Raw genomic sequence first — 143,849 nt, forward strand, 5'->3', positions numbered from 1 at the left:
CATAAATTGGTATTTAAGGGATACCTCACAAATGTCTATAACACACACACACACATGCTGAGAGTGGGGAGGGGGTCGTTTAGCTGCTGCGCCTTGAAGTATGCAGCCAAAGTTTGTGGTTGCTGCCAACAGGCGAGACAATAGATCAGCGCCCACACATAAGGTAAACTCCTAGTGCCGTCCACTGTCTATTTCTCCACCTGTCTCCCCCCGTCTCTCTCTCTCTCTCTCTCTCTCTCTGTCTAGCTCGCTTGGTGTCTCACTCTTAGCTCCTGTTTTAGCCAAAAAAGTGCGCCGCAAACTTTTGTTGTTTACCAATAAACAGAAGCTGCCACCTGCAGCTAGCGAGGAGCGTTTCGAAAAGAGGGGAGGTGAGTGGGAGGCACATGAAGTGGCACTAACTAAGCATAGTTTGGGGTATTCAACATGCACAAGATTAATTGCAATCGGTGTTTTGGCATATGTTTTCAGTGTACCCCAAACTCACTTAGCTTTTGCTTGGCAGAGTTTCTTTTGTGCATTGTTTCGGCAAGTTTTTCGCTTCAGATCGAGGCAGACGTGTCGCGGCGGGGGGTGGTTGGGGAGGGGAGGGGTTGTTGGAATGAGTGCTCTTGGCACTGGGTTTGGTAATTAGGCAACTATTTATGGGCAGAGCACACGCCGTTGCAGCAAACCAGACCAAATAAAACACATGTTTCCACGAACTTTCGATTGAAATGAAGCACGTAAATATCAGAGTTAGGTTAGTTTTAGTTAGGTTAGGCTTAACTTGGAATATTCTATGCAGGAATAGTCTAAATACTACAAATATAGAATAGTATTTGACTACATTTAAAAGTTGAAGGCCTAATCTGGCGCATATATGCATTAATAGCTAATTATCACCAGCTAAAGAGCGTGCACCTAGTTTAAATACAATACCTTTAAAAATATTTGGATTTATGGTTGTTCAGATATAATTAAATTATACTGACTAATCACTTAAAGGAAGTATCATAGGAAGGATCAAGCCGTGCTAATCCCAAGACAATGCAAACATTTGCCTTGAGATCTGAAAGACATCTACATAAAAGTATCAATTTTTCCTTTGGGGGAGCAGCAAGAATCTTAAGCTGTTCAGTCGCAGGTTTATTTGTAAGAAAAACTTGAATCGCAACCGCCACATTTTTTTAAAGGACCCTTGTTATTTTTCTACCAGCTCGCATCATATAATTATGCTTTTTGACCGCGTCTTTTTCGTCCATTTTCCTCAGTTCTAAGCTGATTTAACAGTACATATAGGGTATCTCGCTTTCGGTCACTTTCGTTTCTTAATAAATTCTATTATTTTCCATACAAAACATACAAATGTTGATAGCATATTGTTCGAGGATTACTCATTTATCAGTCTTTAAATAAGTGTATTTTTCTGTCTAACACACACACACACACTCACATACACAGGCAGTAAACTGTTTCATTGGCAACAAAGCCAGTCCGATCCGAGGCCGTAATTCGATTGCCTTATTGTGGGAAGGGGGTTGGGATTATGATGGTTATGGGGGCGCAGCTATACGGTGTTTTGCGATGTCTTAATGGCATAATCACAGGATACCAAGACACAACACAAATACACACAATTGGCCATATGTGGCATGGCAACACACGAACAGATGGGCAGCAGGATACTCTCGCACACCCCCACCTCTGCTCAATGCTGCCCCAGCATCAACACCATATCACTTTGATTACTTTATTATTGGTAGCCGGCATGCTGCCTATATGCCTTACCTTGTGCCTGGCCAGATCCTGCCTGGCACTCAGAATGATTGTGGCGCTGCTCTTGTTGTTGTTTGTTGTTGTTGCTGTTGCTGTTGTTGCTGCTGCTGCCTTGCTTCGTTGTCGGCATTTTTCCCGTGTTGTACACTTTTGCCACTTTTCTTATTAGAAGCAATCATATACGTGGCGGGCTAAGCCCTCATTACTCGACTCTCTTACTCCGGAGCTCAGGTCTTTCTTTCTCTTTCTGTGTGTAAAAATAAATCATTTTTCTGTTTTTGTTGTTGATTTATGCCTTTTGTTCGATGTGTTTGCTACTTGTGCCCATCTTTGTCTCTTACCCTCTCACTCTCTCACGCGCACGCCGTCTGCTTCGTCCGCCCGTCTCTTTCCCGCCAGCGCCGCCATTTGCTGCACTTTGGCTGCTGTTGATAATGAGCCAAATCATTTTTCGTGAGATAAATTTCCGACTCGCTGCCATATAAGTAGCTGCAAAACTTATGTTTGCGACCCACCACCACCACCGGCATTGCCAGCAACGTCACCACTAGGCTAGTGGCTTCGCTTTGTCTGGCAAGTCATCAGAGGAGTACCCCGACCCGTCCCTGGCGCAGACTCCTCACCTCGGCGCGACTTTGCCGTCGACAACTTCGAGTTTGGCGCGCTCCTTGAAAGCGTTATAAATCATTGACATGATTAAGCGACGGCACGACACGACATGCTTTTGTTGTAGACCAGTTGAGAATTATTTTTGTTGCGTGTACTTGTGTGTGTGTGTGTGTGTATGTGTTTGCCCCCTTTATCCTCCTTGGATTGTTGTGGATGTGGAGCGAGCGATGGAATAAATGATAATTTAATATCGAAAATTGTTTTTGTTGAGTTGATTTCGAAGATCGGAATGAGCTGTAACTATGGTGTATATGGTATATCTATGTGAGTGTGTGTGTCTTTTTTTTTTTTTGCTAACGGCATGGAAATTTTGTAAGATAGTGAAGAACCGGGCAAAACGTATACACGATTTGCTGATAACGTTAATGTCTACGTCACCGCCCATGGAATTACGCGGGGATGGGTCGCCTATTTTGTAGGTATGTATGTATTTATGTAAGAATCTATTTATGCTTGTATGTAAATATGCATGTGTGTTTATATGTATTTATTATTAATGCAATTATATATGTTAACAAATGTATGCTGCGCTGCAAATTTAAAACAAAAACGTACTCTTAAGTAATGCCTTACTATGTGATTCTCATGAATTGAAGTAGGTCACATTGGCTTCACTTCAATAGTGAAGGTGGCAGCATCTTTATTATTGGAGAAAACGGCTTCAATATTGGAGAAGGCGACGGCAACTTGATGGATGAGCAGGTAGCTTTATCTATGGAGACGGCGACAGCTTGAGCAAAGAAGGAAGAGCCAGCTTTAACTTAAGTGGAGGCGGCGGTTCAAATATAAAGGAGGAAACGTCAGCTAGAGCATAGTAGGAGGCGATGGCAGATTTATTATGGGAGGAGGTCGCGTCTTTAACAATAGAGAAGACAGCGGCTTCTGTGTGGGTGAGTATGTGTGTGTGTAAGCTAGCTTGTTGAGGCAAAGCTACAGATCAGGTTGATTCTGTATCAAAATCAACTGAATTCTTAATATTGTGATCCATTAATTAAAATCTTTCGCATTCGAGGGATTCGCTTCGGCTCTGCTCGGATTATGGCTGAGAAGAAAAAAATATTATATACATATGATATATTTATACCATACATATATTGATATATGATATGCCACGGAGATATCAGATATATAATTATTATTGCTCTCTTAATTTTATTGAGCTACATTTTGGAATGGGTACGCATGGCAGGCAGACAGATATGTGTGTTGCGTGGGCACATTTACCATCGCACAGATTTGTATTTTAAGGCCAGGATTCAAAGAAATACTTTTGCAGGCGTCATTTTTTGGACATGCCAATCAAGTGCTTTTTACAAATATTCTGTTGGAAGGAAATTAAAGTGATATAATACTTATATTTTTCAGTTTTGTTTACTTTCTTTTGAGTAGTTTTGAGTTTTCTAACCAATAATATAAAATAGAATTATTAATTAATAAGCTTTTAAGCTAGTTTTCTGTTTTAAATATGCACAGCAACCATATTGTGCTTCAATTATTTTCTCATGTGTCGCATCATTATCTTCCCAACGATAGAGCAAAGAATATTGTTTGCCTGAAAATCTCTGGAAATGTAAAATTATAAATGCATGTTAATTTGAATATTTTTTAACAAGTTATGGTTGGAGTATGCAGGATATTAACTGGCTTACTTCAAAGGATCACCAACAGTCTGTTTGTAGGCTTTCATTATGGCGTCTTACATAACTTGCTGTTGACTTAACGGAGAACAGAGTGTAGAGTGCCCAATACAATAATATATTTTACACTGTGCCTGCCTTTGCGCCCTTGTTAACCCTTGCCCCGCCTTGCCCCCTCCAACCCCTTGTCAACTTGAGCACAAACACACATCAAACATATTTATATGTGTACTTTAAGAAACTTTGCTAATATGTTAAAACTGTTCATTGACACCAAAAAATGAGCAAAAACCTAGCGAGCAGGCGAAGTGCTGCGCGGGTTGGGGGTAGCTGCGAACTAGGGGCAGGCAGTCGAGTGTTTGGCAAAAAAAAAAACAAAAAAAAACCAAGCAAAGCTCAAGTGTCAGCGAACGTAATGCTGCATGTGTACATGTGTGTGTGTGTGTGTGTGTGTGGGCGTGTGTGTTTGAGTTTTGCTTGCAAGTTGTCGGAGCGCAGGCCGACGCTCATATGAGGCGCTGCTGCCGCTGTTGCCGACTGTTTGCAGTGTTGGAAAACACAAACAAAAACTGTGAGCTTATTAAACGGCAGATTTCCCATTCCAATTTTGTTCGCCATTCGCTATTCGCTATTCGCCATTTGCATTTGCTGGCAGGCTCTAGACAAATAGCGCAAATAGAAATAAAACTGACGCTACATATAGAGTAGGAACCCGAGCGAAAAACTTTTGCCGCTATGCAATATTAACTGCTAATTATGGAAGCGAAGCCGTGAAGCGCTATTGCAGCTAACACCGACCCAGTTCTCGCTCTCTTACTCTCTTTCCCCCTCTCTCTCTCTCTCTCTCACTCTCTCGCTGTCTGGTAGGGTCTATAAGGCCGAACTCTATTGCCCTGTGGCAGTCTGTCAATATTTGTGGAAACACTTTCTGATAGGCAAATGGTTTTTGAATATGCCAAAAAGTTATGCAATTGCAATTGCTTTTCCGAAAACGGCGCCCGGCAACACGGGGCCCCCACTATTTTATTAGAAAACTTTTCCAAAAAGCGCGCCTGAAAAATGGGAAAATGCAGCGGAAAATGTGAAACGTAAAACGTGAAGCTGCAAACGAAATTGTGAATTGCTCTCTGGAGAAGCAGTTTAGTTGCCAATGTTTGACTTTATGCGCTATTTTTAATATTTATTATGACTGATTGCGGTCACAATTTTCCATTTTTCCACAATCTAATTCACCCAACCTCCCATCCCCCCCGCCATGCTAAGAGCTTGTTTGCTTTAGCAGAGGCCGCAATATGAATGGCATAAAAGAAATGTTTAGACAGGGGCTGGCTGCATTCACGCATTATAATTTAAGTGAAACATAAATATTGATGTAATAAATTAATTTGTGCTGAATTGAAAGATAGAGCGCTTTATAGAGACGTCCACAGTCAGCTGCCCTAACAAAAGCCCACTGAGCTCCTGATTGGAAGCGGGGAGTAAGTACTCTAAAATTAATGCCACATTCTATAAGCGGGGCGGTTCGATGGTGTTTTTTCTTTTTGTTTTTAAATGTTAGTACCTTGTGATTATGATGAAGAAGACCTTTGCTTGAGTCATTTTAAATGCATTTCTTTAAAATATCCTTAAATTAATGTGAATTATTTGTGGAATTAACTAATTTGCGAATGCCATTTGAGGTTTTTAATAAAGTAAAGTAAAGTAATGATCCTATATAATACTTAAGGCAGTTTTTCTATTCTTTATATATACATTTTCTTTCCAAAAATATTATATTTGTTATATTGTCTATATAAGTTCATCAGAAGTTTTATATTTATCATATCCATGTTCTTCAGTACTTGCGATTTTCGCTATTTCGCTTTTATTATATTATACTATATTCTTTTTTTGTCGTATCCTCTTCCACTATTTGTGTTGATCTTCATTTTAGTTTCTTTTTTTTCTTTTACATTTTGTGGTTTAAGGAAAGGTATCTACAGGACGATCATCTTGGAGTGCACATGTTCTAACTCAATCTTTCTCTCTCTTTCTCTCTCTACTTCTCGCTAGCAAATTCTATTCATGACTGCGACTTCCGGCAATCGTCCTTGTCTAAAACGAATGTCTACACTCTGTCTATGCAGTTTATTTTCATTGTCTTTGGTGACCCCCTCGTCCACGCCCACCTGGTGGCATTCGGTTTACTGTTACCTCGCTGAGAACGGCATCGACTGCAGCAGCGGCGCAGCATCGGCATTGGCAACGTCCGACGTCCGCAGCTCCGTTTGGCACAAGGAGCGCAAATAACCCGCTGGGAATTAATATTTTCATTTTTCGACAAAATAACAAACGACGACAATGACGGCAAGCCCTCTGCCCACTCTCTGCCACTCTCTCTTTCTCTCTGTCTCTCGCTCTCTCTCTCCCTCTCTCTCGTTCACTCTCTATTTAACGCTCTATTCTATACGGTCTGGGCTCTGCTTAAAAATTTGCCAGCCATTGTCTTTAAGTAGAAAATTCAATTTGTATTTCCACGGCTGCCGAAAAGTATGCAATGCTTTTTGTTTACTCACATTTCGCGCATTTCGTGTAGCATTCTGCAGGGGGATGTGGCAAATGGGGGCTGCCACAACGACATTTGATGCCCCAACAGTAGCCATTGCATTTGTATAATACACAAAAGCCAGACCCCCCCCCCCCCCCTCCTCTACTTACTAGTAGTCGCAAATCTTGCGAGTTACCGAAAAATTGCTTAGCCCCTTGTAGTTGTGGTGCAAGTACCCCGGCCTAAACCCCTGCCCCACAATGTACTACTCGCTGAGCGCTTTATGTTAATTTGAAATTTAAATTGATTTGCGACTGGAGGGTTACAACCTGCCCTTAACCGTTGTATGTTTGTTTGCTTTTCGTTATTGCGCATTGAATTTATATTTTGTTTTCTGTTTTTTTTTTTTTTTTGTTTGCTTGCGACTTATTTGCTTTGCGACTAAGCAAATTAATTGGTGTAAAATGCAATTAGCCCCCAGCTCAAGGAACTGAGCAGCAACCACCACAGCGAACAGCAAGCGGACAACTTTACGCAAAAATAGTTTATGAACTATTATGCACTTATGCCTGCAGGATGTGGAACTGTTTCAACTTCCACTCGCTCCGGTTCGGCAAAGGTCTAAGGTCAATGTTGTCAACCGGCTGCTGTCACTTGTCGTCGTTGTTGTTGATTTTGTTGTTGTTGTTGCCGCAGCTATGCAAACTTTTTGCAGCTGCATAACCTTTAGGGGCCAGTGTTGCACATTACTTCGATGATGCCTTCGACAGGACACTAAAGGACATCCAGCGAGACAACAAAGGCAGGAAAAAAGTACAAAAGGCAGAAAGAAAAAAGGTAAGGAACAAGAGACTGCAGCTTGGCAGAAAGTTTGCAATTCTTGTGGGAACACTTGATCATAAGTTGCACATTTTTCCACTGATTTATTTTTTGTCTTGGCTGGCAAAGAAGTTCTTAGGAACTGCGCTGCATACTTTCAGGCGGCGCACAACAAAAATTTATGGAACCTGAGCTTTGAGCTTGAGTCGAACTAACTGTAGTTGAAGTTGCAGCTGCGTCTTGATATTTCCTTTTTCTGAGGTTATGACTGCGAACAGTTGACCCAACCAGCTGGCAGTTTATATCGTTAAATAGCTGGATGATGCACTGTTATGGAGTTGAAGCCAACCAGAGGGCAAATGCTTTGTACGAACCTATAAATATGGGCTGCTTTGCGTTGGCACTCGACTGTTCAGAATAACATAAAACGTAATGAACAGATAAGAAAGTTTATGTATTTTCACTTACCTTTGCGCGTCACATAGTAGAGTAGAATTTTCGCCAGTTCCTGTCAAAGTCCACGTTAATTGACATTTAGCTAAAGCTCCTTAAAGCTCCCACGTGAATTTTTAAAATATTTTGGCTTGCTACAACATTTTCGAAAGCTCATTAAAAACTTATATAATCTTGAGCACGCCTTATGTTATAGTAATATGTATAATATGTATACCCCTAAGTATGCGATTTTAAGATTTCAACATAAATTAAAGCTCCTCAGAGCTCCAAAGTGACAATAAAAATATATATATTTGCCAGCAAACACATTTACAAAAGCACATGAAGACATATTTAGTATTTTGTAACTTTTTAAAAAGCACACGATAGCCAATTAAATGAAAGCTTCTTTATTATCTAGTCAGCTAACGCGTTAATCAATTGTATTACGCTTTAAGTTGTCTGTATAATGCTTGTCATATGAAGCTCTACTGAAAGATTAATCAAATATTTAAGTGTCAGTTGCAACTGGCTTGAATAAGCTCAAGTGAATGCCAGAGATAACTCGTATATTGCAAACAGGCAACAAAGCAGACGACAACGCGACGTCTGGGCGAATCAATTCCCTTTAGTGGCATTTCTTAGCGTATGCGCTCTTAATCCAAGCTATCCAGCAGCAAGCAGCCAGTTTGTTGTGGCCTTCCCCATAACCCTATCATCCCGCCCCGTCCGTGCCACCTGGCCACACATTTCTTGCAACAAGCCACGCAACATGCCGCTGATATGCCACAAATTTGTCGTTGTTGTTGTTAAAACAAACACACCTTCGGGTGCTTTTTTCGGTCGGGAGTGGGGGCCAGAGCTAAAGTGTTGCCGTTGCTCATATGATGAACAGTAGTGGGAGACGCAGACGTGGGGGGGAGCAGCAAGGCTAACGCCAGCAGATAAAAGTTAGTTTTTTGTTGACTTCAAATGCACGCGTCTTCCATGTCGCCCGACTTCAACTCCAAGTCCGACTGCGGCTCGACTCGACTCGACTGTCATGTGTCTTCTTCAGGTATCTGCACACACTTAGACACACACAAACACCCACAACTAGCTGCTTTGAATCGTGTGAATTATTAAAATCTAATAAACCACAAGATTTTATGTTACACAAAACTCGTTCGTCCTGCCAAGCCCCAAGAAGCGGCCGCTCAGCCGAACCAACTTCTTCAGGCAGCCAAAGTTTTTGCGGTTTTCTTTGGTTACGCTATTGAACCTTAAATTAAGTTTGAACATAACTTCCGCCCACACACACCCACACATACACTCACACACACACACACACACCATTTCTTGTCTTGTTTACATAGGTAAGTTTAATTTTCCTGTAGCACACTTTTCGGCGCATGCATGAAACATGTGCGTCGAGTCGTCGGTGTGTGTGTGTGTGAGTGTGTGTTTAGGTGTGTGTGTTCATAAATTTCCTTAATGTTCCAAGTGTGAAAATCTTTGCCGTTCGATGGCGCTTTTCACACGTTCGCCTTGGCCCATCGCCAGGACCTCGTCCTTGTTGCTTGGTCCTTGGCCCAGGCGCAAGTTTCCTGCAGCCTGGTGAAATCAAGCGGCAATGTGTAAACTTTCAATAGGTTCGTTAAAATTTTATGATTTTCCGTGTGTGCGTGTGGCCCGCTGCTAGGTGTGAGTGTGTGATAAAAAACACACACACACAATACAACAACAACAACAACAACACGCAACCGACAAACGTGTTGAAAATTGTTGAGCTACTTCCGCTTTACGGTTCCGTTTTGCCGCACGCCCTTTGAAGTTGCAGTCGGTCTTAAATGTTCATCGTCTCTTGTTTATTTATTGACACGCTTAAAATTTCAAGTCATTTCCAGTTGATTTTCCGCAAAAGTTTTTAATGCGGTCTTATTGTTATTTATCGAATATTTATGAGCCAATTGCGTGCGGCTTAAAAGACAAATATCAACTAAAATCTCAACTCGACGGAAATATACCCAACATTAAACCAAACTGTTAAAAGTAGGCTAATTAGAGTTTAATTTTATTTGATATTTATCAATTTTGGGATCATATTACAGATTTTTTTTTATCGATTTTATTCAGTTTTCCAATTGTTGTCTACATGTTTTACTCGATGGATATGCAGTTGAAAGTAATTCTGAGTTTAATCATAGTTTATTAAAAACTTTAAGCCTACCGATAGCAGCCACAACAATCAATATTGACTGCGAAAAATCATATTATCGGTTGTCTTAGCTTTTGTTTATAAGACATTAATCGAACATTTTATTTCTAGGCTAAAAAGTAAATATTCGAATAGCCTATAACTGTAACGACTGCCAACACTATACAAATAGTTAGTTTTACAACACTTTTAGCTCTAGTTATTTCATTATTCCCTTTTTTGTCTGGTGTCTACTGTCAAAGTTAAGCACTTACCTTAGTTCGCTTCCTGCTCTTTTGTGCACATCCTGTCCTCCTCTCTTTCTCTCTCTCGTTTTTCTCTGCCTATATTACTATAATTTTGTAAGTTTTAAACTGCAGCACAACTTGGCGGCTGGTCTTTGACAGCTGCATACACAGCCGGATTCAGGCTCTTTATCTTCATATATGCACCCAGCCGAGGCCCTCTTTCTTAGCTAGCTGGCTAGCTTAAGATCTGCCGAGGTGTGTTTATGTGTGTGTGTGTGTGCTCGTTTGTGTGTATGTAGAAAGCGGAGCAACGTCAAGTAAACAGCTGATGTCATCTTCTTTCCCCTTGCCGTCATTTGCTGCTGCTGCTGCTTCTTTTAGATGCAGTCAGTCAAGTTGGCAGGAAAAAACTTTGGACCAAGTTAAAGGTGTAACATGTCTGTACTTGCAACCTTGCAATAGCACCGGCAGCGGGCGAGGCGGCGGCAGCAGCAGCTGTCAAAATGACAGTTGAAAAAACAAGGAGGCGTCGGCAGATGTCTGGTAGTAGGTGGTCCATACGCAACATTTGATAAACTTTTCACAAACTCTCTCACACACACACATGCGCCCAACTGTGCACAAGATTTGCGCAATGCAACTCACTTGGCCGCCTGTTCGTATGCAACACATTTCTGGACGCGTGTTGCAACTGCCAGCCGAAAAAGAACCATAAAGTAACACACACAACAAGCAGGCAGCTGCTTGAAGTTTGGACAAGTCCGGGGCAAGGTGTTGCAAGCTGCGTTGCTTGCCACAAGTCAAGTTTTGACTAAACTAATTATATGCGCAAAAGAAATCAAAGCCCAGCCCCATGGTTTGAGAGCTCATGCATACACACGCCCACAAGTGTGGCACGCCCACCTATTTCTGGACAGACGTTTGATGTGAGGCAAGCAAAAGGCGATCGACAACAGGCGGGAGTCAAACAAAAGACGCTCAATATCAAAGCGAACGTATCCTTCCACACGGCCAAAGGACGCACTTCACATCGGCGGCGGCTGTTAAAATTCTCAAGTGCTTTTCGCACGCATTTTCAATACATTTTTGTTTGCCATTTATATTTTTGTTTCCTTCTTTTGCATATTTTTCGCTGCCTTGCCTTTGCACTCGAGCTCTTGACGGTTGTTATTGTTGTGGCGGGTGGTTTCGTGGTTGTTCAGCGGGTTCAGTGGGTGCGCGTCGCACAGCAAATGGCAGCTTTTATTCCAAACGAAGCAGCTCATAAATCGCTATTGAACTGCAATTAGAGAATCAATCTTTGAGCTTCGAGTGCTCCAATCAACAATCGTTATTTATACGCTGCGAAAAGCATATCCAAGGTTCACATAAGCTGGATGGGGGTTAACATTTGACAAAAGTTCTGTTTTTTGATATTTTTAATCTTCAAATTCGAACCATTGTCTCGTGCTTAGATTTGGTTTATTAGTATTGTTGGGATTTCATTTATCTATGTTATAGAACTGAGTCTCCTCATAAGATATTTTTTTTTAAATAATAATATAAATGTTAAGATTTTAAAAACAAGTTGATCTGTAAATGCTCCAAGAAGTTTTTCTGCATTCAACAAAAATGTTTAATTTTCTTGAATAACTAGAATTTACTAAAAAGAACACCTTATGTGGTATTTAGAATGTCAAGCCGCAAAAGCTACCTCCATAAAAATTACAATTTCTCGATTTAATCTGCGATCCTCTTTCAGCAGATATCCAATTAGAGTCTATATGACGAGTAGTTGCCATTTCTGGTTTATGTATTATGTTGTCTTGTTTATAAATATACTAATATTAATTAAGGCACAAGGTAAATGATGGTTATATGTGATAAATAAATCAGGCTCTCTATATAGTTATTTGAGGAACCTCCCAATTATATTACCAGCAGACTTTGTTAAAAACTCTAGGCAAATGCCTGCTCCCCCTTTCGAAGTCTTGTTGGGAATTACAAGTGTCAAGCAATCAATAAAAATGTTGTACAATTATAGAATATATTTTATTTTATTTAATTTATTTTGTTTCTTTTTCATTTTCTTGTTCCTGAAATTCACAGAATTTACTCCACATTTTCATTTCTCAAGTGTTGCCACCTGTTGCACCCTCGCACTTCGAAGATTTTCTCCCGCCCAAATTTTAAAGCAAATCAACCATGCAAATTTCCTAAGCTTGCCGCAAGTCCACCCCTCTTCAACTTGAAGCCAGCGCCTTCCCGCGGGGCACACGCAACACAGCATTGGCAAGAAGAAGCAGCAGCAGGACCAAAGCGAGCCACTCAGTCAGGCAGCAAATGCGTCAACTTAATTAGCAGCGTCACGTTTATGGCCTGGGAATGGGGCATGGCGCATGGAGCTCGGAGATTGCCTGGGAGCTGCCAGTCGGGCATATTGTTTAATATTGTTTCTTTTTTCCTTATTTTTTTTTTTTTGTTTCCCGCTTCGGTTCGGTTTCGTGTTAATTGTTGCGCCGCACAGAAAATTAATGAACTCAAGTTGTTTGTGTTGGTTTTTATTTGCTGTGGGGCGAGTCTGGGGCATTATTATTCTATTTTTTTTTGTTTTTCCCGAAAAATTCCTTAACGGAAATTGATACGCTCGAATGTGGGCGGGCGGGCAAGTGAGTGGGCGGGGCGTGGCTTGTCATTGCCTTGAATGACATAATCTAATTGAAAAGCCATTTAAGCGTGCTGCATGATAATTTTTTTGTTATTCTGCCGCAGGGCAACCCCCAAAAACTGCGAATGCCTACACACATTCGCAGCCAACCCCGTGAAATGTGAAGCTGAAGGCTCTTAACGTGATTTGAATTGATAATTTGCAACAATTAGGCAATGCCTATGAAATTTGTCAGACAGCCGGCAAAAGTTGACGGCCAATTCGCGCATCTTTAATTGAATCGAATGAAGTTTGACAGTCACTTCAGCAGTGGGTGCGTCTTTGCAGGGGGAGGGTTCCACTTAAAAGTGACATCTAAATGAGCGCCAGTTAAGTGTTGCAAGTTGTGCAAAAGTTACTCAAGTTACATAGTAGAACGGCGAATTGTTGCTGGAGAGTGTTTCTTTTACGCTAGATACGTGCGCCACCTGCCGGCCAGTGGCTGCAACTGCAGCGCGCTGTGACGTGACATACGATATTTGAGTTTTTGAGTTTTTGAGGTTCTTTTTTTTTGTAGCTTTTAACTTGATTTTTGCTTTGCTTTGTGCACTCTGTGAACCCCTAACAATCCCTGGCAATCCATTGCAGCCCCCGCCCCGCTGCACCCCTGCCACAATCAAAGTTCCACTTTGTCTGTGGCATCCGCGTCGTCGTCGTTCCCATCTATGAGGTGTTAATGCTTTGTAAAGTTTACACAACAACAACAACAACAAAAGTTAAGGCACAATGTATGTGAGTGTGTGTGCGTGTGTGTGTGTGTGTGTGTTAGTGTCAGGGGGTTGAGAAGGAGTCTGGGGTTGGGGTTCTTAAATCTGATGACGAGGTTAGCACAAAAAGCTCGTCGAGCTACACAATAAAAAATGCCAACCACAAAGCATTTTTATGAGTTTCGTGTATGTGTCTGTTGCTCTTTTCTTTCGTTCTTTTTTTATTCCCATTTTTTTTTTTTTTGCTTTTACTTAGTATGCCAAAACTTGGAACTGTCCTGACTGGGTTTATTTGTTGGCCTGTGGCGTACAGCAGCAACGTTGAACAAGCTGAATCTGCAATTAGACATTCAAGTGATCGCAATCTTTATAAAAAGCTTTAATCTGCACTTTGCATTCGAGATGGTCACGTGTTGTATAATATTATACACAAGAGAACACATTCGAGACGGAGTTCTAAAATTTGTTTTTTAATAGAAGCGAAGCTCAAACTGAACCAGTTATCTGAACGATAGCTGAACCGAATGATGATTTATATTCGAATAGTTTTGTTTAAATTTAAAAAAATTTATAACAAATAAAGGCACATCACGGAGTTAAGGTTGCGAGAGAGCTCACGAACCGAAGCTCGAGCCAGAAAGTGCGAACCGCAAACTGAACCATCGACAATTTTTAAGGATTTTTCATAAAGAAAACATAAATATATATGTATATTCTTTAAGCTTCGGAAGAGATTATTTTACTACTTAAGCACTTAAACTAGTTTTTTCCAAATGATTTATTGATTTTGAAAATTAGGAATAAAAATGTATTTTAATAATTCCATTAACTCCTTCATTAAACCTGTATAAAAGTCAAGTACATATTCCTCTTATTAAGATCAGTATAAAATGCAATAATTTTAAAGCCGACTGCCAACATTTACGCGTAACGTCGCCCATTTGCGAAATTTGTCGCTGTCGCATTTCGGGCAATGCTTGGGCTCAAATTGGAAAAGGTTGGGACCGGATTCGGAGCCGGAGCCGGAGCTGGGACTGGAGCCGGAGAGCACACACTTAAAATAGTTTTATTTCAATTAACAACAGAAATTCGATGAGTTTATTTGGTGTTGTTGCGTTTTATGCGAGACAAGATAAGAGCGATGGCGGCAGCAAAGCATTTAATGCCCGACTTCGGTCCATGGGTCCAGCCAATGGGTAACAGTCGGTAAGGGGGCTGTTCTCAACGGGTTTGTTGGCAGGGGGAGGGGGGTGGAGGGTAGGGGGCATTGCGTGCTTAACTGCTGCACAGTAACTCGTATAAAACCGAAATGTTGTGTGTGTGTGCGTGTGTGTGATAATGTTGACAGATAATAAACTCGGAAAATTACAAAATTACAATCAACATATACAAAGAGCAAGAAAGAGAGACAGAGGGTTAGGGGGAGGGTGAGACGGAGACAGAGAGAGAGAGAGTGTGTGAGAGAGAGAGAGAGCGAGATGTACATAGTGGGACTATTGCAAAAATGTCACATGCATGGGGACGCTGCTAATGGCGCGCCATTGTCCTGGCCCGTTTCTGGGTATACCAAATTTTATGGCTGGAGTGGCAGTCTTTCGGTTGCCTCGGCCTCGGCCTGGGCCTGGGCCTGGGCCTGGGCTCTTGGGCCATTTTGGCGTCATGGCGAACGTAAATTTGCCACCACAAAACTATTCAATTGAAAGTTATTTACGTTTATTGTTTCATTTCATTGCCAGTTGGCAAACATTTCAAATGCCCGCCGAAACCCTTGCGCCCAGCCCTGGTCTCCGCAAACAACGCAAATATTTCAAAGTCAAAAGTTATGTTACTTCACGCACACATACACAGACACAGCGATGCGTGCTCGTGTGCTGGTATGTGTGAGCTTTCGAGTGACTCGCTGATCGGCACGCGCGACTAGCGTGTACGTGAGCCGTATGTGTGTGTGTGTGTGTGAGTGTGGGAGCGAGAGCTCTGAATATTTGCGTGTAAGTCTTCTTTAAGCCCTGCTGCCACACAATTTAGAGACGCTTTGATTTATGGCCAAATGCCATTAGGCCCGGGCAGCCCATCGATTAGCCATAGTTTGGCGAGCACTGCTCGAAATCTATACTTCCGTTGTTAATCATTGGCATCACTTAATGGCCCCTTCCGCTTTCCGCCGCACACACACATACACACGAATGCAATGAACTAGACAAGCCCCAGTCACATTCACAGTCTCGGCCTCGGTCTTGGTCTCGCTCTAAGTCTCTGTCTCAGTCACAGTCAAGTGGTTCTGTGTTTCGGTGGATCGATGAGGGGCAACTGCGAACACGCCCTTCAATTACAAATCTATGCGAGCCGACTCGCTTCTGACTTGCCTGCGCAGATAATCTGCTAAAGGACTTCCGCCCGGTGCGTGCGCTGCGTGCCAAAAAAATAAAGAAATATTTGAAGAATAGAAGCAAAAACTCAAAGGGCAGAGCCGACATTGAATGGCACAGTGGGACCTTTTCACATTTATGTGTGCAAGCAATTTACATGTTCATATAGAATATACTGAAATTCGACACTTTTTAAAACTGATTTATATTTTTATACACTTCAATATATGTGTAGTATTTATTTAAAAGTTAAAAAAAAATATATATTAAAAAAACTTTATAAAGTCTAAGTTTATGTGAAGATACAAGATTGAAATCCTAAGGTTTATATATTTTTATACACCTCGATATATTTGAGGAGGAATAGAGCTTAACCCTTGATATTTATTAAATTTATATATTTTTTTCTACTTTTTGTTATATTTGCGATTGCTTCTTAAAAAGTGCCAAGGGCTTAAACCTGTGATTTTTAATTATTACTTTTAATATTAGCTAAAAATAACAAATAATAATATTTTTATCCAATCTGTATGAGAGACCCAGAAATATCAGAACATTTTTAAACATATTTATGTCTGTATCTCATATGAATGTGGAAGAAATGTGTAGCTATGGGATCTAAAGTCTTGTTATTCAGATAATTCTAAGCCTGTAGCTCAAGTTGTGTATATATACTGATAAAGATGTTCATACATATTTGTAATATAGATACAGTGAAAGCTCCCATAACGAACAGTTGTCATAATCGAACAAATTTCGTAAGCTTTTAATCATTTTTTCTATACATTCTATATAGTTCCCATAACGAAACCTCTGCGACGATGGGTGTTAGGTTGTGAAACATTAACTGTACATATAAGTATAGATATATTTCTTATATGGAAATATATCATTCTTATTTTTGTGACAATTTCGAATTCTATTACGATTAAAATTTCCTATGTTTACACATTGAAAAACATAGCGAATCTTTGAATATAATTTTGTGCATATTCCTTTAAAAGTTCTGATTCATAATTCTTCCAATATTAGCAGTCAGTTTCCCTTTTATTTTCGACACATGGCCCCACAGTGCATTGCTGAGGACTGTAACTGAAAACGCAATGATATACGGCCGTGAAATCGAATCGCGGCATGAGAGATGTTTTCATAGACACACAAACACACACACACAGACACAGGGAAGGCTTTAAGTGCTTGCTGCTGTTTTACTTCTTTCGAACAGCTCTACTTCTCCAGCTACAGCTACCACAGCTCCCATCTACGGCTGACTTCTACGGTTACGGTTCTTTGGTAAGTTCCTTGGACAAACTCAACAGACTCCGAGTCCGAGTCCGACTCCGGCTCCGGCTACATAGTCGTAGTCCTTTATATGTGCATTGGCGTGGATTTCTTGGCGCTGCAGCCAAAATTTATTGCGCCGCTGTGCCGTGTTGCGTGTCCGCACAGACGCAGACGCGGACACAGACGCATGCGAAGACGAAGACATCGCCCAGCGGGTTGCATGTCCTGTTGCCCGGCACGTCGCCGGCGCGTCCTGCCTGCAGTTTGGGTAGGCGTTGGCATTGCGTTTTCGCCGGCCGTGTTGAAATTGACAGCAAAATAATTGGTTGATTATTTATGAGACAAACGAGCGAGACGACTGGCCCCCAGCCAGGCAATCCAGTTGGTCAAAGTTTGTTTAGGCCGCATTTAAGTCAATGCCAAGAAAACGTTTTTTGTTTTTTTGTTTTATGTTTATTCGTGAAACAGGAAAAATCTGTGAACAGAGCGAACGCTCAAGAATTTGTGGGAATTTTAATACCAACCAATAGAGTGAACATGGAGAATGTCGCTGCTTGACAAGCAAAAGACTTAAACAGCAAACAGGCAAAGTAATTTAAGTCGCAAGGCAACTCTATTTTATAAGTTAATACATATATTCTGAAAGCTGAAAGATTATCTAGTTATTTAAGATCCCAAAGTCCAGACCATATCAGAAAGCTTTTATAAAAACGAGACTTTCGAAACTATTAATTCTGAAGAGAAGTGCTCAGTGGTTGATATCTGAATAATATATCGCTAATCCGCCATGACCTTAAAAGTGATAATAACAAAATCAATGATCAAATAGAAACTGTTAAGGAAATGGACGCATACGCATTTTGATCCCCATATGGACCCAGGGGCTGGAATTGGAGATAGCCGAAAAGCGTAAGACACGTGAAAATACAAATTCCCACCAATTTTCCACATAAGCGGGTGGAATTTACCGACACAGTGTGGACATATGGTAGGTACATATGTAACTTTAATACAAATAAAAGCTTTCTAGTTCTTAGAGTTTGGTCAGTCCGTCAGCCAATCAGTCAGTCAGTCAGCCAGTCATTCAGCCAGTTGACCAATATGCTTATCGATATGTTGGTTAAGTTGCGAACATTTACGCATAAGTTAGGCTAATGCCCAATAGAATATGTGTAAGAGAAACGAGTGCCAAGTTCATTAGTCAAATAGAAACTAGTCGCATGGCAAAGGAGACTCGGTTAATCCTCACAGCGCGCTAGATGACTTAAGGCCATGTCAGAGGCAATGCGAGCCACGCCCTGTCACTGGCCCTGGCACTGGCACTGGCCAGGCTTTTGCTTGGCTTTGATGTTGCACGAGGCATACAACTGATTGTTATCCAAATAGTTATTTAAGCAATTCAAATTGTGGTAATTAAAAATGGCCAACAGGCCACGCACACACAGAGGGGTGCGGGGTAGGCAGTAGCTGGTAATGGGGGTGGGTTACCCTGTTTGTACCTAGACAATGGCTAAGGCAGGCGCTTGACATATGGAGCCGGGGCAGAGCTGAGGCACATGACTTGGGCCCAATGCCTGCGGCTGGCTGTTATTATTTTTGTCACTGACAAAGCAAATCACCGAAAACCAACAAAAGCAAAAGCCGCACAGGAACACACACACACACACACACACGCACACACATGCACATGCACACATGGGCAGAGGCGTAACAAACGACGTCGCCGGCAGCAGAAGGCAAAAACAGGCCCCGGCATCCGCAGGAGTTGGTGTCTCCGGCGGAGGCCGGCCTATGGAGGAGCTGGCCGTCGTCCTCTGGCCAGTCCAGGCAATTTTCCTGTTGAATTATGAGGATATTTGTTTCGTCATGAAAGATTGGTCCCGGCCCGGCAGCTGCATTCACTCTCGCATTGTAATCCTTACGCAACGGGCCAACTGCACTCTTTTTTTTTCTCTCTCTGTTCTGTTTTCTGTTCTGGGATTTGAAGTGCTCCTTGTGCTGGTGGGGCAGCGTTTTCAATTTGTTGCTGTTGTTGTTGTTGTTGCTGTTGTTGTTGTCGCTGGCCGCAACAGAATCGTCAAGCTTGCCTTCGTCTAGAGCTCACCAAATGCACTGCCACAGACTGTGGGCGCTGCAAGTGAAATGCACTCCACTGACTCCTCGGGGCTGTGGGCTCTATTTGCTCCGGGCTAGGTGTCATAGGGGGGCACACACACACATACGCACACACACACTTATACAAATGTACTGAGTGTAACTGCAACAGTAACACATGAGTCTTAGCTGAACCACGGGCTGGCCCGATTGCATCTACAATTCATAGAAATTTCAAACGATGCGTAAACGAAAACGGAAAATACACAGCAGCAGCGGAGGGTAAGGCGGAAGAGGGGGCAGGAGCCAGGAGGCAGGACGGCTCAAAACGTGGCAAACTCTTGGTCATCTTTTCACTCTGGAGTCCGGGGTCAAAGTAAACGAAATTGTTCAACGCATTGCAATGGCAACTTCTGGCCAAGGACCAAAAATTGCGTTTTTGAAATGCATACGCAAGACAGAGAACGACTGAGAGAGGTATAGCGGGAGAGTGGGAGACAGAGAGAGAGAGAGAGAGGGAGAGGGAGAGAGGGAGAGGGAGAGAGGGAGCGAGTGTAGGAGGCTAAGAGTTAGTTTGGGTCAGGCAGCTAGCAAATCCGACTTTGGTTGATGATGAGTGTCGTTATCGCTTTTGTGGAGCTTCGTTTTTGTCATAGCTCTCTGCGAGTGGGCGACTTTGGGGTCTGGTGAGCTTGGACTGGGCAAGGTGGCTTACGAGTATTCCAACTGTAACTTGAATTTACATTTCGATATGTGGCTAGGCTCGGCGCCGGGCACAGCAGAAGCAGTAGCAGCAGCAGCAACAGCAGCAGTTGCACACAAAACAATCAAGAAAAGCAATTGGTGCAGCTTTCGCCCAGGCTCTCTGCCGGAAAAGCGTCGCAGCCAACGGCGACGACGCAGTCGTAGTTTTAGTCGGACGATGATGTAGCTGCACGGATTGATTTACGTTCGAAAAGATTTCTCAAGTGCGACAGTGTTTGCATAGCACAGTTATACAAACAGCTCACAGTGTTGCCACCCTGTTCCGTTCCATTCCCTTCCATTCCATGACTGCACATTTTTCTATATGTTTCTGCATTTTGACTGCTTGGCTTGCAGTTTGAAAGTATGAGAGAGAGAGAGAGAGAAAGAGAGAACGGGATACCGAGAGAGCAGCCAACGACTGAGATTTATCAAAAGGTAATTTATATATGTGGGTGCGTAATTTATATATAGATATACACCCAAAACAACACTCTCCACCGCCACGCACCCTCTCACCCCACACATGCTTTGGGCTTGTTTACGTTGCTGTCTGCTTGTTTCATGAGTTGCCTCCCGTTGCAGTTGCATTTGCAACTTACGCAACAATTTTAAGAGTATTTCGTTGAAAATAAATCGCCTGCCCAAGCATGACATACGACCAAAAAGCCCGTATGCATATTGTGTCTCCATGTTGGAATCGGAGTCGAAGCCAAAGGCTGCATAGAAGACATGGAGACCAGCCCGGACACGATTTTGGATTCCAAACAAATGGCGAATAGCTAAATATATTTTAAAGATATGCTCTAATCAAAATGGCAGAGCATATGAAAATCGCTGTAGTTTTCGCACATGAGTCTAGAAAGTCAGAGTCTGAATGCAATTCCAAAGACCTTTTCCGTTTACTCAAATTTTGGTTGTCGCGTTTGGCAGCAAGGCAGTTTTTGGGGGTACGTGAAGCGAGCAACCAATACTGGATGTGTCAGCAGCAGATCCTGCAGGACCCACTCCGCGTAGGCAGACAGAGTGGGAAACATGTTGACCAGGAGCGCAAATGCATAAATTCAATTTTCGCATAGCAAAAGAAAGAAAAAGTTGCATAATTTAACGCTGTCTATAGACGCGGCGAGAAAGGACGATAGATGGACGTGTTGGGTGGATGTGCTCGCTGTTTGCCTGTATCAATGGCCAAAATGGGTGGGACGAAGGGCGCGACGATATGATGTAAAAAATTGCAAATCGAATCGAGCAGCCAAACGAACGACATTGCCACCAATGAATGAAGGTGTGGCAGTTGTGGGGCAGGGTCAACAGGCGAACCAGGCGAACCGGCTGGTCTGCATACCAAAACGTCAAGAGCACTCGCACGACAGTTACTCGCCTAAGCCCCCGGCCCCGTCCCCGCCAACAGACGCCTCCTGCCCTATCAAACAATTCGCTGAGTTTGAGCCCAGGACCCGCAGTCGAACGCAGGCAGGGCAATGGCCACGGTATAAACATTGTTGACATTTGCCAAACCTACTTTAATCACTTTTTAACCCCATTTGATACAGTGTCAACATGCATGGGGCGGCGACTCATAAAATGGACAGTCGACAGTCGCCAGAGTCGCGCCCCGCCCTCAGTCTGTTGTCCGATACGGCAGGACCTGAATGCAACGCACAAATAAAAGCGGAAAAACTGCGCCGAGTGACAAAAAATGCCAATGACAAACGTCGAAAAAGCAAAAAAGAGCAAAAAAATATATATATCCAACAAAAATGGGAGCGCAACAGCAACAGCAAAGGACATTCTGGCCAACGTTTGTCCTGACCCCCCACCCCGTTTGACCCCCTTCTGTAACCCGTGCCCTCTGCCTGGCGCCTGGCGCATGGTCAACGAGCCGAGCTGCCAAAGCAATTGATTTACTGCACTTTGTTTGCCAAAAATTAATTGAGTTGATGACAAGTGCAATTGATTTATGCGGGACTCAAATGAGTGTGGACAAACGCATGGCTGAACGGACGGTCGGATAGATAAAAAGGATGAGCGCTGGATGGGCTGGCAGCAGCAGCGGCAGCGGCAGCGGTAGCGGAAAGAAGCTTAAATGGATGGATGAGCAAAGGGCACTAATATGCGGGCCACTGCTTCCAGTCGAATTTTCCAAGACAAAAAATCAACAACAAATTATCAACCTCAAAGTATGCTATAGCACATTCCAGGAGTCTGCACCAGTCGAAAAATATTTGCTTAGAAATGATCGATCGATATCGGTGAGTGCCTATCGATAACCCAGCTTTTGTTAGCTTTTTAATTTCCCACATTGTTTTCCGACACTGAGCTCGCTATTAATATTATATTGTGCCCATCGATAACTAATCTTTGTTGTTTTCTTAAGTTTCACAATGTTTTCCAGCACTGACTCTATGATCGATATACTATTGTGCCTATCGATAACACGTCCTATACTGATTTCTTCATATTCCACATTTGCTTTCCAGCACTGACTTAACAATCAATACACGATTGTGCCTATCGATAACACATCCTTTGTTACCCTATCACATTCCACGGCGATTTCGAGCACTGATTCGGTCACTCTTTGAGTTGCCATCGAAACGCGTTATACACGGACCGGGTTCGAGCGCTTCGCACTACGACAGGTGTCAAAGGAAACGCATGGAAAAATGCTACCTGAGTGGGCCCCCATCCATGGAGCCATGTTCTGTCACGGAAGCGTGCCGCGCACACATGTCAGGCCGTTCTCTCTGGCCAGCTGGCTGGTTGGATGGTTTGCCGGTTGGCCGTTTGGCCGCTTGGCTGGCGCTGGTTTAGGCCAAAAACGAGCAACGCAACGGAAATAAGCGCCAAGCGGATGCCGACAAACGAAGCAAATGATTCATTTCCGATGATGCGACAGTGTTGCGCGCCCGCGTTGTTCGCCCCAACACCCCCGACTTCCCACCGGAGAGTGCGCCTTGTCATCGTCGAGGACAGCCACCAAAAATTTGCATGAAATGCAAAATCAAACGGGTCGCGGGCAACACAGAGCTCACCTAGAGGCTGAGCGGAAGCAGTGGCAGATGATGGTCAAGGGAGGAGTATGTGTATGTGTCTGTGCGTCTGTGTGTGTGGCAGCAAGGCGTCGCTGCCTGGCATCACGCGTCACGTTTCACATGCTCCATGCAAGTTGACGGGCGAATGTTGCCACTGCCGTTGCCATATTTTATGAGTCCGGTCTGCGGCGCAGCGTGTGTTATTGATATGCTAACGGTAAATGTCATTGGGTGGCAAATGGGGGCGGTGGGCAGGGGCAGTTCGACGGCGGGGGAGCTCTGCATTTGACCGCTGTTGTGCCCTGCCCTGCGGAAGTGGTTAAACCGAGCCATAGGCCAGCTCCAGCTCTGACCGGAGCGACACATGTCGCGGGCAAACGTGTGAAATTTTAAGCCAAATTTTGTACTGGGCGCGCCCCATTTATAATGCGGCCAGCCCCTGGATACATGTGGCAGACAACATATTGGAAATCAAAATGTTGACAAGCAGCAGGCAACATTTTTCAATTAAGCTGACAACAACAACAACAACATTAACAACCTGAAATCGTCTATGTGTTACGTGGAATGTTATCTGGCATGCAGGCAGGGTGAATCCAAAACAAAAACAACACGTCAAAGACTGAAGCCAGGCTGCTTTTTATAGCCAACGGCCAAAAAATGTCTTACCGAAAGAGATTTAATGTCAATTTTCTGTAAATAAACGATGTTTATTTTGGATTTATTCCGAACCGAACCGTTAAAATGAAGAGGCTCAGGTTCTTCTTCATATTCATTCATTTCCATTGAAAGCAAAGTGAGAGCTCTTGAAATACGTAAAAATGTTGACTTCTTCCTTCGAAGCTTAAACAACTTTAAGGCGGTTCGGTTTGGTTCCGTTTGCTTTTAGGTTCGATTCTTAAGCCCAGTTTTGCATATCTCTAAACCAAAATTTTGGTTTAAATCTGTGCTTAGATACTTGCACTATTTAAATGAAATAATTCAATTTACAACAAGCTCGGATGTTTGATTTAGGGTTCGATTCATGGTTACAAATAAACTGGAATTTTAGGTTCGAGCTGATTTGGTTCAATTCGGCTTCCAGCCGTGGTTCTCTGTATCCTGCAAGTTGGACTTATTTCTCATTTGAACTATATCTTGTTGGATCGAATTACTTTGTAGTAAGAAACGGGCAATATCTTAACCATCTCCATATTAAATCGGTCTACTCTATCTAGTGATCCACATAGCCGACAGGAAAAATCAGTCTAAAAATATCTTTTTTCATTTATTATTTCTTATAGTTCATAAATGATACATCCATAACATTCACATGTAACTCAGAATTTATAAGAGCTTAAGTAGGTAACTTTTTGAAATGAAATCAAATGCGAATAGCAACAAGTCTAAATATAAACAAATACTCATATTGTCTAGCACAATAGAACATTTTAATATCATTATGCCAGAAATTAATAAAACACTCGACTTAATTTTGCAATTAGAAGATTCTGAAAGTGTGTTGGGGTTGGTGGGAGAGATGTGTTGATAGAGATTAGTTAAGGTCTATGTGTTATGAATAATATAAATACTCAGAATGTTGTCCACGTATTTTGAGGGCAATGCTTCAGCAGCGATAAGCAGCTGGATTCCTATCTGTTCCCCACTCTATATAAACATATATGCATATATATATTTTTTAATATATATATATATATGGATATATTAATTAGTCCCATTCGGATTAGGTTGTTATACTCTATATATATATATATATATATATATATTTATATATATAATGATGCCGTCTCCTGATCCGTGTGGCCCAGGACTGCTTGAGTTGCCAATTCGGCTCGCCCGGCAGCATTCACTGGCAATTGCCCACAACTGAACTGGAATCCTGGAGAGCTGTGCACAGCTGCCAGTGATTGCGCAGGTGGGATTGTTAAGGGGCCTTCTGTGAATAACTGTACTGACTGTATATTCATAATCATCGTGGGCATCTATTCTAAACAACGCTCGCCAGGACGACGGTGATGTCATCGGGCTTGCCGCCAGGCGCATCGATGTTGTGGCGTCTGGCATTCTGGGTGAATGGCGACTCGTGGTTGGGATTGAAGCTGAGCGAACGGGCCATCAGAGCCACCGAATTGGCAAACATCTGTAGCTTGACGGGATCTGTGACACCGGAGGCATGGGTGAGCACCTGCAGCAGCAGGTCTTCGGACACATTGTCGTAGACGCCATCGGTGGCCAATATGAGTATATCCCCAATTTGCATATCAAACTCCAGCAGTGCGGCACACTCCGGCCCATCGGTCAGTACATTGAGGCCTTGTCCGGGTGGCGGTACGGCCAGCTGGTAGGGCGTATTGAAATGATGCTGCTGTTCCAAGGAGCGGCAGACAATGGCACCGTTGCGTATGACCAGAAGGCCACTGTCTCCAATGTTCGCCGCATAGAGTATGCCGCTGTCGCGGTGCAGGGTAAGCACACAGGCGGTGCAGCTGCCCAGGATCGGTTGCTTCTGCTCCAGTAGATTGCAGTAGGCGCGTGCAAGTAGCTGCTCGGGTCTCGTCGACTCAAAGTCAGCGCTGTGGGCCAGACGTTCACAGGAGCGCATCAGGAAACGGCTGAACTGGCCCGGATCGATGCCGTAGACACGCCAGCCGCCAACGCCATCGGCCACGCCCAATGCGTCCGCCTTGGATGTGGAGGTCCTAAACCAAGCGTCCTCGCCAAACTGTCCTCGCGCAAAGTCTGGATACATGCCGATGTCTTTGGGAAAGCCACATACCACACTAATCAGTCGTATCTGCTGTGAGCTCGACGGTATCGTCGACGTGCCCAATTCTGATGCGGATGGCGCCGGCGATATTGGCTCATTGGCGGACGGTATTACCTGTGCCTTCAGGCTCATCAGGCTACTATATAGCTGGCTCCCGGTACTCGCGGCCAGGGAACCGGCCATTGAGGCCACCTCCGATAGGGAGTGGTAACTGCTGTTCATCGTCCGTTGAATGTTGCGTCTGGCATTATCTAAATATTCATTCATGTTTCTCACAATTCGACGATCAACGAAACAATGACGGCGTATATATGTGTGTGCGTATATATATCTTGTTGCGAAAAAATATTTACCTAGGAGAAGAGACACATAAATACGAAAACCAGACACACGAAAAGAAAAAGAAATTAAAAAGGATTTCCAATATTTGTTATATGTGTAACTAACGAAAGCCGAAGTAAAACTAAATAAATCGCATGGTCTACATTGACATTTAGCACTGCATAGAGTCGACGCCTACTGAACTCACAGGATCTTTGGATAACCGCAGAGACCCGCGAAAGCAGAAGGATTTTTTAGCTACAGTAAAATCTCGCCTTGGCGAACAGCTAGGCGGATTGTCGGCCAACCAAGAGGGGTGTCACTAGTTTGCATTAAAAAAAAGGACTTCATATATGTACTTTATGGTAGGTGATATATCGTATTTTAATATTAATACCCTGAACATATTTAACGGCATAAAAAAGTTTGTCTCCCTCCTCAATTACTGAGTTTATTTATATGCTCAGTTTAATAATACTTTAAAATATTCATGGCCCAAATCTGAAGGCAATATGTGGTTTCATCGATTTAAAGGAGAAAACAACCTATAGATTGTGGCATATTGTAATTGCATTTTGCCATGTGCCTGCCGCACACACACACACACACATACACTCAGTGTGTTTGCCAAACAAAAACAGTTGCCTACTTACAGCACAGCGCAGACAACCACTCAAATCTGGCAGTCAATCAGTCAGTTACCCCGAATCCATCTATAGCTGAGACTCCTCTGGCTGGCTGGTGGGCTGGCTGGCTGGTATGTGTATATCTGTTTGTCGCTCTATTTGCTTCAACACCCACTGCAAATTAAATTCATTAGTCAACTTCCGGTTTCACAAACACACATGAAGGCAACGAACGCTTGAAGCCGTTGCCATGTGTTGCCTGCCTCAGCTGACTGCCTGTCAATTCAGACGGATTTGAAGTCAACTCAATTTGAAATCAATAGTGTGTGAATAATCCTTTCACACCGACGTGCCTCAATACACACACACACATCGAGAGACGCACACACACACACACACAAACACCCTGAATTTGGAGTTATCTCTAGCTGGGCTCTGGGTCTCTGCAGCTGCAACTGCATCTGCTGCAGGTTTGTCAGCTGGCTGGCTGGCTGCCTGGCTCTGTACTTGAAAACATTTTTGCATTGATTGCACTTCATATCGCTCATTCATTCATTCATTCATTCGTGCAGTCGCACAGGCCGTTTTATTCATGGCCTGCCATTGGCATATGGTGCCTCATTTTGGGGCACATGCCACATGGCAACCAAATATGGTAGCTGGCTGCCAGCCATTAAGCCGACGACTCCACTGCCGCATTACCAAAGTATTTAAGCAATTCAATGGCATTTTGACAGCAGTCGCCAACAGTCAGGCACACCCCTGCACCCATCCGCCCCCATCCGTCTACCCACCCCTAGCCCGCTGCATTTTTCAGCTGCACTTGAGCCCCACGTCGAGTGGCAAGCAATGAGCTATGCATGCAATTTAAGCGCCAACCAAGTGCCGCATAGCATAGCCATGGCCGAATGCAACTGCATTTGTTTGCTGGTGTCATCCCATCCTCTGTACCATACCCCACCTTATACCACACCCCCTTATACCACACTACCCGCTACAAAAAATACCAAAAAAAAAAATGGATTGCAGGAGGAGCTGCACGAGGAGCAGTGCCAACGGCTGCTACTGCTGCTGCGGCTATCATTGCTGCGCGCAGTTAAGTTGCCTCAGGCTCCTATTAAGGTCGTCGTATGGCTATTAAATAGGCGTCGCAGAGTGTGCTAGGTGGAAGGAGCGGGTGGCTGATGCATACATGCCTGCCTCACCTCCATGGCCACTTGGTCTGTTTGTGTCTGTAATTGTGCATAATTGAGTTGAATTTGGCTGCCACTTGGACGGGTTATAAGAATGATGAGGCAGGGGGGAGCGTTACGAATGGAATGGTCGGATACGGAAACGGCTGCTGGGGATGCGTTATGCATTGTATGGCGCCTGCAGTATCAATATAAACATATAGCGGCCTACAGGAATTCAAGAGGGGTTTCCTATCTGCTGATAATAATCGATTTTTTTTTCATTTTAAAGAGACAGCGAGAGAGAGAGAGAGACAAACGTTTAAGAACGCGTGCGAGCCGGAAAATACGAAATGTTCCTTGAAAAAAAGAAAGATATTTATAGAGGTTTCTTGAAAAATAGAGAAGAATTACAAACTAAAAAGGGAGAAATCAAAAAATTGATAAAAACGGTGCTTTTTAACATGAACGGTAAATGAAGATAAAAACTATGAATGATGATTACGAGTGCTCGATGAAAGTTGTTTGAAAGTGAGCAATACCAACTCAAATAGGAACTTCAATGGGCAGAGCTCAAGGTAGTCAAAAGATGGCAATGCCGATGCTTAGCTCGACTCGTTTAAGATTTGAATATTTGATTGACGGTTGTTGTGGCAAATGCCACAAATAGCTGTAGCTCCAGTCGAGCCGAGGCAATGCAGCAAATGCACACTCTTTGGCATTGCCGACATTCTCATGCACAACGAGACATTCAGAACATTCAGCCAAGCATTTCAATTAATTTCATTAGAATCGTACAATTAATGTACAGAAGTGGCCAGTCGGACGTGGTGCCTGCTCCCTTGGGCTGCCACTCAACGGTCAGACAAAGGCCGCACAAGCTGCCAACAAAAGACGCTCTGGGAGGGGCGGTGCGGGCGGAATAGGGGGACCACTCGACGTCCACTTGTGCGCATTTTTGGCCACAATTGTTGCTGACCAATGATCAATTTAATAGGAAAACAATATTGATAGCCCGGCCCAGAGAGGCAAACGCAGACGTAGTCGTCGTCGTCGTCGCCGTCGTAGACGTCGCCAGGGACCAAACCGGACAAGACACTTGACGTTCAAGTTGAAACGTTGAGCACTGGCGGAAGTGTTGCGGTTCGCCTTGGCCAAGGATTCGAGTTGGGGTTTCGGTCAGGGCCTGGGCTTGGGCTTGGGCTTCTGTTTGGGTTTGGGTTCAGGCATTCAGTGGCAACGGGCCTGGCCCTGTGCTTTGTTTGTTTGAAAACTTGCTAAACTTCTGGTGTTGTGTTGTAACTAAATTTTAGAACATATACACATACGTAAACACACACACTCACACACACACGGTCACATACAGTGGAACAGTTTAAACTGTAGCCAGTTGGCAACACTTTCACTTGTGCGATGTCTTTGGCTATTGCCGGGGCTCTGTTTGGTTTCTTGTGGTTTATTATTCACGCCTGAATTGATTGTAAATTAAAGTTTGCCAGGACCTGGGCGTAGGTCCTTAGGTCCACAGGTCCTTGCCATTCAGCGCTCGTTCGTTGTGCATTTTGAGGTCAGCCTATGGCAAAGTTTTCTTTTGTGTGCGAATTGGTTACTTGGGCCGCTTCAGCCGGGTCCGGCTGGCCACTTGTCGTGCCCTCGCCTTCACCCTCGTATCGCCTCGTCGCTTGTGTCCTCGTCCATTCTGGCAGGTCCTTGTCGCCAGTGTTGTCTGTCGCCTCGCTGCCCATATTAGAAGCCAAAAGGCATTCAAGTGCACATAAGACGATTACACATCATTTAACCGACGCACAGCAAAACTATGGGCCACGCCCGCCACCCCCCCAACGACAGACCGACCGCTCGACACTCCTTATCCTGCGCCTGTAATTGTTGCTCCTTGGCAAGGACTATGCGCTCCTTTGCTCGCCTTTATTGACTGCTGCATATTGATTATTGTTACAATGCCCTGCACCCTGCGCCCTGCTCTGCCAGGGACTTCATTTTGCTGCTCTTTTAACATGACTTCACTTGATTGCCGGCATTTGTCCTTCTTGTTTAAAATTCAATCGTTGTGTCCTGACAAACATACACAGCCATGTGAGAGTGTGTTTGCCAGAATTTTAAGACAAAATTAATTTGGTGTTAATGCAGTGAAAGTGTTTCAAACTTAAGGGCCAAGTTTACAGGCAATAGTTTTGTTGTTTGCAAAACTTTAAGATCTGAGCTTAAAGTTCACACATTTGATTTTGGTTTTATATATCACTTTGCTTTGATTGGATATAGATGCAATTGATAAATCATAAGATTCGCATGTGATAAATGCTAGTCTAGCTTCCTTAATGTTGAACTTCGAGTTCTATTAATTTTAAATAATTTTTCGGAAAGTTAACAGGATACTTATGTTGAACTTACTTGATTTTATGAGAATCGCATAGTGGGGTGATTTTTAAAAACACGTAATTGTGTGTACTTTTCAGAGAAGCGGGGAGACCTTTTAAATTTCAATTTTAATCTAGAGCTGATCGAACTTGAAATAATATAGAATATAAGAGATTTTCCTTCTTGCCTTAAGTTTTAAAATGATTTTTCGAAGTTGTCCTTCAGGCTGTCAAAAACAATAATGCTTATTCGGGGAATATCTGAGCCTCTTTATTGTTAAAAGTCACATTATAATCATATCAATCGCATTACCATTAATATGTCAAAACTATGAAAGGAACTTGTATGCTAGCTATTTATACTCCTTCCTGAGCTCGCTGTCCGTTCCCTTGGGCATAGATTTAGAGTTGAAGCCGTAGTTCGAGAGTGGGACATGAATGGATGACAGAATCCAACACGGTGACTCTACTATGCTCGTATAGTACTTACCTTTTAAGTCAGTGCTGTGTGTGAGCTCGGGTCAACTGCTTAGGCAAGAAACTTTTCCCACTTGGCCAAATTGTTCAAGTGGCCAAGAAGGGCAGTCGAAACTGGCAACTGGCAACTGGCCGCTGCCCAGGCATGCACTTGGCGATAGTTATCCACCCAACTGTTTCTCCCGCTGACGCATGCCAGCAACACGGTTGCATACTTTGTGGAGTGCAACCGGCAGCTAGAAGATGGTAGCTGGAAGCAGGCAGCTAGGCGTCAGGAGTCGGTAGTCGGGCGCTGGAAGCTTGGACATCAAAGTTGCCAACTTTCAGCTTGAGGAATTTTCGACAAGGCGACTTGAAACTTTTGTTACTTTGCAGGTTGTGAAGATACCTAAACAAAAACACCAAAACAAGAACAGCAGCAAAACAAAATAAAAAAAACACGTAAAAGTGCTCGTCGGGCGTGCACGACTAATAGATACCATGAACTTAGTGCCGAACTGGCCTCTCTCTATACACAAATAGACAAAAAAGACGAGACAAAGATATAAGCTTCTTCTTCTGTGGAATTTGGAAACTATCGATATACATTTTTATCGGTTCATGTAAACGGGGCAAGTTATCGATCGAAATAAAGTTAAACTGCGCGTGCCATATGAGGGTCTGCATTCAGACCGAGATCGATGGACGGACACACAAACATGGCTAGATCGAGTCGACTATCGATGCTGTTCATCAATAGACGGAACCTTCTGCTTGGCACATATATTTGTAAAATACATTATACCCTTTTAACTCATTTTCAATGGGCTCAGGGTATAAAAAAGGACACCACGAAGCTGGGCACACAGCAAAGAGCTGTAGAAGAACAGCAGTGGGCGACGAGCTTTGGATTTAATTGTTGTGTTGTGTGTGCTGCTCGCCGTTCTCGGCTGCCATATAAATTTGCCAGGACAGGCAGAAGGACGCTCAGGTGTCCTTAGTGGTGTTCTAATTACTAACAAACTTAATTTGCTACAAGTTATTTTGCCAAACGCTCGAAATTTGCGCTGTGACTCGCCGCATCCGCCCCGCCTCCTTAAAACCACGGCCCACTCGACTGCATCTAGTGGCTGTCGCCTTAGCTGTAACTGGTGGCTCATTGCATTCCATCTTCTTACTCCTAGACCCTATAATGATTGCTGTAGAAGAATAAGGCAACAGCTGCTAGTTGTATGGACTACTGATGGATGGAGGATTCCTGATCGCCCAATATGTATAAAACTAGTTATTGAATATGAATATTTTTGTTGCCTACTAATTGAACTATACATGTCTGATGACAATCCTTAAAGGAGAGTAAATCCACTCTTATCAAAATTGTTCTGAATTTCTCACAGCGCTTAGCCAATACTCTAAGAACTAATATCTACCCAATATTAGAGTCTCTATTCGATCTATCATTTCACTATGTGGAAATGTTAAACTCAACCTCAGCTGAGCGATTGACTTTGCTTTTCTAGGATGTACGAATCGATGGCGTTATCGAACGTATCGATTGTTCCAATTTGTTTTTGAGGAGAAGAAGCAAAGAAGAGGTGGGCCAATATTAAAATAATGTTTAGTAAAATTGATTTTAAGAGTTCGGACGGCTAAATACAAAGAGTTGGTGAAAGATTTGGAAAAAGCAGATGATAATAATAATGAACTACTCATGATATCGAGTATTTTGACAATAATATATTTTGTAATAAAGAACAGGAAACTATAAGCCAGTTTTGAAACTATGAGCCAGAGTTGACTGAAATTTACAAATAAACTGCATGTTTGTTTTTGTGATAATTAGAATTTTAATTCCTTGCAACTAGAAGGGAATGCATTGAAAAATATTGCATTTGTCTTTAAAAGAAATATTGTCTTGATCCTTCTGTGTGCAAATTCTTGGTTTAACATCAAATCAAGCTTGTCCTTTACTTTAATTTAATTTAATATTTGCCCAGATAATGTCAGTCAAAGGCGTGCCTGTGATCTATGTGAGGGCTGGCCGAGCTGTAGCAGCAGCGACACCACATCAATGTCGTGGCCAGTACTTCTTGGCCGTAGTCATAGTCTGGGAACGAAACCATGACCAAGATGAAGTCCAAGATGGAGTCCAAGATGAAGTCGAAGTCGAAGTCCAAGTCTGTGGCGCGGTCAGCTTTAAGCACCGTTAGACCGTTAGACCGACCGAAATGTTCATTGTAAATTATGCGCTTTGGTTTACAAATTGCATGTGCCGACCAGCACGAAGGATGTGGCAGGTCATTCGGCTGGCAGCGACAAGAGGACTTGGCTTGACTTGACTTGGACTTGAGCTGGCCTCCCCCAATGCACCACTTGCCCCACACCAATGCCACGTGTTGTGCTTTTATGTTGTTGTGTTACTAATGCGTGGTCAAAGTTGTTGCCATGTATTCAAATGAGCTGCGTCGCACAGGCTGCGGCTGCAACTTGTTTGGCAACTTCTTAGACATACTTTTCTTAGGGCCCCTCTCTCACTCTCTCTCTCTATCGCTCTCTCTCTCTCTCTTTCGCTCTCGCTCGGCCGGACAGCAGCCTTGGTTGCCGCTGGAGTCACTGACAAATATTTTATGCTTTACGTGGTCAGGCTACGGCAGCTTGAGAAATTACGTGGTGCTCCGCATGCAAGTGGAGTCCCCTCCTCCACTTCTGCACACAGTGTCTTCTTTTGTTGTTGGGGACTTGCATTTAGTATTTAACATGCGCTGCCTAAAAGTATGCAAAGTTATTTCTTGCAAACCTTTTTGCGTCCCTAACTAAATGCTGCGTCTAACTCGTAGCTCCCCAAAACTTGACTTTTTATCTGTGACGGCCAAAAAACCACCCTTGCTCCCCCCTCTCCACCCATACCCGCACCCACACCCACACCCACACCACCCGAACTCAAGTACTGTCCAGCAAAAGCTTTTGTGTACTTAGCTGAAAGCGCCGAAAAAAGTTGTAAAAATCGTGTAAAAAATTTGCGCAGAGAAAACGTGCAAAATGCGTTTAGTTCTCCGTAGTTGCCACGCCCGATGCCGGACTTTCTCTAATAATTTATTTTAATGATAATGATAATGCATAGCAGCTATTTGGGGTCGCATAATGACCGACATCGTCTCAGGGCTTAACTAAGTGACTTGCTCTGTGTCACACTCGTGCGGCAGGATTGAGGGATTCGGACTCGTTTTAAGGTGCGTGCCTCGCGCTCAAAACTTTGCTTAACCCGCAAACTAGACCAATAACTAGTCGCTCCTCTTGCTCACAGCCCCCAAAATATATAAAGTGCCTGAACACGCCTACTTAAGCGTTGCATGGGCCGGGTTGATGGATGGGGATGGGTCGGAAGGGTTGCTTGCAGCGCATCATTGTAAAACCCTTTCGGCGGCTACAAGACAAGTGCAAAGTTTTCGCCACAAAAACTTTTATAGAAGAATAAAACTTGTGCATTTTTCTACAAAACAAAGAAGAAACAAACCAGTAAAACAAAATACAAAAAAAAAACACAAAATGAGGAAAGAAATGGGAATAAACACCATTGGTCTCAGTTTTTTCTCTTGCTGAATTCTTGTAGCTGCTGCTTAAAACAAAATGCAAATAAAAAAGTTTTACCCAGCGTTAGGGCGGCATTTTTTTATTTTTTTTTTATTTTTTTGTGTTTTACTTTTCCAAGAACTACTTGGGCGTGGGTTGGACTAAAAGTGACCCATACGTCTTGGCCTAACCAATCTGAGCGCCACTTGGCTGTTGTTGTTGTGGTTTCTTTATGGAGTGCGACCTTTCCATACTACGCAATCGTAGTTAAGCAGCGGGCAGTCACATTTATCCCAATAGCTTGACTCCAGTGTCTAGTGCTCAGTAATGAAAATTGCCTCAATGCGTGCAGTGCTGTAAAATGTCCAAAGCGATTGTATTGATTGCCTTTGGCGAATTTTTCTATTCTTTCCTTCCTAACGGCCAAGATTTGTGGTCTCATAGTAGCTATACATTTAAATAAAATATTACGTATACGTTATTTGCTTCCCCTTCTCTGCGATTCTCAAGAGTGCAAGTAAGTCCCACAGGTTTCGGATGCTAAAGTGTTGGGCTCAAAGAGTGTGTGTGTTTTTATAAGTATGAATATATAGAAATAGGTATGTATGCATATAAGTATGTTTGTACATATGAATGTACTTATGCATGTATGTATGCATGCATCTAGTACATATGTGTATATAATGTAAGCCTGCTTGTGTAGGTAAAGTTGGGTAAGTACACGTTTGCGCATATATTTATGTCTAGTTAGCTTATATCAATAAATAACCAAAAAGAAATTCCTCGAAGTCCTTGAACCATTTGCGAACCAGCTCATGCACTTTTTAAGCGTTATCTTCTCCATATATAAAACTGTTTGTCCTGACTGACTGACTGACTGACTGACTGACTGATTGGTGATCAACGCACAGCCCAAACCGTAAGAGCTAGGAAGCTGATATTTTCACTGTAGTTACCTTATGTGATGTAGGTGCACGTTAAGACGGGGTCTCGGGAAATTCCACCCGCAAGTGTGGAAAAATCGCAAAAAACGTTTGTATGTAATGTTTATGTTTACCATCCGATCGGCCCCAAACTTATTTTCAAAGATCTTTGCTCAAATTCATTTGAGGGGTGTTTCACACTTTTAGGAAAATCCATTCCTCTTTGGTGGAAATGGAGGTCAAAGATTTGGTGGGTGACGTTTCGCGCTCAAATTCGTTTCCACAGTTCTATAAGAAAAATCATTTAAGACGTGTTTCACACTTTTCGCAGAATCCAAACTTTTTCTGGTGGAGTGCGACTCAAAGATTTTTTGTGCGAAGTTTTATGTTGTGTCCGATTTGCTTCAAACTTATTTTCAAAGCTCTACATAAGAACTTAATAACTACGTATTTCAGCGATTTGGGAAATTCCACCCGCAGCAGTGGTAAATTGTCGGAAAACGTTGCATGAATGTTTTTTGTTTACGATCCGATCGGCCCCAAACTTATTTTCAAAGATCTTTGTTTAAATTCATTTGAGGCGTGTTTCACACTTTTATGAAAATCCATTCCTCCTTGGTGAAAATGGAGGTCAAAGATTTGGTGGGTGACGTTACGCGCTCAAATTCGTTTCCACAGTTCTATAAGAAAAATCATTTAAGACGTGTTTTGTACTTTTTGCAGAATCCAAACTTTTTCGGGTGGAGTGCGACTCAAAGATTTTTTGTGCGAAGTTTTATGTTGTGTCCGATTTGCTTCAAACTTATTTTCAAAGCTCTGCATAAGAATGTAATGAATACGTGTTTCAGCGATATGGGATATTCCACTCGCAACAGTGGTAAATTGGCGGAAAACGTTTGTATGAAAGTTATTTGTTTACCGTCCGATCAGTTTCAAAATCATTTTAAATTTTTTGAGAACATTGATTTTATAACATAGTTTCCACGGGCAAGGCCGGGTTATACCCGCTAGTATCTATATAAATCTAGACGATATTTTCTGGTAGATACATCACATATATAAATAATATCATCAATATTTTAACTAAAAATGGCTTATGACCTCCATAAAATCCAATGTGCAACAAATTTGCATTCTTAGGATTGGAAAAAATGCAGTATTTAAAAAGTATATTAATATATCGTTTATGCGAGTATATATATTTTTGTTCTCATAGTATTATTCCTGGTAAGCTCAATAATATGCGGATATCACTTAAAAGAAGTCTTAGATTAGATATGATGAGTACATTGTTGTGATTATATCGTTATGCCTAATGCTCTTTATATGCAAGTATTTATTGTGACTACTTGCGCTTGATCACCTCCTGCTTTTGTTGTGGCACGCGCTCCCACAGGGTGCGAAAATGGGCATCCGTTTTGCGTGGGTTAAAGTTGGCGATGGTATCCTTTGAGTAGCTGAGCAGGTTTTGCGGCAGCTCTGCGGAGTTTTCATCTCCATTATCGTCGTCATGGCTCGACATGGCTGACTCATCCACATCCATGAACTCCAAAGCATGCGTCTAGAGAATTGGATTGGATTTGGTTATGAAAGCCATTGGCCAACTCCGGACACCAGCTGACCTACCTGGCGGCTAGCAAAGAGTGCCAGCAATAGCAGTGTGAGCAGCAGCGCTGCCAGCCGCGGGCGCAGCCTTGTGCATTGGGAGGCCATAAAGACAACAACAACAGCAGCAGCAACAACAACAATGCGCAATAAACAACAACAGAAACGCGCTAAAAAAAATTGGCACACAACATTTTACGTTGACCAACGAAATGCGACTGGCCGCTCATCGTTGCGCGTCTAACTGTCGGCCCCCAATTGTAGTACACACACCCACACACACACACATGCACTCTCATACATACACCTCCCGGGCACTCACAGCCCCTCCTAAGCTGCGCTCGCACCTGGCGTTTGGCTACACGTGCGCCGCATACCGAAAAGCTTGAGCTGACCCTAGCATTTGGTCTATTTTTAGCTTAGCGCGTCATTTGCGACCCCCTTGCAGCGCCCGCCCTGCCGCTGGTCGAACTAAGCTTTTGCCAATGCGGGCATTTTTTAATAGGCCCCAACCGCCAGCCACCCGCCACCAGCCCAATCCAAAGTTGAGTCACACATCGCTCGACTTAATGATGAAAATTGCTTTTGCTGTTGTTGGTGGTATTGTTAATTGTTTTATGAATTTCGTTTTTATTTAGTTTTTGTTGATTTGCAAGAAAGCCAGAGCTTAGTGTACTGTAGCGGGAGCTAACTGTTCTGACTGGTTAAGCTCTTGATTTTCGTTTTAATTTTTATGACTGCATGTGAAAATTATTAGCCAGAACGCAAAGTGTCGAGTTATGTTTGTGTTTGCTCATGCCCATTGCGAATTGCTGACGATGGAACATTGAACCGGAACTGGAACTGGCACTGGAAAGGGAATGGGAATGGAAACGGATATGGGAACGTGAAGGCCAACTCGAACCGGAAGCTCTAAATAAAACAGTTGCGCGTTTTAAGTGTGACGAAACAAATTAAAACCATCTGAATACGAAAAAATGTGTATTTTAATCAATGATGATTTTGCCTACGCAAAACAGTGTTTACTGATTTCGATAATCATTATTGAGAAAGGGGTTTGCAAACATAATTACATATGTTAAAATAGTATAACTCTTTTTACCATGAAGCCCATCTGAATTGGGAATTTCATTCGCCAAATAATATTAATGTATTACATATTCAGTGGAATCTCCATATAAAACAAGTAAGAGGCTCTAGTCGGGAGTTCTCGACTAGGGGATATCCTGAACCCTCTTCTACCAACACCAAATTTAGCTCGCGCTACCAACTTGTTTGCTTAAGCTTACTACTGCTATTGTTATTATACTATTATAATTTACGAGATTTGCTCAAAAAACAGCTTTCGATTTCGATTTTTTGCTTAGAAACGGGGAAAGTTATCGATTATCGGTTACTTATGATGCTAATCAAGAATATATATATATATATACTTTATGTGGTCAGCGATGCTTCCTTCTGTCTGTTACATACATTTGCACAAATACACTATACCCTTTTTACCTATTTTTAATGGGTTCAGGGTATAGAAATCTTTGTCATGACTGACTGACTGTAGAAGTAAGGAAGCTGTAATTTTAAGTGCAGTTACCTTATGTGATGACGGTGCACGGTCAGACGGGTATCGGGATATTCCACTTGCAAGTGTGGAACAGAAAACGGTTGTATGAAGGCTTTATTTGTACCATTCGGTTGGACACAAACTCATTTTCAAGATCTCACATTCTCTTGATGATCTCACATGCTCACATTCAGTTGAAATTTGGCTTTTTGGAAAACTCATAATTTCTTGGTGAAAATGTGGGTCGAAGATTTGGTAGGTGGAGTTTTAGGCTTAAACTCACATAAAAAGGTCTTTATGAAAACTGATTTAAGACGTGTTTCCTCCACCTGTGTGGAAAATGCGGCATTATATTTTTTGGGCAAAGTTTTAAGTTTCGTCCGATCGGTTTCAGGCTCATTTACAATGTTCTTTGTGAAAATTTAGTTGAGACACTTTCTTGCAAATCCACGATGATTTTTTAAACGTTTTCAAAAGTGAAAACCAGCTTAATGTCATGTTTTTTGTTGAAAAACACAATTGCTTATATTTTATTTGAGCTTAATACTTATATTATAGTAAATTTTGAATTTATATAACAGATAATACAAAGCAAAACTAACACTAAGCATGATGTTGCGGAACTAAATTAAAACTCTTCTTTGGAATCGGAGTTTGTGAAATAATATTGTGTGAACAGTCGGAGGCATCCGACAATTGATACGATTAGGTCGGAAAATTTCGGTGTGTGAACACGGGGAATTAAAATAGAGTATTAATATGAAACAGGAGTGAAAAGCAATGTTTAAAATTAAATAGAAAACTTGCCACGCGCAAGGCCGGTTAATACCCGCTAGCATAACAGAAAAAGGCCTTATGCCTGCTCCGCTTTATCCTGAACATTCATTCGCCGGAAGATTTTTTCTATGGGTGTACTAGTTTCTAAAGAACCCATTTAAAGTTCCATTTATCAGGATATGTACCCCACCCTGCCAACTTGTTGTTGCCTCATCAAAGCACGCAAATCACCCGCATTAGTTCCACACGCCTAAAAATTCAATTAATTTGGGGCTTATCAGAAAATGCAATCATAGCAGCTATGAACTCATCCATATGGCCGTATAGTAGGGTCCAGGCCACGTTACCCTCTTTACCGCATGCCTGTGATGTATCTCTCATGTATTTAGTAAACATAGTTAAAGATCGTTATCCAATTAGTCAAAAGCTCATGTAATAAATTGCCTGAATTAAGGTGCGGAATTTTAATTACATAATTTACGCGTGCGCTCTATAACTGCCGGGGGAGGATACCAGGGTGCGGGGATCCGAGTATGGGTGTATTAGAGCCAAGGAAATATGGGCAAGTAATGTAAAAAATAAACAAAGTAGAACACTTAACTGCAGAGCGATGAAGTTTAAATACCCTTCAAATTTAAATTTTATGCGGCCAATGTCAGTTGTGCGACTTTAATTGTATGACCTTAACCAGAATCTGTTGAGCTTTGAAGAGCTGTCGGCATTTTAAAGATTCATCTAAAGTAAAAATATATGATATGGAGCTCATATAACAAAGGAGCTTATAGATTGAGTATTAAATTAAAATATTGTTTATTTTGAATAAGTATGGATAAGGATAAGGATTAATAAAAAGCCAGAATTTATTCATCTTACATCTGATCCTGTTGAATTCAATGACTGATATCTAAAGAGATCTAAGCGAACTTTATTCTTTTATTGGTTACATTACCACGTCACCTACCGTGTTAAAAAATGCAAATAGCACCAAGAAAGGGTATATAGAAAAACAAACAAGCGTTGGAAAAAAACAAACAGAAAAATCAACGGCTAGAACGCAACGGTTAGAACGAAGTCAAAGTGCGTTTGATAGGTCATCTTAATAGAAAAGTACACGCAATTTGTGCGCAGCGAGTCATTAGAAAAAATGACAGTAATAACGATAATTATGAATTTTATCCGATTAACCTCGGCCCAAAAGGTGCGTGGGCCAAGTGACGGGGCATAAGTCAAAAAAATGCTGTAACGCTTCGGCTTGCTCCTTGCTGGGGACATACGAGCATACGAGTATTCAAAGTATTAAGTGCAATGCGTGCCATTGAACAATTAATTCTTATCTACTTAGCAAAGTCACGTGGGTTGAGGTTGAGGGGAAAAGGGGAGGCAAGCTGAAGAACGACTCTGATGCAACAGTCTGTCCTTTGACAGTCGTACTGGGCTGTCACTAAACATTTTCCAGTTCTATTTCCATTTTCATTACCATATTCAGTTTTCGAGTACAAGCTTATGTGACTTGCACCCAACTGCCAACTGCCAACTGGTACCTCCCACCCCCCACCGGCGGGCATTTCTCACGTGTCATCGTGAGGACCGTCAACTGTGAGCTCCAATTGCGTGTCAAATGCGCTCAATTCCGTTATGACAATGCGACGTAATTAGAGGCCACGCATAGGCTCGCCTCATGATAATGATGATGATGATGGTGCGTCCAGTTCAGCGCCGTCCAGGCCATCCCAGCTATGGCCGCTAATATATGAGGCTAGCAACGGGCCCCTAGACCAAGCTGGGTGTGTACCGCACTTGATAAATATTATTGTAAATGGGCCCGAGATGACTGTCGTTCGCTTTTACAGTAAACTGACAACAAAATGGCCACATAATAGGCGTGTGTGTGTGTGTGCGACCGTGAATTTGCATATGACAAGTAACCAATGACTAATACAGACACACACATACGCATACCATATATTCAGTTACACGCGCTCACTCATTTACACAGGCATCGCTGAAGTACAGTTACTTTCTTACATAAACATCTATTCAACTTTATTGGCGATCTGATAACATTGGCAACATCTTTGTGAGCAGAACCAGTTGAGAATTCTAAGTGCTATTCGCTTATGCTTCAAATGTCTTGCGAATTCTATGATATTGTCTGTGCTTTCTATGAGATATAACATCCAAAATTAATGTTGTTTAATCAGAGTATAAATTTAGTTCAATAGTTGTCAACGGTGCTGCTTAATCCTCCACGGTAAAAGTTACTTTTTTCCGATCTTTCTTTGCATATAGTATAACAACGAGGCATCCAACTTAAACCTATTAGACCCCATATCATGCCTAAAACACACGAGCTCGTGTTGCTCGTGTTCTTAGCAATTGAGGTTTATCTTGAACCGTTCGACCTTAAATTAGGCTAAGGCACGATTTCACTAACTAATTTGGTAAGCGGCACTTGCCGATGACTGCACTAAGTATATAATAGACTGAAGCTGATTTGTATTTTCAGTTAAGAGTTCATACCTCGAGCAAAACGTTTAACAAAATGCAGTTCCCCCGCAGAAATACTTTGACTTTCTTCGCCGTTGCTTTGGCTCTAGTCTGCTTTCTGGAGATGGCCCCAAGCGCAAGAGCCGTAAGTATGGAACTAGTTCAGTTCCAGAACCTGTCTGATATATGATTTTTTTTTTTGCCTACAGGACTGTCCCATAGAACAGCTGACGGAGCAGGCGCAAGCTATTTGCAAGCCCTTTATCTTTTTCCCCCCCTGCGCAACTATTGTTCAGGTATGTATACGAACTGTATTTATCTAGACGTGCGCTAATATGGAGTTCGATTTACAGCAAGTCTTGGGTCTACTTAGTTCGATCTGCGCTAAGCCTGTTAAGGATAATGCAAGCTCAACCATTGGTACGCCAACCACAGTTGCCCCCAAGGCTTAAGACAAGTATAATGATTTTCCCTAGATAAAAACAGATTCTTGACTATACGATATTCTTTGCTATACAACTACTATATCATATTCGGCATAATGGCTTGCCTTGCACAAATAAAAATTCACAGCGCATAAAAACATTTCTAGTTGAAGTTTTTGAACTGGAAACTAGATTCTGGGAACTGGGAATCGGTCTGAAATCATTTTCTAATTGCACGTGCAGACGTGATTCCTGAACCGCAGGAGGCCAGACCAGAAGCCGTTAGGGCAACTAATTAAAACCACTTTAGAAATGTTTTCTCAACTGTAAAGTTAGCTATAAACAACGACTCAAAGCAGGTGTGCGTGTGAGTATGTGTGTGTGTGCGTAGATTAAGAGACATATGAAACTTGAAACAAAATTAAAAAGCAAATAATATTCATGGCATTACAGCAAGGGCGACGGCGTAGTGCTAGAAAAAAATTCCAACATAATTCCAAATAATATCACAACACCTGCAGAAGCGTTTCAAGTGCACAGACGCACACACTCGCACACCTACACACACGCACACACACGCACACATTCGCATGCCCCGTGTTAAATGTGTAAAAGGGGGTTTTTCTTGAAAAATCGCTGCACTGGAATTAATTAATTCGCCGCTGCCATTGCTGCCGTTTTAGTACCCAGCAGAAAAATAAAACATAAAAAAAACACCAAAAAATCAGGCCGCGAAATCAAAAAGATATGTGAATCGGGTTTGGACAGGTGCTAGGCGACCCAAAGAGAGCGCTACAGACGCCCAGAGAAAAGCCCATAGAAGAATTATTGGGTATATGAACACTCTCTCTGTATCGAATATTCTTTCTAGATCTTGACGATAAATCACAAATAAGTCCCATAGAATTACAGAAATTTATAATTGACGCAGCTACGCATACTAAAAAGGAAAATGAAATGATCTGGGAATGAAAATATTTGAAATGCTTGGGATAAAAATAAAAATGAAGAAATGGATTAAGTTGAATGGAATTAACATTGTATATAATCTTCATAATATAATCAATATCAAGTATATATAATCTAAAAATTTAAGCCAGCAAAAACCATATTGCCAAAGGTATTTGTACTTAAATTAATAAATTACTATAGCATATTATATATATATATATATATATATATATATATATATATATATATATATATATATATATATATAAAATTTATTAATTTAAGTACAATATATATAATATATATATATACAATATATATAAGTACAAGTATAATATATGCTATATTATATATAAATATATATATATGTATATATATATATAATATTTAGGTGATCTACTCAGTTCTTATCGCATAATGAATACTACTTGTAGTATTCATTTGCAGGATTCATGTTCCATGTGCGACGTATAGAATATTTGATTTTGATAAAAGTCTGAGTGCGTGCGTAGCTGTGCACTTGCACCTCTGCATTTTCTCTTGCTGCCTCTTTCTCTATGTGTATCTCTCTCTTTCTCTACACACTCTACCTCGCCCGTTCGCTCTCCCGCTGGCCGTGTTGTAGTGGCACTTGCTGCTCATTTTATGCCTCGATTGGCAGCAAAGTGCAGACGCTTTTTGCTGGCGCAGCTGCTGCTGCCGTATTAGCAAAAAAAATGCAAAAATAAAAAACACATTGCAACGTTAAGTATATGGAATGACAGACAGTGAAATGTTAAAACAATTTCATACACAAGCAACCCAGCCGAACTGTACAAAGTAAGCCCCATGCAAAGGCGCACCTCAAACGTTTTCCTAATTTGTTGCATACCCGCAGGCTGGTCAGCCAAATGCCGTGTTTAGGGTGACCACACAAGCGTTGACAACAAATGGAAATTGATCAACTGGGAAAATAGGATCAATCGACTAACAAACATTTTGAGTGTGGAGAGCTAGGTTTCTCTATAATGCGTAGTTGTTAAAAATATAAGACACAAAACTTGATTTGGTATTTGGAATCATTTGGGATCATTGTAGATGATGATGGAAAGCATCTGCCTTTTGTTCCTATGCATATTTCTACTTAAATTAATATTTTAATTATAGTTATTATTCTCCTTTTTATGATTTCTCTATTATATTAGTTAGATGTGCATTAAAATTGTTTTTCCGCTGTCTTCAGTCCTGGGTCAGCAGGTAGATGATCATCTCTAAAGATTAACCCAAAAATATTATTGTTTACGTCCATTAGGGGCGGAAAGAGCACGAAAATCTACATGGGTACCTAAGATTGAGATAAAGATTCCTGAAGATCCGTTGCAGATCAAGCCAAATGTATTGTTCTTTAAAAGTCAAAGCCTTCGGGTCACTGTAACCAACAATGTAGTCAAGAAGAGTGTTTCCGATTTAATTGCTAACTAATTTTGGGCAATCGCTTGTTTCAGTTTAAAGATCAAAAATATTTGGCATTTACATAAATATTTGTATTCCTCATTTTAAGTATCTCAGATTTCGTTACAGCTCATTTGCTGCTTACAGAAGCATTTGGGCAGCGTTTAGTGCATTTAATTGAGCAGAACATGCAGATCAGCAGCTGTGATTGGAGCTCGATCTATAAAAGCCTAGCACCGCTGTTAGATGGGTAGATCTATCTATCAACCCGATGGCGTCAACTTGGATCTGCTTTGGCCTCCCGCTGCTACTGTGCCTGTGCACTTGCGCCTGGGCAGCGCCTTCCGCGGATGATTCGCGCCAGTTTGATGAGCTGGAGCGCACACTCAAGGAACTGGCTACCTCGCTGCTGGCCATGAGTGGGGATGTTGCTGGCGGTGGGACTCTTGGCACAGGTGAGTCCACTTCTGCGGCAATGCTCTGTTCATGTTTAAATGCTGCGTTGTTTGGTTTGCAGCGGAGGGCAGCGCCGGGGATCTGGAGGCGAGTTTAATGGGCAGCGAAGCTGCGACTGCTTTGGAGTATCTGAACGAGCTTCCTCTATGAAACACGAGGTGAATGGATTCAGTTCTCGGTTCTGCTAAGCTACGTTTAGCAGCTCTGCAGTGCCCAAGTTTAAAAAGAAGATTTTGGACCTCATGAGTATGTTTTTTTTTTTTTTTTTGAATAAATAAAATATCTTTGTTAAAAGGAACATGATTTAGGTTGAACTGATTCCAAGTGCTTAACACAAATAACTTTAACAGTGTACAATAAACTTTTTTTTAAAACTAGCATCTTTAGTCGCAACATTGTCAGCTAGTTTTTATTGTAACGCGGTTAATTTCCCCATCAGGCAGCTATGGAATCGTTTAATAAAGTAACGAATAAGCACAACTTATATAATATATGTAAAAGACTTTAAAATGGTACCGAAATTATTTGTGTAAAATAAACCAATAAAATACAAAGACAGATACAACGCCGCTCAAATAGCCACCTCGCCTCTATGCATCCGACCTAACCCCAAAGAACTAATTAAACTATTTTATTTATTTAGTGACTTATTATCAAAAAATACACATATTTTGAAAATAAAGGCTTAACCATATGTACATTTATATATTCTGTCTTCTGTCTTCTCAGGCGTTCGAACCCTAAACTTCATGCCGTGCTTATGCTCAGCTGTTAACTCCTATTAATTATTCATTGCTCCGTTGTTATTTTAATCAATATAAATACATTTGTCTATGTGAATTGTGAATTGTTGCTGCATTTCAACCAGCGACCTTTCGCTTTTGAGTCCGACGCTCAGATACCTGAGTCACACAGGCTCATGACTTCACGCTTGCAAAGAAAACTTATAATTTACATGTGTTGTTTATAATGTTTTGCATACAAACTTTGACCCCACTTGGAGGTTGCATTTTGCAAAAATCCCGTGCTGACTCTTTCGGCTTGAGTAATTCTTTCAGCAATTCAGTCAGGGCAAGCTCTTATAACATATGTATGTGTATATAGATAAAATCAAAGGGTCAACACAAAAGTATATTAAGCCAAGATCTGTCTAACTATTATAGTTCAATTGTTTTATATGGATTTCCAAGACTTGCGCGTATTCTTTTAAGTCGCAGCTAATTTCAGATTATACTTATATATGCGCAAAATTTCGACAAATTAACTTAAGTCCTGAACGAACTATGCATATATATGAACACATATTGTGTGTATATGTATATGCTCTGGCAAATTACGCATTCTAAATCTGGCACGATTTGTGTGGCGCACTCATCGCTCTTGCTTTCTCTATCACACAGCCTGTTGCCATCTCTTTTGCACGTCGGCCTACATAGGCAGAGCTCGCGCCAGTTACTGAGCTCAATTTGCGCGCTAAATCTAATCAAGTTAATTTACGCCACCGATTTCTACACATTTGGCACCCCAAATCACTCGAGAGAGGCCCAACCAAAGACAAAGTCTGGGTGTGGATTTCAGTGGGGCTGATCTGCGGGTCCGCTCGAGACTTTCAATTCACGCCGAGTTCCCCAATTGGATGCCCAAGACAATGGGCAGGTGAATGCTACGTTTCAAATAGACGAACTTGTCGCCTCTGATTGCCAAGCAAAAATTAGAAATAATAAACAGCTTTGCGAGAATTTATCAAGTAGATTGCTGAGCTAGCGAACTACCCTGTAATGTAAGAAAATATATTATTAAAGAAATAAATATGCACAATTTTAATTAGTAAATTAAAGTATTATAATGAGATGGTTGGGCACACGAAGTCATAATGGTCACATTTTGCTTATCCTATCACTATCATGCCCATTTTATGTGTACAGGGTATACACAAAAAAAGAAGAAAAAAAGAAAGATGGTTGCCATAATATCATTAATAATAATAGTTGAAACAACAACAGCTCGTAGCTCGCAGCTCGCATCCGAAGTCCGAGAATGTTAAAACAAATCTAAATCAGAAGCTGAATCAAAAAATTTAACAGCCCGTCTGTCGGTCAGTTCGGGCTGCTCGCCCGCTCGCTCAGCTGTAGCTGTAGCTGTAGAAGCGGACCCGGAGACAACTAAGAGCTATCCAACTATTCGCTGGATGTGCCATGTGTATCTGTCAGTTACTTCTGATGCGTGCAGCTGTGCGGTAGCTTACTTTTTTTTTTTTTTTTATTCGGTGACTCTCGCGACTTGTAAGTGCAGCGTGAACAGCTGAAAAGCCGCCTCGTTTCTTTTTGTTGCTGTGCCCTAGGATTTTGCGTCATGCATGTGGACGAGCTGCGTACCAGCCTGCAGAGCTTTGGCTGGCCCGACTATGTGGTCTTTTGCTTCATGCTGGCCATCTGCGCCGTCATCGGCATCTATTTCTGCCTGCAGTTGCGTCGTGAGTCGAAGGAGGTGAAGGCCTGCGGAGGCGAGGAGGCGGCCAATAGCGCCGCCTCCTATTTGGTCGGCGGCAGAAAAATGAAAATCTTTCCCATCACCATGTCGCTAATCTCTAGGTGAGTACGAAAATAAATCATTACGAATGCTTTAGTACAACTATACGAGGGCTCAAATGCCAGGCTTAGGAATCGATGTTGGACGAATTGAATAATAGGCAGAGCTACTTTAAAGTAAAGTCTACAGTTTGTAAATATCGTAATAGTGCCTATCGATAGCGTTTTAGTCGGAAGCGGTATTGTCCGGCTTTGGCAGGGTCAACTTTTCTGTAAGTTTTCTTAACAGTCTTTTGCTCCTAATTTTATAAAACTAAATGTTGTAGAGCTTTGAAAATACGCTTAAGACCAATCATACTTTCGTCTAAGCAAAGATCTTTGAAATTGAATTCGAAGTTAATCGGATGGTAACCAAAAATACATCATATTACACAGCTCTTTCTATATTTTTGATATTTATTATTTCAATATTGGGCCAGAGCGTGAGATTTTAGTGGGCTATAAGAGCATATTTCTAAACATATTGGAGTTAGCCGGGTACAGTAAGTTTAAGCCATAGTTTGCCCCCAGCCTTTGGCATGAATACTCGTAGTATTTGACCTAAGCTGCGAACTATAATATACAATAGTGCACATTATTCAGTGCCCGGGGTACCGTGGTGTTTAATTCGAACTGAGAGACTGCTCCACTTACAGCTAGTTACAGCTGGTCGTCAAGTATTTGTTAGGCTAGTATACAGCTCAGAACTGTGAGCGGTGCCTATCAACGCACCAAATCAAATAGTTTCATATTTTCCAAATGGGTTCGTACAAGCAACGAGAGTGCTGAAAGTAACCCGTATACGGGGCATTCAAATTGCGACTACGTCGCATAATCAACGCCCCGGCGACGAGAGTCTCTCTTAATTAAATTGCATAAAACGCTCTTTGATCTCCAAAGAGTTTTTCAGGCTGAGAACGGAAGCAAATCCGACTGAAGGTCAAGCGGCACTAATGTCTATAGGGTTCTAGTTAATTTGTACATTATTATTGCTTACTTACAGCAGTTTCCTCTTCTATTCTTCACAGCTTCATATCGGGCATCACACTGCTGGGCACACCCACCGAGGTTTACCTGTACGGTGCTCAGTATCTGTACATTATGGGCTCCCTAGTGCTAATGGGCCTGTGCATGTTTTATATATTTTTACCAGTATTTCATGACCTCAACTTGATATCCACCTACAAGGTATGTGCTTAGCTATCGATTGAAAGTTCCCAATGCGACTCAACAGTCTCTATTTAAATCCCAACGTAGTATCTGGAACAGCGCTACAATCGCAGCCTGCGTCTATTTGGTTCAATCATGTTTATTATGGCTTCGGTAAGTGTTAAGAAAGCAATTCATAAGTCTAATAATCTGAATTCTGAGAAAAGTAAATTTGTTTAACAGGCCTACATTTGTAGCCTCAAACTGAAATACAAATGTCAAAATATGCCGACAATTTTAATATAATATTAACCACAGTCAAAACTAGTTTATGCCCTGAAAGAATCCAGTATTAAATGGAATCTCTTTTGTAACATATATAACTCAAATTGTCACCTTCAATTTTGCAGCTATTGTGGCTGCCGATTGTGATCTATGTGCCGGCCATAGCCTTCAATCAGGCAACGGGCGTGAACATACACATTGTGACGCCGTGTGTGTGCGTGGTGTGCATCTTCTATACGTGCATTGGCGGCCTCAAGGCAGTCGTCTGGACGGACGTCGTCCAGACGCTGATCATGTTCGGCGCCATGGCGCTGGTGCTAATCAAGGGCACGATGGACGTGGGCGGGCCGGGCGTTGTCTGGCAGCGTGCCCAGCAGACGGCACGCATTGAGCCGCCCAACTTCACATTGGATCTCAGCGAGCGCTACACCTTCTACTCTCTGGTGCTGGGGGGCGTGGCGCACTGGCTCAAGTCGAATGCGATCAGCCAGAACATGATCCAGCGGTATCTGTCGCTGCCAACGTTGCGGCACGCTCGGATCGCCATCTGGACTTTTATAGCCGGCGTGCTGGCGTTTCTAGCCATCTGCGGGTATACGGGGCTGCTCATCTATGCGACCTACGCGGACTGCGATCCGCTGGAGACGAAGCTGGCGCAGCGCAATGATCAGCTGTTGCCGCTGCTGGTCATGGAGACGCTCGGACAGTATCCCGGTCTGCCGGGCGTGTTTGTTGCTGGCGTTTTCAGTGCGGCTCTCTCCTCGCTCTCCACCGGTCTTAATTCCCTTTCTGCCGTCGTGCTGGAGGACTTTGTCAAGACCTTTCGCCACCAGCCACTGAGCGAGACGCAGACTGCTTATATTATGCGCAGCGTTGTTGTTGTCTTTGGCGTTATCTTTGTCGGTCTGGTCTTTATCGTGGAGAAGCTGGGCGCTGTGCTCCAGCTGACCATCACGCTCACCTCAGTGGCCAACGGACCCCTGTTGGGCATCTTCACGTCCGGTGTCATGCTGCCCTGGGTTAACTCGAAGGGCGCGCTCCTCGGCGGCCTCAGCTCGCTCGGTGTCATGGCCTGGATGTGCATTAGCGCACAGCGCGACCTGGTCACGGGGGATCTGGTTTATCAGCGGAAACCCTACTCCACGCTGGGATGCAATTACACCTTCACGGGCGAGCGACGCGCCTTCAGCAGCCTGCCACTAGATGACGCCATCAGGTGAGTCGCACTTCTAACTAAATTCCCGAATGAGACTAGCTTAAACATGAAATTCCTAATCAGTTATGGAAAATAAAAAGCTCGTGCAACTTTCAGCTACATTTGACTTGACTAGTTTTTGTATAAAATTTTTTTTTACAGCCCCGCATCGGATGCGCCCTTTCAGCTATACCGCATCTCGTACCTGTACTTCACTCTCTTTGGGGCTCTGATGACGATTGTGGTGGGGCTGGTGACGAGCCTCCTGCTGCGCGAATCCGATCTAGATGCGGTGGACACCCGCCTGCTGACGCCCTTTGTGCGGCGTTGGCTGGAGCGACGTCGCAGTCGCCGCACGCAGCTGCCGGCGGGAAAGGCGGCCAAGCACAAGGCGGTGCAGGAGACGACAACGTAAGCGGAGGGGGTTCGGCCAGTGGGTCGTAGTACCTGCTGCCGGCCAAAATGTTCCTTTGGTAGCATAGTAAATATTTAAAATTAAATAAAATACAATTCATAATTATTTGGTCTTTGTGCCACCCGCCTGCCGTCTGTCCACTGCCGCTTGCTGCAAATGGGTTCAAAGCAGCTGCTTTCTGTGTAATTAGAAAAATGCCCGCAGTGATGGAACTGGAACTGGAACCGGGCCTGAACTGACCCTGAACCTGAACCTTTGCCAAATCAAAGCAAACTACTAAGCAAATAAACAAAAAGAAAAAAAAGGTGAATAATAAAAAGAAAAATACAACTAAAATTGTGCCTCGCAACCCACATAAGCGTTCCAGCGGGGGGTGGCTTTTGGGGTGTAAAGGGTTTGTCCTGAGTTTTACTTGTGCTGCTAATTGAATATTTACTGTTTTTCATGTGCGCAAGTGTATGCACATCTGTGTGCGTGAGTGTGTGTGTGGCAAGACTAACTCAACTAACTACTTATTAGTAGTCATTGCCACCCGCTGCCCTTCTACTGCTCAAGTCTTTGTCTCTGCTCGTCCATTTATTTGTATGTTTAGGTCGTTTATGCAGCAAATTGAATTGTTAATGAGCTAACAAATGTTTGCGAAATTAGTTTTCAGCTGGTCAACAACAAACAGACAACTTCAAACCACAAAGATTCATTATGCAAACTGTAGTAGAGTATCAACCAGAGTCGTCTGGACTTTGCCCGTAAGAGCATTCGTGAGACGAGCAAAGCATTTTGTCAGTCCAATTGTCAGCTCTGCATGGCGATAACTCTAGATAACATATAATAAATAAGAATGTTGCAGTCGGGTAAAATCGACTGCCAGATACTCATCGGTTTGATACTGATATTGATTTTATCGATTGATATATATTTATAACAATACGTTTTTGTAATCTGTAGAGGTTGGCTCTGTCATTAGAGGAGATCCGCAGTTGTCTACTTGCAAAATTGGTTGACTATAAGGCCAAGAAAAAATGGCCAGTCAGTAGGCTGAACCGAAAATCATTTAAGGGCGATAGAGGAGACGCTCCATAATCCCTAAACAGCCTACGTGACAATCCAGCTCCATCCCAATAAGCCGACTTTGACCCCGTTGCCTTGGTGGACCAGCTGTGTTGTCATAATCCAATAAATAAATATTTCATAAAAAATTAAGTCAGGAATTCGTATATCATCAAAAACTAAAGACGAGCTATAACTTTTTCAAAAATGAAAAAATTTTACGCCTGATACGGGCTTAAAACCTAACGAATTTTGTATAAAGACATCAAGTACGAAAAATCCGCGGATCAGCACGCAGTTTTTCTCTATGTGTAGCTTTCAAGCTATGGGAGATACAGATTTTCGAAACTCAGTAACTGTGACGGATGTAGAAGAGTATGCAATAAGTCAAGTTTCAAGTGTCTTCTACACGGACAGGTAGACGGACAGCACAAATCCAATAAACTCTTTTACCTTTCGTGAACGTGTATAAAAATTGAGGAAAAGGAGCCCCGCGTATCCTTGACGCAGCCGCTAAACTAATATGCTGTATAGAATTTCCATTGCTAGTTGGCTGCCTCTTAATTAGCCGCTACAAAAATAAGTTCGCACAAAAGACAGCGGCGAAATGTCATCAGAATGCATAATGACAACGGTTCGTTATGGACACCATGGGCAGGAGCACCAGGGAGTGCTGGCCGAGTGGGATAGGGGAGGGCGAGTAGCTGTTACCTGGGCACTGGTGCTGGTGCTGGCCTGCGGCCAAAGGGAAACCCTGCTGCAAATCTCACAAACAGACACATGGCACATGTGCGCCACCTTGCAGCGCATTCAAAGCTGCTCGCATGCATGGCCAGATTCAGTGCCAGAGCCAGTGACAGCGGCAGAGGCAGAGGCAGCGACAGTTGTCATATGGGTGGATTGTTTTTTGGCCACGACGGAAACGGAAGCTGCCCCGCTAGCTGGCACCAATAACAACAACAGGTACAAACGCTGCTCAGTTAACTTGTTTATGTCGCTGTTTGCTTTTGTCTTACTTTTTATGTTGGCATATAATTTGTTTTTGCACGCCTCTTTTTCCGCACAATCAAGCCATATCAGCTGCATGCAGAGTTTTGCAACACTGCTACATGAGTTATGGGCCTAATCATATATGGTTTATACGGGCTCATCACTATGCAGAGAATTTCAATTGATCTTAAAATAATATTTATATCAGAATTGTATAATTTTCACTCAAGAAATGAAGTTTTTTAGATGATAGTACTGATTGTATTCATAAAATTTAACCTTATATTTTCAAAGAAATTTTCCTTGCATTTTTAAGAGATATGATTCAATTGGCCAAAACGATTATAAAAACAATATATATTTTTAATATTTTAAATGAGCACAATCGGTAAGAAAACAAATGAAATTCGCTCTCTCGTTGTAGAGTACTCGTTTCTTAAAAGTTGAATATACTCTCAAGTCTGGATAACTGTGAAGTTCTTTATTTACAATACATATTTTAATATTATTTCATTAATTCCGTTTCCAAAATTCGTTGCTTGTTATACTCGTTGATTATTGCAGTTTTCTCGTTGCTTGAAAATTCGGTATTTTTTTAATCTGTATAATTGTGACGTCGTTAATCTAATTGGAATTGGCTCCAGTACTTGAATATGATGCAGCTGCATATGTAATTTGTCAAAATATAATTGCGTTTGTAAAATTTTACTAATTGTACTCGTTGATTATTTTTCTCGGTCTCGTTAGCAGCTTAATCGTTACTTCGCTTGTCAGCTATATATATATATATGAAAACAGCTGGCACCGGAAAAACTGTTTTCCTTATTCAATTGGGATTAGCTCTAGTACTAGTACATGATGTATTTTCTAATTATACCCGCTGATTATTGTATTCGCTCTCGTTTGCAGTTTACTCGTTACTTCGCTTGTCAGCTTTATTTACATATGAAGACAATTGACAATAAGTAGTTGGGATCGGCTATAGTTGTCACACATGATGTATCTTAAAACATTTAATTTGGCAAATTCTCGTTGGAGTAGACTCGTTACTTTGTATGTCGTTGTTCTGCTATCTAGCGACCCGTTTTATGGTAGCGCATTAGAAGAGCAACAAATTTCAACTTCAAATAAACTACAGCTGTTGACTAGGCTAACCTCGCGGCTATTAATGCCAGTGACAATTTGCAGCGGGTTTACAAGTAGCCCAGCTCACATCGCTCCGCCCCCACGTTCCACTACTACTGATCCTGACCCGACCCTAGCTCCGTTACCAGAAAAGCTGCCCGGAAGAGTTGGGGGCGGCTGCTGCTGCGGTACAAAAGTCATTTTTGATTGTTTTCATGAAAATGAACATAGAAAAATTATAATTAAAATTCATATGGAAATTGTCGAAAAAAGCATATTCTGCTCTGCTCGGGCTCAGCTCTGTCTGAACAATGGAACGTTGGCCTTGTTGTTGTTGTTGTTGTTCTTGTTGCTGGCGCCACTGCAGGCCAAAAAAGATTTCATCTGAAAAACCTAAAGACCAAAGAAATGCAACCGGGGGGCAATGGAAATTTTTTCGGGGGCAGGGAGCGAAAGGGTGGCAAAACTGGGAGCCAAGTCGGTTGAGCTGCGGGCGTATTGTTTGTGGAACATGTGTTAAGTACATACACACACACACACACACACTCGCACATAGACTACATAAAACGACAACAATGTCAGGTCTAACAATATTAGGAGAACGGCCTCCACCTGAGCCAGCAACACGGCCCCATTCTCTTGAGCCGCTGCCCCTCGCCAGCCCCCAGCGGAGTATGCAAAATGGTCAGGGAAACGCATGCCGGCTGCTCATTTTCTTGTTGTCGTTTCATTTTGGCACTTTTCCTACACTTTTATGCGATAAAATATTTAATTATATTTGGCAGCTTGTTTGTGCATTGTGCGGTCCGCCTTTGCCTTTGCCTTTGCATTTGCCATCCAATTAACATTGCCCTGGGGAACCGGTCATAGCTACCGCGGGTGTAGCAACAGGAGGGGAGCGTGAAGAAGGAGCAGCTCAAATCGGTAACTCTGAATGCGGCTCGGCTCCAGATTGGACTTTCAGCAGCTGCTGAAGAGTACCAGCTTTTTCAAAGCAACAAACGGGATCGGAAACCATATAAGAATCAGGGCTGCAAGTCAGAAAGAAAAAACAAATTTGATATCTGCAAAACCTGATCTATTATAAAACACCATATTTGTCGATTTTGGAGAAACGGCGTGAGCTATCGATGATTCAAAATTTTCGACAATGTGATCAAAACTATTATACTCTATGCGGAATATCTGTTAATATATCTAACAGGACGATAAAATGTATCTGCATCTAAGCGAACTATCAGTTCTTGTATATTGTTGCCACATGTGGCAGCCTCATGGCTCCAGCAGCGGTACGAATGGAATTAAAACTGGTTTTTTAACTGAGTTCAGAACGCTCTCTTAAAAGTATGCTGCGATCTTTTGAGGCACTTTATTTCAAATATGAGCAATAAACAATCGACTGTCAATTTTAGCCAGGTGCCACCGTGGCTCTGGTTGTAGCCGCTGTAGTAGTTGTTGTTGTTGTTGTTGTGGTTGTTGTTGCTGTTGTGGTTGGCGCTTGCCTAACGATCGTCACACGTATACAGCCGGCGTGATCCGAGTGATCTCCAAGTGGTGCGGCATACAACTGCCCCAGGTCGCCCATCAGCCAGAGGCAGCAGAGCAAAAGCCCAATGATATGCAAAAAGCCGCGCATCGAATATGAAAGCCGAACTGAGGCGCTGAGACGCTGAGCCACTCAACCACCCAACTTGCCGACAAAATACAACTGCCGGCAATAGTCCGCAGTCATCGCTGATTTATAGTTGTCTTCTGGCTAGAAGCGGACAATGATAGTAATTATAAGCTAAACACTTCATACTTTATAAATTAGTTGTCATCGTTATTTTTTTTTTTGTGTTTAGTTTAATTTCATTTAGTTCTAACTAGAGACGGGCACGGGCCAGGTTTTTACAACACGGCCCAACACGATCACGAAATTAATAAGTACAGGAAAAGTTTATCGACAGCCCAGCCCAGGCCAGAACAGCACGACCGAAAATATGTGGGAATCTGCTTCCAATATTTATTTATCAATATCTGTGCTATTTTCTTATTTGCATCGGAATAATTTCGAAAGTCGTGTTTAAGATTTTCACCGGGGATCGCACGGAACCGCTCGAATCAGGCACGAATTTCAATTTTGCTGCACGGACCCTTCGTGCGACGGAGAAAAGCACGGCCCGTGCCCATCTCGATTTGAAACGTAGATTTTCAGATAAATAATACGTTTTCATTGTTTCTGGGGATATTTTTTGTGCCCGCTAAATGCATTTGTGAATGCATTGGGCAAGCTTTGGAGGCTACCTCGTGCCCACCGAAAATACTCCCACAGCAACTGATGGATATTAAAATTATTTGACAACATTTGAAATATAAGCTATGGGGCTGTTTTTTGTTTTATCCGTATGACACCTATTACAAATATAATTGTCCGTCCCTCTCTTTTTTATGCTCATGCAATTATCTTGCTTGAACGTGGCGATTTTTTTTCCGGAAGATTATCAAGTAAATATGTACCTTCATCTGGGATTTTCGGTTCCGGTTTTATAAAGATTGCTGATCACAGCATTTATTATAAACAGCCACAGAGACAATCTAGCTGTCGTCCATGATGTCAGTTTGGGTAAATTCCCCACTCACGCAAACGGTTAACCTTGAGATTCATCGTCATGATTGTTTCAATAGTAAAAATATTTTACATTCATAAATATAACAAAGCCTCTTCACTGGAACTGATGAGTAATACATTTAAGCTTTAAATAAAAACTTACTCATCTAGATCGACACATTTAAATATAAGCATATGATAAAGCTTCAATTGAACAGTATGCCCATAATTTAATTTGAAACAATTGAAGTAGTTCAGGCAGGATTAACTTATGATCAGGGCGAACGAGGCGTATCTGACTCTTTTTTGACCAGCATCAACTACCTATTCGCACCAGCTATATCTGTCTGTAGGATCGTAGGAAACCGGCTCTGAGTGGGCAGCAGTTCAGTTAGAATTGGTAAAGAAAATGCTAGACATTTCTGCTAATGCAGAGCATTACAAGTCATGATCACTCGCGTAGCGTATTATTTATGTGAATAAAAAGTTTGCTAGCTTAAAATAAGCTTTCAGTTGTTACATAAATTTAAAATTTAACTACAGCGAATATTATTCTGAACTAAATCGAATTTCGAATATGCTTTATTTACATTTTTGCATGTAAAATACACAGTAATGGGCAGGCTAATACCTTAATATATAATTATTAATTCTTGTAATATTTGTATATTTTTAATGGAATTGTGAGAATTTGAAGCCAAACGCACTTTGCTTTACTTTTTCATATTTGCTTTATTGGTGGGTGTCATTTCTATGTTACAGTGCAGAATTTATATAGAGTTCCAAAGATGCGTAGGTCCAGGTGTGAGGTCCATGTCAGCTCAAGCCATTAGCCGGAGGAGGCGGCTGTGGTGGTGCGTGGCGGCGGCGGTGGTCCTCCACGTGGCGGCTGTCCCGACGGAGCGCCTGCCACGGCAGTTAGACTGGCCACAGTCGACGAGCCATGATGCTGAGCACCCTGGAAAGGCGTTACTCTAGCTGCGGCCAGTTGCTGTGCGGGATTACGGCAACGATTAGGCCATTAGTTTCAGTTGTGGAGAGAGTCGGTTGGACTTACCAGCAGCACGGCCAGGGTCAGGGCTAGTATCAGGCATAGACGCATGTTTGCTGATGCTGTTCGTTGTGACAGTTGTTGCAATATGTGTCGAGGCTGCCGCTTATATGGCCCGCGGCTTGCCAGCAAACCTGCGACTGCTCCGCCCCCCTCGCCCGGCGCAGCTTATGTAATTGCAGCAAACGTGCAATTATAGGGGCACATTAAAACCAAATTGAGCTGTTCAAATGCTGTTGATCTTTTTTTTATTTATATTTTTTTGTATGTAAAACTAATTTAGTCGCGACTTTGTTTTTTCAAGCTTTTTCGTCGTGTGCCCCCCACAATTATCATGTGCAGTGATGCCATCGCTTGGATGAAATGATTTTTGTTCTGTGGCTGGGTCTTGTGCAGGTTCGAGGCCTAGAACTCCATTGGGCATCACTTGGGGTGTTCGCAAACATTTAATTTGTCCAGGCACCACAGCTTCCGCAATGCATTATTCGTTTCCTTGTTGCGATCTGTTAAAAGTATATGCCAAGGATATTTTAGGAAAAAATAGCACAAATAGGGACAACATACAGCGCAAATGGAGTCCAGAATCAGCCGGAATCGAGCAGGGATTGAAGTGCGGACCCTCGTTCTTATGTTGACGCTTTTGGGGGCTACTGCCTGCCAAGATGTTCAGGTTTGGCTGCGTTACTAGCTGCGGCAGGCGATTGCTTAGTTCTTGATGTAGCGGGCCCTTGCAGAAGATTTCTTCCATGGGCCCGCCCAGAAAGGGCGGCAGGCAGTCGTCGTACGGATGGTTGCGACGCCAGCGCTCCCTAAAGCTCTTCAAATCCATGATACAGAAAATTTAGGACTTTGTAATGCGGCAAGATTGTTCGCGACTCTAAACTATTAATTTTGGGTTGTATGACTGCTACAGGCTTGGCAAATTTATAAGAAACTGTTCTGCGTTCCTTACTGAACAATCGAACTATAATACTTGACAGAAAGTAGGAACTTTGGTTGCTTTGCCTTGCACGTCAGAACATATTTAAATAATTTATAGGTTTAGTTCCTCAAGTTAGGTTCTCCTCTGAAATGCAAGCATTTTTCTTGGTTTGGGACTTTCGCATCATATAAGAAAAACGCAGACGTTCATAAGCATATTGTTAAGTATTGATTGACTAATACCTATGCATAAGTAAGTGCCATAAAAGCTCTCCCTCACCCCTCAGCGATGTCTGCCCATTAATAATGATGAGTATGTAATATGTAAGGCCAAACTAATGAAATCTATCCACTGCCACAGTAGCTCATTTGCCAGTGGTTTTATATGCTTGAGCCGCCCGCACTGCTCGCTCTTGTTAGCCATTTGATCTACTGCGACTGCTGATGATGATGTCTGCCGAGTTCGGGGGGAATAAATATAAACGTGTCAAGCATCTTTTATTGCGATTTCTTTATATGCGTGCGCTGGCAACAAGGTGTGCAATACATTTAACAAAATTTGTGTAAAGAATTTCGAATTGTATGAAAAATATATTTGTATCACTCACAAGTCTAAAAATTTCAAAATTTCAATTTAATTTAAAATAAATATAATTTTTATATTTGTTTCATCGAGCTAAATAATTTATTTTAACATTTTATTTTTCACAAATATTATTTTAAGTAAACAACAGTTTAGTACCAAATCAAATACGGCTTGCTTTAAGCTTCGATTCAGAACTTAGTGGATAAATAAACTGGTTTTCATTTCTGTTCATACAACATAAAAATTCCGGGCTCAAACCAGTTCAGTTCAAAATTCTCACTATTTTTTTTAATGATAAAAAACATTTGTTCTTTAAGCCATGAAACTATGGCAATGCTACACCCATATGGAATATGTCCTACTCTATAGTATATATACTTTATCCTGGAATTCAAGCTTTGCTACTCGGTATTCAATTGCCGAGACCTGTACGGAGTATATTTTGTTTAATCCTGCTTCTTTTTTTTCAGTGCATGATTTGATTGTGTGGTAGTTGGGCAAGTGTCATGTAGTAGAACTTTGACAGATTTGAGAATAGGGCACGGTAACACCGAGAGAGAGAGAGAGAGATAGAGAGAGAGAGAGAGAGAGCGTGAGGCAGAGAGAGTGGGAAAGCGCGCTACACATCGAAAGAAAAGTCGTAAACTACAACCAAAGATGACGATGATGGAGGGTGAAGCAATACCGAATCGTAAAAGGCGAAGGCTTTTGCCTCCACTCCTAAGAAATGTTCTTCTCCGCGCATGGGAGTGTGTGTAGTAGCATTTATTGGATTTTTATGATAAGCAACGACAGGTCGACGACAGTCACTCAAAGCTTCTGCGTGGATTCTTTGATTTTGTGTTGTGTTCTTTGGCGTTTGTTGTTGTGCTTGTTGGAAAGCACTTAGAGGGCAAATTGTAGCTCTTATCGCTAATAAGATGAGAACACACCAAAAAAAAAAAGAAGCTAAATAAATAGGTAAGCAGGAAACGTGTGCGAAAAGTGGCTTGAAGCGTGCTCTTGCTGCCAGTTGCGAGCATCCTGCGCAGTGCTATCCTGTCAAAAGTCGCCACGCACAATGCAAATCAAACAAACAATAAATTCTGCGACGGACATTGTTGCATGTAATAGATACAGTTGTAGTTGCAGTTGCGTGCTTTCCCCCAACCTCTGGGGCAGCCTCTAGGTCGCCCCTCCTTCAGAAGACAATGGCGCACACCGGCAGTAAAACACATGCATATCCTTTAAACATTAAGGATATCCTTGAGTAGATGCAATTTTCTAACCAATATAATTCATAAATTTATTTTCAATCCTTTCCGCACATAAATTTTCATATTATGCACACTCACACAGGTCCTTTTTTCCTATAGGCCTATTGTGCTGCATGTCCTGTGCGTGTGTTTGTATGTGTGTGTGCGTGTGTGTGTGTGTGTGTGTGTGTGTGCATTATTATTTGTCGTCGTGCTTGTCATTATTTATATGACCAGGCAAGAGATAAGTTGCTGCAACATTTTGCTACTAAGGCGTAAGGATGTGTTGCAGCTACACAGCTACAGCTCCTGGCCAATTACGCACACACACACTCACACACACATACACACACACACACACACTCACACACGTCGATATAACATTGCAGCAGGCATGTCCTTGGGCCTTGCAAGGTTTGTTGGCCCAACATTTTGATTTATAAATGCCAACGCCGACTCCTCCGACCCCTATGCCGACTATGATTCCGATTCCGACTTTGAGCCTGAGTCTGAGTCTGGAGCCCAAATGCTGAGTTCTGCGTCCTGCGTCCTCTCACTGGCGCCGGAAGCTGCAGCTGCTTTTGCTGACTGGCTACAGCTACGCCCCCGCCGAACCCCCCTCTCTTGTGCAGCCTGTTGTTAGGTAGCCCAAGTGGCCATTAATATATCAGTTCAATTCATATTTGAAATTTTGCATATTCTAACACGCCAGTGAGCAGCCGACTCCGACTCGGACTCCGACTCATCCTTGCTCTCGTCCAGCCAGTTGCCAGTTAGCAGTTCCCATTGCACACGCATACGATTATGATTTGTGTCTTACTTAATGCAGAGACAGATGGGGTCAAGAGGTTGTTGTTGCTGCTGCTGCTGCTGCCGCTGTTGCTGTTGCTGTCGCTCGGGCTTGGACTGTGGGACAGTGGGTCGGCCAGACAGTTGCTGCCCAGTCATCGTCTCAATCTGATTGATTTAGAATTCCAATTGAGACTACATGAAATATGTTTGTCTCGTGTCTCCAACTGCCTTCTGGCCGCTGCTGCCTCAGTCTCCCTCCTCCCTTGGCCAATGTCTTCTGACGTCTGTCCAGTTCGGGGCGCTGCTCCTGCGCCCGAATGCCATTTATGCATGGGCATATCCTTTTGCGAAATTAGCATTTTCCAACAATCGCAACAGGAACAACAACAGCAACAACAACGACTTATTGGTATTGCATTGATTTATGACACTTGTGAAACAATTTGGAAAATCACAGATTAGCAGGCCAGGCAAGCCAAGCAGGTGACTCGTAAACTCTACTAATTACACCCAACGCTTCATTGGCCCATTCATAATACACTTACACACCTGCACACACCTTCCTCAATCTTTTGCTCTAGCACAATATGAAGTTTGTCATGTAAATCGCAGGCAAAACCTCACAGAGAGGGTACTGAGTGGATTTGGGGTAAGTGGTCAATTTAATTACAAATCATTTTTGGGCCATCTAAGTAAAAACTCGACTAAATACAGGGCATCAGCTGAATTAAATATGTTACCCATATCCTTTGAGCAATTATTTAAAATACTGTTTCGTACATACTAAAGTTTTTATGTATTTTCCAAAAATCGATGGCTAAGGATCCTCCATAGAAAATTCAATTCAAAAAAGGTTGGCCTTTTCAATTTGACACTCAAGCAATGTAGTATTATTCAATACAAGTATTTAAAGCTAAAGATAAAGAATATTGTGAAATTTTGGATTAAAAAACCCTCAATCAGCTAGCAATCTTATGCATGTACTCATTATCTGGATACCAATTAAAGTGACGCTCTTTGTGATACAATCAATCAATAATATAATCTATCATTCACTCAATCAATCAGCTAATCATCTTATAAGTTACTCAACCAATCAAGCATTCAATTGATCAGTCAATTGGAATTAACTTAAGTGTAAGCGGCTGTGATCGGAAGCTTTAATATTTCTGACCAGCTTTATACAGCCTCAATCAGTTAAGCGTGCGTACAATCAATCAATTAAGTAATTAAGTAGGCGCCCATAAATAAATCTTTCAAAACTTTTGGTTAAGTCATAAATTGATTTAAGTAGTGTAAAGCTTCAGTTTCCCACAGCTCATTATGTTAACGAATGCAATTACACCACAAGTCAAGCAATCAATCAATCGATCACATATATATTATATGAGTACACATAAACTAGTTAGCCGGGTTGCTTGCCTGAGAAATTATCTAAAATTAGCTGAACAATCGAACCATGCCGCCATGCCCCCTTCCTGTGCCCATTTAAGTGCTACGACTGAGATTTATATGTCAACCCCGAGTGCCCAGCTGTCCATATACACATACATGTACGAATGCCCAACCCATTCGGAATCACATTCAGATTCAGATTCGCATTCGCATCCTTTTGCCGGCTTCCGCTGGCTGTTGAACTAACGTGCAGTGATTAGGCTACGGGGCAACAAACGATTTGTTGCATGTTGTTGCAATTGATTGTTGCAATTTCAATTTTGAATTATGAGCCCTGGCCCTGACCCGGGCCCAGGCCAAGGCGAGGCAAGGCAAGGCCAGGCAACGGCAACGGCAACGGCAACGGCAACTGCATCCTTTGCCATTGCATCCGGTCGCTGCCCGCTTCCGCCTGGGTGTGACTCACACTGTGTGTGTGTGTGTGTGCATGTGTGCGTTGCTGTGTGTTTATGTCGTTTGCATGTTAATCCCCCGTCTCAGTCGCAGTTGCCATCTCCCTGCCACTCCTTGTTGCAAGTGTGTGCAATGTGTTGCAAGTTGCATTGGCAGCGTCATTCAAGTGTTTAGTGATTTATTGAATGCCGTTAGAGCTGTTGCAACCACCCCCCCTCCCAGTCAGCCTCCTTTGGCCCAGAGCCGCGTGGAGATTAGCACAATGGCTTTGAGCACTTTTGACAGCTAAGATTTGTTTATGCGCCGCCGGCCCCAGGGTCTTATCTTGGGGCGAGTCTGGCTGGTCTCTCGACTACATCTGAAACGGGCTTTGGGCGGGTGTCAGCGTCGGAGTCGGAGTCGCAGTCGTTGTCTGGGCTCTGATTCATGTCTTTGCATATTGGTAACAAATTTGTGGTAATTGATTTGAAATTGATTAATTAAGTTTACGCCACAGACGATGCACAACTTTGTTTGCCAATGGCTTTAACCGACTGCCATCAGCAAGCTTCCCTCCTCTCGCAAGCTACCTCTCTGATCAGCCATTGCGATTGTTGTTGCAGCTGGGATGCCAAGGTGCAACCGCAAATGGCGGCCTTGCCAGCCAACAATTCTTCAATCCTTCAATCCAGCTCACCTCTGCGCCACTTGCATCTGCTCCATTTGGGTCTGGTTGCAGGGCCTGGGGCTTGTTTGAACGTTATCGACACGATTTGACATATTGAATACAGTAAAACGCTGCCAAGCGGCAGACGACATGTCTGCCTGTCTGGCAGACTGTGGCCGCCCGCCTCCCGCCGTCGCCTGCCGCTCATCCTCAGCCATGATTGCCAGTTTGTTTCCTTGTTGGCAGCACGATGCGCGCGTGTTTGTGGCTGCCTTTTGGCATTTGCCTGCCAAATGGTGCATGCGGCTAGATACACATGCAAAAATATGGCAAATCGGTTTAACAAGGCAGCTAACAGGCGGCGGCACTCCAGACGACATCGACATCGACACTGACACTGACGACGCCGACGACGTCATCAACGAGAATGTTTGTTGACACGCCAGGCAAGGGCTCTGGTTCTGGCTCTGGGCTTCCAAGTCGGCAGCGCTCTCCATGTGTGTGTGTGTGTGTGTGTAGGCGCTGGGTGTTAACATACATCAAATATTGACAGTTTACTTAACACACCCGCACACTGCAGCCCGAAGACGGTAAACGACACTTGCAATCGACGCCTGATCCTGCCCATCTGCCAGCACGCACTTAAAGTCAGCCGCACCCAAAACCCTGAGCCCTAGTTATCTGTGGTCCGCCTCGACCACAATGCATGTGTAAGCCAAGTGCTGGAAATGGCCCAAGCAAAGGCCGTTCAGTAAAAACATTTTCATAATCCTTAATCAATACAAGCTGATTTTTCAAATAGTAAAAACGAAGCTTGATTTTCTATTTAATTAACTACATCTAACTAGTCTTTTAATTTATAAAACAGAATTTGTATGTTATTTTTATTATTAGTATTTTCTTTTAAAATAAGATACGGTTTTTCAATTCATTATTTGGGTTTTCTTAAATCATATCCAAAATCGAGCGCTAAAAAACTGAAATGTCTGAACAGAATTTGCCGTTTTATATCCTATTCGGTTACAATTACAATTTTGGAATACTATTACTATAATAATGTCTAGCTTAAGGTAAAATTTAATGAAAACTCACCTTATTCATCTCTACATATAATACTGTTTGTGTGACTGACTGACTGACTGTCTGAATGACTGGTGGTCAACGCACAGCACATAGCTAAAGAGCTGACGCTGGAATTTTCAGTTGTAATCTTTGTCGAAAGTTTATATTTCGGTTTTCAGATTCTACTACTTGGGCCAAAATAGTTGATTCCAACTTTTGGTTCATACTTCGATGGATTTTAAACTTATTTTCGAATATCTCTGTAAAATTTAACTTTATATGGTACGGGTTTTAAATGTAAACAATTTAAATTGTCCATGGTTGGCAACTGAATGGAAAAGTTATATCTGAAATTCAATGCTTAAAAAAATCACGGGCAAGGTCGGGGAGTACACGCTATATGCATGGATATATGTGTGTACGTATGTACATATGTATGTACGATTGTACATATGAATGCACGTATGCATGTATGAATGCATGTATGCATGTATGTTTGTATGTATATTTGTATGTATGTATGTATGTGTATTGTGAGCTGGGCTGTAAATTAACAAAAAACATATTTATAAATATTGCTCTACTGCAAGCAAGCTGCGTTTTTAAGCTAATGAATATTATCTTTGCTTTCCTATTCTTTCAGTGATGTTTTTATACAAAAGTTCGTCTCCCTCCTACTGATGGATGATGATAAAATAATCGTGCGTGTGAATTTACAGGTGAGTACTTAATTTCAAATATATATTTATACATTAACATAAACACCAATATAAATATATGTTTCATACAGGTATCGTTCCAATTAAGTTGTTAGCTATGTAAGCTGTTTATAGACTGAGATATAGGCAAATATGCTAGATAAAATATAGCTACTTAGAAAAGCGCACCCCAAAGGTTAGAACTGTTAATTTATAAACAATAAGAAGAATTTAATGGAATTTTCGCAATTAATCAAAAGTATTTGAAAATGCATTATGCAAGAAATACAAAACAACATTAAAGAAAATTAAATTTTGTTGAGATCAATCGTGACAAAAAGTCAAACTTAAGACTTTTATAGATGTTGATTCAGGCGCATCCTTTGGTCGAACTCCATTTGAATTTTGTATTTTGGCAAATCTTAATCTGTGTGACTTTTCACTGTAAACTATGTGAAATAGATTGAAATCTAACGAATTTTAAAAGGAGTATCGTATATTGCATATATTTATTAAGTTTTTCTGCTTAAAATTGTCGTTACGTTGGCCTTTCTGTTGGTATCTGAGCTGTACCGAGTGTCGCCGAAGGCAACCCTCCTGCCTGTGGCCTGTTTAGGTATATCCGTTCAGTTCTTCAGTTGCTTCCGTTTCCAATAGAAGTTGTATACTCCTTATAATCAATTGAAATGCAAATCGAAGGCCTTTTGGCTGGACCCTTTTCCCGTTTGCCGCAAGTGCCCAGTGGGTAGGTGGTTTATTGTGGCTTGGGTGGTGCGCTGTTCGCTATTTTTCTCGCGCCACAATAAATCTGTGCGGGGCATTGTGGTTATGATTTATCAATGCTTTTAGCTGCAGCCAATATGTGCTGTGCTATGGAGGGGAGGCCAGGGGGCGGTTGGAAAATTTGCATAAGACGCTGGAAGCTGGCGAATGGAAAATGTCAATTGAAGCTGCATCCCAGCGAGAGAAAGTGGCGCGCCATGATTAATGGCTGTGATTATATTTTTCCTTTTCGAAGATTTCTTTTTTTTTTGTTTCAATTTTTTTTTCTTGTTCCCGCTTCATATTATCTGTAGAGTTGAGATTGCAATTTAATTTAGAGCGATTCCCTCTAGTGGCCGCTGCCATTTGTGATTCCTTGGCTGCGGCTCTATGCAAATGAGCGGCTTTGTGTTTTAAGCCCACCCAAAAGCAGATGGCGGCCTGCCGGGTGGGACATGGAGCGAGACAATTGTCAATTGCATATCCTTTTCGCATTAATATTTCATTAACAACATTTGCGGAAGTTTGATCTTCTGCATCAATGGTTTGTAAAATTGACTTGGGCCCAACAACAACAACAACAACAGGAACAAGAACAACCTCTGTAAGGAGCTAACAAAGTTTGTGGCCCACTTGCCACGGCGCACAACAAGGACAACAACAGGATGACGACAATGTTGCCTTATTAGATTAATTTCATTTTGGTTTTTTGTTCGACCCCCCTATCTCGGCATCGTTCTCTCTCGCTCGCACTCTTTCACTCGGCGTAATCATCCTGTTGATTCACAACATTGCCCCACCCACCACATATAAATCACTCGACCCACCCAAAGTTATGCAAATTTTGTTTCTTCTTGGTTTTTTAATTTTTTTTTTTTTTTTTGCCAACCCTCCGTGCTCTACTTTCAATTTTTGCAGCACTTCGGCTCCGTTGTAATTTTCATTATTTATATTTTTTCCATTTTACTGATTATGATTTAAAGCCCGAATCTTTAGCTGGGGGATTGTCGCACTGATTGCCGCGTATCAATTTCCAGCCGCCAGTTTTGCCAATTTCTCAAAATGCGCCGCGCCACAATTTTAAATAAGCCATTAACCGCAGTCGACGGCCCGCCAGTCGCCACTGTTCAATATATCAAAAGATGTTTAAACCGACAAGTGGGTCGCGTTCAAAGTTTGCAAGAATTCACAGAGTCAAGGAAAGAGCAGCTTGTCAAACGGAAAGAAAATTCTTGCAATAGAAAAAGTATTATAAACTTGCAATAGAATAAGTATTATCCAGAAATTCGAAGCTGTCAGATAATGCCTGCAGATCCACCTGACTAGGAGCTCAAGAAAAGAAACATCTGCAAATACCAATACTAATAATGTCTACTAAGACAAATGGATCTGTTTAGGTAGGCAGCCTTGAATGAAATAACATTAACTGCTTGAGCTGCCCTCGCGAGCGGGCAACATGACTGATATTTGCATTTGATGCTGATGCCCGCTAACTACGCCTGTCAAGTGGGATTTTGTGCGATTTTTCTTGCAGCTCGAGCGCGACCCCCGTATTGAACAGCAGCCACCCGGCCCAGCGACCCACCGACCCACCGACCCGCCGACCCCCTGACCTCGCACCCTGATGGCCTGGCTCTTGGGTGGGGTGGGTTTGGCTTGTGGTGTGGTGCCTCGACTGGCGGCATGCATGCCGAAAATTGCGTTGTTTTGCGTGTAACCGCGCGTGGTAATCAAACACGCGGCTTGGCTTGCGCGGGATGGGGAGTGGGGCGGTGGGTGCTTCACATGCCGCTGTCGTTCTCTGGGCGTTCTTTTAGTTGGCGTTTGTTTTTTTTTCCGCGCATATGCCGCGGGCTGGCGCCTGTGTGGCAGCAGTGGGTGGTGGCAGTTGCTTGGTCCGGGTCTGCGGGGCAACGGGGCAGGGGGGCAGCGGGTGGCTTTCGCGCGTGGTGCTGTTCGCAAATATGTTGCCAATTCGACGGCGCATTGACGTTTGCCTTTTGTTTGACGTCGTCGTCGTCGTCGTCAACAGCTCAACTTAAGTTGCTAACGAGCTGCGCGGCTTTTGCCTGGCGGCGTTGCGTATGCCGCAACATTTATAAAAAATTGCGCAAATTTTTTTCCCTCCATACGGTGGGTGTGGCAAGCGAGGGTGGGTGCTGGCGCTGGAGCTTCAATTTTTTTTCAATATTATTATTTTTTTTCTGTAATTTTTCAAATATTGTTCAATTTGCAAACGCGCGTTTAACGATGTGTGCGTAATTTAAGTGCCCGCCGATGCAGCCGCCAGAGGGGGCGATGGGGGCGTGGCCTTTGAATTTTCACTTTGATGGTTTGACGCACGAAAACATCATCGCCATCGCTTTTGTGTAATCGCTTGTGCCATCAATGGAATATGATTTAATTATTTTGATTAAAAATTTTAATTGTATTGATGAAAGCGCGAAGTTCTGCAGAGAAAGGTGCAAAGAAGAAGTGTGTGAGAGGGTTATGCGGAGGAAATGAGAAAGGGGGAGGTGAGTGGAGTTAACTTGAGTTGGCAATCCAAAGGAAATGTAAGGAAAAAAGAACGTCGGAACGTCGAAGATTAAAAACCCAAGTTAGAAGTGAGTAAATACAAAATCCTTAGACACTAACGATTATTCCAATCGGAGCTTTTCAATATAGTAGTTCGCTTTGATATGCTTTTGCATACATATTAAGAGAACAATGAAAGTCGATTGTCTTGAGTTTGAACAAACAATCAAAAGAGTTTTTCATACAAGAAGTAAATACATGCAATCTATGTACGCATGTATATCTGTATGAATGTATGTATGCATGCATGCATGTATGTATGCACTCATGTGTCTATAAGCGTGTATGTAATTTACACTTTTGATAAATCCACCAGTTGCGCTAAAAATGACTTAAGTTGTAAATCGCCCTACTCTGCGATTCTCAAGAAGTCAAGTTATTCCTATAGGTTTTCATGCTTCGATTATTTAACATTCTTTATGCATGTAGGTATGTTCATACGGATGCTTGTAAGTCTGTATGTTTGTGTGTATGAATGTATGTATGTACGTAAGTGTGTGTAAATATATATATATGTACGTATGTGTGAATGTGCATATTATTTAATCGTGCAATTGTCTAAGTTAGGTAAGTACATGTTTACACATGTATATTTATATATACATATGAATACATGTTTAAGGAATACAGACCTTGGCGCGGGATATCTATATCTAATATATCTCTATATATAAAACTGTTTGTCCTGACTGACTGACTGACTGACTGACTGATTGGTGATCAGCACACAGCCCAAACCGTAAGAGCTAGGAAGCTGAAATTTTCACTGTAGCTACCTTATATGATGTAGGTGCACGTTAAGACGGGGTTTCGGGAAATTCCACTCGCAAGTGTGGAAAAATCGCGAAAAACGTTTGTATGTAACTTCTTTGCTTACCATCCAAACTTATTTTCAAAGATCTTTGTTCAAATTCATTTGAGACGTGTTTCACACTTTTCACAAAATTCAAACTTTTTCGGGGGGAATGCGACTCAAAGATTTGTTGTGCGAAGTTTTAAGTTGTGTCTGATTTGCTTCAAACTTATTTTCAAAGCTCTACATAAGAACTTATTAAATATGTATTACAGCGATTTGGGAAATTCCACTCGCAACAGTGGTAAATTGGCGGAAAGCGTTTGTATGAAAGTTGTTTCAAAATCATTTCAAATTTTTTTGAGAACATTGATTTTATAACATACGTGCCACGGGCAAGGCCGGGTTATACCCGCTAGTATATTCTAAATGTTTTATATACTTTCTGTACATATTTTAACTCACTCTCTTTTGGCTCTCTCTAAATCTCTTCTTCTTCGAAGACTTTAATGTCAGCAGACCCAACGCCTTGGCTCGCCTGGACGTTTTTCGTCCGTTTCCGTTGGCGCCTCCATTTGCATCTCGGGTAAATGTTTCCCCTGCCTCTCCACCGGCCTGCCCCTTGCTCCATCACTCTCTCTGCGTATCTGGCAACCACTTAAATAGTTTTTATCATGTAATTACCGCCGCTGTCGTCTACCAGACGCATCCTCGCATCCTCGCGTCCTCACATCCTTTTTGGCGCTTAACTTTTTCTGTCGCGGCTTCCGTGATTTGTGCAGCCGGCCGCTGTGGCAGCTGCCCCGGACTTGGGAGTGCACCCGCAGCCTGCCAACCGCCAGCCGCCACCCGAATTCTCGATTGTGCTGGCCACATGAGTCGCATTTGGGGAATGTGGGCGTGGCCAGCTGCCCATTGCGTGTATTACAATAATTTTTAATTACCGGCGTAAACGTAATTATGAATTTTTATTTCGCATTTCGCTGCTGCAAATTTTGTTTTTTGCCTCGTTGCGCAACACGCCCCGCCCCGCGCCTCTTTCGGCCTTTTTGTTTAGCTTCGTTTGGTGGGCGCCGTTTTTTGTAGTTGTCGCTGGCGCTGATCCGGTTCACGATATGCACAAAGGCTTCACAGTTCGCTAAGGAGGAGGCTGAGGAGGTCTAAGGGCTTCTGTCGGGTCGCGCCTTTTTGCATGTGTCACTTGGCTTGGCGTTGCCAGATTTTGCGTTTTGCGTTTCTTAGAATTCCAGTAAACGGCAAAGTGGGCAAATGGGCAGCAGGGGGCGTGGACGGGAGTTGTGCGGGTGCCCAGCTACCGGCTGCACGCAATTATCACAAGTGACGTGGAGCGGATATGCTGCCATCGTCGCCATCGTCGACATCGTCTCCAGCATCGCCTTCATCGTCGGCTCCACCGTCGGCGAATAAAACAATAAGTGCTGCATGCTTTCAGGCGTCGGGCGATGGGTGCACTGCGCCAAATGCTTGCCGGGCAGTCAAATGGCTCGCTGCTGGCTGGCTGGCTGGCTGGCTGGCTGGCTGGCTGGCTGGCTGGCTGGCTGGCTGGCTGGCTGGCTGGCTGGCTGGCTGGCTGGCTGGCTGGCTGGTTGGGGTGGGAGTCAGCCGTTGGGCGGAAGGGGGCATGATGGGGGTTTCGGGGATTGTATGAGATTTTTATGGTTGCCCGCAGCGGCGGGCGCGCTCATTACGTCGACTGCGGGTCGACAGCGTCAACAGCAGCAGTAGCAGCAGCAGCAGCAGCATCAGCTCATCAGCCTTAACCCTTTTTCCGCCAACGTCAAGCCGTGCCCGTTAGTCGTGGCACCAACGCACCACACCCCGCACACGCCGCACGCCCCTCGCCCACACCCCATGCCCATCCTTACTTAATGTCGCGCTCTTTTTGTAGTTTAAGCTGTCGACGCTGCCGCTGCCGCTGCCGTTGCAGCGTTGCATTTTTAGCTTCTTCATTGCGCTTAAGGACTTTTGACTTTTGTTTTATTAGTTGTGACCCCCGCGACTCCTGCACAACGCCCACCCGCACGCCGGGCCGCTGTGGGCGCCGTTATTTAAGCATTTGCCATGGCTACTCGCAGCTTTCAGCTCAGCCTGAGTCTGTGCGTTCCTTCTCTTCCTCTCCATTCTTCTTCTTTTTTTTCTCATTTGTTTTGTTGTTTTTTTTGCATGCTCTTCTGTACTATTTCTCATATTTTTAATTTCTGCACTTTGTCCCTATTTATCCTGGCGTTGGCAGTTTTTAATTTCTCTGCTTTTCCGGTGCAAAGTTAATGAATAATTGTGCGCACTTTTGCGGCAAACGGCGACAGCGACGCAGACGGCGACGGCGACGGCAACGCAGACAGCGACGCAGACAGCAAGCTGCAGCGGTGACAGCGACGCAGACAGCAAGCTGCAGCGGTGACATTCCCACTGTGTGTTGACGCCATTTTTATAGAGCCGCGCGCTATCGTATGGGAGACACAGCTGATGAGGAGGAGTAAGAAGAGGTGTGGGGGAGAGAACGAGATAGAGAGAGAGAGAGAGAGAGAGAGGGAGAGTGGGAGAGAGAGAGAGAGAGTGGGAGAGAGAGAGTGGGAGAGGTTGAGCGAGTGGCTCACTGAATGGCGCAAAGTGTGATTGCATCCGGCGCCTTAATGAGTTCTTGATTTAATTCTTTTTCCAGCTGCGTTTCGTTTGGCTTCATTCTATTTTTATACCCTGTAAACGCACCAGGGAACAAAAGGTTAGCATAAGGCATAAGGCAGTACCCTCAATCGCTTAGCCATATACGTTGTTTTGCAAGTTAAAGCGCATTTTCAGACATAATACTTATATATTATTTTTAAAAAAAAACTTTAAATATATGATTGTAAAATTGCAAACTTTTCATTTAATTGAAAAGGTTTATTAGGCTCAAGAGGCAAGTACAAGTGTTCAAAAATGTTTGAAATTTATTTCCAAATGAGAATTCTACATTCAGAAAGTGAGAGTGTAATGTGAATATTCTCGACTTTGATATATCACGTATGTTTGAGCCTCATTTATATGACCATTCTGTGGTTCTGGTTCGGGTACAGGGTATCTACCAGTCGTGCGTTTTCTCTGGAAAGTCTCAACTTGTCTACTTTACCCTCGAAGTGCTGCTGCCGCTGAACTGACGTTGATTTCTTGCCATTTGCAGGGTCCAGCGCCAATGTCGCCTCTCGGTGTCATTGTGACTTGAAATTGGTTGACGTTTCAAGTCAGTGAGAGAGCGGGGAAGACGAAGGGGAGGAGAATGCACAACGGAAGCGGAAATAAACCAGCAACCAAATGTATCTCTCTATATATATATATATCCCCCTCTCCGTCTCTCTCCATCTGTGTATGCTCGCGAAGGATCTTTTTACTGTTAGTGCGAATAATTGAGTGATCCGTAGGCGAAGGGTATTACTTTAACTAGACATGGGGAAATCAATAAAAGGGGTATTTTTAGAGGATTATTAATAAGTATTTATAAAGTTAATATTTTGAAGAAACGAATACCACTCGATAACTTATATATGAAATTGACTGATGAATGATATTGGAGATATAAGGGCAGTATTAAAACAAATACGGCTTTGTGCCAAGCTTAAAGTTTCTTAATCTCATTCGATCTGAGACGAACAAGCGCACATAAGATCGAAACAGCTAAAAAAATCTTTTTGAGAAAGTATACCTGTATGTTTCGATCTTATGTCTGTCCCAGTCTTACAGACTGGGATTATCAACAACATTTTAATGCGAAGAAGACAAGAACCCGAAAAGCATACCCTGTAATGCTTATTGTAATTGACCTAGAAACATAGAAGTTTTATTGACTCACAAAAAAAAAAAAAAAAATAAAAACAATCTATTGTAATAATTATCATAACCATGTTATCAGCTTTGACTATGTTTTATGTTTGGCTCTTTACTCCTTTACGCGTTTACTGGTCTCGGGGAGAGTGGGCACTCGCTAAGTTGAGCTTTTTGACTTCATCGACACTAATTTGTTTTCAATGACTAGCAAACACACTCAAGTGGCGCGTCGCAGTCCTCGCACTAATTGCCGGGGCACCACGACGCCAAAAGTGCGTGACCAAAACAGGACAACTGAGCAGCGGAAGAGCAGGACAACAAGGAGGAGCAGGAGAACAGGACAATGGGCGGCGGCAAAGCAGCAAACGGAATCAAACTGAAGTGGCAAAAGGACAACAAACGCAAATGCCAAACAACGTTGGCCAAAAAAGAAAGCAGCCAGCAGAAGCTGGAGTTGGAGCAGGACTTAACCAGGAGCTGAAGAACAGCAGGCAGCTGTGGCAAAGCCAATGCGTAATCAAAGTGCCAGCGTACCACCGTACCAGGGAGCTGGGAGCTGGGAGCTGGGAACTGGGAGCTGGCACAGACAGACGACGCCAACAGCCAGCAGCCTGCAGCCACGACATCGTCGTCGTCGTCATCTTAGGTGTGTGGCTCCAACGGATCAGCAGCGCTTCCCTTTCTTTCTCACCCCCCCCCCCCTCTGTCGTTACCCGTCTGAGCTGTACCTCCCCAGCTGGGTGCGTCCCTTGCCCGCAGCCAGCCTGTCAGACACAATGAGCATCATTGTGTTTTAAGTGCGTTCGTTGTGTCCTGTTCCTTGTCGCTGTCCCTTGGTCTGCTCCCCACGTGCCCGCTTACCCTCTCATTCCCGCTGCCAGGCTATGCCCGAAGCGGGTTGTTTATTTATTCTTTTTCTTGTCCCAGCGCCTCCTTCCAGCAACCTTCAGCAGCGGCAGTTACATTTTTGGCATCGGTTTGGCCATGTATTTCCGTTTGTCTAGAGTCCCTCGTTTTGGGTCTGCAAGAAAGTGGCCAGCGACCAGGCCAGACGCTTTGCCATTGTCCACGGGCTGCCACCAGCTACTCCCCCCCCAGCCCCTCGTCGCATTGCCAATGAAAAGCGTTTTCAAATTAATTGATTAAAGTCCATTACAAGTTGCTCTCCTCTCCTTTGCTCTGCTCTGCTCTGGCCTGCTCTGGCCTACCAAGGCTGGCGTTCAGGCGACAGCCAAATGACAGTGGCAATTGTATGAGAAATGACTGTAAAAGGACTCAACCAGGACTTGCTTTGTATCCCGATAGGTGGTCCACCTCAGCTAAGAACTATCAACCGAGGACTAATGCTGGGCAATGTGTGAGTGTGCACTGGAGTCAGGTTGGGCATATGGCAAGGCTCATTGATTTTGTGGTTTTTCTTTGGACATTTTCTAGGGACGGTGAAGGTGCAGTCCGCAGTTCGATAATGCTCTAAAAGCAGCATGTTTATTGAATACTTTGTGAAGGGCTTTCGATTGATAAGCCAGCTATTGGGCCAAGTATTATTGTCCTTGGAGGAAGACATTAAAGAATCTTTGTGCTAGTCTGGAATATGCACTTGCATTTGAGAAATCATATTATCGAAATAAAAGAAAAGGTTGTTTTTATCATGAAAATCACGGCTGTAAGCTGGGCATTAACCCTACTGGTTTGATCCCGGACTTGGTTTACATATTTTACAGCACATCGAATCTTAAGACAAACTAGTAACGGTAGAGTCAGAAAAACAACTCTACAAACCGAACCTCAAGGCAGAAAGTCGGTTGAGAATTTAATATTATATTAGAAAATTGAAGTGTAAATTAAGGACTAAAATATCCGAAAATAATATTTGTTTTTTATTTTGCATATATATCATAGCTTGAAACAGTCTCGAAGAATTAGCATTTACGATTTGATTCTCCATGAAAATGTGTTAATATAAAAAAATTTATTTACAATTTTAAGAGCAAAAGTGTTTCAATTAAGATAGATTTATGAAAAGAAGTCCATAATTGCTGGGAATTACAAGAAATTCTCCCTTTGCTAAGCTTTATTCCTGGTAAATTCTTTAGCAAATCGTATTCCTTAGATTAAGCTAAAGATACCTTTTGTTTGTCAGCTAAGCAAGTCAATGCCAAGTTGTTGTTTCACGGACAACTTCTTGCATCCTAAAGTAGCTAGACACACACACACACACATTCAGTAAGACAGACGGCGAGGTAAAAGTTTTTGCGAGTGCCTTGGCTTGGGCAACAGGGAACTACGGACAACACGTTAGTGTGTTTAATTTTATTTATGTACGGCTAGCCAAAAGAATGCCCTGGCAATTTCTCAAGGTCTGGCTGGAGTCCTGCTCGACCTGTCCTCTATCTGTTGGCCAGGAAGTGGAGGTGGAAATGGCGAGCGCACAAATCAAACTTGTAAATTAGCAATACTCATTGACAAATATTTCATTCATGCAGACGGACCCTCAGTCACAGGCTCAGCCAGTCAGACAATCAGTCAGTCAGTCAGTCAGTTTGTCCGTTTGTCCGTGTGTCCGTTTGTCCGTTCCTCAGTTTTGGGTGCTTAGTGGTGCTCACTTCCTGGCGGCTGCCAGGCTTGTGGTTCGCAAACATTTTTGTTTTGCTTTTGTGGAGCTATGCAATATTTCAAACACGAACTTTGCGCGCCAAAGATTAATTAACTTATGTCAAAGTAATTTTCAACGTTCGTTAAGGCGACACGAGACCAGCCGCTGCCCCCTCTACGGCCCCCGCCCATGGCATGCAGTCAAGCCAAATTGATTGTCAGTCATTCAAAGACATTTTTTCTTATTTCGCTGCGGCTGCTGCCAGCTCAAAGATATTGGCTTTTAATGGGGGTTGACCTCGCTCTCTCTCTCTCTCTCTCTCTCTATTTGTGGCTTACTCTAGGTCAGAGCTGTTGTGTGCTGGGTGGGGTGTAATGGGGGGTAGGAGAATTGTGTCTTGAATATTGTTAGTTATTTGGGGAGTCTGGTCCGTCGACACAGTCAATAAGTAAATAAATGAATGTAATTACAAGCTAAATAAACACCAATGCGATTAATGGCTCAAGATCTGGTTCCAGCTGCCAGAGGCTATCGGAGAGCGGGCGCAAGGACTACACACATGCATAACAGTGTGTGCGTGTGTGCGTGTATCATAGGCCGGCTTTAAGGCTCGCTTTAAGCCCTGCCTTAGTCCGCAGACAGCTTCAAACACATTGCTGCGCCCAAAAGCAGTTGGCATTTTTATTTTATTTATTTATTTTTTTGAAACGGGCAAAAATGCTAAGAAGTCGCGGCCGCTGCTTTTGCATAAAGTAGAAATTTACACATTCTTAATAAAATAAATACAGCAGCTGCAAAAGAAAAAGAAGCCAGCAAAAAATGTAGAAAAAAATCATCATGCATATTTTGCAAATGCTATAAAAAGAAGAGGAGAAAAAACAACGTGAGGCAAAACCACACAACGAGTAAAGAACTTGAGAGCGAAATTCTTATAATTTTTACACATGCCTCATACCTAGCGCCGCGAAGCTGTGCCCCCGATTTCCCCTAAGCCCGCTACCGTTTCTGCTGCTCTTGGCTGTCCTGTGCCGCGGTAAGCGACGTTTTTTCCGAAAGGCTTAACAAAAAAATGCTTTTTAACATTGGCGGGGCGCGCGGGCCTGCTAGGGGGGCGAGCCTGTTCAAGAAAATGTCCCAGCAAAAAGATTTCAGCTCGTCATTTATGCGTTTATCTCCGACCACCAACAAGGCGCGTTGTGGCAAGTTTTTCATACCCTCGCAAACAGTTTGCTGTGTCTGTTTTTTTTTTTCTCTCTATGTGTCCCTACACCTAAGCCCACGCGGCTCTTTCTGCGCGCGTGTGTGTGTGTGTGTGAGTGTGTGTGTGTAGAGTGCAAGACGCGGCATTTGGGCAAATTGAATGACAGTGGTCCCATGTGAGCTTTGGCGATTGCATCACAGTAAACACCAAAGAACCTTAATTAATGATCAGATCAAACTATATCTGTCATAGCTTTTCGTGTTATTATTAACAGAATAGGATATAAATATATTATTTTTGATATTATTAGTAGCTATAGCACTGGCAACTGTGGCCCACGGCTGGGACTCGATCCTCATTGTTCAATTGACCAAATGACCAGCTACTGAAAATTGCTGCCCTTCACCGTTATTTAATTTTATATATTTGCAAATTTATGTTGGACTTTCAGCTTGATTATTTGTTTTTGACCCACGTTGGACGCCAAGTAAGCAAAATGCACGTTTAGCCGTAAAGTTCAAATGCGGCTTGTATTGTAGCGCCCTTTTAGGCCTTTGAGGCTTGAATTTGCAGCCCAAAAATTATGCAACTGTAAAATGTGGCAAATGGAGAGTTGGGGCAAAGGCCCTCAGCTGTGCCTGCAGTTAGGACAACGTCGGCTCACATATGCGACCGCTTGCAAAGCTTTTCTTCTAAAGGCTACAAAGCCCATGGACAGGCACAGGCACGGGCACAGCAAAACGGGAAACAAACAGGACGTAGCAAAGAAAAATACGCGAAAATTATATTTAAGATGACATTTTATTTGGCTAGGCAGCCGATTTTGTCCAGCTTGCGGTTGCCAGTTGCGTGCGAGCTAAAAGTCTCCCTTTCTATGTGAGTGTGAGTGTGAGTGCGATTGTGTGTGTGTGTGTGTGTCCCTTGTTAACCTGTTCGTTTGTTTACCACTTTGTATGTCTCATTGCCTCGTGCGCGGCTGGGCAAAAAGAACGCCGGCCAATTAAGCCCTGGCCGGTGCCCAATCCGAATCCCAAGTTAAAGGCGGACTCGTCCTTAATTAGGAGTGTTTATGTGTAGCTTTTTGTGGAAGTTGTGCAAGCTGCACTAAGCCGCATCTTGGAGCAGATTCCTTGCCGGGCCAGCTGCCAGGGTGGCTGGCTGACTGGTTGGCAGGTTGGCTGGTTGGCTGGTTGGGTGCCACGCATCGTCTACAAAGCCAGCAATTGTTACAGTTACAACGGCTGCTTTTTAATTAACATTTAACACGTTTGCCCACCCACTCCAGGTGCACGAGGACAGACGACGACCCATGCATGACATACATCAAAAGCAGCATAGACAGTTGAACGGACGGTCGGACGGACGGACAGCAGGAGATTAGCAACAAACACAACAACAACAACAAAAACCAGCTAAAAAAGGCCAACACGAATGCGGCAGGTGCCCATCAACAGGAGCAACAAGAACAACAGCCTTTTTTGGGGGGCGTGGTTGCCATTACACGCGTTAATTTCATTAAAATTAAACACATGCATGGCCAAAAACAAAAGGTGGCCCTTTTAAGTAGCTGACGCTGCTGTGTAGCGAGTAATATAAAAATAACATTAGCATGTCCTTGTGCAGGACACCTTTCTGTAATTTTTTTTTTTCGTTGGAGTACTTTCGGTCAGGCATCCCACGATGGGCGCCATGCCACAAGCCCGCACGTCGAGCCGACAATGAGCTGCGTTTTACGTGTGCATCCTTGCGGCGGCCCACTCAAGCCCATCTCTCAGCGAACCGCACCACACTGCACCACTCCGCACCACTCGGCTGCGCTTTTTTGTCAAACGCTTCTCTGTTTGTCTGCCTGTCAAACGTGTGCTGCATACTTTTAGGCTGCGTTTTTATAATTTTTTACAGCTGCATCCGTGCCGGAACCCGAAACCTGAAACCCGAAACCGAGACCTCAAATGTAATGCACAAATCGCGAGTGGGCACTGTGGACTTACATTGGCTTAGAGCCCCCCACCGCTTCGCTGCCCGTCTGTCAGCTTGGACATTCCATAAGCCTTTGCCAACTGACACTTGAGTGCTGCGAACTCACGACAGGTAACATTAATATTTATGCATGAGGGTAATATATTGCTTTTTTCTTATTATTTTTACTGTTAATATTATTAATATAGGATTTAGTTGAAAATCATTAACTTATCATTTCTTCAGAGCACCTTCAACTATGGCCTTTAGCTTAGACAATATTGCATATATCTCTATTCTCTATTCTCGTAGACCAAATGCCTAAATTGACTAGTTTGTCAAAACTTAGATTTTGAAAGTCAATATTTTATATTTTCTTGCCCTCGTTGAGCGCCAAGCAAACAAACAACAAGTTTTCTCGCTAATATATGCTGTATGTTAATATATATGCCTCAGAATGCTCAGGGAATGGATTTTTTTATCAAATCAGGAGATCGGTAAACATATTTCTTTAAAGGAATATTCGCCGTTTTAATTAATGTATGCACATTTGCTACATCCGTCCGTCTGTCTATCTTGAATCTTATAAATAAATAAAAAAAAAAAGGAGTTATCTGACAAAAGAACCTATTTTCCCATGCTTTTATCAATAAGAAAATACAGTCTATGCTGAAACTTTCAGCAATAACTTCTAACTTCATCTAAGATTGTGAAATTTTCAATGTCTTAATATTGTTCTTGTTATCAAAATATAGTTAGAATTTATCTTGAACTCTTCTACCTTCTCTTTTGTCATTCTAAGCAAACAGATTCAGACAAAAGGGCTACCGCTCAGAGACACGCTAGCATAGATCAGTTGCTCTCAGCTACCTCAAAGACTCGTCTACAGATAAACTTAAACTGACAAAGTGTATAAGTATATATGTATATACTTATTAAATATATATATAATATTTTTTCTATTTTATGTCATAGCCATATCTCGCGGAATATAATGATATAATGATATATATGATATTCCGTCTGAATAATTTGAATTTAATAAGCTTATGACAAATACTTCACGAACAAAATTCGAATTGAAGTAAGCATCTTCTTTGTTCCAACCCATATACATAAGTCCCAACTGCACACATATTTCTCGCAGAGACCACATTGAAATTCGCAAAATGAAAATCCGAGAAACAGACGATGCGATGAACGAAGCCGAAATTAAAAGCAGCTGTCAAATGCATTTGATAGTTTTTAGCGCCCCACTACCAATCCGCAATCCAAGCCCACAACACAAACAACAAATAGAAAATTATGCTTCAATAAATAAATGTGTCTGGGGGGGGGGGCTGGACACAAAGGGCTAGGGGAGGGTGGTCGCGGATTGCGTGGGGGCTCAATTGGGGGCTTTGAAAAACAAAAGTTGATTTTACGAGTAGTTTTGCCAGTTTTGATTTGAATTGCGCGAGTGTGACAGCGACAGAGAAAGCGGAAGTTATATATATATACATATATATACTCCAAATTAAGTGTGTGTGGGTGTGCGTGTGTCTCTGTGTGTGTGCTGAAAAGGTGCGATTAATTGAAGAGCTGCTAAAGTCGTGCTCGAGTCACTTGTGCAATGCGTTAATTCAATAGCCCAGCTCAGGCGTGTCTGTCGGTGTGTGTATGTGTGGGTGCACGTGTGTGTGCGTCGGTTGCATGTGTGTGTGTGTGTGTGTGTGTAAACGTCCCTTTTTTGGACGGCTTTGCGCCGGATAATAATAATCAGCGCGCTCGAATGCATACGGCTAGTTTTTTGTTTGTTTTAGTGCGGTTTCCCTGTGTGCGTGTTTGTGTGTGCGAGTGTGCGTAAGTGTGCGTGTATTTTCATTGATAATAAAAGAATAATAATAATAAAGTGCGCGTCGCGGCAAATATTCGGCTGCTGACTACTTGCCTGTAGCATCGCAGAACCCTTGCCCCTAACCAGCGGCGCGTCCAACAGCCAGACGGATCCTTTTATCTGGCACGCCCGAAAGTATGCAATGCCATTGAGAGTCGCCATCTTGTGTGTGTGCGTGTGTGCGTGTGTGTAGCGTCCTTTTGCAATTTATTGTTTTGGACATATTTGCGGCTGTTTATTTGGCGCACACCCAACCTTACCTCACTTCTACCACATTTGCCTTTAATTTATCCCACAATTTCAGGTCTTGTAATTACTTATTTCCATTGAGCCTGAGACTCGGAGTTTAGGTTTGGCTTAAATAGATAAAGTGATTCAATCACGCCGACTAGCAGTACTCTTTTCTCTACGATCAGGCTCTGTGATTCTTTCACCAGCTAAGCCCAGTTTTCAACTGTCAAAATATAATTAAAAATCGCTCATTTGCCTTAAAGCTCGGTTTGTGCAGTACATTTGCCATGTTCCAAGTTCCAAGATTTTGGGAACTAACTGCCAAGTCGAACATATTTTCATTAGGAAATCGCGGGCTAGATTTGATCTCTGCCCAACATAGGCATCTTGCAAATAGATACAGTATTTTGGCCCAAACTTTTTTATATTATGGGAATCAATCCACAAAATTTTTTAATTGTTAACCTACCAAATTTGATAAAATTCTTCTTTTTTTTTGATTTTCGTGTTTGGCAACTGTTTTGGTTTAAGACTCGATTTATAGTAAGCACTGAATTGGAGTTACGATTCCAAATCGGGTTGATTAAAACTCTATCTCTATCTGCAAATATTCTTAATATACCTGAATGTAGAAATCAAGATTTTAATTTCATTTATTTACCCTCAAAGTAATTTCAATGTCTGCCTAGCCAAATTTCTTGATTTCGCGACATGAGTTTCGCTATGTTTTGGCTATTCGATTGACGAGGGACAAGCCTAAAATAAACCTTGTGAACGTGTTGATAAAATTATTATTTTATCCATCGGTATTTAAACAGCTGATTCACTTGTTAATTTCCACGTTGTCCACAATAATTGAATTAGCGTCCACAATAATTGAAAACAAACCAGAAAATCACAACGTTGACGGATCGCTTGATAGTTTCGACAGCCTCTGGTTACACAAGTGCCAGTGTTGGGCAACGAAATATGTTTATCGATATGTGTTAAATTTTTAGTTCAGTTTCGTTTTAGTTTTTTCAGCCACTTCTTTGTGTAATCTTCTTATATATTCTCTAGCTTATCGAATATTGGAGAACTGTTTTCGATTTGGAATTTCGATAATCGGCATTTGACGCATACTTATGTAGGTCACAAAATCAAATATAAGCTTCAAAGCATATTTTAATTATTTTGTAATTAAATAGTCACATTGACATTATATATCTTATGATGTTATATACTGGCTGTTTTTGATATATTTATTGGGTCATTGTTTTGAATATAATATAATATATATCTATATATATATACATAAATATATATGTAAGGTAAGAGCTTTGCGATCGACTAAATACTTAGAAGTTAGTATTATGAAATGTGCTGGGTACGTCGACTCGTGGGCACGGCTATAAAATATTTGCCTCATGTATATATCTCAAATTTCGCTTCGTTGTATAGCAGACGGGTAGACAACAAAGCGGACATATCGTACGACAATGTACACTAGTTCACTTTGTGAACGAGGTATAACTCCAGAAACTCTGGTGGATCGGGCAGTTTCACTAAAGTATTCCATATAAGTGAGCATTTGAAATCTAAGTTAATTCGATGTCAACGTGTCTCAAGATTTGACAGAGAATCTAGTGTAATTTCACGTGAAATAGTGGTGATAGAGAGAGGGAGAGCAAGAGCGAGAGAGGGAGAGAAAAAGCGAGAGAAAGAGAGAGAGGAAGAAAGAGAGAAAGAGAGAGAGAGAGAGAGAGGGATCTTAAGATTAATGTAGTTGATATTTGTTGCCATTGGGACTAGACTAACTGTTTACTCAGTTTTGTTACTTATTCTTTTATTTTTACCCAAAAAAGAGTTTGTTGCATGCGTTTTGGCTGCTGTTTGGGCCAATCTCTGTTTTCCGCATTGCAGATCGTTGCCGCTGCCTGGCGGCTGACCTTTCTCTCGAGTGGCCAATGGAGTTAGCATCTAGTCGTGTGCCAGGGTTGCCAAATGCGGCAAATGCGAGTGCACAGCGATGCGACTAAAGGCTTGCCACGCAACGTGGCAGGAAGTAAGCAGCGCGTTGACAGTCGGCAACATAAATTAACCAAAGTTGTATTTAAATCAAATGCGATTAACATCTACAAGGGGCCCCACAGAAATGAGTGGACCCGGTTTGACCCATTTTTGGTTTGGACTCTCCCTCTGCCCTCTCTTTCTCTCTGTCTCTCTCTCTCTTTCTCACTCTGTTCTTCTGCAAGCGTTGCTGGCTCGCTCTATCTCTCTATGCACATTTTTGGCCAATTGCCTTGGCCAGGCCAACATCTATCAGCGGAGACCAAACGGCCGGCTCGGCCCGTCCATTTATGACAAATTGATAATCGTTTACAAGTTGCCAGTTGCCAGTTGTTAGTTGTTAGTTGCTACAGAATGTTTGGGGCACGCACCACAAATGTACTTGCCTCCCGCTTGTGGCAGGGCAACAACTGCAGCTTCATTTGCATACAATGCAACCAGGCGGCCAGCACGCACTTGTCGCTAAATTTGATCACGATGCCGGCAAACGCGATAAGCGCGGTCCGCAGAAACCGTTTAAGCCAAATGATAATAATAGAAACAATAAAGGTTAATAGATATTAATAAAACTTGACTTGGAATATGTTCTTAATTACTGAAAATAACAAAAGCTGATCAACCTGTCGCCCCGTTGGACGCCATTTGTATTTGAACTATTTGAAGAAATCGGAGCCCGCTTGCCTGGCCCTGCCCCTTGCTTAATGAGTGCGAGCCTCGTCTAACTGCTAACTGCTCAGCGCACTGCTATCTCACTCACTCACCCAGTCACCCAGTCGCCCAGTCAGCCGCTCAGCCACTCACCCACTCAGTCGCTCGTTCACACACTCACTCACTCGCTCACTCACTCACTCACACACTCACACTCACTCACTCTTGCTGCTTCAATTGCGCTCTTTGTCTGCCCCTCATTGAGCGCATTCGCCTGCGCTCGCTGTGCGAGTTTCGAAATGCTCAATTCCGAACTGTTTCCCCTTTTCGAAAACTGCCGACTCGCTGGCGGAGAAGTTGAGTGAGACGCAGGCGCTCTTGAGTGCATTCAGAGCCAATACCGAGTAATTCACAGGGCCCAGCGATAGGCTTATTTGATTTGGATTAAATTGTAATTGACATTGATATTAATATTGATGTTTATTATAAAATTAATATTAAAAGTTATATCATTTAAGCTCCTGTACAGTGCTTCTTTCAATACCTTTAATAACGGTTTGTACAATTTTAATTCAATTGTAATTGACATTGAGATTTTTTATAAAGTAAAAATTAAAAGTTGTATCTTTTAAGCACCTGTACATTGCTTCTTTCAATACCTTTAATAACGGTTTATATAAAGCCAACGCAACACTAATTTTTCTTTTCAACACTGTTTTGTAAATATTTGATAAGCTCAGATATAAGCGAATTTATGGGAATTGCAAGTACTGGAGGGATTCTTATACTTTATTTTGTGTTTCATAATCAAGATTTTATGAAAGTTGTAATATTTCAATTCTTTTCAAGGTCTGTGTAAAGAGCATAAAATAAGATAGTGCAAATGTTTGGAAGCCAACTCTGACGGCATTAACTTCGAATATTCCTCATCAAATCTGGATATCTGTGGGCCTGCAGTAAATACTAAGCTCAAAAAGAGTCCAGTATTGCGTATATTCCGTTGTTGCAGCGGCCATTGGATTCCGATTTCGCAGATGTGGCGGCTCGCGTGATGAGTAACGCGCGACTTGTTGAGCTGCCAGCGGCTGGAAAATGATTGCAAAATGATTACTGGGAGTTCAGAGCTGTCGGACAGCGGGAATGTGGGACGCGGTGGCGCTATTGCAGGTCATAATTTCGCTGTCAATTGTCGTTGGGGCAAACAAAAGTTCATTAGGCAACGTTCCGAGTGGCGTCCGTGGCACACATGTATGTGCCACCGCCACCGGCCAGCGGCCATGGCGAGCGACATCGACTCCAGCGACTGCGAGGCCAAGGACACCAAATGATGCAGGTCCTGCAGACGGACCGACCATTGTCAGTGCAGAAGACACTCGAGGACAGGAAGGGCTAGCACGGACACAGGACAGCTGAGGACGAAACACAAAATGTCAGCAACATCATTTGTCATAACAAACTTTTTGACGTAGTCGCGTCGCAGCGAAAGTGCGTGGCTGCTCCCAAAAGCCGCTCCGCCCTGCCGCCCTGTCGCCCCGCTGTACACCACCTTGCCACCGCTCTGCAAGGGCTCTCACTCTCTCTCTCTCTCGCATTGTGTGTTGCGAGTCCATGTAACAACAAACTGATGCCTCATGCATGGCCGCCTCGCGCCTCGCGCCTTTTGCCACATGCCACTTGCCTCACGCCTGCCCAGCGTGATGTTTATCATTATTATCGCGACTCACTCGCGTCCAGACAACAGCCAAAATCGTCCCCGCTCACCACTTGCAACTCGGCCCCACCTCCACCTCAAACCAACCACTTTCGCTGTTGCTGCATTTTTATACACTTCCAACAGAGTTGTTCAGCTGGTTCAAAGAGTTGAAGCCAATCGAATCGAGCTTAACCAAAACCTTTTCATATTTGTGGAAAGTTTTCCTAACCCAGAGGTTGGTTCACAGCAGTTCAAATATTCAAAATATGCATAGAAAATATTTATAATAAACGAAATAATAATGATTCACGCCTATTTCGGGCAGCAGCAGAATTCCTCATCAAAGCAAATCAAGAACTGTGCAATGTGCGGGTCTTGAATGTGCGTGGAAGAGCGATCTTTGCGGCTTATCTGATGCAAATATATATCCAAGAAAATCAAATTTATATTGCAATTGCAAAATAATTCTTGTCAGCATGTGCTTGGATACAGTTGTTTTCAGGAGTATTATTTAGTAAATTATAAAACAAAATATAAAAAAATATAATATTTTCTGAGTTTCTTTAAGTAATATTTATAAATATAGGTTATTTTTATTTTCTTTAAATTTCAAGACAATACATATTGCATATTAGAACCGATTATTCTCTACAGCAATCAAATTCAAACGATCTTAAACTGATCTTTGCCACCTAAAAAACTGTGCCAGCTTTTCACCTGAATATCAGCACAACGTGCCTCTGTGTAGATCTGAGAATCGGTTTTTTTTTAACACGCCTTTCATGTCATTATGTCTTTTACTAACAGTTTTTTAATCTTATATTATTAATATTACTTATTATTCATATTTTACAAAATATATGTTGCATATATATGATACACATAATATTGATTGGAATTATGAACGGTAGCTGCTTTTGCTGACTTGCTAACTTCACTCAAATTAGCAGACGCATTTGTGAGCTCCTCGTTTTGCATTGTTCTCTGGGAACTGCCTTGAATAAGTGTCTGATATCTATGGTTCGCAGATTTGCTTGACGGGCAGAAGAATGCGATCGCATTTAACACTAATAAAAAAGAATATCTGGCAGCGCGAAAGTCAGCCAGAGTTCGTATAAATTGTTTTAGGCTGCAAAATTTCATTAAAGTAATTCAAAAGGTATTTTCATAATAAAAACAAATCTAGAGGCCTACGTGAATATAACGAATAAAATTTAATCATCGACATATTATCATTGTAATTAATATTATAATATTATATTATTATTATGATTATTTAATTATACGAGATATTTATGAACTGCTCAACCATTTTTTGCCATGATTGGCAGCATTTACCTATGGCTTTGCAACCATACACAGGTCGGGGTTTCGAACACGTCTTCGCTGGATACTGTGAAAACTCATCTACCGAGGGCTGCATCATAGCAATATAAAATGTTCAATATGTAGATTTGTAAACAAATATGACTTATAAATATTAGGAATTCCCGCGATTTAAGAGCATCTTGGCATCATGATGCCCTGTATGTTACCTTTGATCTCTGGAGCTGCTATTGAAAGGGTATTTCGGATTGTCAGTCTAATATTTGGCATGGGGCTGTGCATGCGTTGATCAACATTACCTGCACACACCACACCACACCAAACAGACACTCCCACTCCCACTCCCAGCCACACACACACAGAAACGCATATGTTCACTGAGTGCGATTGCCAGCTATGCCGCATGGCGCATGCCACACGGACATGCCCCATGCCACAGGGGCGCCCGTTGCTGTTGTTGGTTTCAGGGCTGTTGTGTTTTTTGTGTTGATTTTTGGTCGCGTTTCTTCTTTTTTTTTTGCGGCAGCGCCAAATGTCGGCGTATTAGCGGTTTTCGTGGCCGATTATTTGGAAGCCCCTTTGATTTGGGTGTCGTCTGCGATCCGCTGGAGGTCTATTAATTATCCAACTGAAGCTGGAGTGCCTAGCAGCAAGACTTTGACTCGATTCGGTTCAAACACTTGTATTCAACTCCATTCCAATTCATTTCATAACTTCAACAAAAAGTCAGTCGAGATGTGACATGCCAAAGAGAGTCAGACAGACGGGCACAGCTACCCGACCCCGCGGCAGCACTCCCCTCGAGCCCAATGACGACCCATAGCTGATGCTGCAAACAGTCCACACTTGTGCCCCATGTTCAGTTGCCAGTTGCCAGTTCTCCCACTTCTCAACGGGACAACGGCCAAAGGAGGCGAAACTATGCACAGCTATGGACACGTATTCGCTCTGGGGGCAGGAGTGGGCAGTCCGGGGGCTGTCCACTTGTGCAAATTATTGTGAAATATACAGCAGAAAACAAAAAGCAAAAAAAGAAACGTTGCATACTTTTGAAAATGAAGTCATCGAGGCGCTGAGAGTCACACACACACATACACACACAGCTCGAGTTCGCCGCGTGGAGAGGGGAAAGGGTTGCTGAGAGAGAAGGGTGTAGTTGTGTGTATGTGTGTGTGTGAGTGTGTGATTGTGTGTGCCACATGGAACCCTTAATTAAATAAATTCAATATGCGCAACGGGCGGCAGACCCCCAATCCCAACTCCAACCCCAAGCCCACCCCCAGCTCAAGTCCGAAGCTCGAACCCCTGCGAACCAACTACAAAATTATATGGCGAAAATGTTCTCGTTGGAAATCGTCATGGATTTTAATATTTAAAAGCGTTTTCAAAAACTGTCCCAGCGACAGAGCTAGCAGATGAGAGAGAAAGAGAGAGACAGAGAGGGAGAGAGAGCTGGGTGAGATGGGTAAGAGCAGCGCATGAAGAAGAGACTACTGACCAGCACGTGGGCTGACCAAAAAGTGCCGCAGTTCAGAGGCCAAACGCATCGACTACGCCATGAGCCATGTCCCAAAGAAGCCCTGTGCCCGCAATCCGCAGAGCCCCAACCCTTGCAACCAACCCGTTCGACAGGGCAGCGGCAACATTTTGATAAGCGACGTCCGTTGCCCGCCTGGGCACAGGCCCCGCCCCCCAGTCACAGCTTCTGCCCTTGCGTTCGTCGCCAGCAAAAGGATATTATTTAATGAGCTAAACTTAAAGCGTTGGGCGCTCCAGTGGATTGGTTTGTGGGCTAGGGCTGGGGACTCGAGCCCTCCACTTCGGACTGACCAAATTGAGTTGACCTGTTTTGTGTGTGTGTGTGCGTGTATATGTATGTGTGTGTGTGGTGCATAGTTTTTGGTGGCCAGACTCTGCCTCGCTCTCAGTCCCAGCCTCAGTCTCGCTTGGCTTGCATATTCAATTGAAGCTGAACCAAAAGCTGAGAGCGGGACACCCCAACAACTCCTTCGACTGTTGTGCTCCATTTTTGGGGTCAGGCGTGTGCGTGATTAAAAATTCAACACCCGAAACGAATGTGGAATTGAACGGCAAATTAAATGAGCACTCAACTGGACTATGCCTGACCGGAACTTTTACTCAAGCGGGTGGTAAGCGTCGCCCAGAAACCGGTATAATCAGCCCTCTCCACTAGATTATTTGATTTAGCGAACTTTCACATTCTACTCTCCAATCGTACTTATCAATTTCAGTCATATATAATTTCGCAGCTCTAAATATACTTGTTCTACTAGCTGAAAATCCTTTTTGAACCAGTTTGAACAAAAAGAAAACTGTTTATGAGTGCAATAAATTAAAAACATTTATAAAACTGTTTCGAATCTGTTTGAATAATATACTTCATTGATTATAGATCTGAATTTATTATCTAAAATGTCGGATACAAAGTTTGAAATACCCCAAAGTACTAAGCCCTCACACTGAAGATCAGCTGACATAAAAACAATTTCTTTCAAAAAGATAACAATAGGGAAAATAAACTCGATGCGTGTATTTAAGGTGTACAAATCAACAGAGCTGTTGAGCTTAAAAAGAGAATAGAGAACAAAAAAAAAAATATATGCATATATACGTTCTTATAATAAGCAAACAGGACGAGTCCCGAGCCATAGTTGCATGCAGAATATGTGGGAGCGCCAGTTTGGACAAACGGGAATCGGTTCGCTGGGGTCCGCTTAGCCCGAGGAGGCGGTGGTCGATGGTGGTGGTGGGCAGCGTCCGCCTGGTGGTGGTCCCGATGGTGGCGGTCCGCTTGGCGGTGGTCCACTCGGCGGTGGGCCGCAAGGACCCTGCGGTCTGGCGCTCTAAAAGCAGAGAGAAGGACAGGTTAGAGAGTTGGGTGGTGCACAGTGGAATCCCGAGACTCACCACCAGAGCCGTGCCGCAGACGAGCACCATCAAAAGACCCAGGAAGAAGCTCAGGCTTAGACGCATCTTTCCAGCTGTGTTTCCAGTTGAGAACTGTTGACCCATCCCACCGAGCATTACGTATTTATGGGCTATTCGCGTTTGGGCGCCCTTGCGTGTCGAATTGCTATCGTCAAATTGCTGGGGGAATTAATTCCAAATTGAGTTTTTAGTTTTTTCAGTTGTAGTGTGAATCGCTGCGACAATTATAAAATTATAGAAAAAAAACCTGTACTCCAATTCGAATGATCGGCCTAATCATTATATCATTATTCATTATCAACTCGAAACAGTTGAACTATTTTAATTGCATCATCTATTTTACGCGAACACTTTTTCAATTGGCGCGGTTCGGCTCCACTGTCTAAATTACGATTAAGTGAATTTGGTACACGTGAATGCCATTAGAAAGTCATTAAATTATGCCTCTTTTGCTCTAAATATATATCTCGAATACCTTGCCATCTAATTATTGCAATTTGCTGCAGTTATTAAACGACATAAATAAGTCATCATTGGCATTTCAATGACCCTAGCTAAAAGTGAACTAGTGAAGCCTCAAAATTAAACAAAGTGTTTCATAAAAACACTTTCATGTATAAATAATACATAATTTCCTGGCTTTATCTCTAAATGGCATTGGATTACTCTCAGAGAATCTAATCGAACATCGATACTTACCGATTTCGGAAAAACGTGGACAGTTATCAAAGATTCTATATTTGAAGTCTCTATCTTTCACAATTCCCGAGATCGGCGGAATTATGCGGACAGACGCGCAGAGAGATAGAGAGAGGCTTTTATTGCTGGCGAAGTATATCTATGTATGCATTTTAAGGAAGCGGAGATACCAACGGGAGAGCGTGAAAATCTATTCAATGCTATTTGCTGTATCTTTGAATCTCTCGCATAATTCGCTCTCTTTCGTTACTTTTCTTTTGTGAGCTGTTAAGTAAGCGATGTTTCAAGATGTCTTTCCCAATTGTCGCTCTCTTTTCCATTCTATAACTCTCTCCTTTGAGCACTTCATGCAATTCCTTTGTGATAATGAAGCTCATGACGCTTCTTCACGCTCTCCCTCCCTCACTTTCTCCCTCCCTCACTTTCTCCCTCCCTTACTTTCTCTCTCTCTCTCTCTCTCTCTCTCCTTCCCTCTCTTTCACTCTCTCTCTCTCTCTCTCTCTCTCTCTCTCTCTCTCCTTCCCTCTCTTTCACTCTCTCTCTCTCTCTCTTCAGTCTATTTCTCAGCGTGAACTTTAACATATGTGCTACATTTATCCTATATCCATCTATGCATTCTCTCTATCTTCTCTCTTTCTATCTGTCTCTCGGTCTTTGTTGTTGCTTGCTATAATTAACTGAATATTTATTACTGCGGTAGATAAAATGTTATGCGGCTATTATTTTAGTTTTATGGCCAAGCGAGAAGCCAACTGCCAGGCAGCCCAGCCAGGTGGGTTTAAGCCAAGCCAAGTTAACGGCCAACAACAACAAAGGCCGCTGCAACTTGAACAGAGAGAGAGGGAGTGAGAGAGAGAAAGAGATAGAGAGGGAGAAAAGTGTGGCTGTGGGGGCGGCTTGGAACGACAAGAACCCGAGCCAAAATGCATTCACGCACACTGACAGTCGGGACACAAACCATTGAGCAAGCGCAATCAATTAAGTCAACAACCACGGGCCGACTCCAGTTCGAGTTCGGGATTGTAATGCGGCTTGGGTTGCTTACAGAGCAGACCCCCTGTCCTCACCCTAGCAGGGGAAAAAAAAATACCTTCGCTAATTGTTTTCAGGCCGCCAAGAGCAACAGCAACAACAACGCCGGCAACGCAATAAGGTGTGAAATTCAAGCGCATAAATCCAAGACGCAGCCAACGTTGACGCCGAAAAAGTTTCACCAGTTGTTGAGTTGCTCCGAGTCCCGGCTGCTAGCTACTGGCTCCTGACTCCTGATTTCTGGCTGCTGGCTGCTGGCAGGGCAGTGCACGCCTACAGCCAGTTGATAAGACCGGAAAGGCTGGCACTCTGTTCGCTCGCTGGCCCGTAAAATAATAACGACAAGAAAATTACGCATACGCCGTGTTGTTTTACATTGTCTACGTGCGGCGGCCAAATAAGACGGCTTATTAATATTATTACTCATACGCCACGGGCAAGTCCTAGGCGTAGGACAAGGGCAAGCTGCCTCCTGCCAGCTGCTGCTGTTGCTGTTCCTGTTGCTATATAATTATAATTGTTTAATGAACTGCACGGGTCTGTACCTAGCAGCAAAGCTGACGCCACAAAATGCGGCAGCTTGCGGGCGCTGAATCGAAACCAGACTAGCTGCTGGGCGTGGCAAGTGCGAGGCCATTCGGCTGACAAGCGTTGACGGTGCCAGCAGCAGCAGAGAGTAGAAAGAGCTACAAAATGAGAGGCGGATGTTGTAGCTAAAGGATGTTCTTGAGCGAAGGAAAGAGAGAGAGAGAGAGAGAGGATCACCTAGTCAATGCGAGATAGAGAGAAAGAGAGAGAGAGGTAGTCAATAAACTTTCGCTAAAAATAAGGAGAATGAGAAAGCAACCTTCGTCTCTCTAGCCTAGGGACGACCAAGGGGCCATCTTAAATCTACGTTGGACACTCACCTGACAGCTCCGCATTCCGAATCGACTAAAAACTCCCTGTTACCTGCATGACAATCAGCACTATGATGACCACAATGACGACGATGATTATAATGTAGAAGTATATGCACATTTCAGCAGCAAAATATAAGGACGAATTGTACAGTTTAATATTGAATATTGAAGTAAAACTCTTAACTGTGTGAAGCATTAAAAACGACGAGAGATATGAGAAAGAGAGAAACGGAGAAAATGAAATTTAACAGGGTATATATTGTGGCTGTTTCAGAAATTGATAGACATCGCTTTGGGCCAATTAGTGTCAACACACATAACAATTGGCCTGTGCTGCAAATCAGCTGGCCGCAGAGGAGAGGCTGGTCTCCTTCCATCTCCATCCCCTCTCGCGCGCACCTAGCGAGGCCCCAACAATGGGCAACGGGTATTACAACAATGTCCCGAATTGACAAAAACCATTTACACTCATTCTCATTTTCATTCTCTTGGCCCTATTCTCTGCTGCCCGCTGAACGACCTTCCGTGGCGCATAACCGTTAACATTTGTGTGCCCTCCTCTCCCTCCTCTCTTTCCATAACAATTCCCAGCCCCCTTTGCGCGTTATAGCAGCCAACTGGCCCGGCTCTTTCCCTCGTTCCACATCTCGCTCAAACAGCACATTATGAAGCCCGTCATTATTGGCACTGCCGGAAAACAGCAATGTGTGTGTGTGTTTGTGTTTGTGTGTGTGCTTTTGTTGTTGCTGCTGCGTGTAGCTGCCTGTACTTAGCGGTTATAATAATTAAAATGAGCCAAATAATTTCAGCCAAAAAGCATCGATGAAAGGCTAAAATGCTCAATAAATGGCAGAAACGCGCGCTGTGTACTACATTGTGGGAATGGAGGGGCCAGGGGCTAGGGGCAAGTAACTCAATGCTTCTTGTCAACCACCCAAAAGTAACCCCTCCCCCCACGCTAGTCAAAATGCAAGCCCCAGGGGGCAATTAAAGCGCAAAAAAAAACGCAAGCCAAGAAAAACTTGGCCAAAAGTTTTCCCATCGATGACTTGGCAGCCTTTGTAGCTGTATGGCAAGTGGTGGGGGGCGGTGTGGGTATGGGCGAGGGGGCACACTCAGTGGAGTACTGCTGCCATGTGATATCGATGTCATCCACGGCGAGAGCGTGTGCCAAGTGGGCGCCCATGGCAGTCGGCAATGCGTAAAAGTGTTAACCAAAAGCAGTTAAAATTACAAAAGGCAGCAGACGCCATCGCAATGGCAACAGGCCGCCAAATGGCGAGGGGGCTGTGGGGGAGGTACTTTGAAAAATTAACACCTAATATCCGCAAAATCGCATCAAAGTATTGTTGTGGAGTGCGCTCCGCACGCCCCGCCTGCCCCACGCTTACCCAGCAGCGAGTTTCGCCTTTTGTTAGATGGAAAACTTTGCAATTTCTTAAAAGTGTCGCCCCTGCCACACCCTCCCCGCCCCTGGTTGGGAAATGTGGAAAACCCCCGGCAGCTGTTTTACTTAGTTGTAGGCGTTATTAGCAACACTTAAGATGGTCCACGGGCAGGCGGTGCTCGGAGTGCGGCTGGTTGTGGGCGGCGAGAGGCGAGTGGCGAGGGGCAAGGCTGGGGCCAACTGGAACTTGCTTTTTTCAACACCTACGCAACCAAAAATCGTAGACAATGGCAAGCTTTAGCGCAGGGGGCGGGGCGGGCACTTTGTTGGTTGATTGCCTGGTTGGGTGGTTCGGTGGTTCGGTGGTTGGGTGGCTGGGTAGTTGGGTGGCTCAGCTTGGCGACGCCAAAATTTGCTATTGTTTTACTGCGAGCTGCTGTTGTTGTTTGGCATTGTTGTAAATTGACACCACAGCAATGAGTTAATAAGGCGATAAAAATTTTACCACCATGCAGCGAAACTTGGCATAAGGACCGCCAGGGTGGAGTGGAAGGGTGTAGCGGGCTGTTGAGCGAGCCCTGGTAGGTGGGGCATCTGAGAGGCTGGGTGTAGTAGCTAATCCTTGAGGCAGCTGCAAATCAAAGCGTTGCTTGAACCCGAACCCCTGCCCCTCAGCAGTCCAGAGCATGAAATAAAGCGAGGCAAGAAACAACCTGATCCGAAAAACGAAACCTCAACTGGTTCCGGAGAGCAATAAAGCCTGCTTGAACATGTGAGTATTTGCATGTGTATATATGTTTGTACATACTTAGTATTTATTTACATATATACATTTATGTAAATATATATGCACATATAATTTATACATATTTTTAATTATTTTCATTTCATGTCTTTTAATTAACATGCCTAATAAAACACATGCCAATGGGCTGGGCTCAGCCGTAGGGGTATGCATGGTGGGGTGTGTGAGCGAGGGGGTGGGTGATGGCGAGGGGTGGGGTGGTGTGGCTGTACCTTGCGCCTTATAGGCACATACATACGTGTGTGTACATGGCAAAAGAGCATAAAAAGATATTGTCGGTAGTCGACAGGCGGGCATCACACAGTCTGATGTATGCAAATAACACCCCCCCTAGCACTCTCGCACACACGCTCTGCCCCTCTTCCACCCCTTCTCTCTCTCGCTCTGTATGTGTGTGTGTGTGTAAAGAAAAACTTGCAAAGCCTTTGAATCGTGCGCTGCCTGCTAAAAATCCCAAAATATAAATAATTAAAAAGAAAATGTTGCTGGCAAATCAAGCGAGAACCAGTGCCAGAACCCAGCACCCAAAAAAAATGGAACGGGCTGAGACGATTCTTGTAATTATGAAGCCTGCAGCTCCCCCGCCGCACCTTTAGCCGCAGCTCTAGCAGACGAAACGGCGTTGGCCTCTTGCCACCGCACCAGCGCTTTCTCTTTTGTGGTTTTTACAAATGCATAATGCTGATTACGGGCAATAATTTTATGAATTTATGTAAACGTTACCAGTCGCTTTCAGTCTGTTTGGAGGTGTGCCTCCTCCTGATAAGCGGGATAAGTTGCCTGCCATTTTGATATGTGGAAATGCCCGCACACACACACACAAACACACACACACACGTGTGCCTGGCTGTGCGTGTACATGTGTGTGTGTGCCCATAAACTCCTTAAATGTCCTCATATCTGCAGTCAAGTTTAACATAAGAGTCTATTTCTCCCACAAGTGTCATAAATTTGCCAAGAAATTGTCAAATTTTATATCATTTGCTTCTTCTTTTTGTTTCTGGTTTATTTTTATTTATTTTATTTTTCTTTTTTTTATGCCTAGTTGTTTATAGTCGGATACCTTTAGTTTTTTTGGCTAACTGCAGAACTAGAAAACTTTTTATGACATAAAGGGAAAACGTAGATATAATAAAAATGTTTCCTTTTTAATCATGCTTCATAAAATCGGTTGAAACTTTTAAATATAATTAGCCAAATAATCACTTTCTATATCCGTCTATATATCATTTAAAATATACATATTTGAATTCAACATTATTTGACTAAATTTAAATATATTTTCTTTAATTTATGTACAAATCTTTTGGTATTGTAAAATGATTTTGAATCAAAATTGAAAATTGGAACTCACTTGACCCTTTTTTGACGTACTATGCTTCCTAACTGATTTTGTTTTTGTTCAAATTTGTAAATTCTTCTTCCAAATTTGTTCGTTTAACTGTTTTAGCATGTCTGATGACTTTCTGACATTCTTGAAATTCAGCATGCATTGCTTCAAATATATCTACATATACTTTGTGTGTGTCAACCTTTTGGAGCATCTGATACAGGGCCAGGAGGGAAGCTCCAATTGAAGGCGACCAACTGAGCTCTCGCTATGGGAGTATCTGGAGATGCTGTTGCAGCCACAATACGCATACGGAATGGGATTGGTCGAGCTTTTTCCCCTTAATGGCCCCGGTTAAGTTTCTTCAAGGGATCTCAGGAAGTCGAAGACAACGTGTTTCAAGAGCTGCCACAAAACTCGGCCAATATGTGAACCGCTCGTAGAGGATGAAGTCAGTTTAGGTTTCCATATCGATCACATTTTGGATAATTTTGGTGGCAACTGAATATGAAACTGTTAACTAAATTAAAACCAATGCATTTTTATTTAGCAGTTTATTATACTGTGCTCGAAGCTTTCATATGCCTCAAAAGGTTGCCAAATTTTTAAATAGTGTCATAAAGCAAAATGAAAGCCTGACTTGACTCGATTGCAGGGCTGGGGTAAGCTTTAATAAAGAGTCGACTGTTGAATGGGAAATTTAAAAGCTCTTTAATAAATTAAGTGAGCCTTACAGTTCAATTCATGATTAAGTGAGCGTTAAAGCTCCCTAATGTATTAAAGGAGCTTTTAATTTTCACTAGCTTCGAAAGCTCTACACTCGCACGTAAATTTCATTCATTTGGATCAAGGTTCAGCAGAAAAGTTTAGACTAAGCAGCGTCTTCTTAAATTTCAGTTACGGTCTCTCTACACAGCCAGTAGTAGGAGTAGGCGACTAGCCAGAAGTAAACGCTTAGCACTGCAAGAGGATAGAGGTAAAATAATGGCAATTAGAAAATCGGCAGATACTCGCATATGTTGATACAGCTAACACTTAGTGTGATCATCGAATTGCGTCGACAGGAGACCCAGACATAGGCGGAAATGATGAGAAACAGAAATTTCACAAAGTCCGTTGCCAAATAAACCAACAGCAGCGGCGACATTTCCTGCAATCCAATACGAATAAAGCTCGATACACAAATATATATACACATTCACATATCAATATATATATATATATATATATATATATATATATATATATATATATATATATATTTACATAATTGATTATTTGTAATATATATATTTATATATATATATTGATTAAATTCTCAATTGGGCTTACGGCTGCGGCGCTGAGGAAGAGCATTACACAGCCCAGAAAGTGGGCCAGATATATAATGGTCGACACGGCTTCGAGCGTTTTATCTGTGGAACTGGTGGCTTTTAATGAGGTGCCCAAAATTGAGGATTCGCTTACTCTTGCCATAGGAGACATGAACCATATGCATGCACATGTCAAAGAATGCAACCAGAAAGCATCCGGAGCGCAGGTTCACAAAGTAACAGCATTTGGCCAGTCGAAGTTTCATGTTGAGCTGACAGCCAACTCGCAGCTAGCTAAAGTTTACACTAATTTCAGTCTATCCCCCTAGCTCCCCACCACGCCTACATCCCCCACGCACACAGTCTGACTAATTCCCCAGCCAATTCCCTGGCAGTTCCCCTAACCTGGTGCTCAGCTCTTTTGCATATTTCGAACTTTGCGCTAGTTGCTTGTAAAATTCTACAGAGCTGCAAAATATGACGCCCCCCCCCCCCCTCCCTTGAACCACCACCCATAATAGCTACATCCCCCTGTACACCAAGCTTCCCCAGTCGACATTAAAAAAGATAAAGTTTTATTTGCTTTTTTTCAAACAGAGTTGTGGTTCAGGGGCATTCCCGAACATATTCAAGATATACAACCTTATAAGAAAAACTACCAAAAGAAATGCTGACTTCAGGTTGCCGAATATTGTATACCCTTTTGGCAATAAATCAAGACATTTTAGAAGAATATTATTCAGCTTAATACAAATTCTTAACAGCTATGGTACTGTGGACTAAGCTATCGATAATTTTATATACATTTCAAGGGTCCGTTTTAAATATATACTCCCATTTGAAGCTCCGATATATCTCCATCAATATGACTTTATTATAATATCCCGCCGTTCCAGAGTGTAAAGTGAAAGAGAAAAAGCGGCTGCGAGTGCTGTTTGGACTGTGGCGGAAATCAAATGAAACGTAAGCAAATAATATAAATAAATGTTAAAATAAATAAATAAGGAAACAAATAGCAGCATAAACAAAAAAATATATATATATTAATAAAAAATATATAAAATTGAAAGCAGGCAAAATGATGTCGAAAGGGGACCGAAAGCCAAATGTAATAATTAAATTGCATTTCCGTCTGTGGTCGTTGTCCTTCAACAAAATGGCGAAGTGTTCATGTGTGTGAGCGTAAGCATGTATGGGTCTGTCTGTGCGTTGGCCTGTGTGTGTGTGTGTGTGCGTGTGTGTGTTGTAAAAATATTTATGTAACCGCTGCACACTCATTGGTTTTGGCTTTATTTTTTTCAGCTGGTCGAAAAGCAAACGGCGCCTCCAGTGCCTCCACAGAACCGCACAATTTACAATATTATTGCCAGCTCTCTCTCTCTCTCTCTCTCTCTCTTTCTCTCGCTCTCTCTTGTGCGAACACTCTCTACATGTGCCTGTCCTTGTCATTTGCACAGTCTGTCTCTGTTGCTCTGGGCTATATTTATGCATGGCAGTGCTTAAATTTATTTATCATTCAATTAAATATTTAAAATACCAAAAAATACTTTCACCACTGTCCAACAACAACCCACACACACGCACACAACACACACACACACACACACACACGCACACCTTTAATATTGAAATTGAAATCATAAATAAATGAGCAAATTTGTGCTGTTTTTTTTTGTTTTTTGGTTTTTTGGTTTTCATTGTGCGAATGTCGACGGGTTTATTTGCTTTGGACGCGGTACAAAGCGGCGTATGCGTAACGTGTATGTGTGTGCTAGTATGCGTGCATGTGTGTGTGCGTGTGTGTGCTCTGTGTATTCTGTACATTTTATTGTTATTATAACAATGTTTTTTTTCTTTTCACGCAGAGTTTGTAAAATTAATTGACATTTTATTTGTTAATTAATTGTTATAGCCGTTGGTCGGCCAGCAAAATGGCCAAATGGCTTTTCATTATTGTTATTACAAATGCCGCGGCCATTATTATTTGCTAGTTATGTGTGTGCGTGTGTGTGTGTGTTTGTGTGTAGCGAAATTTAATGCATTTGTAATTTAGTTGTAGTTTTAATTGCAAAAATTCTTAATTTTCTAATAATTTATTTATTTGCATGCAAAGCTCTGCGTTTGGCTCAGCTTAGAAGCGAGCGGTCTGTGGATTGAGCCAGAGGGGCAGGTCTGAAGTTCTACTTCCCATAGAAAAAGATACGCTCTTAACATTCAGCGGACAGATCATAGTAGCTGTTAAAATTTTGAATAAGTAGTTGCAGTGAGCAAGACGGGCATGTGAGAACTGAACAGCTAATGGGTCATTCCAGGAAATGTATACATTTTACAAGAACTTAACAATCGCTTTGACACGCAGTCGCGGGTAAAAAATCTCTAGACAGAAAAAAGCACAATTAATTATTCTATATACATATATGAATTTATACCCTTCTTTAGTGTATTATTATAATTTGTTTAATAAATGTTAAGCTCATGTCCATTATAAATATATATACTCTTGGTCAATATAATAATAGTCTGTCTATTTATACGCAATCCAATCTCTCAGCCCTGAGGCGATCGCCATGTAAACTTTGCACAGATCCCTCTTTCTGTTGAAGGCAGCACATACATCAGAACCGGACTCATCCGACCACTACATCATGTAGCAGCTATATTTCGACAGTATGTTCAAGTATGAAAACCCTTTTTTTTAATTAATATATTTTGAGCAAACTCAGCACTTACTTGTTTGGGTAGTTTGGGTATAAGGGAAGAATTGGTTAAAAATTAGTTTCTATATGGACAAAAAGTTGTGTGTTATTTATGTTTTCTTCAACAAGCTCAGTATAAAATGAAGCTGCACAGTTCTGCTCGCATATCTGCATAGCTGTTAGCCATAATTCCAGAAGGATATTTAATCCAGCAAAACAAACCGTTGTATCTAGTTCTACAATATTTTCGCTGAGAGGGCACCAGACATTGTGGTTTCTTGAAGTTGATCCAATCATTTAAAGAGACATCCGCATCAACAATGTTCAAATGGATGATGGGCGTCTTTGTAGCTTTGCCCAAATGAAAATGGAAAACTGCAACAGCTGAAAAGATTATAAGGGCGCAGTTATTCGGGCTAGTGGAGCGCGGGGAGCGGGGCGCGAGGCAGCCGAGGTCCCATCAATTTTTACAACTTTAAATACCAGCAGGAAGTAACTTAAAAACGACCTCGCCGCCTCATCCGCACTCACATTCACATTCTCATCTGCATGATTCCTGCAACCCCCCTCCCCACACAGCCCCACCCCCGTTTGAATGCGTTCGAGAACGCGAATGGCAATAAGAAAAAGTCATAACAAAATTTTACGACAACTTTGGCGGCGTTTTCATTTCGAGCCGGTGTATATATGCTAGTTGGGCTCCTGGCCGGGTACTGATGCTGCTTCTGAAACGTGTGGTGGAATAGGGGGGAGGGGTGTAGTGGTAATGGGTGGTTCGGTGGTTGCCCATTGTCGGTTAGGTGAGCTGCAAAATGCAAAACAAAGGAAAATTACCAGGCGAAGCGGAGCACAGACAAAATATTCTAATGGCTGCCATCCCGCTGCTAGCCGCTGCCTCAGACGGGCCTTGTTTGGGGCGGAGGGTGTGGTCGTGGAGGTTTGGCATATAATAATCATCTATATTCATGGATTAGGATTCAATTTTTATGCCACACGCAAAAGCTGTAGAAAAAACACAGCAACAACAATGAGGGTTAAATTGAAAATAAAGCGACGACGAGACTTTGCCCAAACGCTGCCAAATATGAAATTATAAAGACTCCAAAAGAATAGCGCAGCGAAGAACAAAGGGAGGGAGGCAGATGAGAAAAAATAACAACAACAAAAAAAAAAATAATAATTCAAAAATTTATGCAAGAAAATATTACCAAAGAGCTAATAATTTTCTCCCGCCTTTCAAGGTGGCAAAAGCGCCGCGTGAGGCTCGCTTTTTGTGTGTGAGTGGGCGGAGACGGAGTGTGGAGTGTGGTGGGGCAGGGGCAGGGACACGTTAACTGCGTTCGTTGAGCCAGCAGCGAACGTTCCGGGCTTCTATTAATGAATAATATCGCGGCTAAGGCATCGGCATCGGCTTCGGGCATTGGCATCAGCGGATTCGGAGCTGGAATTGGAGGAGGAGGCGCAGACAGAGACTGAGCTGGAGCTGGAGCCGGAGCCGGAGCTGGAGCTGGGGTACGCCACAGGGGTTAATAAGTAATCTGCATTTTTTGACATTTATTTATGTCTTCAAATATGTGCGGTGCTCTCTCTCTCTCGCTCCATCTCTCTGGGTGTGTATGTGTCTCTAGCGGGCGGCACGTAATTCGGGGGCGGCAACAGCAACAACATCAACAACAAAGAGCGCCGTAGAGAAATATAACAGCTGTTAAAAGTGTCATTAGAGAAAATATACTCAGGTCTATACACGCTTCTGCTCGGCTCTGTCATTATCCTTCGAAGTGCTAAGCATTTGTATCGTAGCCAGTAGCAACACGACAGCAGACGGCAAAGGCTCACCAGAGAGGTCACAAGGCTCGCTTTAATCTGTAATTCCAATACAAATGCACACTCACATATTTCTCATATCCCAATTTCTTAAGGACTATAATCGATCCCATAGAAATGGCTTAAGGAACCAGCGACAATTCTTATAGGCTGCCCAATTCGGCGAAGTAAGGATTCCTTCGAAGTCAACGCTATGTTGACTTTCTGGCACCATAAAGCCCCTACTTCAAATATTGGGCAGCATTTGACTATTGCAGCTAATCTCACCTTTATCTCAAACTATTTATACAAAGGGAAAATTTTAAAGAAAGGAACTCCTCATTTGCTTATATCAATTTCCCAGCTTGACTATTTCAGATGCCAGTCTTCAGTCTTTCAGCCAGCACCCGAGTTCATTTCGTGCTGTTTAGTTCCTGGCAGAGTTCAAAACAGAAGTTTTCTTCTTCTTGCCTTTCTACACATACCTTTCAACACTTGGAAGCTAAGCCGATAGGCGTCCCAATCTTCCCATTTTCATTTGCTTTTTTGTAAGACCTTCTCGTTTTCTTTCTAACCAGAGTGCGCTCTTCTGTTTACCACGCGAGGCTTTGGCTGGGAGATTGGGCAAGATTTGAGAATGAGTTTAGTTAGTTCAGCTCCTCTCCAGGTCCAGTGCGAGCGCTGACTAAGGTTGTTGGAAAAGCTCTTCCGGTTGGACCTTCTAGCATTTTTATATGTGGTTGGTTTCTCCATCTCCAATTTCGCTCGGTGCAGTTGTGTATGGTTACGGTTGGAATATATCAAACACCATTGCAAGTGTTATTTTGTGGAAAGTGCTTGGTTGATTCCTATTAAGGAGTTGACATATGGACGTCAGACCAATGTAGACCATTGCATTGTTCCTTGCCGAGAGCCTGTCGTTGCACGCTCCTCCAGTCATCAGTAACCCAGTTATTTGAGCTTGTCCAGATAAATTTGGTTCTCCAGAGCCGGAGGTAGAATCCATGCTTTCACGATCACTTACTGCAAAACCTGGCTCGAGCCGTGAACGCCCTGGATGGTGTTCTTGAGGATGCCAGAGCTTTGACCAGAGCTTGCAATAGCAGAAGCCATTGAGCGCAGCGGGGAACAGATTTTCACTGCTAGACATGGCAACATGAAGAGTCTGCTTGAGGAAGTCTTTCCTTCCGGTTCTTTGCGATATATGCTAACCAGCTGGAGCTAAATCTAGCTAGAATATCATCTGGAAACCGGCGCGTGCTCTCCAAGGTCTTTGGTGGATTCGTGGGACCACCGGCTCTTTGATGACATTCGCGCATCCCACGGACTCTTGTTAAGCACCCTCTGTTATGGAACCTGCGTCAGAAGCTTTGCTAAAAATAGCGTTTAGTTAGGGATGAAAGCGCGTATAATCCGTTGGCTCCCTCGTAAAGGATTCATTTAAAGGATTTAGTCCAATTAGCCGCTACTTAAGTTCTCAAAGAACCCCTTGCATTTATTCAATTCCAGGAAATATGCACAGGCACTCAAAGCTGGCAAAAAAATATAGAAAAAGTGGACATCTATTCCGAATCGGCGGCATGTGTGAGCATTAAGCTCAAAAAAAATGTTATTAAAATATTTTTTATAAAGTTCAAGGGCAGGTTTTGCGTCATTCAAAAGATAGTGCGCAATTTGTCAGTCGCTCCACAAGGTGATTAGAGCCTACACGCGCAGATAGTTAGCACAAAAAGCGGGAGGGTCACTGTGAGGTGGGTTGGGTTGGGTTTGCCTTTCTGTTACAGTGGTTGCTGCTCCATTGCGGGCACTACGTGCCGCACAAATCTATATTTACGATTATGGAAGTTTATGATGCGCCTTCGACATTTAAGTGTCATTCAGCGCTCGGCTGTAAAAGCGACTGTTTGACGAGTATCGGGGACGGGTGACTCCAGACAGAGAGAGAGATAGGGAGGCATGGTGATGCGGACTTGGCGCAGACTATTCCGAGTGCCCAGCGGCTTTGATGACAGTGTGTAAGCGGAGAGGTGGGACAACCTAAATACAGATGCCCCGCAAAATGGTCACACACGCAATGCACGCACACTCACTCCCCTGCAGCACACCACCAACCCCGCCCCCTGCACCCGTGCCCACCCACAATCATTGCCTTGGTGAAAGTGAAATTGTCATAAAAAGTGAAAGGCAACTGGGGAATGGCGCTTGCACCGTTTCTGACTCTAGTTCCAGCTCCAACTCCGACTCCGACTCTGACATCAGGCCTCTAACAGCCCCCGCCCACACCCGCCCATAACCCCATCCGATTCACATGTCAAGGTAATTTGGGCGCACTTTTTGTGCCCGCCTCGTTTTATGAGTGAATTAAAATAGTGTGTGTGCCACGCCCAGCCGCCTACAAACACACACACACACACCAACACCAACACCAACACACATACACTTATGTAATTACTTAGTTTATTATATTGTAAGTGCGAGTATCAACGGTCCGAGTTGAAGCTAGTCTTTAGCTCATGGCACGCACCAGTGAGTGGCCATGCCCCCTGCTCGCTGGCCCCTGCCCGCTGCCCGGATGCCCCTTTTTATAGTTTTGGCAAATCGTAAAAACTTTTACAGCATTTACATGGTACGCAGCAGTGGAAGAAGAAGATGCAGAAGAAGAAGTAGCATTAGGAGAAGCAACGTCAGTTGTGCAGGGCTTTTCAGCGTCATGCGTCAGGGTTGTCGCCGCAAAAGTTTGCGCCACAGTTGTGCTCTCTATTTGTCTTTGAAGCAGCTGCAGTGGCTGCTTTTTCAATTACACAGCAGTCGATCCTCCTCCCCCGACTCTATGTTAAAGGCGTCTCTCCAGCCACGCCCCCATTGAGCCGCACTTAAGTCGCCTGACCAAAAAATCATTAACTATTTTAATTTCAGTTTGCAAATTCCATGCAATTTAAATGCGACAGCCAGCCAATGGCAAGTGCGTGCTTAAGGGGCGGTCCAAGCATCTATTCTCGTATCTATACCCACAATCTCACTCTCTCTCCTGCTCCCTCTCTCTTTGACTCTGTCTGTGTGACCTGGCGTCGTCGTACTGTGTGCACTTTGCCCAAATGCTGAGCAAATACAATTAAAGCGTCTAAGAAAAAAGCCAATAATTAAAAATGCACAAAACCAAAAGTGAACACTGAACCCCCAGTATCCCCCAGCACCACCACCTGCCACTCACGCCCCTTTAAAAACCTCACCAAGCTTAGCAAAGCCCACTAAAACCCAAGCTTAGTCGCAGCCATACACAGTTGAAGGCCAGCACTTTGGCTAAAAGACCTCATGAGTGTGTGCTTGACGGGCTTGAGGGGGTTCGGGGCTGTGCACCGGAGGGGCTGTGCAGACATTGAGAATTCTTTTAAGTGGTTCAGTGGATGGTTGCAAAGCTCTTGACAAATGTAAAGTTTTCAATTACTCGTATGTCACAGCTAATTAATAAAGCAACACGAAGTGAAAGATGCATAGAAATGGCTAATATAAGTATGCGAAAGCTGAGCATTTTATCTATTGTATAAAACCATTTATCCTGATTGACTGTCTGGTTGACTATTTGATTGACTGGTTGATGATCCACGCACGGTCTCAACAAAGGAAGTGTAGAGAGCTAGATTTCTACTTTAGAGCGAGAGAGGGAGAGAGAGAAAAAGGGAGAGAGCGAGAGAGAGAAAGGGAGAGAGTAATAGATTATATTCAAGTGAGAGTATGAGTAGGGCATTAAAATCTGATTGTCTTATTTGAATTCATGAGAATCGCAAAGAAGGGCAAATATGAGCGTTTCTTAACTTTCCTATATTTGCAAATTCCTGGTAAGAATTAAATTATTAGCTTCTTAATTTCAAAAGTCTGTTTCATCAGTTCACAGGGTGACCCTTAAGACCCATGAAATTGAATAACAAATGAATGCCAAATCCAGTTAGTAGACAAGCCGCAACCAAAAATGTAGCTCTAACGGAAATCTAGGAATTGACTATGACCAAATAAATAAAGTGAATCTGAAGAAATGTCGTTATGCTTAAGAATGTGATCCGCTTAACGACTATTTTATGCCCTCCGCTAACCCTTGAGTGTTATCTAATCAACTGTTACCATCGACGGCTGAACAAAACCGGCGACATTTTATGCAACTTTCTGTCTGCGAGTCTGGCGGACAGCAGTGGACACAAATGTGGAGGTGGACACGGACACGGACACAGCCACAGACGCGGTAGCAGGCGCGGACGTGGACACGGAGATGGCATATTTTCCGCGCAGTTACTTGCGTTAATTTCTAAAAAGAACTGAGGAGCCGAGTCGCCAAAAAGGTCGCTGGCGTCATCAGCGTTGCCAGCGGCTTCCGGTTTTGTTTCACGCGTTTTTATTTTATTTACTCAGCGCATTTTTGTCCATTACTTTGGTCACATTGCTTACGGTAGTTCCCCTTTTATTTAATACTCCTTTTTTTAATGTCGCAGTCAAGAGAGTCACATCAACTTTTAGTTGTACGACCAAAAAATCGACTGCAGTTCCACGCAAACAATAGACAATAAATATTAATTAAATATTTTTAATAAATTTAAATAAAATACTTTTAATTAGTTCTTATTTTCCTAATTTCTTGTGGAGTTATGACGGTGGTGTAGTTACTTTCTAATTCCTTTCTGTATAATCTGGGGTATTGTTTCGTGTGCTTAGCCGATAAATAATAATATGAAAATTCAACTGGTCTTTCTAGCATATATATTGCCAGTTTTATTAGAGCTGATATCGCGTAACTCACAAGATCAATTGAGTTATATGAGCTGTGTCTGCCTCTTTAAGATTTGCTGAATGTTGGGTATTTCATAGTCGTGTATATCCTTTTGAGGCTCTTGTGTACATTGCTGTTATTTTTATGTTGCATACTTTAGCGGGCACCAGACTGGCATCTATTCAAATGGCATGGGCGTACCAAGCCACGCCCCCAACTAAAAACACAGCACCCAAAGCAATAATTTAAAATTTTAATTTTTTGTTTCTATTGTTGTTGTTTTTTTTTTTTGTTGTTCTTTCCTTTCGCTGGCGCTTAATCGGATAATACGAAAATTTTGTAATCGAAGTTTGCCGAGTCGCTGTCGTAGTTGTTGTCCTCTCCCGCTCTGCTGGTGTACATGACTTGAGTCAATATATGCAGTATTTTATGAAAAGCTAACCCTTTTGTTGGTTTTTCTTTTTTCTCTGCTGCTGTTGCTGTTGCTTGGGTGGCTTCGCATTTGCATGACGACAACCGGCACGACCCTTCGATGCGCTGCGCCGTGTCTTTTGTTTTAATGTCAGCTCGGTCGGGCGGCGTCGCTGCTCAATTGTCTAACATTATCTGATTTAGCGTTTAATACTTAACCCTTGCCAGGGCAATCCCCAACCCCTAACAGCAGGCCTCCCACCCCAGGCTGTATACAGGATACGCCGTCGACACACGCGTTGCCATTAAGCAGGCGAATAAAAAATAAAATTAAAAAAAAAACACTGAAACCTGAAAAAGCAGGCGCAAGGATAACGAATTAAAAAATTAAAAATCGAAAAGCAACGACAACAACGACAAGGACGAGAAGGACAACAGCGACAACGACGACGGCGACGACAACGACGACGACGATGAGAAAAGGTAAAAATGCGAAAGGGGTGAAACGTGATTAGGCGTGTGGATGGTTAGCGCTGTGGTGGTGGTGATGACGGTGGTGGTGTTGCTGGAGCGGGGGTAGCACTGACTGGCTGATGCGCTGCCGCTGATTAGGCAGCGCCCCGGGCCAACGACGACTCCAACGACGACGACGACGACGGCGGCATAATTAAAACTCCCAACGCCGCGTAATAAATGCCAAGGCAGGCACGGCCAATAAATAGCAACAACAACGACAACAACAACAACAATAAGATGAAGTGGAAGAAGCAGCAGCAGGGCAAGCATAACATTCACAACCCTTTTGGATGTAAGCTCCAGCGCCACAAGCAAATAAAAGAAACAATCGAATTTTAATCAATTCGCGCAACGCCGCCGAACGCTTCGCCAGTTTCATTTGCATTCGCCGTCGCGCCGCCGCCGCCCCAAACGCGCCCGCTACTGCCGTTCCAGCGATTGTTTCTAGGCAACGAAGCGGCAGCCCAAACAGATCCATCTCCATCTCCAAGCCCGGAAGTTAGCAAGCGTGCAGCAGCTCCAGCTGCACAACTCCCCGTCCAGACCAGCTTAATTATTTTATGCGCTCACCCGCACAGCCGGCAATCCTCTCAAGCAGCCAAATTACTGTTGCATACCTTGCGGCGGCAGCGGCTCCAGGACCTGAGCCATGCAAATGAACTCGGCTAGCGTGTTGGTAAACACAGCTCTGACTGTCGGCTGATGGGATGTTAGTCGTCCACCATGAAAGATCCTCCACAGCGAACTTAGCTAAAAACGATGGCGTTGTATCGTTTCATGAAAATCGCATAGAAAGGCAATGCTCATTAGCGCATTTGTTTTAATTTACCGAGCAGCGGGCAAAATATCAAAAGTGTGAAGTCAACTTGATCTGTCAAAGATCTGTGAAAATAAGTTTATGGCGTATCGAATGACATTTTAAAAAAGCTTTATACAATCGTTATTTCCAATAATTTTCCAAGTTTGCGAGTTGAGTTTGAACTGTTAGTCAGTCAGCACGAACAGAATTTTATATATTATATATATAATATAGACTTAATATAGACAAGCTAAGTATAATACATATGCATACATATTTACACATCAGGCATGTGTCTACTTAGGGTCCACAGCTGCTTCCAGTGTTTGAAGACGCTTCCCGTGTTATTTGTGCTACATATCAGCTATATATTAGCCATATATCGCTCTTTAAGGGTGCCTCAACTTTGTTCGCTTAGCTGATAGGACTGTCAGCGCTGACAGGCCCACCAGCTGCCCCCATTTTTGCATGCCCCGACTCTGTTGCCTCCTTTGTCAGCTGTCAGCGGTGGGATTGGGATTGAGATTGGAGGTGGGCCCGGGGCTGCAACTGGGTCTGGGTCTGGGGCTGGGAGTAGGACTGGGAGTGGGAGTGGGGAATGGGTGCTTGCTTCTTTTCATTTGTCACTATCTTTGCCCCTCCATTCACATTCACCTGGATGGCGGCCGTTATGTTGCATTGTGCTTGCCATTTGTTTTGGCAATTTCTATTCATTGCAACTCATCAGTTTTGCTGCTGCCGCTGCTTCTTCATATTTTAATTTTTTTTTTTTTTTTACTTTTTTTTCGTTTTGTTGCAGGCACACACACACTCGCAAACATACAGATATATTTAGACACAGTTCAACGTAGTCATCTTTTTCAGCCAACTTTTTCTCTGCCTCTAGCTATGGTTGCACTTATTGTTGTTGTTGTTATTGTTGCGTCTCATCATCTTTCGGCCCCTACATTGTATCTTCATTCTATCCATCTTCACTTCCGTTTCCTTTGCCGCGTCCATAGCCAATCCCATTCCCAATCCCATTCGCTTTCGCATTCGCATTCCACTTGCCGTATACGTTTTTGTTTATATTCGCTGTTCTGTTTTCCGCTCGTTCCTCGGTCCTCCTTGCTCGTGGCTCTCGGCCCGGCTTGCTCGCTTTCTGTTATTTATAATTTTCGTTTATTTGCATTCGCATCCAATTTGTTTGTTCATTCCAGAGGGGCAGCTACCTGCCACTACCTATTGCTGCTGCCACTGCCCCGGCATTTTTTATTACGCTCTCATATAGCTTCTGCTGCAGCAGCAGCCGTAAGTTTTGTTCCCTCCATCCAACCAAACACCCATCCGACGAATCTACAACCAAGTCCAAGTCCAACATTTCAACGACTTTTGACTTTTCATACCCGCACCCGAGCGGTTCAGTTCGGATCTAGCAAATTGTAGTATTGTAGTAAATCAGTATCCTTCAACTTTATTTGCTCTATCTATATCTATATCTATATCTATATCTATATCTATATCTATATCTATATCTATATCTATATCTATATCTATATCTATATCTATATCTATATCTATATCTATATCTATATCTATATCTATATCTATATCTATATCTATATCTATATCTATATCTATATCTATATCTATATCTATATCTATATCTATATCTATATCTATATCTATATCTATATCTATATCTATATCTATATCTATATCTATATCTATATCTATATCTATATCTATATCTATATCTATATCTATATCTATATCTATATCTATATCTATATCTATATCTATATCTATATCTATATCTATATCTATATCTATATCTATATCTATATCTATATCTATATCTATATCTATATCTATATCTATATCTATATCTATATCTATATCTATATCTATATCTATATCTATATCTATATCTATATCTATATCTATATCTATATCTATATCTATATCTATATCTATATCTATATCTATATCTATATCTATATCTATATCTATATCTATATCTATATCTATATCTATATCTATATCTATATATATATCTATATCTATATATAGATAGATAACTTGTGTTTGTATTTGTATCAATATTTACTTTTTCAGGAGTATACGTATTATCTTGGTCAGGGTGTTTCCACGATTCTGACCTGTTGGCTTTAGCCATTTTACGCCATTATCAACGTCATCATTGTCGTTGGCATCTTCTGTCCGGGCCCGGCTCAGGCCCAGACTGAGACTGGGGCTAGTGCTCGTCCACGAGTGCCATTGTTGGGGCTTGGCTTCATCAGCTCACCTTTGCCAGTCAGCCCATTGTTGTATCTCTGTGCATATCCTGTTGGCTTTCTCCTTCGGTGTTTCTATCTGTATAACACTGCCCCCCTCTCTGTCACTCTGCCTGCCTGCCTGTCAGGGCATATTATTGGTGTGCGGAAAATGTTTGCGTAATTGCAATGTTGACATTCGTATTTTTCGCTCACTTGCTGGCAGAAGCAGCTAGGAGATTACCCCCACTTACAAGCCCCCTCTACACCCTGTGCTCCCTGTCGTCTGCTTTCATTTCGCCTGTCATTTGCGCAGGATATCTACATGGAACACACAAATCCAAGTGCATCTATTAGCCGCATCCTAACGCCCAACAACACGATGCCTCCGGCTGTTGAGCAGCCGAATGGTCCAGCAGTTCTAGCCTGGATAGCGGGCCAGATCCAATCGTGAAATCGTTGCCAAAGTGAGACATCACTGCGGCTGGTGGCTCCGTCCCATCCATTGCCTTGTTGACTTGCGCCCCAGTCGTGACATCGCTAAAGCTTCGACAAGTTGTCAAATTACCTTAAGCAAGCCGCCGGGCAGGCACCCTTAACTCCACCCACCCCTCCCCATTGCCCAATCCACGTGCTTGTCAATATTTAAAATTGAAAAATACGCGACCCACACCCCACCCAGGTACGAGTATTTCATGTCATTTCAATATCATTGATGTAAAAATGTTCCGCGCTCTGTTAATGTGCGCCAAGCGGGGCAAAAACAAAAAAATAAGCGCGAGTCAATGAAAAACCAAGAAACACAAATAGATATACTCAGAGTCAATACGTCGAAGTTGAAATACTCTTCGCGCAACTGCTTTCAACAAACTCGCCGAAGAGAGGCATTTCTGTTCAGGGCTGGAAACTGGTTTTGAGCCGAACCGGATTGAAATTAGAATTCACATTTTCTGTTAACCATGAACTATGAATTGAACCTTAAACTGCATTAGCTGGGTAAAGAACAGCCAAGCCATATTTTGATTTCTTACAATTTGTTTTTTTTTCAGATGGAAAATATTCTTGAAAAATATTTAAGATTTTGTATCGCTAGAAACTAAAATTACTAAATAATAAAATATGCGTACATAAATTATAGTAAATTAAATGTATCCAACCACAGCTCAAGATTGGGCTGTGATTGGGATGATATAAAAAGAAATGGAGCAGTTACTTAAAAGTGATATATTAAATCTCATACATTGAGCACTACAAATCGCGTTGCAAAGAGCATGTCCAAGTCGTGAGGTTTCGCGCAGACCATAAAGAGAGATCTGCCGCGTCTGGGGCAGGGGGCAGCATCGACGGTGACAGCGACAGCGACATTGAGGACAATCGCAAGACACCCTCAGATACGGTAAGTTAGCAAGTCACCGGGGGTTACCATTACCGACAGCCATTCATCCAGGCATCCAGGCGGCCGACGGCCCGCCCGCCCATCCATCCATCCATCCATCCATTCGGGCATTCAGTCGTCTATCTGTCGTATGTATATTTCATATGCCCTTATGCCATGTCGACGTGAATGTCGCGTCTTTGCATTTCTCAATGTACTCGAAAACGATTTATTAAAAATATCTTTGGCACGGCACCGAGGCAAAACAACAAGCAAGCTTATTAAAAATTTATTACCGAGCTTAAAAAATGTTACCCCAGTCGCTTGCCGCTCAATTCCAGCTAAGTTTCTTGCCTCCAGCCCGCGGGCGCACCTTCCACAAGGATGAAAGCACGAAGATGGCGACGACGGCGACGGCAATGATGTTGGCAAATGCGCCGGGGGCGCAGATATTGAAAGGTATTTTGGCTGATTTGTTTGAGTTGGAAATTTAATTTATAACTGTAAATGTATTTTACATAGCAATAGGAGGGCGGGTGCGGAGAATTCAGCCCAAATCCGAAAACCTGAGCAAGGGTACACCAAAAAATACTTCAAATTCGACGCATTCAAATTAACAGCATCCGTAGTGTCACTTACAATATGGTTCACTGTGCCTGAATTGTAATTGGGTATATTTAATCAAATCCATAAGCCAGGGCTTCGACTGACTCAATAACTAGCTAAGGTTTGGGAGCCATCTGACGAGCAGTCAGAGCTAGGTCCAAGATGGATTAGGTTCCACAGACAAACTCTACGTCCCAGCTTGGAGATCCTCCTTCAACTGCACGAAAAACAACAATGGTATTTTGGGCCTGACCCAGGTATATCAAATGGGAAATTATTATATTGCCGTGATTCTAAGGATCCCATAGTCCTCAGCGTGAGCTATAATTGTTATATAGACAGAATAGATAGAAATTTGATGGCACAGCTGTATGGAACACTAAGTGATATATCAGCTGAGCTGCTGGCCCCCGCCCAGTTAGCGCTGGTCATCATCATCATTAGTAATGATGGAAACTACCACCAAACCCTATCTGCCGGGGCCTGACTGCCCAAGTTCGCAACGGTAACCGCAAAAAGCCCAAGAGTCGACGGGCGGCTCAGGGCCAATGACAAATGATCAAGTGTCACACATGGAATTTAAAGTAGCTGCAGCTGTGAGTGTGTGTGTGTGTTTGTGTGTGTGTGTGTGGGCCACAGGGGCAGGTACACGCTTATTAGTTGTTGGCCCTGGGCCCATTCAGCCAAGGGTTGACGCTGCTGTCGCACTATTTGATAACTAAAACTCATCAGCATCGTCGTCATCATTTTTATTATTTAGCCGAAATGATGAAATGGTAGCCCGAGCAGGCTTAAGTGGCACAGAGAGCGAGGGAGTGAGAAAGCGAGAGAAAGTGGGAGAGGGAGAGACTTGGTCCCTTTTTCATCGGCAGTCGCACATGTGGCGGCCCACACGACTGGGCCTAAGCTCGACTAGAAGCTGCGAAGCGGCAGCCAAAGCATTTTTCAATATTTGACAACAGGCTGCAGCTGTGCGTGTGCGTGTGCGCGCGCGTGTGTGTGTGTCGCTGTGTGTGAAAAATGGCAACTTTGACAGCTTGACACTTCAGCATTGCCAGGCCAACCAACAGCCCGCAGCCCGTAGCCCGAAATCCCCAAAAACCGTCCACCCCCAAAGATTCACATATGCAGCTCAGCATCGGGAATATTTTAATTTAAACGTTGCCCAAACCAACTAATAATAAAGCGTGCGTGTGTGTGCGTGTGTGTGTGTGTGAGTGAGTGTGTACTCATCTAATAAAAATGTTACCCTCTCCTCCAGTACTCATCCCCCTCTGTTGACAAAGCCTACCCAAGGCGCTCAGCTCGCTGGCATTTGGCACAGTTTTTGGTTTTTGGAATTCCTGATGCTTTTCTCTGCCGGCTGATTGGCTCAGCTCCCGACTCCGACTGAGCTCAATTTGCTCTGCCGCTGTCGCCGTTGACGTCGTCATCGTCCTTGTTGGCGCCGCTAACGTGGCTGCTATTTTGACAGCTGAACGTCAGATTTGACAGCTCAACAATTTGTCATTGCTCGGGCTGCTGGAGCTAAGGCTGAGAGCGTTCCTCCACATGTTTTAATTGTCCCTGTTCGAATCTTTGGAATAGGCCAAGCAGGCAGATGGGCAAAAGCGAGGCTGAACAAACGTGAGGATTAAAGAGTTGCCCCCGTAAGATAAGAAACTTCAAATTGATTGGCATTTGGTAAGAGATCTATACAAATTGGAAAATGTACATTTAAAGATGTGGGTTATGAAAGGAAGTTAATATATATTCATTATATTTATTAATATAGAACTAAAGTTAAAGAAGAATATGTGTGCTGTTGTCTTGACAGTCTTTCAATATTTCCGTTTTAGTTGAGTATAACATAAGTTTGCCCTTTAATATAAAAACAAAAATATAAAAAATATAATAAGGAAACACGTAGGATCAAAGGATTCGTATATTCTCCATATTCGTGCTTCATCTATGCAATGAAATTGAGATCGAAAATACAATATATATGGATATCGGCGTGGAGAGTCAATAAGATAAGTGTGTAAAGACTAAAGGAGGAAAAATAGAGAAAGATATTTCTTTTTTTTTTTTTATTTCTAGTCCTATTTGTAACCATACACACTAAATATGCACAACATTTTGTTGTATTATTATTACACAAAAGAAAGAAAAAAAATCGGGAAATAAGGTAAAGTACCTTACAAAATGATATAGATTGCACGGTACACAAGTAAAGCAGGAAGTTAAACTGAACAAAACGGTGCCAAGTGAAAATTGTTAAAGCCTAGGTAATTTGAAATACTAGCGCGTATAGAAAATGTTTTATATAAAATAATTTTCACATAACATTTGTTTTTGTCTTACAATTCTTTTTTTTTTTTTTCATTTTTTAAGATCTTTTTAAGTTGTTTTTGTTTGTTTTGTTTTTGTTTTTTTTTTTCAATATTTTACCGCCTTAAAACTGGCCGACGGTCAAATCAGATGGCACCAGATACTTCTTTTTGTCCAAAACTCCAATGCGCGCCTTTGGTGCCTTCTCAACAATCACGGGCACACGGTCCGGATATTTACGGCGGATCTTGTCCCCTTCGGCGTGACGCTTGCTCCTCTTTATATTGGAACTTCATGATTGTACTTGTTAAATAATTGTATAAGAAACGCAGTTTTCACTTTACTCTTCTTAACCAACAACAAAAAAAAAACTAGCTATCGCTTTCGTTTGTGGTTCATTTGTGCTGGCTGCTCACTTCAGTATGACCAAATGCAATCAAGAAGACCAAAAATCGTGGAAAGTTGGTTTTAGGGAAGCAAAAACATATCTGACTGAAGGAATTTATTTATTGGTGGCAATTGATATGAAATTTAGTGGGTGTTGGGCGGAGACCTTTATAGTTTTTTAGTTATGTATGTTTTAAGGGGTAACTAATTAGTTTATCATCAGAGAGCTCTCATCTCTCAATCTTCTATCAATGGAGTGCTAATATTCAGCTATTTAGAATTTATTCAAACCCCAATCTTGCTTAATTTTGTAGTTAACTGAGCTAAATGACTGTGCTGAGTCACTGAGTCACATCAAGGAACCAACAGCAGCAACTCACTGTTAATTGACAATCCTTGTGTCAGGACTCGCACCCTCTCCCCCTCTCTCTCTCTCTCGCTTTCTCCTTGCCCTTCTCTATCACTTGCCCTATGCTCATCTCTTTCCTTTTCACTCCTACTGCTGGGCGAGCAGTTGTTGGCAAACGTTGTCACCTTCATCTTTTTTTGCTATTTTATTTCATTTTTTATATTTTTTATTTGCTTTTCTGTAGCGCCTTATATCAACTCATTAATTTCTATTTCTGTTTGTCTTGGGCATGAGTGCAATGTGCTTGTGCCTCCGTTGGCCCCTTGAGCGCGCAGCTACATATCTGAAATTATACTTTGTCCTTTCTATAACAATAATTATTATTTCTTGCTTCAAGCAGCAGCAGCAACAACAATTGCAGTTGCAGCAGCAGCAGCAACAGCGCAACAAACAGAGCGTCTCTGGCCGGTTCGGTGGCCGATGGGGTGTCTGGGGTAGGGGGTTGGGGCTCGCTGGTAGAGCCAGCAAACACTTAAAAATGCTAAATAAAACATATTCCACTTAGAGCGCAGGCAGCAGGCATCAGGCAGCATTGGTTCTGGGGCCGACTCAGAGTTCAGGGTGGGTTCGGGTCGGGGTATGGGGTATGGGGTTGGGCTTGGGGATCGGGTTGGGGTATGGGGTATGGGGTTAGGTGCCAGCTCACAGGTGCCGCTTGTTAAGAAAACAGGCACAGAGGGGCTAAAGCGGCAGAAGGCTGGCCATATTTGCAATTCATATACAGCAGACGTCACACACATACGCAAACACACATACACACACACACACATGAACACGGCAGAAAAAAAATAATAATTTGCAAAAGTAGCGTCGTGTGACAATTGCTCGAGCTTGGGCTCGAGCCTGTGCCGGCCCACAGTTCCAACCATGTCCATGTCCATGGCTCAGTCTCCAGTTTTGAGTCAACGTCTCGCTGCTTTGCGTGCCCAACTACTTTTTGTTGTTCGTGTTGTTTTTTGTGTTGTTGCTGTTGCTGTTGCTGCAGTTGCTATTTGAATTTTGAGGACATTGTGATGAGGCTTTAGTTTGCAAATCTCTTGCACACACTGCAACAACAGCAACACATGGCAAAAGATGTGCCCAGCCTCCTCACTCATAAACCATAGAGGAACAACACATAAACAAACGTCAACGAGCGACGGCAACATCAACGCCAACTGCGACTGCGACTGCGACTGCAGCTGAGCTGCTGACTTCGATGCCAGCGGTGCCTCAACGCTTGATATCACCGTAGCCGAGCTCCATGGGCAGCTAAGACCCACAACCAATCCCCAATCCAGACATAGGGACAGGTGACCTGCAGCTCGAAATCGTTGCATACTTTTGGGCAGCGTACATAACCTCAAAATGGCATTGTGTATATGCAATGGTTAAATCAAAATATATAATACAAGCATACAAGTCCACGTTTCAGCAACCTGCGACCAAAAACATTTCGATCTGAATGTCGGAGAAATGCCTTCCTGATATGTCTCTTACGATACTTCTTAAATTCTTTTTATTAAAACCATGTTAAGAGACAGCTTTCAAGACTTCAGCATATAGCTTACTTGCCAAGATCTGTCTCTCTTAATTATTTGTGCACATTTTATCCAAGTAGAACTCTAAGCTTGATACTCATTTTTAAACATCTATGAGAAATGAACTGCGATGGGTGTAATTAAAGACCCAAAATAGAAGGGGAAAGTTACATTATTCATGTGCCTCACCCAGCGGGTAAGTGGAAAAGCTATACTTAAAATAAAATACGTTTTCTTTTTCACAAAACCCAGACCAGGTTTACTTTACTTTTTAGGTAACTCATCCCTTTCCCTGCAAATTACATTAGACCTGCAGCGCCCTACTATGTGATTCTCAATAGTTCAAGTTAGTAAGCCTGTAACTTGCATTCTTTAATTACACGGTTGCACGGATTTTCGAGAGCCTCTATTAGGTTTATGGCAAATCCTTATGCAACAGTAAGGATTCCATGAACGGACACGACTATTAGTCAGACATTATTAGTCCTCTTGGCCGGACATTTAAACGCTGACTTTTTGTAGTTTTAAACAATTTTAAATCAGACCTCTTCCATTCGGCAAATACTTTATTATCTATTTATGCACATGTATATGTGCTTTTACCTATTTGAACTAAAGTAATTACTAAATTTTTAGATTTTCATATGCTTTTAGCTGCTGTCACACATACATAAATACCCACTCTCATAATACCAAGCCATATATAATATCTCTCCCTCTTTCTCACTCTCTCTCCCTCGTTTGCTCTCTAGGCTTATTACCTATTGCATTCCTAGAATTTTTTATTCTTTGGCTTTGCTGCTGCATTTCTTTTATAATAATTTCTCACTTGCTTTACGACTGGCAGCTACAACAAAATGAGGGGCAGATTTAGTGAGCGACCAGAGCTAACGTGCAGCTGTGCAGGTGTCGCCCACGCACACACACACACATACACACACACGCGCAGACACACATGCACCTACACATAGAGCACCCACCACAACCCCCTCATGCGCGCCTTCCGCAGTCCGTGTGCTGTCAAGTGCGCTTATGGCTGTCATGACGCCCATAACATTGTCATCAACATTAGTTTTGCAATGCGGGGGCGCCGCCGCTAGATGGCGCTGCTCTGCGCCCAACTGCGCAGCGTTTTGCATTGCTTTGCCCGTTTCGCACTGCTGTTGTTGTAGTTGTTGTTGTTGTTGTTGTTGACATCGCTACAAAAATTGGTGCAAAATGCTTCAGTTTGCGTGGGTTTTTTTTTTTTGTGTGTGTTTCTTATGCTCCTCTTACACAAACACACACACAGACAGACATCTATACTGACAGACCTGCATGCACATCAATGTAGCTTGTGTGCTTAAGATAAAAATCTCGCCGCTAAATGTGTGTGTGTGCAGCTGCAAGTGCTTCTGTCAACGCAGCTCAGCTACAGTGTTATTGGTATCGCCCCCAAAACTAGGCTATAGTTAAGCAACACGCACACACACAGGCACACACGCATAATTAAGCGTTGACTATTTGTAATTTTTAATAAGATGGCCGCACAAAGCAACATATTTCCCCGCCACCTTGCTTCTCCTCTAATCTGACATAAGGTTCTTGTGACATGGGCGGGGATTGTTGCAGCAAGGGTTAGGGATTGGGGATGGGCTTTGGCTGCTGCACTGACAAAACAATATAAAATAAGCATGAATAATTAGAATATGTTAAGTGTTTTGGGGCCAGGCGCACACTCGACATACGAAGGTGTATGTGTGTGAGTGTGTGCGTGTGGGTGTGTACGTGGGCGCCCGCATATTGTATATTTATATACAGTCAGTCAGTCAGTCAAGTTGGGCGCATACAAAAGCCACGCCCACACAATACGTTGTCGTCACTCGCACAGGTAAAACAAAAAAAAGCGACTCGAGTGCCCACCTGACTTTTTGTCATTCAAATGAAAACTGTACGTCGTCACACTCACACTCGCACTCACACTCAAACGTGTACTCAAACCCGTTCCCATACTCATACGTATACTCAGTCGCATAGCCATCGCGACCGTCATCATCGTCATCTTTTATCATCATCATCGTTGTAGTAGTCATCAACAGCTCTACAACATGTGCACACCCACACACACACACCTGTACATCCACACACACACACACACACACACACCTACACACCTGCTCTGATTGCTTTGTTCAGCATTTTTCCAACAATTTCTCTGTCGCTGCATCTTTTGCATTGCATACACTTAGGCGCGACTTTTCACTTGTATTTGTATGCGTGCCTAGTCGTTGTTTTCTTCTTCATTTTCTTTCCACTGCTGCTTCTTCTTGCTCTCGTTGTTGTTGTTGTTGTTGTTGTTGTTGTTGCCTGGCATAGAAAAATTTACAATGCAATTGAGTATGCAAATATTGCCTACTTGTCATGTAGACAAATACAACGCCCATCTCTGCCCCCCCTACCCCTACACCAACACACACGCTCTTCTTTGATGCTCGTCTCCTCTTGCATATGCATGTGTATGCGAGTGTGTGAGTGTGTGTGTATGTGTGTTGCACATTTGTTATTGTTAGGATGCGTCTCCATTGTTGTTGCAATTTTCGAAATTAAAATAACAATATGGAAGACACCGTGCGGATCACATAGCCAAACCCAACTGCAGATGCGTAAAGAGAACGCCAAATGAGGTCTATGCACTCATATGGATTCTGAAAATAGACACTAAAGTAAAAGCACAAAAGTAATTCAATCAAAGCTCTCTAAGGAGAAACAAGGCCTTTTCCTTATAATTCTGTACGCGTTGCATTAATTGATATTTCATCTTCAGTTCGTCTTTACTTAAATACATACTTTTCCTTCTCTCTTCTTATCTGCTCTTTTCGCCTCACATTTCTTCTCTCTTTTCTTAAATTCTCCTCTCTTTTATCTGTGTTCTGCTCTGTTTAAGATTATATCTTGATAAGATTATATCTTTTCTTATCTCCTCTTCCCCTAACTTCTCTTCTATTCTATTCTCTGGTTTACTCTACTCTACTCTACTCTTCTCTTCTTTTCTCTTCGATAAGATCTTATCGTATCTTATCTATTAATTTCTCTTCTCCTATATCATATTCTCTTCTCTTTTCTTTATTTTCCTTCCCTTCTTCTTCTCTTCTCTCCTCTTTTCATCTCTTGGATAAGATTTTATCCTAACTTATCTAATCCCCTATTCTTTTAACTTCTCATCTCTTATCTTATCTTACCTTCTCTGATCTTCTCTTCGCTCTTCTTTTCTTCTCTCCTCCTGTCTCCTCTCCCCTTCTCTTCGTTTCTCTTTTTTCTTCTCATCTCACATGTGTGTGTTCTGTATTTTTTAGAAAACGTAGGTCTTCCATGGTTATTTTCTCTATTGTTGCTGTCGAGCTTAAAGCTAAAGTTTTAATAAATATATCTAATTTATATTCATATTATTCTCCCTCTTGCCCACTTAATGGTTCTAAAAGTCAGCGAAGACACCTCATCGAGACTTTTACGCATCTTATTTATCTCCGCCTCGGAGATCCCGCTTTATGCGCGTGTTCCGGCTGACATTTATGTCTATGCCATTTATAAGCAATTTTTTTATTTATTACAAATTTTTTGGTATTAAAAATGTACGAGTATATTGTAGGTACATGGGATATGTGAGAGGTGGAGCACCGCCTACCAGAAAAAAAAACTTTGCTCAAGTAAATCATTGCGTCTGGGCGGGGTAAGGAGTTGCCCTTGCCCAGCCCCTGCCCCTGCCACTGCTTTGGTCTCTGCTGGAACAATGGCAATGCATGGAACCGGCGGTTATGTATTTCTTTTTGGCATCCAAAAATGTCGAGAAATTAATGGCACTTGGCAAAATTTATGGGCGCTGTGATATTTGTGTGTCTCGCTTTTGGGTAACTTTTGGAATGGGCGCTCGAAACGGCTTTGGATGCCGTTGGATGTCAATTGGAAATTGAGTGACTATTGTAACTCTAAGGTAAGATAATTTGAGCAACATCTATACGTTAAAGCAATCGTAGAGCAAAGCCAAGTTTAACATGTTAACAATAAATAAAAAAGAAGTTAAATTCGAGCTTGTAAACTTGTTCAACTCTTCTCAGTAGGGTTTAGTTAGTCTGTCTGAAAAACAAATACTTCGATCTCTCAAAAGATTGTATATTGGTTAAAAAAGATATCCAGTTTTAAAATACTTTCGATTGAGCATTAACTCAGAGGCAATTTATATATCAAAATCTCACAGCTCGTATTCGAGCTACATAATCAGATATAAAGCTTCTATTGTTATTTTTTAGTTTATATCTTCGGTTAGTTTTTCTTTCGGGTTCGGTTACATTCGAGTCGTGTGTGGGAAGGGTTTTTGCTAAGCTATTGTTGTTGTTGTTTTTTTTTCCTGTGGCATTAAATTCAATTTACAAAATGTGTGCGAAGGTAATGCAATTTATTTGGACTCGTAATAAAAATTAATAACGAAAACGTGTCGGGCCGCTCGGAGGTCGCATCAACTGAGCCACTAATATGACTAAGCAGGAAAAAGGAAAAAAAAAAATAGGAGAGAGAAATAGAAATTGTGGGTGCGTTTAGTGCCATGCTCCGCATATTGTCTATCCAATAAAAATCAAACAAATTATGCTAACAAACGGGATTTCATAGCTCGTTTTATGTGCCGCCGCTGCCCGGTTGAGTCCTGTCCCGTTCTGTCCTGTCCTGTCCTGGTGATTTGCTCAATAACCCTTGTAATATAAACAGAGCCCCCAGAGCCCTGGACAGGCGCAGGAGAAGAAGCAGTAGCGGAACATGCTTGGACGGCACGGAACGGGACCCGCAAACATAAACACAAAGCCACCCACACATGACATGACTTTCACTTGGCAGCAGTCCATCAGCTGCCGGACAAGGAGACGGTCCAGGATCTAACGAAGCCAGCAAAAAAAGGACATGACTTGAAAATCACTTAATCTACTTGCCACTGTGGGTGAACAGAAAAAAAGCAGAAGCAGAAGCAGCACACAGCACGCAGCACACAGGACAAACAAGGCCAGGCAAAGAAAATGCCAAGTGAAATCGAAACTGAAAGCGTAACCCTTTCAAATGGTTCCCGCCCCCGCCGGTACGCTCTCCAGATCTGCCACACCCAGACCCTCTGCATACTTAAGGGCGCGTCCGGTTAACCCCAAAAGGCGCACACACACGCTGAGGTCGAGGCGATAGATCGTGGGGGCAACTATTTGCTTCGGCCAGGACATCCGCACAAATCAACAAACCATGACAACGGCATATTTCACATATGAGCCAAGGGGAAAAGCGGCAAAAAACGAGGGCGTTCAAAATTATTGCAAATCACTAAAACCAACAACAAAAACAACAACCATCAGGATAAAAATGCGCCAAGAAACTGAGAATACAAATTCGTGAACAACCACCGCGCGCCGCGTCCTTGTTAAAGGCTTCGCTGAAAGGGGGCAGGCGGCGTAATTGAATTCAATCAAAATTGTTTGGCCCATCAAACAGACAATTACAAGCCGTACACAGTACTGTCAATACCCTAACAATAACGGAGAGTACACACCAATGAGGCAAAGAAACAAACACAACAAGATGCTAAAAAAAAACTGCAACATCAACCCCTCGTTCGTGTTTTCTTTTTGGGCATTTCATAAAGTTGTCAGTCAAAACGTGCCCCGACCCCGAACATGATATGCCCGACCATATGCCTAGTGTGTGGGTCTATGAGTTCGATATGGAACTGTGGAACACACACGTAGACAAGCAATTTGTCAATCGCTCGATTTGATGAGCTTAGGACATTGCCAATGGATTTACCGCTTCCTCCCCGTTGGCGAGGAAGGAGTACAAAGGGGGTGGAAGGCCCATAAAAGAGTTAAGAGCTGTTTAAGCAGTAAGAAACATGCGTGTACTATATGAAATTATTGGAGCTTAAACGGAGCTTTAGGGACAATTTGCAAGTTACGAAAATTTGAAAGCAATTCACATTGAGTATTTGAGCTTTCAATAATGAGAATTGGTTTGCGGGATACAATAAGTTAATCATTTACTTAAAGCTTTTTATTATAAGGTTTTGCCTTAAAGCTTTCACAGATCAGCTCATATTGGAAGTCGAGCTTTATTAAAACCTTCGAGATATAACGTATTGCATATAGGATAATAATATATATGTATTTGACAATGATTAATTGGGCTTTAAATACTCAAAGAAGTTGTTTGGCAAGATGCTGTACGATGATTATGCACTAGTTTTAGAAGAAAATGACATTGTATATCAGAGCTTCTAACACTCAAAGAATTTGTTTTAGGATAACGCTTATAACGCTATATATTACTAAACTTTCCTTAAAGCTTTCGCAGAGCCTATATTTATATATTATATTATATATTATATTTAAGACATTGGGTACTTGTTCTTTTAGAATATCACATTAGTGAATATTATAAGTTGATAATGTAGAGTTTTAATGGAGATCGAAAGATGTACCAATAGGGATATTTTTTTGCTGATTGTGCTGTCAAAGCTCTCTATACATCTTTCTATATATTTGACGATCAGATCAACATATGTCTCTAAAAAAGCTTTAGCTCAATATGCAGATTCCTTTTCTGCTTTTCTGCTTTTCGTACTCGGTATAGCAATAGATTCAATTGTATCGGTTTTACATAGTCTTATAAAGTTTTGTATGGGCCATTGAAAGCTCTTAAGCTGCCGCCGCTCTTCTATTCTGGATATTTTTCTATAGGTTTTCTATGGCCGCCCCCGCAACTATGTGCATTGCTTTTTTGCCAAATCACTTGACCAATTTGTCAAGTGGCACTTAAGCGTGTGCGTCTGCCTCGAATCTGAATCCGAATCCCAAACGCCGCCCCAGCCTCTTGCCCCTTACCCCATCCCCGTTGATTTGTAGCTGGGCTGTGTTGCTTGGACCGGGGTGGATACGCGTGATACTTATAGTCGTCTTGTTTGCGGTGGTCTCCTTCGAGTTTGCCATTATCCTTGTTACAATTTGCATGCATTGTGGTGGGGCCCATTTATCCAGTTACTGCCCCAGACCCTGGACCGGAGATTTGGCTGCGGCATCATCTTCAGCTGAAGCCATTCATCCATACATCGCTTCAAGCTTGTGTTTATCTTTTGGCTCTTGGCCCAGTGATAAAAAAGTCACTTGTCATTTATTTTCAACCCTCCCACCCCGGACGACCCTCTTGCTGGCCACTTATGCCCAGCTATTTACTTTCTTTTTTTATGATTTTATTAGCTGCAAAAACAAGCAATTTTGTTACAATGTTTATTGGTTATAGTGTTTCCCCGGGAGCCGAAGGGTTCGCAGGGTTCAGTTTCAGATACGGATTTCGGCCGGCGCTGCTTTGATGTGCCCTTAAAAATCATAAGCGTGAGTTATGCTCTATGCTTCTTATGACTGACGGTGGCCAAGGGGTTGCTTCTTCACCCCCCGCCACCTACTCCATATACATATGTGTTGTGACTTTGCATGTGGATATGACCATAGATATGGATATGGATATGGCCCTTTGCTAGCCCAGGGCAAATTGCGTCAGCGATTTGCCTTGATTTGTGTGATTTCATTTGATTTGATTTGATTGTGTGTAATGCAATATGTAACTAGGGTGGTAGGGCAAATAGAGGTTTGGGACCTAAAAATATGTGGACTGGGCTGCAATTAGGAGCGCCATTCAGCTCGAAGTGTATTGTGGGTGAAGCCTGCTTCATAGTTGAGCTCTTCAAGAAGGGGGTTCTAGCTCCCGTTCGAGGCTCAAGCCTCTGACAGTGCTTTTTAGAGGTAAGTAGGATTTATGCTTGCCAAATATTTGTTAACTAGTCTATCAATAGGTAAACGCGCTGCTCATTTTGGCGTCGAATCGAGTCGGGCGATAAAGTGGGTCCAATTTGGGGCGCCTTTAATCAGCAGAGCCAAGGAACGCAGACATCTTCATTTCAATTGTTGTCTGCCTCTGAACTGCAGTCCAACCCCCACCATGCGGCATGTTCTCAGCACGAGACGCGTTTGCTTTTAATTGCCCAACCCCACTCCCGCCCTCAAAGCCCCACCCCCCCCACATGCGCACCGGGCGGACAACAACATGCTGGACTGACCATTTCATTAACTGGGCGCAGTCTAAGCGAAAACGCTGCGGCGATTAGTTCACAGCCATAACACACCGACCGTGCCATGCCCTTGGTCAGCGCCAGCCCCCACTCGTACACCCCCCACCCCATCCCAACACTGGTCATCCCCACTATTGCCCCTGCTGCTGCATGTTCGCCCGCTGGGGACGAAACTAAACTATAAAATTTTATGAGTTTCTACAGGCCAACACACACACACTCACACACACACGCACACACGCTCAATTGGTTTCTGCTTTTTTCCATGTTTGCAGGTAGTTTAAGCTTCCCCCCCTTGCGCTTGTGCACCCCGCTCGCAGCACCCAAACCTCGTTGCCGTCGTTCGCCAAATTGCGCAAAATGTTAACAAGCAATTGAGCAGACAAACAAACAACTGTTGAAGGGGCGCCGGGGGGTAACAGGGGCGCCGCAAGGTGGCAGCTGTCGAATGCTGAACGTAGCTGTAAGCTGGGCGTGGCGTGGTAGGGCGCCTCCCGGCTGCCTTGGCTTCGTTGGCTGCCTTGGCTGCCTTGGTTGGCTCGTCTGCAATTGGAGCCCGTGCGTTGATTAGTTTAACGCGCCCAACGTTGCGGAAAGTTGCGACGGCTGCTCATTAAATCGAACCGCGCCGCCTTTTGGCTTATTAGTTCCAATGTGTCCTCGTTGGGTGGCCTCTTCCGTTTAGCCAGCTCGCCCAATCTCCGGCTGCTGCGCTATTAAATTCCTTTTTATATTGAGCTGCTGTCGTGCACTGTTTTTATGACCTGTAAATGTCCGATCACCGTAAACGTAAACCGTAAGTCCAGACGCCACTTTAATATTGGCACTCTTTCTAGTTTCTTAATACTTGCTCTTCATTTAATTTTCCCTATGCATCTTTGCGGCTGTATACACACCTCCATAGTCACTTTATGTACAATAAATGTGCCATTAAGTGTTTGCCATTTCTTGGTCTACTTGATTGCTATAAAAGCATGACTGTTTACGAATATATCATTCATCTAGGAGGTTAAGCCTGCCCATATGTTAAATGCCTCAACAGATATTCGATTTTCGAATTAGAGTTTTCGTAAGTAGAGGCAACGAGCACGCAAGCATATTTATGAGAATCGCAAAGAAAGGCGATTCTGAAAATTACGATTATATTGATTTGTAGCGCAGCGGAAAGTAAACTTCGATTGAGGTTGATATCAGAGGACAAATGTACATGAAAACACGCAAACATACACACATACATAATACATACGTACATACATATATACACGCATAACTACATTCATACCTACATACATACCTACTAACATGCACTCATGGTCACTTCAATGTGATATATCACTCGAATTCTGATAATATTATGTTGTGCTCTTCTACCTAATGTGTTGGCAAATGCGCCTTCCACATGCACATGCTTCAATACATCTCTACTCACCCGCTCCCCTCCCCACCACACCGTGCTCATCCCAATCCCAATCCCTTGCCCAGAGTCAAAGCTTCACTGTCAATATTGACTCGTTGCGTGGAAATCGCGCAACTTTTTGGGCCTCTGGCATAATAACTGTCAAAAATCTTTCAAATTTTAATCAACTTTATTTTTAGCTGTGCTATTTGCTCTGGCACACGTCTTGCCCCGAGCTCCCAATCCGTGTGCCCCGCCCCGCAGCAAAAAAGTTTGCAGTCTTCTGTTTTTTCATAGCCAAACAAATATGAGCATAACTGTAAATGTGTGACAGCGGAGCCGGGCAACTGTCTCGCGTATCCGACTTTTCCATATGTCTGTTTGCCCGTGCAAGCCAGAAAGTATTAAAGACGCATTTAATTAAGTCGAAATTGTTGGCAAAGTGATGCGGGTGGGCTCCATGGCGCAAGTAAGAGTCGAAGCCAAGGACGAGAAGCGAGGCCGAGGCCGAAGCTGAAGCTGGAGCTGAAAGTTGGCGCAGCAGGCGTCAGGCTATTTTCCAAGATTTTCAATTTAATCATATGAGAGTTGCCTACCTTTCCACATATTTATATTTATGTATGCAAAAAAAAAGTTGAGTTCTTTATATAAATGTACATTTGTAGCATAAGAAGGTAACAAATATTTGAATAATTAAAAAATATAAAGACTTTCGATAGACCAGGTTTTCCATTTGCTGAAAATGGATAAGAAGTATAAAGAGATTTACTCAGTTCAAGATCTGTGTATTTAAGGTTCCTTTAGCTAGGGGACTAGCCAAGGCCTCTCAGCTTATCATATCAGTGTTATTAAATCATATCAGAGGTTTTAAAGTGTGATTCAAACGAGTTATCGATATGTCTTTGTCGATGTGTTAGTGGTCGATTAACGATTGTCAACAGCGACTGTTTTGTCATAATCGATGGCTTTTAATATGAGCTGCAACCCCAAAAATAGGTTGCTGGTTGTTTGGTTTGCGGTTCGAAACAGCTTTTGTTTCAAAACACAGTGTGTCAGTAATATATTTAAGTTTGCAATGAAACGATTCAATCTTTTACTTATAATTGCCCGTTCTGCTGAACATATTGCATATCGTAGATATTTTCTCAAAGATATCTACTCTCTCTCTCCAACCAAATAGTACAGATAGCTAATGGTTAACCCAAAGTTATTTCAGATTTGGGACTGAGTCTCCCTCAAAGTCATAATTGCAAGTTTTCAGTTGAACTCGAAAAGCTTAGAATAAACTGAAAAGAAAAAATATTAAAAAAATCAATTTTTTGTAATTATTGGAAAACAACATCCTTTTCAAATTGTTGGCTTTCGCTTAGGAATGCATTTGAAAGTACACATATAAATATCATTATTATAAGTAGACTTCCATTATTATAAGTATAATTATAATATTATTGTAATTTTACTATAAGCATGCCATTCGGTTTGTCCAACACTTCGATCAGTCTGCTTCCCACGCCCACTCTGCCGTTTGCCCAGCTGTCAAAGCTGTCAAATGGCAAACGCCTACCCACAACAAAAAATTAGAAGGAAACCCCCACCAGTTGCCCCACCTGCGAGCCGCGTGTTGTTTGTCAGAAAATTTAACGCGTAAGTGGAAAAGCATAAAAACAGCAACAACAAGAACAACAAGAGCAAAAGGCGCAACGCATTTTTAGAGGGAAAACCACCCAAAAAAAAGTTGTAAAAATTATCAAAGAAAATTTGTACAACCACCCGCGCGACCATTGATAACGCACCCAGCCCAAGTTCTATCCGCATCCACATCCGCATCCACATCCAAATCGCGGAGCACCACCAGCACCACCCGAGCGGCAGCTCAAGCCAAACGAGACGTGTAAATGGACTTTGGGTGCTCGTTGACTGACTGACTTACCGATGCTCATCCTGCCCCACACCCGCCTGCCCCTTTGCCCCACCCACTCATCACTCAAATGCAAAATGGCGATTATTCATAAATCATTAAACACCATTTGGCAATGCGTTGCGCGATGGGCAATGGGCGATGGGCGAAGGGGGGTGCGTCCTGGTCGCGGTCGCTGCTGCTGCCTTTTAAATTTTTATCGCTTTCCCAACAAAACTGGCGAAGAAAAATTCCTAATGAGCCAAGAGAAAAGCCAAAAAAAAAGCAACCAAAAAAAAGTTAAAAAACTTCGGAAAAAATCAAAGGCCGTTTCTGACCGGCAAGCGGTTGGTAAGCGGCAGAGAGGGTGGGCAGGGGGGGGGGGGGGGTTGGTTGGGTTTTGAAAATTTGTTGGGCTTTTTAACAAGGCGGCCAGGCATAAGGCATACGACACAGGCACAGCTACATCTTTAGCCTCCCCCTCCCAACATACACACACCCGCCTCCTGCCACCCTAGACGGGCGAAGAAGACATTAAAAATTTTGTTTGATACTTTGGCCACGGCGCTGGCTCGGTCGCTGTTCTGGTCGTTTGATTTCCGCTTCCGTTTGCCGTTGAGATTAAAAAACATTTTTCGTGCATTTTTCCCTCGTTTTCCTGATGTTTTAACTACGACGTCGGCGGCGGCTGCTGCTTTTTTACGTTTCGCTGGCTGCGCTTCTTCTATCTGCGTATCTGTGAGATACATTAAATTAAAAATTCATCTTTAATCAAAAATTATTGTTGGCATGCGCAAGACAAAGTAGCGACGGCGACGCCGACGGGCGACTCACCAAAAGATGCACCCAATCCAATCTGGAGTGAGGGGCGTGGCTGGGCGGTGCGGCGCAGGAAGGTGGCTCAGACCGCAACGGTGCTTAAGAGCCGGACAAACATAGTTGACAATATATCAATGTTTTTTGGCATCTCAATTGGGAGGGGGGTGTGGTAAGGGAATGTGCCACGGCGCAATATTGTAATTGCTGTTATATTGGGGGATGTGCTTGTGGGCTGCCTCAGCTTATGCCCAGGTACAGTACGCAGCTGCATCTGCCAAGCAGACAGAAAATATTAATTGACTGAAATTACCAAAGGAAAAGAGTCCAGTTCGAGCTTGGGGCTTACTGGTAAGTAAAAACAAAATCACATTCATATGTTCAGAGCTTTACTAAGACCAAAACTTTCGATTCTCAAATCTTTTCTGCTCCAAAAAGTATGCAAAGCATTTTGCCGTTTGATGGATGTGAAAGTGGAAGCCTGATCTTCAAATTACGAAAGGCTTTTCTCTTTCCATATATGTAAATGTGAAAATGATTAAACTAATTTTAAAGCGATAATATAGTGGCTCGATCCGGCCGATTCCGACATATGATCTGTCAGCAACAGAGGAAGGAATCTGTGCAAAACTTAGATGACGGTGGCTACAAAACTGAGAGACTAGTTTGTGTAGAAATAGACAGACTATTGATATTGATCAGGAATATATAAACAAAATGGGCTTGAAGATGACTCCTTCTTTGCATTAACTTTACTCTTGAATTTATTGTTTTCATTTCCAAACTTTCATTTGAGGTTTTCTGTTTATTATATTCACTATATAATTATTATTAGTTATTAATATATATTTATATTTTTCATGTGCGTTTCTGGCTACGATCCGTAATGAATGAACTTGGCTTGATAGTGCTGCCTTCTTCTAGTAAGCTTCTTTGAAATTTCCATTAATAATTTCCTATGTTAACGATGTTTTCCAACTAAAAAAACTATAACCCAGCACTGAAACAGTTCTTAAACGGCTGTTTTGGGGTTTATTCCTATATATATATATACATATATGTCCCGAAGTTTCCTATAATCCAATTAGCCTGCCTGTTACCAAAATATTTTTGTTTGCCATTTGGCCCTAAACTCACAGTTTAACTCGTTGGCTGAGTAACGAAATACTCCCTTAGCTCGTCAACCCCCCACCAGCTCTTAAAATTTGGCATGCCACATGCCTGCCTGCCTCACGCATTTATAAGCCTGTCAATTTTTTGTTGCTGTTGTTTTTTATGCTAAAGCGACTTAAGAGTCGGTTATCAAATCCAAGCAAATCAAGCTCGGGCGGAGAAGCTGCCATTAAACTCTCTGACAACAATGACAACAGCCACAGCAATAACAAGAGCGACAAGTAACCGGTATTAAAGTCAAGTAATAACAACAACAAGCTGGGCAATAAAAGCATTAACCAACACACCCCCTCACCCCTCATCACTCACACACACACACGCACACGAAGCCATTTGCCTATCAGAAAGTTTGATCTTTGATTGTGTGACTCGGCTTTTTAACTAATTTGCGCCACCTCCAAGCATCACACACAAACACATGCCCTGCCCCCCCTCCCCCACCCCATCCTACTCCTCATTACACCACCACCCACACACATGTAGCTGGCAAGCAAACGCACAAAACATTCCCCCGTCTTGCCTTTGCAAAACGCGCAAAAACCGCATGCAAAACGCGTCACATGCAATCGCTAGGGAATTAACGGCCCACAAGTCAACACACCCACACACTCATCCCTCCAACACACGCGCGTACACACACACACATACGCTCTTAAATATTTTGCATACGTTTGCTTCGTTTAAGCCCCCGCCCCGCTCATGCCGTCAGTCCCGCTCTACACACTCCCCCTCTATTGCTTTTATTCGCGCAATATTTTTCTGATAATAACAAATTCGCGAATATGTTTATCTGCGTTTTCATTGCCGCCGTCTTTGCTCCGTCAACTTCGCCTCTCGCCGTGCCTCACTCTGTTTTCGCCTCACATCTTTTTATTCCGTCCTCCATTTTTTTTCGAGTCTTCCTTATGGTAAACACTCCTTCTAACTGCTGCTGCTGCTGCTGTTGTTCCTGCTGTTGATATGAAGCTTTCGCGCTTCGGCTTGGTCTCGGATTTGCTGGCATCGCCGCCTTGTTTTTTTATTCGCCTTTTTCTGTCATTTGCCCGCGTGCCGCTAATTCCATTTGAGATGTAACGAAAACGAAAATGACATCAATTTATTTGTTGTCTATTTTTTGCTGTTGCTGTTCTCTTTCTTTTTTCGCGTAATTTCTTTTGGTAACAATAACTTGGAGGCAAGGAATGTGCGTGCTTGACTTGCATATCATTTGGGGTTCGTATTAAAATTTAAAATAAAAATAATATAAAAATATTAAAAGTGCAACCGAAATATATTGGTTATATTCAAGCTAAATTTCGTTTTCATTTTGTCTTGAATACAAAGGGCCCGGACCTCGAGCCAGCCAAATAAATAATAATATTTTTTAACTATATGTATTTATCCATTCCTGTTTCTGAAATATAGTTTATTCAATTCGCGCCCATATCAAGAGCCAAATATATATAAGTTAAACATATGCACATATCCTATATATGTTCATACAAATATATGCCCTGACTGATTGACTGATTGACGATGAAGACACAGCTCAAACAGCAGGAGGTGTACGTCTAGATTTTGTACTGTAGTTACATATTTGAATATGCTTAGACAATACTCAATTAAGCTAATTTTCGAAGATCTCTGTGATGATTTATTAAACACTTTTTGGGAAATCCTCCCCGCTTGTTTGATTATCGATGATTCAGATCGTCGAATGTTTGTCTGATCAGCCTTAAAATCAATCATCATTATGAATCAATGAACAAGTGCTGTGAAGAAAAACTGTTGTATTCTACTGGGAGCTTATTTTCAAGCAGGTTTTTATTTTAGCTTTGATCTGTTATTATCTATTGTCTATAATATATCATTCATTATTATCTTTCTATTTCTATCTATTTATCTATTCGTACCCAGGCTTATTCGAATTTTTTTAAAAACCATTTGAGAGGCGCCTCGTATCGGAAACCATCGTCTTTATCATCTTCAACTGCCACAAAGCTGGGCCTAGCTTAAAATGCAAACAATAACTACAATTACACCCAAAGGATCAGTTGAAAAGTCAATCAACTCCAACGCATCCTGGAGACCCGGCCGAACGGACTGGTACGGATTGGCATGGAACGGAATGGGAACTTGTTGAAACGGACGCTACAAAACGCGCCAAAAAGCAGCCGCAAAATAACCACAAAAAAGCAAACAGCAACAACGAGGCACGGGAGAGGGCTCACCAGGCGACCACAGAGGACGCGCCCACCCTCGACTCGGGCTAACCCCTGCCCCCTCCTTAACCAGCCGCCCCGCGGCGCAACCTTTTCCAGCAAAATATTTGTGTGTGTTTGTGTTTTATTTTTTTGCGTTATTTTTTGTTATTTACAAAAACCATAAATCAATTGGACACGCCACACACACACACACACACGCACATATATACATATATATACATATATGTATGTATACAAATGCAAATCTATTTTTAAATGCGAAATAATACGAATCCAGCCGAAAGGAAGATGGAGATTGCCAAAGAGTGAGACGGTGTGCGAGCGAGAGGGCGATAACCCCCGCGGCCATGCGTTGAAAATCGCGCGCTGCAGAAAAAAAAAATGCCGCATAAAATAAGCGAAATACGGCGAAAAGGTCGAGCGGTAGCGGCAGAGTGAACGAGAGTGAGATAGTGGGGGGGGGGGGGGGGGGGAGGGGCAGCAGCAAGCAGTGGCAAGCGGACAACGGCCACGCGGGAAAAGCCGCTGATACGACATGTGGGAAAAGTCGAAAAGTGTAAAAGTCAGCGCCGGAGCCAGGCGTGGTGGAAAAGAGACAAACGAGAAGTCTTGTCGCTGGCGGGGCGGGGCGAGGCGGGCGGGGCTGAGGCAGGGGAGGACCAAGTGCAGAGTACTGGTTACCGAAAGGGCAAACAAGGAGTCGAAGATGCGACGCCGACCGCCCGCTGGCAATAAAGGAAACAAAAAATAAAAAACACGAACAATAAAAATTCAACATTCTGCATGCCCAAAAGCAAGTCGAACGGGTTACCCACGGGCCGCCCACCACCCCGCCAAGGACTCTCAGGGGTCCAAAGAGCGCAAGGAAGAAAAAATAAACTGACATACTTTAAAGGCAAACGCTAAGGAGTGGAAGTGGATTTGGTCTACCAAGAAAACGGCAGCCTGCCCAGCGGGCACACAGATTTGCATGTGGATAACACCAGCAGAGCACCACCGCACCACCCGGATGGGCTGGGCGGGCAGTTCCACATTAGTTTTGATAGACTCGCACGCATGTCTATGAAAATGCTTTGCCCAACAAATCAGGCAGCAGAAATGCCAACTGCCCGACAAGGACGAGCACCAGGACGAGCACGTGGCTATGGACGTGGACAAGGACAGGCACAAATCAGATTTCCGTTTGACGGCCCTGCGCCATGTCTTGTGTGGTTTGCTCTTGGCATGTGGCTCTCCTTTGGCAAAGTGGCCGGCTTATTGGCTTAGAGGAACAGCCACCAGGAGGAACAGCTAGTCGAGCGGGTGCAAAAGTTTCCGTCTTTCTTGCAAGTCGATGCTGAGAACCAAACCATGTTGTGTAGTGCATTTAACTGTTATCAGCTTATAAGTTTCTAAATACAAATTTGAACTTTATTAATTGCATTAAAGTTATTTTTTCTTATATATGGCAAATAATATATTTATTATATTATGGCAAATAATTCTTAAAACCAGAAAAAAAGGTTCTTAATAGTAAAAATATTTAAATTTTTAGTTAAATGTTTTGATATAAACTCCTCTATTTTTTATTTTTTTCTTCAAAGCCAAATATTAAGTTATTTTTAGCTTGTTTATAAAAGATACATATACAAATTATCACAAAACTTTACAAAATTGAAAATAATATTTAAATGAAAATATTTGTTAGCCCTTTTTGTCTTAAATTAATTTTTTTTTAAAGGAACTACTTAAACTAAACTTATGAATAAATACAACTTTTTACAGTTAAGTCTAAAATGAAAAAAAAAAGAAAAAGTACGTTTATAGACCAATTCTACGTCTCTTTAAAAGCCGCCCAGCCAGTCGATTGGGATATAATTCGCAACCTATATGTTTATTACGTCCCCGACTTTGGGCACGTCTAGTTCTCTGCTTTAAGGCGACACATATTAGTATTGAAGCTGACATATACTATACTAGCGGGTATAACCCGGCCTTGCCCGTGGCACGTATGTTAAATGTTTTCAAAAAGCTTTGAAAATGATTTTGAAACTGATCGGACGGGTATCAAACAAACTTAAAATTCACCAAAAAAAACTTTGAAATGCATTTTCCACCGAAGGAGTTTAGTTTTTGCGAAAAATGTGAAACACGTCTCAAATGATTTTTCTTATAGATCTTTGGAAACGAATTTGAGAGCGAAACGTCACCCACAAAATCATTGACCTCCATTTCCACCAAGGAGGAACGGATTTTCCTAAAAATGTGAAACACCCCTCAAATGAATTTGAACAAAGATCTTTGAAAATAAATTTGAGGCAGATCGCGATTTTTCCACACTTGCGGGTGGAATTTCCCGAAACCCCGTCTTAACGTGCACCTACATTACATAAGGTAACTACAGTGAAAATTTCAGCTTCCTAGCTCTTACGGTTTGGGCTGTGCTTTGATCACCAATCAGTCAGTCAGTCAGTCAGTCAGTCAGTCAGGACAAACAGTTTTATATATAGAGATGTAGTATATGATCTAAGTTTTAAATTGAACTTTATTGCATGCTTTAATTTTATTTTATTAATTAATTTTTCTATAGCAAGCTTTCTTCATAATAATTTTTTATGGTCATAGGTCTTTTTGGTCCATAATTTTAACAAAAAAAAGTCAAATATATTGAAATATTCTTCTTTCAAATATTCTGAAATATGCGAATGAATCTATCCAACAACCTATTCAAGCAAATTATCATGGCATTTGGTATATTCAAAGGATATTTTTTTAAATAAGTGTTTGAGAATAATTTCTATTTCCAGAATTATTTTCAAAGATAGCTTATTCCTTATACAAACAAAATGAACATTCTAAAATTGTTATTAATGTTATAGCCCAATATCTTACATAAAATTGCAAAGCATCATTATTGAAACAAATGTGTAGAGTATTCAATTTAGTTAAAAAGCCAAGTTTTGACTTGAATCCCAGAAGGTTTCCAGAAGGTTTCGGCTTAAGAGAGTTTCTTTTTTCAGCCCCCATTTTACTCGTATCCACATGTTATAAGTAAAGCGATTTCTGTGCCGGAATACTTTTCAGGATCGTGCTGTGTGGCCATGCATTAATTTTCACATATGTCGTTTGACAGTCTTCGCAAAGTTTCCTACTCTCTTTTGAAATATATTTGGGTGTGCTTTGCAAGCTTGATGACATTTCAGGCATAGCCGGCCTTAAGGCAGGGTGCATAAAACAAACTATTTGCGCTTTATCAAAAGAATTTTTCACGCGCCGTTGACAAAACGAAATGTGGCAAAAGCAAAATGGAGAACCGGAGAAATGGAGCGTGAAGAGCAGGCGGACAGGTGGCCAAAGCCAGGAAAGGAAGCAAGCCACGAAGATGACGATGATGAAGAGCAGTGCGAAGTGGAACTGGATGCAGCTGTAAAAGAAGCGGCACCAACTGCAAAACGCACGGCGGAAGCATGTTTGGTGAGCGCGTATGGAACGGTGGATGTGGAACGGAAGTGGGGTTGGAGTGAGGGCGGAGTGGGGGGCGGAGTGGGCGCATGGCAGCAATGAGTTGCTGGCAAAAAATAGATGGTGCGCACTTATTCAAATTAACATAAATCAAAAGAATTTGCTGCGCATAAAATATGAGTGCCAAGCAGAGACATACAGCAACGTGGGAGAGCGATAGAGTCAGAGAGATAGAGAGAAAGAGTGGGAAAGAGAGGAAGTGCGGGAGAGTGTAAGAAATAGAGATATCAGCTTTGAGCCTCACCCAGTCCAATTGAATGTAGTTGGGAGTAGACTGGAAAGTATTGGGATAAAAGGATCCCATTTCCTTAAACTATCCGAATTTATAATAGTTGTAATCCACTCTGAAACTTTACTGCCCATGTACGTGTTAGATGCTTCAAATGGGTCTTTATAAAAAAACGGATTATGATTCGAAAGTTATCAAAAAAAAAGCTTCTCTTAGAGCTCTGCTTGGTTTGAATGTTCGTCACACTCAAGCGAGAAGTTTATCAAGTCTTATGTATTCTTAGATAAATCTTTATACATATATGTCTTTTATTTAGCATTATTTGTTTGCATTTTATATAAGATCGGGTAAATATATGCTTAAAATTGATATATGATTAGCTGAATGTTTTACTCTGAGCTTCTTCGTTTAGAATCATGGCTAGCTTTTGGTGAAAATATTTCTTCTGGCTTCGCTTCGTCCATTCTTCTTCTATAGGCTTACGTAGTTTTTGTATTTCTCTTTTGTAAGACTAACTTATCCAATAATACCTTCAACTCCATTTTTTCGTCTCAATCCAACTATTTTTTTTGTCAGCTAACCCCTTTGAATACTCACAGCACATCGTAGATCTTATGGACTTCATCGGATGCTGCGCTGCGTATGCAAAAGTCCTTTTCTAAATGTAACGTTAGACGCTTTTCATGTGTGTGCCTGTATGTGTGTGTGTGTGTGTGACTAACGTGAACATTTCTGTGATTTTTCATAATTTTTTTCGAGCGTGTTTTTCACACCTTTTGCGACGCTGGCGACGACGTCGCGACGTTTTCGCATCATTTGCTTCGTTGTTGAGCATTTCCATTTCCATTGCCACTTCCGTTTCCGTTGATTTGTTGCCGCTGCTGCTGCCTCAGGCTATGGCCGCGCGGAGGGGCGGGGCTTTCAGGGCAGGAAGTGGCTGCTTAAAACGTCGCACGCAGCAAAAGGAGTTGAAAGGCAGCCAGCGTCGTCGTCAGCGGCAGCGCCAGCGACGAGGCCTCAGTCGCTGCTGCACATAATTTGTAACGATTTCGCACCCGCAGACATTGCCGCTCGTCCACCCCCCCCCCCCCCCCCCCCCCTACAAAACGCCAAACCCCAACCCCTTCCCCTACGCTTTCTTATCACATTCATATGCCAATAGGTGGGCGGGCGGTGCTCGTGGAATGGATGGTTGAAGCGTGCACAATCGCCACATGCATTTGCCCCAAATTGCTCGAATTTAAAATAAACCCCGCGAAGGCTCACCCCTCGGCCCCAACGACCACCCTACCATTTGGCAGGCCCCTTCCCGCCCTTTAAGTTTATAACGCTTCTATTTTTTCATTCTTATTTCTTTTTTTCTGCTCTCTTTCTCTCCTTCTCCATCTTGTATATATGCGAATATAAATGAAATTTTTGTTGTTTGGACGTGACACATTTAGTTTGGATATATGACGACAGTCGTCGTCAGTCGCCAAGTCGCCAGTCGTTAGTCAGGCGCGCATTCGCTCGTTAAGCGGGTAGGCTCTCAGCGGGGCAGAGGGGTGCAGCGGAGGGTGTCGCCTAAGGATGACGGCAACGTGATTTCAAACTGAAAACTGGAATTCAAAGAACGTATTGGCTCATTTCACCCCAAAGCCTTTATAGCGCCGATCTACATAGAACACGAATCGGGTCTGGAATTATGCGAAACTAATAGTTATCCCTCATAATTATCCGATTGATCATCCGACAGTAATTTGTAAATTGTAATCTAATCTATGACACGCTTAAATAAAAGCCAGAAAGGATGCGATAGTCCACTCTGTTGTGTGCAAAAGAGGACTCAAAGTAATTGGAAAACAGCAAGAAAAGGATGTCAATTTACTTCACTTTTTTATGTATGCATGTGTGTTTATATGTTCTCTTATAGCAAACCCAGCTCACTCATTTATTTTATGGATAGCTCTACCAGCTGCGCTTCAAATGCAATAAAATTTAAAACGCCCTACTATGCGATTCTCAAGAATTCAAGTAGGTGCTTCTGGCTTTTATGCTTTAATTAAAAATTGTTGCTTAACCAATAAACTGTCTGTGTGTATTTATGAGTATTTGTATGTACATAGGTATGTATGTGTGTCCGTACGTGGACCAAGCTTAACTTTTCGCTGCAGTACAAATTAAGCATATCTTTATATATTGCCCTACTATGCGATTCTCAGATATTCAAGTAAGTCTTGCAGGCTTTTATGCTTGTTAGTGTTATGCTAGAGTGTTATATGTACCAGTTTTGTTGGCAATTTTAAAGCTTGCACATACTCTTACTCTCTTTTAGTCTTTTGGCCTCTACATGTCTCTTGCAGTGCGTCTCACTCTCTCCTTCTTTCTCTCATTTTATTATTTTTTATGTCGCCTGCTCTTACGTTTTTGGGTAAGTATCATTCACACATATGTATATTTAAATAGAAATGAGAATGAATGTTAGGGCAATGCAGACATTTACGGGTTATCTCTTAGTATTGTATAAAATGTAGTCTTAAGTAAAGTCCCAGGCTGCTTGCAAGCCCACCACCTGCCACCCTTGCCAGCAATTGTTACACCTTTCGCCGGGCAGTTGTGGTCCCCCCACCCCACTTCTGCACGTAATATATAACCCCGCTAGTCATATAAAGTGCCATAAATCACATGTACTCAATGTCAGCTCAATGAACTGCAATCGCCAGAGTGGGAGTCAAAGCCAGAGCTAAAAGCAAACCTCCACCTCCCACCGCTACGAGACATGACAAGCCTTGCCCCGCCCCCTCTTTCTCCACATGCCTCTCTAAGGCTCTACTGAATTTCAGATGCCAGTTGGCAGTTCGTAGCGCTACAAGCAGATGCAAGTGAAGCTGGCGTCGCGTTATTTGTGGAATTTCTTGAGTACATTTCGATGATAAGCAGCAGCAGGCAGTCGGCACATGTGTAGCGAGGGGGGAAGGGGATGCTGCTTGAGTTTTCTTAACAATTTGTCATGCATGGAACGCCAAATATGCCGAAAGGAGAAAAATGTATTAAAGGCAGCCGCCTTACAGTCGAAGATGTAGAAATGCGAGAAATGCGCAAATAAATCATTTCTTTTGCGTGCCTTTTTTCCTGCCCAAGTGTGTGTGTGTGTGAGTGTGGGTGTGCGTGTATGTGTGTGTGGAAGTCGGCACAGATAGCAGCAGGACTTTTGGGTGTGTGGATGTTGGCTGTCTGAAGTAGTTTTGGTTTTGCAGGCACTTGAAATATTTTCACGTGTTTCGAACAAATGTCAAATACAGAGAGCCCAAAAGAAAGGGAGAGAGAGATACACAACGAGGAAGAGGTGGAGATAGGTGGAGATAGGTGGAAACAAATAAATCAAAAATTGCATTGCCACAGCTGTGTTTGTGTGTGTGAGTGTGTGTGCCACTCGAGAATGTATTGAAATGTAACGCATTTATTTTCATTACAAGATGCCCGCAAAAGTATGCTATGTAAAAAGGCGCAGCAGTCGTATGTGTGTGTGTGGGTGAGCGAGTGTGTGTGTGTGTGCGTCACTAATGTGACAGTCGGCAGCCCTTTAAGCCGCTGCTGTCGAGCCATAAGCACTTTATTGGATCATCAGACTTATTTTGATATGCGGCCAAATATAAAAAAAGAAGGCGAGCAAAAAAACACGCGAATGCGCTGTCTATTTGTGTATATGTGGTAGTTATATCTGTGCATGTCTGTGTGTGTGTGTGTGCGTGAGTGTGAGTGTGTGTGGCAGGCATTGACATTTTGCAAGCGCACAGGCTCATAAATTCTTGTCAGGCGGCCGGCGACGAGGACGCAGAGAGTCCTCTAGCCGAGGATGTCAACTTTGGCTCAAGCTATTTTCATTTGTGTAACATTTTTGCATACTTTACGGCGCATTTGACGCACGTTTGCGTGTGTGTGTGTGTGCGAGAGTGTGTGTGTATGTGTATGCATGCTCTTTTGCCGACTACATTTTGACAAATCTACTTAGGCATTTTCTTTGGTTTTGCTTTGTTTATTTATGTTTATTTGTGATTTATTTCGATAACATAATAAATATCATGCATGTCTACGTGCCTATCGCTGTGCGTGTGTATCTAAGTATGTGCGTGTGGGTAGCTTTTGTGCACTATCCTCACTTGGCGTACCCCAGTCCACTTAGCCTTGAATGATATGCCATCTACACTGAATACTTATTAATGCCTATTGCTGGTTATGCCCGGATTAGACTCATAAAGAAAGCTATCCACAATTATTCGACGGATAAGTTGCTGTTATCGATGATAATATGAGATTTATGTCTGAGGATATGGTGTGAAGGACTTGGCAATGCTCGATGTAATTAATTAACACATTCACCTAAAAGTTAAATGCTTAAAAAGTCAGGCATTAGAGGGTTTTCATTGGTTGGTTTTCATAACAGGAAATTAATTGCTGAGATTATCACAGACACAGCTTTAAAATAAGGCTTCCTTAGTTTTTTATAAAGTTTATTTATTCATTTCTCACTTGATTTGAAGCACCAACATTTTCAATTAAATTAAATTAACATATTCCTTATCAACTTAAACTTAAATTATAAGCTTTTAAAATCAGAAATATACATATATTTAATATTTGATGCGACCAAAAATAACTTTACTTTTGTCCATTTATGACTGTACTACAGGAAAACTTAATTGAGAACCACGAAGCGAAAACGGCGCAAGAAAACATAGACTGAAAGGGTTTAAGACAGAGCTAGATAAAGCGGATTATTGGCTTAAAAGCGGGTATGCATAAGTAAATGATAGGGTATTCACATATGTATATTTGAAATACCTTGCTGGGCAGCTCAATGAGCCTTATCCAACTGTATGTACTTTGGCTGTACATCATGCAATTAATTTGCATTTGCATTGGCCGCACAATTTCGATAGAGTCCGGGCCCAATTTCTCTATCAGCACCCCTCCCCCCCTTCTTTGGCCAGCTGTCAAATCAAATTATAGAGAATTTCCCATTAGTTATAATGGAGGTGCTTGGCTATCAAAGCGCTGCAGGTGAAATGTGCCAACAGCATTTCGATAGACAATTTCTGTGTTTCTCATTTTCTTTTCAATCTCTAGAAGCCACCCCGCGCTCCCTCTCTGTCACACTCCTCTCGCTTGCTTCGCTAGTGGAAATTTTTATGTAGCTTCGCTGCTTTTTTCTCATTTTCCATTTATTTATTTTATATTATTTTTTTTACCCCACCCTCTCTCTTGCCCGCTGGCTGGCAGGGGGAAACAGGAAATATCTTTGGCAGGCCGCTCGTTCGTCCTCGGCTGCCTCCTTATAAATGACAACGCCTCATCGCGCAATTTGTTTACCTTACATTTTGTGTGGGCGGGCTGGGTGGCTGGCTGGCTGGCTGTCTGTCTGTCTGTAACTGGGAGGAGGGGTATTGGGGCAGCCTCTACGTCTTCTTTAACTTTCTTCGTTTTTTCTTTTGCTGGTTACTTGGCCTGCAACAACAACATCAATTTGGAAATTGCTACATTAGTGTTGCCCACTTAACAAGTTTAAGGGGCCCTCGAATTGAACGCCTCCCCCCCCCCCTCCCTCTCTGGACGACCCTCCCTCCCCCCATGGACCATTCGTGCCTCATGCTGGTGGCGCCGCAGCGTTGCGTATTAAAATTAGTGATTAATTTTTACGTTCAAAATATGCAAATGTGTTGCATTGATGAATACATTCACTGGGGCGGGGCGTGTTGGACGTCCGCTCGGTTTGGCGGGGCGTGGCATGTCGGGGCGTCACTTCATTTTCTACTTCATTGCCAAAGTTCGACATCGTGCCACTTGTCCACTGGGAATTGCAGCACTCGCCCAACCGAGCGGCGGCCTCTTTGTCGATTTTAACGCACTTTTCTTGGGGAAATGAAAAATTTTATGTCATATTTTTTATTTACATCTCTTCTTTTTTTTCCCCGTTCCTTCTGCTTGCTTTTTTCTTCTTCGCTGGCCAATTGGGCGTGTGCGTGGCCAGCGGCCAAAATTGATTATGGATGAACGCAGCAAGTCGCAAGTCGCGTCGCGTCGCGTCGCGTCGCGTCGCGTCGCAACATAGCGCAATTAACATTATTTTTAATTCCGAGCTGCCCACTTTCGGGCGCCGCTAATGAAGCATGCAAATCACCGAATCAGGACGAAAGCGGAAACGGAAATGGGGCAGTGGCTGGCAGACAAGGCGGCCGCCGAGCTGGAAAGCTTGATAAGTTGCGCTCGTTGCGAACGCTTAACTTAATTTTCTCTATTAGTGTCGAATTTTTAATCTATTTCTCTGCTCGCCAATTGATATGCAAATTTTGATTAAAAAAGACGAACTGAAGCGAAATGCGGAAACGAAAAATTCCTTTGCCTACTTTTATGAGGCAGTTAAATATTTCTTTCTGCTGCAACCTAATATGTTGTTCATCATTGAAGATATAATTGTTATTTCCAAGACGCATTGACAACTCATTTTTAATTTCAATTTCATTCGATTTTAAAAGGCAATTAATTATTTTCAAAAGATAAAATATAAGTGGGACATGAGAGAATATTTAAATACTAGACCTCTTAAAACTATATTCTTAATCAAAACTCCCATCTCGGTTGGCCTTGTTTGATCCAATTTTGCCAACAGGTTAGGCTGAGTTATCTTGAATATAAGGACTAAACGATTGAGCGAAAGATATAGTGATTCGATTCCATTGACTTTAGCAACTCGAAGAAAAAATACGGGGTCATGACAAGCTTTAGTAAGAAACCTTGAAGAAATCCACTTAGCTTAACTTGCCTAGATCAATGCGTTACACTTTCCATGACCAAATCATATAACCAATTGATAGAGTACTGAGTTTCTTGATTCTGGATCTAAACAGTCATTGTTCCCAATTTCGAATCAATTAATTCAAGGAGCCGTTGTCTTTTAAATGAAATTCGTGGGAAATGCAAAAGCGTCTGCTTTATTCGTCTGGTTGCTTCAGTTTGAGCTCGAAGTCCTTCTTTGATTGAGCTAAACTTTTTCCATTCGTAACCGCACATTGTCTAACAGTTTTTAACTACTTAGCTATCGATAGGAATGCAGCCTAACTCTTCGCCATCAGCCTGGCATATTACATATTACGGATAACATCAGATGATAGATAGCTTTAACTTTATCAGACTTTATATCAAGGCTGCATGTGCAACGAAGAAGTCGTTGTTTTGATTATTGCAGGCTAACTTTGGTCTCTGTCCAAAATTGGCATATACCATATATTGGATAAAGCCAATGATTTGGACTCAGTATATCTATGCTTTATGGCTAACTCTCCCTCAAAAGTTTTTTAGCAAACCGATTTTGAACAAAATATAATTCTGTTCGAGTTTCGATTCAGCTGTTTTTAAGCGAGCTGGTTTGGTTTAAGGATCTGTTCATATTGG

At 42.6% G+C, this 143,849-nt stretch overlaps 8 protein-coding genes and 1 long non-coding RNA gene across 10 annotated transcripts; 3 read left to right on the top strand and 6 right to left on the bottom strand.

Moving 5' to 3' along the window:
- Window positions 1–24,593: 24,593 nt before the first annotated feature.
- On the bottom strand, window positions 24,594–26,442 carry LOC135440601 (protein phosphatase PTC7 homolog). The gene is made up of 2 exons (XM_064699866.1): window positions 26,306–26,442; window positions 24,594–26,203 (listed from the first exon to the last, which is right to left on the bottom strand). Exon 2 carries the CDS (start codon window positions 26,172–26,174, stop codon window positions 25,173–25,175), a length of 1,002 nt encoding a protein of 333 aa, XP_064555936.1. The 5' UTR covers window positions 26,175–26,203; window positions 26,306–26,442; the 3' UTR covers window positions 24,594–25,172.
- Window positions 26,443–36,554: 10,112 nt separating this feature from the next.
- Window positions 36,555–37,224, bottom strand: LOC135440478 (uncharacterized). Its single transcript, XM_064699669.1, has 2 exons — window positions 37,022–37,224; window positions 36,555–36,956 (listed from the first exon to the last, which is right to left on the bottom strand). The coding sequence occupies exons 1-2, from the start codon at window positions 37,106–37,108 to the stop codon at window positions 36,741–36,743; spliced, it is 303 nt and encodes a 100-aa protein (XP_064555739.1). The 5' UTR covers window positions 37,109–37,224; the 3' UTR covers window positions 36,555–36,740.
- A 7,512-nt stretch (window positions 37,225–44,736) lies between these two features.
- On the top strand, window positions 44,737–45,266 carry LOC135440701 (uncharacterized). Its single transcript, XM_064700018.1, has 2 exons — window positions 44,737–45,087; window positions 45,150–45,266. The coding sequence occupies exons 1-2, from the start codon at window positions 44,904–44,906 to the stop codon at window positions 45,236–45,238; spliced, it is 273 nt and encodes a 90-aa protein (XP_064556088.1). The 5' UTR covers window positions 44,737–44,903; the 3' UTR covers window positions 45,239–45,266.
- Window positions 45,267–45,799: 533 nt separating this feature from the next.
- On the bottom strand, window positions 45,800–49,017 carry LOC135440634 (uncharacterized). The gene is made up of 3 exons (XR_010438326.1): window positions 48,841–49,017; window positions 48,657–48,780; window positions 45,800–46,861 (listed from the first exon to the last, which is right to left on the bottom strand). It is a non-coding gene; the product is annotated as an uncharacterized LOC135440634 (long non-coding RNA).
- On the top strand, window positions 47,392–50,804 carry rumpel. 2 transcript variants are annotated; one of them, XM_064699913.1, is made up of 5 exons: window positions 47,392–47,679; window positions 48,684–48,843; window positions 48,913–48,978; window positions 49,215–50,305; window positions 50,447–50,804. In XM_064699913.1, the coding sequence occupies exons 1-5, from the start codon at window positions 47,441–47,443 to the stop codon at window positions 50,697–50,699; spliced, it is 1,809 nt and encodes a 602-aa protein (XP_064555983.1). In that variant the 5' UTR covers window positions 47,392–47,440; the 3' UTR covers window positions 50,700–50,804. The 2 variants fall into 2 exon arrangements, with proteins under 2 accessions (XP_064555983.1, XP_064555984.1); XM_064699914.1 differs by lacking the exon at window positions 48,913–48,978 and having other exon boundaries at window positions 47,393–47,679.
- A 6,354-nt stretch (window positions 50,805–57,158) lies between these two features.
- Window positions 57,159–59,008, bottom strand: LOC135440444 (uncharacterized). Its single transcript, XM_064699609.1, has 3 exons — window positions 58,067–59,008; window positions 57,509–58,005; window positions 57,159–57,442 (listed from the first exon to the last, which is right to left on the bottom strand). Exons 1-2 carry the CDS (start codon window positions 58,329–58,331, stop codon window positions 57,926–57,928), a joined length of 345 nt encoding a protein of 114 aa, XP_064555679.1. The 5' UTR covers window positions 58,332–59,008; the 3' UTR covers window positions 57,159–57,442; window positions 57,509–57,925.
- Window positions 59,009–89,343: 30,335 nt separating this feature from the next.
- LOC135440504 (submaxillary gland androgen-regulated protein 3B) lies at window positions 89,344–92,567 on the bottom strand. The gene is made up of 3 exons (XM_064699706.1): window positions 92,409–92,567; window positions 89,749–89,928; window positions 89,344–89,684 (listed from the first exon to the last, which is right to left on the bottom strand). The coding sequence occupies exons 1-3, from the start codon at window positions 92,421–92,423 to the stop codon at window positions 89,556–89,558; spliced, it is 324 nt and encodes a 107-aa protein (XP_064555776.1). The 5' UTR covers window positions 92,424–92,567; the 3' UTR covers window positions 89,344–89,555.
- A 3,405-nt stretch (window positions 92,568–95,972) lies between these two features.
- LOC135440499 (uncharacterized) lies at window positions 95,973–96,455 on the top strand. The gene has a single exon (XM_064699699.1). The coding sequence runs from the start codon at window positions 96,046–96,048 to the stop codon at window positions 96,169–96,171; it is 126 nt and encodes a 41-aa protein (XP_064555769.1). The 5' UTR covers window positions 95,973–96,045; the 3' UTR covers window positions 96,172–96,455.
- A 156-nt stretch (window positions 96,456–96,611) lies between these two features.
- On the bottom strand, window positions 96,612–97,531 carry LOC135440498 (uncharacterized). The gene is made up of 4 exons (XM_064699698.1): window positions 97,392–97,531; window positions 97,257–97,339; window positions 96,939–97,074; window positions 96,612–96,884 (listed from the first exon to the last, which is right to left on the bottom strand). The coding sequence occupies exons 1-4, from the start codon at window positions 97,501–97,503 to the stop codon at window positions 96,811–96,813; spliced, it is 405 nt and encodes a 134-aa protein (XP_064555768.1). The 5' UTR covers window positions 97,504–97,531; the 3' UTR covers window positions 96,612–96,810.
- Window positions 97,532–143,849: the final 46,318 nt, after the last annotated feature.

Source organism: Drosophila montana, unplaced genomic scaffold (genome assembly GCF_035044405.1).
Source record: "Drosophila montana isolate Dmon_TW-CO22-7 unplaced genomic scaffold, ASM3504440v1 contig_1624_1, whole genome shotgun sequence".
Lineage (NCBI taxonomy): Eukaryota > Metazoa > Arthropoda > Insecta > Diptera > Drosophilidae > Drosophila > Drosophila montana.

What these genes read in the sequence shown, in the direction of transcription:
- LOC135440601 (XM_064699866.1), bottom strand. Translation starts at nt 26,174, where the DNA reads ATGAACAGCAGTTACCACTCCCTATCGGAGGTGGCCTCAATGGCCGGT.
- LOC135440478 (XM_064699669.1), bottom strand. Translation starts at nt 37,108, where the DNA reads ATGGCCTCCCAATGCACAAGGCTGCGCCCGCGGCTGGCAGCGCTGCTG. An exon ending in CACTCTTTGCTAGCCGCCAG is followed by an intron (nt 36,957 to 37,021) that starts GTAGGTCAGCTG and finishes CCAATTCTCTAG; the next exon opens with ACGCATGCTTTGGAGTTCAT.
- LOC135440701 (XM_064700018.1), top strand. Translation starts at nt 44,904, where the DNA reads ATGGCGTCAACTTGGATCTGCTTTGGCCTCCCGCTGCTACTGTGCCTG. An exon ending in CGGTGGGACTCTTGGCACAG is followed by an intron (nt 45,088 to 45,149) that starts GTGAGTCCACTT and finishes TTTGGTTTGCAG; the next exon opens with CGGAGGGCAGCGCCGGGGAT.
- rumpel (XM_064699913.1), top strand. Translation starts at nt 47,441, where the DNA reads ATGCATGTGGACGAGCTGCGTACCAGCCTGCAGAGCTTTGGCTGGCCC. An exon ending in ACTTGATATCCACCTACAAG is followed by an intron (nt 48,844 to 48,912) that starts GTATGTGCTTAG and finishes ATCCCAACGTAG; the next exon opens with TATCTGGAACAGCGCTACAA. An exon ending in TCATGTTTATTATGGCTTCG is followed by an intron (nt 48,979 to 49,214) that starts GTAAGTGTTAAG and finishes TCAATTTTGCAG; the next exon opens with CTATTGTGGCTGCCGATTGT.
- LOC135440444 (XM_064699609.1), bottom strand. Translation starts at nt 58,331, where the DNA reads ATGGATTTGAAGAGCTTTAGGGAGCGCTGGCGTCGCAACCATCCGTAC. An exon ending in TTCTGGACTCCATTTGCGCT is followed by an intron (nt 58,006 to 58,066) that starts GTATGTTGTCCC and finishes TACTTTTAACAG; the next exon opens with ATCGCAACAAGGAAACGAAT.
- LOC135440504 (XM_064699706.1), bottom strand. An exon ending in TCTGCGGCACGGCTCTGGTG is followed by an intron (nt 89,685 to 89,748) that starts GTGAGTCTCGGG and finishes CTCTGCTTTTAG; the next exon opens with AGCGCCAGACCGCAGGGTCC.
- LOC135440499 (XM_064699699.1), top strand. Translation starts at nt 96,046, where the DNA reads ATGTCTGATGACTTTCTGACATTCTTGAAATTCAGCATGCATTGCTTC.
- LOC135440498 (XM_064699698.1), bottom strand. Translation starts at nt 97,503, where the DNA reads ATGAAACTTCGACTGGCCAAATGCTGTTACTTTGTGAACCTGCGCTCC. An exon ending in TCATGTCTCCTATGGCAAGA is followed by an intron (nt 97,340 to 97,391) that starts GTAAGCGAATCC and finishes CCAGTTCCACAG; the next exon opens with ATAAAACGCTCGAAGCCGTG. An exon ending in TCTTCCTCAGCGCCGCAGCC is followed by an intron (nt 97,075 to 97,256) that starts GTAAGCCCAATT and finishes ATTGGATTGCAG; the next exon opens with GAAATGTCGCCGCTGCTGTT.